This window comes from Scleropages formosus, chromosome 1 (genome assembly GCF_900964775.1).
Source record: "Scleropages formosus chromosome 1, fSclFor1.1, whole genome shotgun sequence".
Lineage (NCBI taxonomy): Eukaryota > Metazoa > Chordata > Actinopteri > Osteoglossiformes > Osteoglossidae > Scleropages > Scleropages formosus.
The window spans coordinates 25,290,976-25,433,673 of NC_041806.1; the positions used below are offsets into that span (position 1 = coordinate 25,290,976).

The window sequence follows — 142,698 nt, forward strand, 5'->3', positions numbered from 1 at the left end:
CGAGTAGTTGCATGAAACTTTCAGAGTATCGACAATTCCCGATCACATTCCAAGTTTTTTTTTTTTTGAGACACGCATAAACATTTACAATACATTACATGAGTGGCTGTGTAAAGGATTGATTCAAGCACGATGTTAGAGTTATAATGCATGAACATATATGCCTTACAACTTAAGAGATCATGGGTGAAGTGAGTCTGGAAGAGTTGAGTTTGAAGACCCCCATAACTAGCGAACCGTACATTTCGAGATATTTCAATTTGGTTTCAGCGTTTAACATGAAGACCATTCAGCCATCTGTGTCCTGCTACTAAGCAAGTATTTTTAAATTGTCAAGATCAAGAGCAGATACCTTTGAGATGATCGCAGTGTGGGGGAAGAAAGAAAACAAGGTATCTGGGGCACCTGGAAAAATTGGCTCCTCTTTCAACTTCCACTGAGGGGACCCATCAGTGCAGTTCCAGGGTACAATGGAAATGGGGAAAGACTGAGCTGAGTACGCAGAACTAAACATCATATGCTTCTTTAATTGTTTATTTGGATTCTTCATGTGACTTTTAAAGTTCCTTTCTGTCAAGTAAAAACAGGTGCAGATTTTTCACTCCGTGAAAAGTTGCCTTTAATGGATTTCAGAAGACAATATATATGCGGGTGATGGTGCAGATATGAGTGTAGGAGCACCAGACTTTTGGCAGACGTATGCCACCCACACAGATGCAAACAGACACACAATCACTTTCTGAATCTGGGGCACGAAACTCTACTTCTAAGCCTGGAACCGCAGGTCGAACGACTGACTGGCTGCAGTCGCTGGAAGCAAGACAGGAATATGTGGCAATGTGGAGAAATACTCCAAGAGCTCAAGTGCAGAGGTGAAACCTCACCCAGACACACAGACAGGAGTGTGTTTGCAAGGCAGAGTGAAGACTAAAACACTCCAATCGGCAGACCCTGTGCAGACAATGAGCACAAAACCTCTAACCAGCAATCTAATTGTTTGTTTATTATTATTTTTGTGTATGTGTGGGGGGTGCAGTGGTGCAGTGGGTTTGACTGGGTCCTGCTCTCCGGTGGATCTGAGGTTCGAGTCCCACTGGGAGTGCCTTGTGACATGCTGGCATCCTGGGATAAGCGGTTCAGATGGTGTGGGTGTGGATGTGTGTGTGCGTGCTGTTGCATTATAAATTCAGGACAACATCCCGTATTTCTGAAGCAGGTTTGTCCTGTGTTGCATCAGCTGAAAGCAATTTACTGTGGAACGCAGCTGCCAGACACAAAGGAGTTCCCTTCTGCCATTTGCTTCGAAATGCTTCTTCATATCCAAAATATACAAAGTGGCCAAATTGCTGACATGTGTGGGGGTCACACCCATCTGCTGTGCCCAGCTCACTGCACTTTGTTGAAATAGCGTAGAACACTTTAGCACTATCAAAAAACAAATCCTCTAATAAATGAAAAGTTTCCTCCCAGGGAAGAAAAGAATTTGGCAGGTTATTTTTCTTCCCAAAGTTGTTTTAGTTTTGCCTGACATTGTTCCAGCGTACACAGCTGAGCGATGGGGTGAGCGGACTGTGCTGGGAAAGACAGCGGCGAGTGGAACCAAAACTGAAATGTTTTGATGCTTTAGTAGGGGGTTAAAACGACATGAAAGTTAAACCCTAAACGCAGTAATCGAACCCAGAGCAAGTTCACCCAATAGTTATCCAATATCAGTTTGACTGGTTGGAGAATTTGCGGGGGGGTGTCCTACACCACAGGGTCTCCATACTGTCCTCAGGGTATTGTTAATGTAAACGCCAAAGTAACAAGTGTGTTTTCATTCGGAGACAGTAAGCAAACGGACATCACCATCTGCAGGTAATCTACTGAAGCTGTTCACATACTTTTCCATGATGTATTACTGTACTTGGTTTACACCACCTCTGTTCTGTTGTCATAAGGTATTTGGTGAGAGATAAAAATCTTGTAACTAGACCAGAAGTTTTAGAATGAACAATGGCAGAAAATTGGGAGAAAAATAATATTAAATTATTGTTACGGAAGTGGGCAGGTGAGCTAAAGGTTTTGGGTTGAAGTTACTATAACATAGATAGCAAAACCACTCAAGTACCAAAAAAAAAACGGGGAAAAAGAAACCAGAGCATAAGCATCCTTTCAAGGTGAGACTTATCAGGTCATCTAAGCAGGAAGAGAGTGATAAACAATAACAATAGTGCCTTTCTGTGGTTTTAATTAAAGAGGCACAGCTGGCTCCGAGCTCAGGTGTGGAGTAGCACTGGAATGAGGTACATGGACCGTGGAGGGAGACTCGGGAACCGAAGCTAAACATCTGCGTTGAACAGAGCACGCAATTTGCCTGCTGGGGTGGCGTACTGTTAAGATCCAGAGGAAACTGGATCTTGCCATTTACAACATTAAGGAGAACCAGCTGGTGGGTTGTAAAAAGTAAAAAAAAAAAAAAAACACCAGGGACAAGGCAGTGATAGTTTACAGAGGAGGTTCAGACTGGTTACTTACTGGTAGCTGTACAGTTGGATCCCACTGACAATGGGACACACATCAATGGATTCACTGACCGCTCAGAAAGGAGAACAGGAAGGGTGACAATAAAACTGAGCTGTTGTAATAACCCCTTTATAATTGACCCAATAGTCCAGCACCCTACTGCCATCTACTGTCCAGTCTAGACCAGGGAGGATTTCTTTTCTGTTTGCATTTACAGGTCGAACCTCCACCCTCTCCAGGACAAGTGGGCAGACAATTACCAATGGGCTGTTTTTTTAAATTTTTTTAAAATTTTTTTTTTTTTTTTATTTCCAGTGTATTAAGAGCCTGGTTTTTACACCTTATGAGTTCCAATTCTTTAGCTGATTAGTGACTTACAATGCTAAGATACTTAGTTATTTACCCAGGTGGGCAATTTTACTGGAACAATTTACGGTAGGGTAATATTTATTACGCGCTTTTCTCCAAACTGATGCACACCTCAACGTAAACAGAAGCATACTGCGCCAACAAATGACATGCATCAACAGGCACCTCTCCAAGGTATTTTGTCTACCACCACCCTCTCTTCCAGCAAATATGAGTATAAGTAGCTGCCTACAGAAGTTTACTCACCTGTTTATACAATTTCTGAAGGGTATTTTTTTCTCCTCATGTATTTCAGGGTAAATTCTTTCTGGTGTACTGTAGCAAAATGAAGAATTAACACTGCTGTGCTTCAGTGGCGAGGCAACAACAAACTACCTTGCTATGTCTTGCCCCATGACTCAAGGTTGAGACAAAAAATTGGAAACAAGGGACATATTAGAAATATTAAAACATTTTCTGCAAGTCCAGTTACCATCATAGTACACACCCATGACTTTTTACCTGTTGGTACTGCCTTAGCCAAAGTCAATGGCTTTTTCCATTTGTTAATTTTGCACTCACACTCACAATTTGCTAAAATGAGAAAATACCAACAATACCATAAGTTTAAATTACAACTTTATTTAACAACACACTCAGAGCTTCTGTTTTATTACCCTTGTCAGGGTGGCAGAAGAGACTGGTACAACATAAGCAAGTCCTTTCTGGCTAGCACCAGCCTAGTGCAGAGCAGCTCCCAGCCGGGGCTGTATCACCAATTCCAGAAGAAGAGACGGCTGCCATACTTTGAAGGCTTAAGCTCCCCCTCAATGACGGGATTGGGTTCTGGTCGCGGTCTTGAATGATAGGAATTTTCAGGTAAAGGCCGACTGGTCTGCACCTTCGTCACCTGAGAAACAAAACAGGAGGGGAAGTAAAACATTTAAAAGCAATCCAGACTGTACAGCAGGACTTGAAGGTGATCATGGCATGTTTTCAAACAGCACCATCGGAGGACTTGCAGCATTAGCTGCCGTCTCTCCTTTTCACACCTTGGACAGGTCACCCAGGTTGGGACGCTCCCAGCCCAACTTCTCAAGGACGCAGTTGTCAAACTCGTGCTGCTGTTTGCGGCAGCGCCGTAGCTCTGCCAGGTTGGAGTAGTCCAGGCAGGTCCAGTACTCCGTAAAGGACTCGGCACAGTTGCCCTTGATCTGCCTGGGAAGTGCAGAGCAGTGCAACAGAAACACACTTTCACAAAAATTCCCAAAAAAGTCTGGAGACGCTGCTATCCACCTCATCACTACAGCAAAATTAAATGGTAGCAAGTCCTTTAAAATTTAAAAAATTATTTTTTAAAAAACCTTTAACTTTTAAAATAATGACTTACCCATCATTACACTTTCCTTCACTAATGAAATTCACAACATTCACTGAATTCTATGTAAAGCTATGAAAAATCAACTTCTCAATTTCATAAGTGCTTCTTAAAATTCTTAATTTAATGACTAGTTGGACAGTATTTTTCCCTGTTGTAAATTTGTTTACAATGCAGCTTTAAGCATGACTTAAAAACAGTTCAACAAAGACAGGTACACACAAACTACACATTATAACTGCAGAACTTGGACTACTGTGAAGTCATCACCAGCACTGGCAACTGACAAAGAGTAAATTCCCCTTGGGAACCTAGAAACTGGCCTTCCCATCGCGGGAATGACGGAATCATACCTGAAAAACTGCAGCGCGCACTCATTCACCTTCCTGCCCTCTGCCAGACACTTCCTGGGGTCCTTCTCCTCCCATCGGCACAGCATGAACTCCTTGTTGGCTTTGTCACACTGGGAGCCATAGTGGTGGGCGGCCGCCTTCAGCACTGCTGACGAAACGTTCACCTGTTGCACACAGAGCATCAGAAATCTGCGCACACGCAGAACCATGGATATGGCCACAACATTAAATATGCATCCACTTGTTACCATGTTCCCTATAATGCAAAATGGGTTACTCTGAAAAATAACAGCATGTACAGGTGTGACACCTCAAGAAAAAGGTTAATCTAATTGGAGTGGAATGCTCATTATGTAAAAATACCATAAACCCAACTGCAGGTGCAAACTGTGTATAGAGCATCTCTACATTCTTCCACCATCAATATTAAGCTTACAGGATAGGCCATTACAGAAGATCACCTGTCAGTTGGCAATAGGGGGTTTGCTTTACACAATTTGGAGATATGAAACAAGCAGGATGAAATAACAAGCTCAGTTTTTCATCCATGGAAGATGGAAATGAAACATCATCAATTAACTGTTTTCATATAATGATCCTTTGACACATTTTTAACACATATAAAAAATTATTAATTGTTGTATAAAATTGTATTATTAATGACTCTCCACATATTTTATTTTAATAAAATGCTGTTATGATATGCTGATGTATGACATGATATGACATGTTATGTGTTTGAACTCTCTCTCCCCAGCAAGGAAGGACTGTGACTCTTGACAACCTGTGCAACAATGTTACTGTCAAGATTCATAGTTTACTGCTCGTTACTTCACCTCACAAAACCGACTATACACGAAATTAGCCATAAAAACATACAAAAGACTGACTTCTCGTGCAATAAGAATAACATACCTAACTGGAGTGAGTAAAGCTGTACTGACGTGTGTGTGTGCCAGAAACAACCACCAGCTAACTTACCTCCTCAACGTTTAGCTCCTGCAATGTGGGTATTTCCACCGTACCCGGCATGGTTCTTAATGCTTATCACCCTATAACGCGATTAAAAACACAACGCAAAATAAGAAAGGTTAGGAATATTAATATGTTTCAAGGACCCAGCCTCAGAGGAGGACAAGGCTTTGCCCAGCAGACTAGGCCTTTCAAGGAAGGTCAAACAACTGCGCTTGCGCAGCCCTCCAGGGTTCCACCCCGTATTCAGTAAAGCGACGTGCAAGAAACTGAGTCCGCTCTCCGCCATGTTGGCTCCGCTTACATTTCCTATCCAGCGAAACCGCAGTGCTGATCCGCCATGTTGGCTCGGCCGTATCAGTCGTTTTCAACCCAGAGAAACCATGTGTCGCTTTCGTGAGACAGTAAGTGTGCAGCACGAAAATTTCTGCACTTACTCGACTCACGATCCATTAATATAATATTATTGCTTTGAAATATTCCGTCGTGAATGTCTAAATGAGTGAGAGAGAAAAACAGTGTAACGAGAGTAAAAAACTGTTATAGTTCAAATGAATGCCACACGTTCAACACTGACAATTAAACACACAGCGAGTTAGTAATTCTTTTTTCTTATGATTTTATAAATCATGCGTCTGAAATTTATAAGATAATAATTATAAAAAGTGAAATGTTTACTTAACACAAAACGTCATATTTAATTTAGAAATTTAGAAGAACGCATTTCGACAAGCTCTCCTTTTTTCAACAACTTTTGTTTTTGAGATTTAGGCTTGTTTGATTCTGAAATTTGGATTTCATCATTTTTTGAGCTTTTGTTGCAGTTTCACAGCTTTATATTGGACAATAGCCTTATGTACTGTATATGTATATTTAAATAGCAAGTTTTATCCTGTGTATCTGCAAATTATCTTGATGTTTAACTCTCTGGTTTTTTGATGAATGCAGTATTTTTTATGTCAAAGGGTTATTATCAGGTTAAATAAAGTACATGAAATGTATACATATAACTGAATTTATTTTCAATTTTTTTTACATCAAAAATACCTGTTTTCTAACAAATTGGCTAGCTATTTGATTCATAAATGCAACAGTACTGAAGCTGTTTAAAATGTTCAAACTGGGGCATAAACTACACAGCTTTTACCCCTGTCTGGGCCAAGCATGTGTCAGTGTTGCCGTCTTTCGGAGTTTGTATTTGAAAGAAAATGTAAAACACATTTCTCCCTGAAGAATCCTTGACCTAGGGCCTTTGAAGGGAATATAGAGTGACAGTTTTCCATTGAGGAATTCTACGTTCAGTGCCAAAAGTTTCATTGCCAAAAATGTCAATTTCACTTCAAATTTGTAGAACACTGACCAACGTCCCGAATGAGGAATGTCTGTGGTTTGAATTTGATTTTTGTGGTAGGGTGAAGTAGCAACTGGAGAACTGACTGGCAGGAAAGGAGTGTACAGTAGGAGCATGTGCATAGCCTGGTCTTTTTAATATTTTCAAAAAAACTAAACACGTATTCTTAACATGGCCCTGCACAGTTTGCGTGAGTGTGGCAATTCAAGGGAATAAAGCTACAAGCAGCAGGGGAATATGGTCGTATATAGTGGTTAGAACCATCACCCCAAACATGAAGCTCCAAGGTTCAAATTCCATTTCCTGCTATAATACCCTTGAGCAAAGTACTTATCCTACACTGATCAAGTAAAAACTGCAAGGCTACAGTATATAAATGGGCAAATCACTGTAAGTAGTGTGACAGTGCAAGCTGCTTTATGGAAAAGTATTTGGAAAATGAATGTAAAAGTTTAACATTCATGTTCTTTTTTCCTGTTCCCCTTGCTTGGTACACTGCTGTAGGTAAAAAAAAAAAAAAAAATTACATAAATACAGAACCTTATAATGAAGCCATACACACATCAACAATCATTCCCAACTGTGTCTGAAAGACTGTCTATGGAAGACTTAAAAATGTACATTTACATTAAATTGTACTTCTTATTTAACCTCATTCATATTTTTATGATAAACATATATGTTATGTATATAATGTATTATATAGACATTATATACAATACTTCTAAGTTATAAATTGAAATGTATTGTATTGAGGGGGGTGCAGTGGCACAGTGGGTTGGACTGCAGTCCTGCTCTCTGGTGGGTCTGGGGTTCAAGTCCCGCTTGGGGCGCCTTGCGATGGACTGGCGTCCCATCCTGGGTGTGTCCCCTCCCCCTCCGGCCTTACGCCCTGTGTTACCGGGTTGGCTCTGTGACCCCGTATGGGATGAGCGGTTCTGAAAATGTGTGTGTGTATATTGTGTGAGTTTATTTTTATTGTACTTCTTATTTAACCTTTTTTATATTTATATGATAAACATCTGTGTGACGTGTACAATGTATTACGTATAATTTATTATATACAGTAGTATGAAGGGGGATGGTGCGGCCAGTGCCCACTGTGTAGCGGGTCTGGGGTTCGAGCCCTGCTTGGGGTGCCTTGCAGTGGACTGGCGTCCTGTCCTGGGTGTGTCTCCTCCTCTTTCGGCCTTGCGCCCCGTGTTTCCGGGTGGGCTCCTGCTCGCTACGAACCCCCTTCGGACAAGCAGTTATTGACGTTGGTTGGTAATATCATGCATACAGTATACATCTAATATGTTTTTCATTCAAACGTACAAATGATTTACAAATCAATTGAGAATGGCAATGAATCAACATGCTTCTTGGGAGTTCTCATCTGAGCTGGGATGTGGTTTTCATCAGGATGGCACTGTATGAATTGTGACTGATGCAATGAGTGGGGACTGCCGCCAGGTAGAAAAGGTCTTATGGAAATGATGGGTTGCTAGGGCTGTTGGCAATTAAGATTAATTAGACAGCAAGTTAACTTAAGGTCTGCTTATGGAAAAGAAAACGGCTCTTTCCAGTCAAGGAGAGGTTGGTCAAGTGTGTGCAGCTGCGCTATGCAACTGAGACAGTGAAACACCGCTTCTGACTGAAATGACTCCACTCTTTCCATTTTTTCATTTGAAAACATAATCACTGGCTTTTAACGTTTCCCATTATGTCAATGGTGTCGTTAAATCTCTTGTGGCAGGCTGCTTTAAAACATTTGCGAAATTCATGATCCAAATCAGTCTATATTAAAAAACTGAAGCTCGGTTATTATAGGTATATTATGTATTTCATTTATGTAATTCTGCGTAGGAGGCTTTAAGCCACTTTAGACAAAAAAGGTTCATCCAAAAGTGTATAACAAAACAGAGCGTGGAAGTAGGGAAAAAACAACAATATCCACAGAAAGCATGAACACACTGTGTTAAAGCATTATGAGGTCTTTTAAGCATGAGAGGCTCGGTAATGTAAATTCATTAACTTTGTTAGACCCATATTGGTTACAACGGTAATTCCATTTGTGGGAGGTTTTTCCAGTCGTATTTTAAACTGCATCTGTGAAATGTTTGATAATAAAATTGAGAGAAATTTAGATATTATAAATAAATTCAGTATCATAAACGACATCACTACGATGGTATTGACTTTTTTATTTTTTTTTTACAAGCTCTTGAATGTATATGAATAAACATGCGGTCCTTTGAAACCATACACCAGGCATGAGATCGTTCCCTTGATTCAGCCTGACACTGACTTCCTTTGCCTTGCGTGGTGGCAGGATTGGCAGTGAAGTCATTGATAAGCCCGGTGGCCCATGAAGGACCTGGCAGACCTGCCTTTACTCTTTGATTACTTCCTGGGCTGCAAACACACACATCCATCAAGCAGCAGGTACTGAGAGCATGCCATCATCCTCCAGGTAACCATGCACAGAGAAAAAGCAAACCTGTGCCTTCACATGCACTTCCACACAGTGCCTAAGTTTTCATTTCTTATGTACATTGAAAAGTTTTAGTGTGATTCATATGTAGGAAGTGTGTGTGTGGGTGTGTATGTGTGTGCTCTGCAACGGTGAAATATCAGCTCATACCAGTGTAGATTTTTCCATAAAACAGTCTATATTAAATACTTCAGGGCAGTTTAATTGGAAGCATGACAGGCCAAATATTTGCCATCACAATGAATGAAATTTTAAGAGAAAGTGCTCACTGCTGTTTTATACAGAAAAATAAATTAATTAGAAGGACTTAACCTGTTTCGAAAGTCAAGACTTAAAAACACCTTAAACAGGTTACAGTTCCATATACCACCGGCTCCGATGGCCATATGAACATACATCTCAGATGCATTTCAGTGGAAAGACATTGTTCTACTATTAGTACAAAACATTGAAATTGTACATTAAATGGTTCCTTTCTAAAGAAGCAAATTCTGAATTTTGGTTCGTCTGTTTCTTCCTTCTTCTTCGTCTCCAGCCATTCACTGATTTGCGTCTTTGACTTTTCGCAGGTGAAGTTTTTCTCAAATTATGCAAAGATGTTTAATAAATTAAGGCAAATGGCACATAATTGTGGTTTTAAAACATTTGGTTGTATTCAGACAGCCAAAACAAGCAAAAAATCAGTCTATACATGTCAGGAAGATACGGAGTCTCAGAACTTTAACAGTTATTTTTTTGTTTTATCATTCAATAAATTAAAATAATCATTAGAACATTTTCGAATTTGAAATCAAGCGCTGAAAACACTGAATTGTCAAACGTAATAGTTAATTTTGTGAGAAAGTATTTTCTGATCTCTCGAGAACTTAAGCATATATTCCACTTTTTTTAAAAAACAGATGGGATTGACAAGAAAGCCCTTTCCCCTGCTGGATTGCGATGTTATTTTATCCAAAATTAATCACGGAACGCGGACGCACACACAGTGCGCAGCAGGTCCAGGATATCCCAAGGAGGATTTCAACGTGAAAGCACTCGCGCTCCGTCGCCTCATAAACTGTCCGCTGAGGAATGTGGGCAGCAAGTCCATCGGCACACATGACGGACGCTTTGTGGAAATGGGAAGAATGAAGGAAACTACCACAAAGTAACTACTCAACATGAGCCCGTGCTGTAAATTGAAAAACAGATTAAAACAGATTAAGGAAAGATCTCCTTTACTGCCAGGAAAGGACTCGCGAGAGCGGGGCTGTTACGAACAGAATTCCAGACCCAAAGTTCAACGTTCTCGAAGGCCGATCCTGTGGTTTTCCCGAGTTGAAAAAGCACAACTTTCCCTGAGATTTTTCTCGCCAAAGGAAACAAATGCTTTTTACTTTAGCGCAAGCAAAATTTTGCTGTATCTTAAATCGGCCGGAGACGGGCGTAGTGAAGAACTGAACGTCCATGGCGACTGGGAGGAAAAGCCTAACGGCTGAGTGGCAGCTGGGGCAGGGTCAACACCTGCTGGGGGTGTATTGGGGCAGTCAGCAGAGAGAAGTGATGACCTGCAGGAGGGCAGCACAAAGACAGAGGTAAGCACAAAATGCATGAGCTACACCTAACACAAACATGTCTAATCCCGTCCTCACTTGAGCTTGGACCGGCCAGAGGCTCACCTTTGAGAGCACCTATTGCCGGACAGGTGGGAAGGCTGGAGGTGGATGAGAGAATTGGGAATTGGGATTATAACTCACTTTCCATATATCCATGCAGAGCCATAATGTGTGATCTCTCGGGGATGCCGAAAGGGGAATAACGAAAGTCGTCCGGGAGCGAGGGGGGCATTCGTGTCTGTGACCTGGGCTGTGTGGTTCCGTTCAGCTGGGGGGAGTGCTTTTTGTGTCTTGCCCTGCAATTTTGAAACCAAACCTAGGAAAACGTGGCAATATTGTAAGCATGAACGAGTTCGTACAGTTGATGCAGTTCATACAGCCACAAACGATAATCGGTCACCATAAGGGATGCCGTGCGCCCCATCATTACCTGGATGACGCGCCTGCTCAGCCCTGTGAGGTCTGCCAGCTTCTGGAGCGTCTGTGCATCGGGGTTATTGTCCTGTGCAAACTGTGCCTGCATCACCTGTACGCACAGCTGAATCACACACTGCCACTGCCAAGTGCATTCATCATATGTCAACGTGAAGAAATCACACACTGCTACCCGTGCCCACTGTACACAGATCTGGAGAGAGAACACAACGCAGGCTGCAATCTGTGAAAAGTCCCGCGCTTGTGGGACCCACAATCGGAGCTATGACACCTGCGGACGTGAGAAGGACTCGTTTTGTGTGTACAGTACCTGTAACTGCTCTGCTGTGAAGGATGTGCGTGCCCTCTTGGCTGGCTTGGGTGGACTGTCCAGCTCAGAGGGCACTGCCCCCTCTAGTGGGATCCCATCGCCTGCAACAGGAAAGACTTTACAGGCCCATCACATGGCGACTGCACTCAACATCACGCTCCATTTTCAGGTAGCAGTGAGCGCTGTGTGGCCCTCACCGTTGCCAGCTGCCCAGCTCAGGGTCTCCACAGTGGTGTCATAGTGGCTGCGACACAGCACCCTGTTTTCCACCAAGCCAAACTCCTCGCCTGTCGAGAGCTGCCGCTTACAGGAGAAGCAGGCAAAGCAAGCCAGGTGGTAGGTGTTCCCCCTCGCCCGTCGCACCCAGTCGCTGGCATGGATAAGCCGTCCACAGCGGGCACACTTTGTACCAAACCTACTGTGAAAGAGGAAGGCGATGTGGTCAGCGGAAGATCTGGGGGGCAAAAATCAACCCCCCTCCCCCCCCCCACCCAGCCCCTCGGTTCGTTTCACTTTTGAGTCACATTTCAGCTTTCGCAAAAACTCACTTCTAAGCACAACACGTGAAAATGTGAAATCACCGAAAGCTGAGACGCCTGCAAATGCCGACGGAACCGTTTCCCGCAAACTCAAACCAGCAGTTGCCTGAGTGACGTTTGATGCAAACAGCCACCCTTGCTGATTTTAAGAAGTAAATCAAGAGGGCCGACTGAACGAGCTCCACACTGCCAGCTTGAAATTAAGAGAAATGGTGAAGTCACACTGCAAACATGAACCAGCTGTGCACCATCTCTCCTGCCATGTGACCTCACACAGTGTTGTATTTATTATCTCTGTGACTGTAAAGTATGTCTTATAAAACAAAATCAAATGTGACTTTGACCTTCAACCGGATAAGCAGAGACAAAAATAAATGAATGAAAGATTAAATGCAATTTGCAGAAACCCTAGTAAGGCCAGAGTAACTTTCCTTCCAAAACACTATCCAGATATAAACTTAGCTGGTACTCGTCAGAGATGTGCACTCAAATCATGTAACTTTTGCATTTAGACACTGAGAGCTTGACTTCTTGTCGGTGGTACATCCAAACCATCAAAAGAGTGAAAAGATAAAATATTTGGATAAATCAATGACAAATGTAAGAAAATTTAAATATCTGTGGCTCAAGAATGGCTGTGTAGTAACTGCTCTTTTCACCAAGAAAATATCCGCTATATTCTGAGGGTACACGGGGTTAGGGTTACAGGGGGTAAATTACGTACTTCAAAACCTCTTTTACCAGGATTCCATCCGCAGGATGCTTTTTTTTGGAATCTCACAGTAACAACCGAACGTTAACCTTTTGAATTAAAAGGCTTGGACTGCGCTTATTAATAGATTAAGTACACAATCAGCTGAATAAAGTCATGAATCTTGGACTCCTATGCTTCCAGGATTGGCTCCAGACCACGACAACCCTGCTTAGGACAAGCGGTTACTGACAACGAATGAATGAAAGGTGATGATTAGTTTAAGACTCTTGAGGAAAACACATACAGTATGTGCCCAGTGATGTACCAGTAAGTGACCACCCGCCATACTCTGGGGACGCAGGTTTGAACCCTGCTGTGCTGCATTAGTCCTCGGTAATCCAGGAATGACAAATGTGTCCATGTGTCCTTATGCAATGGCTGGGGTCCTCGCTCACACAAAATCCTACCGGTCTAGGGGTCGAACTGAGACAAATGCGCTCTCCTCCAAGCCTTTTGTCTCCTGATGACACCTGCTGCGCTGTAAGCACACAGTCTGGAGGTTGTGTGTGTCTGCGTCCACCTCTCCTGAGCTAGTATGACTGTCATGCTTTAAGGGTGGGAAATAGCCAAATTGGTGAAAACAAAAATGGAAATGAATAAATTAATGCAGAGATAAATGACAACACGGGAAAATTAGAACAACAGGAAAGTTCAAATAAAGCTTGGATGTAAGTAATTTTATCGGGAGACTAATTTTCAGCAACTTCCAATGAACTCTATGTAGCGTTATGAGCCCATACACCTTATTCACCAAGGTGACTTACGCTGCTAGATACACTACTTACAATGGCTCACTCATCCATACATCAGTGGAACACACTCTCTCTGTCACCCACACACATTGCATGAACCTGAACAGCATGTCTTCGAACTGTGGGAGGAAACCAGAGCACCCAGGCGAAACCCATGCAGACATTGGGAGAACACACAAACTCCACACAGACTGAGCAGGGATTGAACCCACATTCTCTCACACCACCCAGGCACTGTGAGACAGCAGCGCTACTCACTGTGCACCGTGCTGCCCATATGCATATGTATATGGATATGTAATAGATAAATACAAGTTAGTGACACAGACAACACAGAAGCAGTTAAGAACTGTGTCCAGATGCAAGGCAAGACGTGTGTAACAGGCATGATCCACCAGGTCTAAACCAACACTCCTTAATCCCTAGCTCCTTAAAACTGAATATGTTCTTTGTATATTATCCTTCAGTAACTATAAAAATTATAGCAAATCGTTAAGGTTAACTGGCATTTGCTCAGTGCAGTATATAACTGATGCCTAAAGGTCAATATACCAGTTGTGTGAATAAGAGACATTGGGCTAAACTTTTGCAAACTTACATCATATACGGCATATACAGTATATTGTCGTGGAAAACAGCAGAGGCCGTAATGTAATGATACGACCAGGGCACAAAGATTCCCGGCAGACGGATTCACAATTCCTTGCGCCAGAGCCTGTAACTGAACATCCCAGGTTGTCTCTGAGCCCTGGCATCTCCAGACCTCCTGTGCGGCCTGGGGACAGCAGCCAACACAGCCTGCAGACAGTTAGTGCCCACCGTACCCCTGTGTGCAGCCTAAACACTTTTCAGTTTCCTGCAATTACACATCATTAACAAAGTTGTCAGTCCCACACACCAACCTGCCCCATCCCCTGCTCAACCTCCAAGGTCTCTTCCCTCAGACAAAGAGGGCCAAGTGGGAAGAGCCACGTTGGTCCATATAGGTAGAAGAACCCCAGCTTCCTTACACACATAGTTACCTTTGTAACTGACAGAAGTAGAAACTGGAGAGTACTGAAAACAACTTGTAAGCTGCAATATTTCCTAAATTCCAGGAATTACGGCCATAATACCACACAACACTGTCCTCAAATATTTCTGTTAAATGCCACTTTCAGGTTAAAATTTTACACCTACGGAAAGTGCACTAAATAATGGCACAGAAGTCATGAACATGCATTTACACCATAATCTGGTGCAGGGAGGCAGTTTGAAACCATCAACTTTTAGAACATAAACATAGCTCCCACATTAGTGGTAAATTAAAGAAATTAAAGTAATTGGTATATCTATTAAAGTAAGCATCTGATTACATCATATCAAATCAAATTCGGCTGCTATTAAATTGTTTAAAAATTTTTGTTCTTAAAGTCAACCCTGTACTTTGTTGCATTATTGGCTGCAAACAATGAAATAGTTCTGATACCACAGAAGTCATATTCTTGAATTAAAACATATTTTTGCTAAACTGGCCATTTCTCCTTTTTTTTTTCCTTTACATTTGGTCCATCACAACAGCTGCAGGACAGCTGCAAATAGTGACTTGGGATGTTCCTGCTTATCGCTGTATACTGGAAAAGACTGATGTTGTACATCTACCGCTGTGTCCAATAATAATAATAATAAGAGAATTTTTCTTACTTGTTCCATTCAAAACACAGAAAAGACTGCAGTTACACCACGGACAAAATCTCTAGTGGAGCTAAACTTCTTTCAGTCCATAAAAACCTACTGGTCCTATTGCGAGCGGTGTACATTTCGTAATTTGATCATCAGATCACATTATTCAAAAATGCTTTTTCTTCTTATTTCTTCAGACTTAAAGTCAATATAAAACCAACTTTTCATGCAAACTTCAAATATTTCTATAATTATATTCTACATAAGTTCCTCAACATTTTACTATTTTTAACTGGAACTGTATTGTTTTCAAATGTGTCTTAACCCCCATCAATACTGTTTCAATTACAAAAACTGTATTTTGTAAAAATGTTATATGTGAAAACCATTATTTATGAATGGGAGCAGATAAATATACAATGCTGATGCATGCAACACTTTTAATTACTTGCAGATATTTAATTCATTCGTTCATTAACTTTCACCAACTACTTATCCAAGTCAGGGTCCAGTGGTCCCAAAGTTTACCCCAGAATCATAAGGTGTAAGGCAGGGTACAGCCTGGGTGGACTGCCAGTCCACTGCAGGGCATGTCAACAACATACTGTAAAATGATATATTTATTAAAAGTAAAACGAAATTTTAAAATAAACATTAAAAACTATTGTTGGAAAATTTAACATAAATTTCCCTTTTTGATTTACACTAGTTCACTGTCACTAAAACCATTGGATTGTGTGGTTGGACAAAAGGAAAAAGCACTTGGAGAGATACTTTTAAACTATGTTTTAACACAAATGTAGGGCCGACTGGAGTTGCAGTGTGCAGGACTACACACCCTTCAATTTTGAGAGTTTTTTGTAGCTCCAGTTTCCCCTGATCTCTTACACTGTTTCACCATGTTAATACACTGATTCCTCAGCACCAGTCCTTTTGCTATTTTTCCTTTTAGCTCACTTTCAGTTTTTACCATGTTTTTAGCACTCATCTACATTGCCCAATATTCCTATGTTACAGAGCATGGTCTAAAAACCGACAAAAAAAATCTTTTTTGAAACTCTGCTTTCAATTCAGTTTCAACTCAAGAGGAAAAACTAGTTTTTAAAGGAAAGAACGCGCCACACGAGTCCCGAACAACGAAGGTAAAAGCCATGAAGGTAAAAGTCACGAGACCACCAGCCACACTCGTCCAAGGGTCCCACCGAAAGAGCATAAGTGACCCTACCTGAAATAGTCCACTTTGCAGAAGATCTCCCTGTTCTTCACGTAACAGCTGCCGTGTCGGCGCAGAGATGTTCGGCACACGGAGCACTCGAGACACCGCACGTGCCAGATCAGGTCGCTCACCTGTCCGCAACAAGCGCACACTTACAATAGCCCTCCTGGTGGTAGGTGATATTATTATTATTATTATTATTATTATTATTAGACGACACTGATGCTCTTAGCGTACCACCAACGTTATATTGTACCGCGCATGTCTTTTGTTTTCCCTTTTTTACTTGAAATGCGTCATCATCATCATCAGCATCACGGGGGGAACGCCATAAGACTATGTGACGAAGGCTTCCCCTCCACGAGCGCTGTCCCTTCTTCGGTCCAGTGTCTCTGCCGCGGAGCCGCTCACCTTGAGCAGGTACCGGTCCAGGATCTCGAGGCCACAGTTGGCGCACGTGTTCTTCCCCGCGGACAGCACGGACAGCGTGGATGAGGCCGGTGACCACACGCACGACGCGGACGGAGAAGCGGGCGAGGAACGCGTGTCCTCTTTGTCCATGGTCCCGCGGAGACTGTACGGAGGAACACGTGCAGGGCGCGTGCGGTCAGTCCCGAAGCGCGCGCTCACTCAGCACCAATGTTCGTGCGTGTCGCGCTCGTCACGGTACAAAGCCTGAGTCTTAGGAACATTCGAGACCGAAACGAACTTACTGAACCCGCAGAAAACTGCGCACTAATACACTTACATTAACTAAGTCACTCGTGTAACTGCACAATTTTACTGCATTTATTTGTTGATAATAATTACCTTGCTCGGTAGCACTACCGGACTACCTTGAAACTGTGCCCTCCTGACTGGAAGGTAACGGTTCATACCATGAAGGTACTTACTGACCCTATATTATTATTATTATTATTGTTGTTGTTGTTGTTGCTGTTGTTGAAGTCACTCATTTGAAACAACAAATAAATATAAATAGATAATTACGCTGCCCGCTCTGCAATACAGAAAGACTACAGCCTGTGTGTAATTATTTTCATATTAGCATAAAGCAAGAAGTCTTAGTAGGGAGTTATTTTTTTTAAACTTGTGAGTAAAAAGAAACTACGTGTATATATATATATATATATATATATATATACATATATATATTATATATTCCCATAATTTTAAACAAAACGTTGTTTGAAGTTTAACTTTAGATCCACACACTGCGAATTAATATTTGACATAGATGTCCAAAATATAAAATATACTGGAATAGGGAGAACAAAAGCGTGGGTTACGTAGCGTCGCAGGTAGTGTCGAAATTTAGTTTGTTGTCCCCTCGTCTGATGGTTACTGGTTCGAATCCCACTGTTACTGTAGCACTTTGGAATAAATTATTTTCCCCGAATTCCTTCTTAAAAATAATCTGCTGCATAAACCGTTGTACAATTGGAAAGTAATGATTTCGGACAAATGTGTTAAAATAACATAAACGTTAAAATAATAATTTTACTCACCAAGATGAGCCTTTGGGCGCAGTCTGAGTTTCATGAAAGATCACTTTGAGCCCTGAACAGCATGACAGCGCCTCAAAGCGAGCTGTGGCAATGACACATCCACTGTATCTATATAACAAACCCAAAACAATAACCGAAGATTGAATGCCTCCTCCTTTGCTCTTTTAAAGAGGTGTGTAATTTGGATTTTGATTGCTTTCTTCCTCGGCTCTTCACCCCGCGCCTCGAAAATAATCTCCAAGTTCCTTTGCAGACTCTGGCTGCGCAGAAATGAAGAGACGAGAAATAAGGAATTGTTTAAAACGTTCAGGATCAGGAGAAGAGTTTCAATTTGCACTGCCGATCAGAGGAGCCATCTGGCCACTCCAAAAAGCTCCAAATGACATTTTTTAATGGCTGCAATTTAGGATTGATTTTTTTTTTTTTTAAAGATTAACTTGAATGTTAAGAGGCTGGAAAGGAAATCTCACCATTCAGAGTGAACAAAGAAAACAATTTTTTTTTTCTGAAGATGCAGCTGATGGCTGCGCGTAAAAACTGATTTCCTGGCTGCGAATGAAGGTGGTAGAAAATGAACGCCTTCAGTGCGAATGATGATTCTCGCAGTAAGCAACGCATGATGTGGGTATATCCGAACAAGAGCTCCTTATTTTTATTTATTTATCTTTAAATCAAATGTAGGAGCGTCATCGAAAATCAAAAAGAAAAAAAAAGTAGCACTTGGATCGGGACGCTGGGGGTAATGTCCCACGTAATTCACTGGTTCCAGGACATTCCATAAAATAATATTGTTATATTATTTAGTCGGAATAGAACAGAAACGAAAACAAAAGATGGAAAAGATTGTGTTTGTGTCATGACACAGATAACGTGCCACACTTCGACAAGGTTAAAGCACGTTAAATACCCCTACATTTATATAACTCATAAGATCATTATTACTGTCAGCCAATAGGAGACTAATTGCTCATTCTCTGTCATCCCCCTAGATAATTTGACAATATTTACCTTTGTTACTGGAGCTCTTTCGGAGAACTGTGTATTTCCCTCAGACGGAGGTGTCGCTTCTTCATTTCTCCAGTTCAACAGACGGGTCGGAGAACGGACGCGCCTCGATCTCGCGCTCTGACCACTGACCACCTTCGGTTTAAGGTGAAAGAGTAATCAGTCCGGGTCACAAATATTTCAAGTCTCCAACTTTAAGTCATTGTAGAACTCAGAGCGCGCGTTCCTCTGAAGAATCGATGCGGTTATTTCCAGTAACTAAGGCGAGAAAAGTTGAATAAGCAAAGAAGGGCAGAAGCAGCGGAGCAATCAAAAAGGACTTGTTCCCAGAAGGACGAGGTAAAAATGTAGTGAATGAGAGTGATTTGTTTACCGGAGCTGGAGAGTGTGTACGGGGAGGATGGAGGAGCAGCAGTGTGTTTGAGAGAGAAAGACAGAGAGACGGACAGAGACGGACAGACCCGTGCGGAGAACGGCCGACTCGACGGCGCAGCGCGGAGGGAGGGAGCGGAGGAGGGGGGGAGGGGTGTCGGGGGTCGCGCTCCTGCCAGCGACACCGTATCATTTCCGCTAAATAAAACTAAGCAGGGCTGCGAATGGGCTGAAAGGAGGTCTGGGCACAGAAATACAAAAGCTGTTCCCCTTTTTACTTTGAAAATACAACTGAGTCTCAGTTTATGCGGGGACTGTGTGTGTGTGTGTGTGTGTGTGTGTGTGTGTGTGTGTGTGTGTGTGCGCGCGCGTGAAAGCAAAAATTGCCCATAACCACGTCGTATACCGCTTTGGTTTTAGGGATTTACCTTAAATACATTACATTTATTTATTTACATTTATTTATTTAGAAGACGGGGCGCAGTGGCGCAGTGGGTTGGACCAGGTCCTGCTCTCCAGTGGGTCTGGGGTTCGAGTCCCGCTTGGGGTGTCTTGCGATGGACTGGCGTCCCGTCCTGGGTGTGTCTCCTCCCCCTCTGGCCTCACGCCCTGTGTTGCCGGGTAAGCTCCGGTTCCCCGCGACTCCGTATGGGACAAGCGGTTCCGAAAGTGTGTGTGTGTGTGTGTGTGTGTGTGTATGCGTATTTAGGAGACGCTTTTCTCCAAAGCGACTTCCAAATGGATACTATTTGTAGTGTTATCACTGAATTTGGTACCACAGGCTCGCATATGGTAAACATGTTCATGATAAATACTTTTATTATATTTATAATTTCTTAGAAAAAAATAATTAGTAAACTCTAGGAACGCAAAACATTCACACATATATGAACGAGAGAACACCGGTGATTTGGGAAAGAGCGGGGCGCTCAGATGGGGTCTGGGGTGATGAAACCCCCCCACCGCAGACCGGGTTCGTGCGGCTCACTGTCTGCAGGCGACGCGCTGAGGACCGTTAATTCGCGCGCGTCGCGTTCCTGGGAGTCGCTCACCGCGCTGCAAATACAGGTAGACGCGACTGCATTGTGCAAAACACGCCTTTAACTAAGTTCCAGCAGTACAAAAGATAGAAGGGAAACGGTCACATTTTAAAAGTTCCCCAGTTCTGTATTTCAACAAAATTCGGCGGTAAACAAACGTCTAAAAATATGTAAAATGATATAGGCCGTCGGCGAGGTCTTGATGTTTACTGTGAGCTGTGATTCATGTGGGAGAAGTGCGGTGCAAAGTGGGAGACGTGATCGTGACACGCCTGCAGTGCTCCAGGTGTAACTGTAATTACTTAAAGCTTCAAAGGCTCTTCTGGCATTCCTCAGATTATTTTAGCCTCACAATTATGGTGAGATGATTTGAGATGCACTGATTTACAAGACATCAAAGTTCTGGAATTGTTTTGAAACGCGTTTCAGGTGAACTGGTTACTAAACTGACCGCACTGAGTATGTGTGTGTGTGTTCGTGGCTACCGTGGCATGGACTGGCGTCCTGTCCAGCGTGTACCCTGGGATGGACTCCGCACCACTGTGACCCTTCACAACAGCACAAGTGATTGTTAACAGCGAGTTAGTGAGCAATTCAGTTACTTAACTCGTATTGCAACATATAGCAACGCGCGTTCATTCACAGTCACACATAATGTAACATGAGCGCACCACAGAGAACAAGATTTTCACTGCGCAAATTACCTTTTTTTTTGGAACATCGAACATGAAATTCATTGCTGTTGTGAAATACAGTACTGCACTTGAAAATATGACACAGAACAGATACATGATTAGAGGTCCATGCATTGTGGAAGGTATACTTTTTTTTTTTAAAAAAAGATTGCCTTCTAAGACTGTAATAGATATTTAGTAATTAGCATTTTCTGGAAGTAGGTGGGTTTTCTTTATTATTTAACAGACGATGTCGGGCCAATAAAAATAAAACAGCAGTGATTTGCGGGAATTTTTTTATTACGATTCATAAGAATATAACGATGATGATTTAGCTGGAGTCCTTCTTTTCCATTGTTTTCTTTCAAATTACCACTTTAATTTCATTGTGGGGTCAATCTGATTTGAAGGACAGCAGTTCCTTTCTCAGAGAGCAAGTGTCTTTCAGCTCATATTGAAAATCTGGCACACACTAATCCTAACCCCTAATAATACCCTAACTCTAACCCCTAACACACACCCGAACCCCTAACACATACCCTAACCCCTGACACTCACCCTAACCTTAACCCCTAACACCTTCCCTAACCCTAACTCTAATTCTATCCCCCTGGCACACAAGAGTCACCCAAAAAAAATGAAACCTGGTGAATAATGTTTTTCAACTTGACTTTAAATTGTCTATACAGTACAGTATTTACTTATAAAAGTATTTATTTTTAGAAGTATTTTATCAAATACATAAAATACTAATGAAATACTTTGGAGTATTTTAACAGCCTGTGTTTTTAGACTGATCACAGATTTATTCCAGTCTGGTATATACTGTATTTAGAAATAGCATTAATGACACACATTTAGCAACAGTCATTAATGGAATGAAAGACTGGAGACAGATGACAGCACAGATGACTGAAGGTGACTGGAAAGGACTCGTGGGGTAATGATGGGTATCATTATGGGTTCACAACACCTTGTCTTTATGTTGAAGCATAACTGAAGTGTAACTTGTAGGCTGTACCCTGAAAAATCTCACCATTTAAAGTCAAATTGAACTGAACATAGTAGCTCAGAAATGTCCCAGTCATGTTAAATTAATTCTAGAAAAAAATTGTACAAAATGCATTTTTAGATTATACATATTCTAGGAATACATGTCAGTTGATGAATAAAATGCTGCATTGCTGTCTATGATGGAAAATACATGTTTTGGCCATTTTCAAGCATCTAAATTTGTTTGTTTCAGCTTTGTATCAAATATGCACTAGAAATATAGGTGTGTTTGTTCAGTTCGGTTCACTTCAGTTCAGTTCTTTTTTTTAAGTGTGAAGGTTTTTAAAATATATACACACACACACACACACACACACACACACACACACACACACACACACACATTTTCAGAACCACTCGTCCCAGACGGGGTCACGGGGAACCAGAGCCTACCCGGTAACACAGGGCGTAAGGCCAGAGGGGGAGGAGACGCACCCAGGACAGGACGCCAGTCCGTCGCAAGGCACCCCAAGCGGGACTCGAACCCCAGACCCACGGGAGAGCAGGACTGTGGTTCAACCCACTGCGCCACCACACCCCCTCATTTTTAAAATATTCATTGAATAAAGGGCTCTAAAGTAAAAGCTGATATGATGAACGTAGGAATTATCATTTGTGTTGGACAGCTGAGAGGTACCAGGCATATCTGGGCTTCTCTGGGCAGCATTTCTTCTGGGATCTGAACATTTGAAGCACTGAAGCTTTTTCTAATTTTTTATGCTGAGAGGGGATCTTAATGCCAAGAGCAGAACATTTAAAGGTAGCCCCAGACACCAGCTGAAGAACAGGGACACCTTTCCATCACACCCACATCCACACTATCCAGCTCGCTGCATGACTGAAGGTGCAAAGTGTTTCAAATTGACTGCGCAGACGACTTGGCCTTTAAAAACGAAAGCTGTTTATACGCTATAAGTCAAAGGGATATTATACAGCAGCTTTGATGCCTCACAGTTACAAAGAAGGCATCTCACATTAATCACAAAAAAGGCTATGTACCCCTTCTATTAGACCTGAATAAGCCTCATCCCCTGAACTTGTATCTCACCCCAGTTTGAAAACTGTTCTCGACTCAAAATTTCTCCAGCCACTCCCTCCCATCACGTCCCATCCCTGGCCCTGTTCTCTGGGAACTGTTGTTCCTGGCACAGTCTTGCTGCTATTCCTCAGCATCAGTGTGAAGGCAGCCTGGAGCTGTTGGAGTGAGAGGTTCTCTAAAAGGATGGCGTGGCTCCCACTGTTCTGTCTGCTAACTGTACACACACATACACACATACACAAACAAACATGCCTGCACATATGTATTTTTCTCAAACTTTATTAAAACCAGTAAAGTATTTGAAAAAAAAAACACCAAAGATAATACAGTTCAGCAACATCTTAACACGTAAAAACAAAGAGGGATAACTGGATGACATGTACAGTATGTTCATGGGCATGACAGGATATCAGAAAGTGATATACCGCATACACACATTGACTGATAAACCTTCGTACAGTGGAAAACTTTGCTATTTCATGTAGAGTAAGACTGTAACGAAATGAGCCAAAACATCCTGGACTAGGGAATATAATTTCCATCTTTCGTATCATGACATTCAGCAAGAACAATGATTTGGACTTATGTAATATATTTTATATTACATAAATATAACATTTGATTTTGCAAGAGAGAAGATTTGATCATCTGAAATTTGAACATTGTCATCACACCCACCACAGCACTAAATTCCTTAGTGTTACAGTATACTGTGTTTATGGCAGACCCCTCCCGTTCCCCACCTTCCGGACCTCTGTCCTTCTGCCGGACACCCTGTTTCCCTGCCACACCACAGCATGTTACACAATGTGCTGGCTGGACATCTGCTACAGTAAAAACAACCTGCGGCACATGCTAAATCCATCACCGAGCTGGAATGGACTCCGAGTTCCAGCGGACAGGTCGAAATGTCAGCCCTTTATTGCGTGGTCATCTGTGTGTGTGCGAGAGAGTCTGCAAGGCGGGACAACTGTATAACTTGTAGGAGTGCTGCTTAAAGTATTCCTCTTAATCTCTGTTATTCTTGGGGGGGGGGGGGCAACACGTGTCTCTGTCACACTCTAATGCAGATACAATCACCGGAAGGAAACAAATATTTGTTGTCTCACATAGGTATACCAAACAAATCAGTGTAATTCAGTATCTTGAGTGTTAACTGGACAATGAGTCCTGTCTATCTAGAATATTTATTAAAAGTATAATAATAAAATAATAGTGAGAGATCTGGGAACAGCTGTAGATAATATTTTTCCAAATATTGCGTTTAAAGTGACGGTGTACCATTTGAAGATGAAAAAGACGAAGGCAATGCAGTCAAAAAAGTGTGTTCAATGCTTTTTCATGTTCCTGAGCTTTGTAATGCTGCTCTTTATTGGGGACGCCTCTAAAGCAGTGTTCTTGAGTTTTGTTCCAAGATGAAAGCTCTCTTTTTGACAGGACATATGTAAGCAAGCCAGTAACACCAGTAAAATTTGACCGTGTCTCGCAAGCCTGAAGCTGGATGCCTGGTCACTTTCAGAGAAAGAAGAGGAGGGAGAAGTCCTGGTTCTGCAGTGCCTCACCTGGGAGCACGATGTGGGGAGGTGGGGGGGGGGGGGGGTTTAAAGGGGAAAGTGGCTATCAAGAGGAAGATTGATGAAGTGTGGACTGAACACAGAGGCCTTTTCCTGTTTCAGCAGTTGTCCACTCCTTATGTTATAGAAAAGAGGAAATTATAGAAAATATTATAGAAAAGGGGAAGTTGCTCACAGTCCCAATCATAGCAGATCACTTGACAGAAGTGAAGGTCAAGAAATCCCTTTATATTGCTGGAAAAGAAACAAAGAGGTGCACTGTTAGAAGAATGATCTGCTGAACTGCGGCAGAAAAGCCAAAATCTCTGCACCACTCTTCTACTTTTCCATGTTCTTTAACCCCGTTTAACAACAAGGCAATTCCTGATGTGAACATGTGTGATTACAGTCATACACAAACATTTTAGGAAAACAGGGGGCATGGTGGCGCAGCGGGTTTGGCCCGCTCCTGCTGTCTGGTGGGTCTGGGGTTCGAGTCTTGCTTGGGGTGCCTTGCGATGGACTGGTGTCCCATCCTTGGTGTGTCCCTGCGCCCTGTGTTGCCAGGTTAGGTTCTGGTTTGCCGTGACCCTGCTTGGGACAGGTTGTTTCAGTGTGTGTAACTAGGGAAATGACAAAAGCCCCTGTTCCACTGCAGTCCATTGTGTGGTTTTCTGAAGAAAGTCCATTTATACCTCCAGACTGTAAACACACTGGACCTCCAGAACATCCAGCTGGAATGAATAAATTTAAAAGTAAAAGCTCACGCTCACTCTGTCAAAATCATCAAAACATGGGTTTAACGTGGTAATTCTGGATTAACGAACAATTTTTTTTTTTGTCCCTGAACTGTAAAGGAATTTTTTCCTCTCAAAATTGTGCTGTATTTGTTACCATTACCACAGTTGTCTCATGGTGTCAGAATTCTGCTTCAGATGCTAGAAAACAAAACTTTTTTTGTTCTTCATACTTTACATTAAATAAGATCATAAAGACTATAAAAGTTACTGAGTAGTCAGTGTAAGAGCTTGTATTTGAGTAAGAAAGTAATAACACAGTTTTGCTCAGGCACATATTTAGGCCTTTGTTTTACCCCCTCTCTGCTCCATCCTGTGTAATACTTTGCTTTCAGCATATCTGGCCGAACTCTGCTGTCTCTCTGGTGGACGGCCACACCTTCTCTAGGACACGTGAGCTGTCTTTTCTAGTCCTGCAAAGTGGCTACACCCCAGTCTCCTTTCGGGAGACCAGGTTGCACCACCATTTGTTAAATGTTCCAGGAAAAAAAACACAAAGCTAGAGTGCGCTCTGTTCCCAACAGGAAACTTGGATACAGACCACATTTCACTTCTAAATATCTTCTTTAAGAGTTTTTTTGGCTAAAGTGCTCAATGTGAGAAGGTGAACAACCCAGAAACAACTCTGATGGATGAGTTAACCTTGTCAACACTCTTGGCTGTTCTCGTACTGTATTTTCAGCAGATAAATGAAATAGTTCACATATTGAATATATGATGCGTAAGAAGTTGAACTTCTTTTCCTAAATAGATGGACAAACTGACTGCCTCTATGAAAAAATGACTACATGTACTCAAGTGCAAAGTTCTCCCTCTGACAGTCCAAACACAAGAGGTTGGATCGTGGATGAGCCAAGGTGGATGTGTGGGTATTGTGATGTGGATGAGAAGTAGACTGTTCACGTAGTGTGAGCTGAAGGTATGGGCAGAGTGAAGTGGGTGTCCGGGTTGTGTAAGGTGACTGTGTGTCCAGTGTGAGGAGGGGTTTTGGGCAGCTCCACTGTGCTCCGGCGAGTCTATTCTCCACCATTGTTCTTTTCCTGTGGAGACGAGGAGTGAGCTCAGCGAGTGCCCTTATTTCCCGCCGTTTCTCCTCCACCTCCTCTCTGCACAGGAGCTCCATGACAGAATGACAGATGCTGGTCTTGGCAGGTTTGCCGATAAGAATGTTTGGTTAGGCTCGGTGCAGAGCCCAAACCCAGCACAGCTGCCTTATCTTGTTAATGTAGAACTTTCTTTCATGGCATGTGTGAGTTAGTGACCAAGAACCCTTCGGCAGCACTCTAAGGAAACTGGGTTTGTGCCATTTACCACAGTTTGTGCCACTTACCACAACCTCCGTAAAACATTCTGCACACTCAAAGTGCATCTTCAGCTCAACAGATGTTCTGTTGAAAATTATATTGGCTTTGCAATGCTGCATGATGTTTGCTTAAATCTGTCACTTGAAACAAATGTTTTAATAAAAACAAGCTCTAAGAGGACATCCAAGTGCAAAGGGAATTTGATGTAGCTATACAACATATGAACATAAAGACAAAGACAAGGTCCTCTTCACGCGAGAGGGACTCCACACGAAACTTTAAAGTAAAACATTTTTAGTTGAAAAAGCACTCTTCAAAGCATTTGCCATGATACTCCCAGCACTTCAAGGAAAATCCTTAGATTTTCATAACTACTGCTGTAATGGGGCCTGCACAAGTACGGAATTTACTCTCTGTTCTTGTCTCCTGAGATATGTGTCATCTCTCTCTGTCTGTGTTGAATTTCCTTTCTCCATCTACATGTGTTGAAGGGCCCTTGAATCTCAGCCACAAAGTTCATGCTTAGCTATGAGGTCCATCTTACATTCTTCTTACTGAAATTTGTCATTAGGGCATGCAATCCGTTGAGCAATACAAGAACTTGGCCATTACCAGAAGTGGCCTTTGTCTTCTCAGACAACAGAAGGGAGCAGGATTGTGAAGCACTTGGTTTTTGGACTTGTCTGGTTTGGGTTCACCTTATTCCCAGCCTCTGATTCCATGTAGACTTGAATTTCAAGTTCAAACTCAAATGCTGCGACCAGATTTCCCGGTTGTCGCAGAATTTTTTACAGGTTAAAAATATGTACAATGACAGATAATATCAAACCAAACACAAGCTGCTTCATAAGTTGCTATGAGACACTGCAGCATTATGCTTTGAAATATATACATGTTTTACTTTTTTCAAAAGGTTACTTCAAGTGGAATGCAAGACTTGCCATGTCGGGTAATACCTGTAGTGAAGGTCATTCTCCTTTTGCTCCATAACTCAACAGATGCCCATGTGCTCCTCAAGTTGTTGCTCATTTTTGTCCTTCTTTTTCTTGAGGAATCAAAGATGGCCTGGAGGGGGCCTGCTGGAAAGATTCATTCAGCTGCGAGTTGGCAGCATTCGTTGGAACAAATACTGATAAATCTGAAGACATTGTTTCTGGCTATATGAGCTCTGGTGACAGGAGGGAGGAGGTCCCTGCTGAGTGAAGAGAAGTTATTTTTTTCATGCTATGAGTTACTTTGTGAAGTTCACAGATTGTGGGACACTGGCTGGAGAGCTTAGCAGCTTTTCTGTTGTGTATGGGGAGCTGAAATATGATCTGTTATTGCGTTCCTTTGCACCAATTCATTACTTGTGCATCTCTTTGTTCTCAGAGGGCTACTGAAACCAGAGCCAAGGGTCTGCAGCCTGCTATCAGGGGGAGGAAGTGACCGGGTTTTGCCCCTGGAGTCCAGTTGAGGAGCTGATGTGTTTTCTCTTCAAACATGCCACTCACCGGCGTCCAGTACCATGCACTTTCCTCCTCCTGATAACGCCTTCACTGTTATGGATGAGGCTGGGGCTCCTCTCCCTGTTCTCTTTTCCCATTCGGACGCTGGTCATTTAACCCAGGATGCTAGAACATCTGCAAATATAAGAAAGCATATCGAATTTGAGTTGAGTTTCTGCTGTCCAAAATGTGCGTTTAAAGCAACAGCAAAACAACGTGTTTTCTTGGCTCATCTACAAGAAACTTTTTAGGTCCTTATTTGAACCGATAGGTATTTTAGGATATCTATCTATTGGAGTCCCATCCAGGGTGTACCCCACCTCAGCCCCATGCCCTGTGATTCTGGGATAGGCTCCGGCTCACTGCGACCCTGCTCAGGACAAGCAATTATTGAAATTGGATGGATGGATGGATGGATGGATGGATGGATGGACATCTAGCTAGGACACACTCAAAAGAAGAAATTGTGATTAAATGAGTAGTTTTCTTTAGATTTCATCCCACTTTAGGTATTTTTGTATTTCCTTTCAAACGGTCGCCATTAATTCAAAAAGTGCTTTCCACACATTGGACTTTTTTCTGTTAAAGCCACTGATGTGTTTACATGCAGCAGGTGGCAAATAAGTGTTTGTAGGGGCCTGGAGAGAAAGTAAGGACCGAGATATGCAGCACTCTTTACTGACAGAACCGCTAGGGCATTATGGTCCCATCTGTGGTATGGCGCGGTGCCGCAGGCGACACCAGGCACACTTCTGCAGCACCCCTTGACAGCTCATGAAATCCCGAAAGCCCCCCCCAGCCCGTGAGCGCTGTGTCACACTGTGTCGTGGCTTCATCCAGCCACCAGAGGGCATTACACCTTTCTGACTGTCTTTACTAACTGATTTACTGCTTGTTTGGAACCCCTTTATTTGAACATATATCAGATCTTCTCAGTTTTCACCTTCACATCCTTTTGATCCCGTTTTCGGTTCCCACTCACCTAAATACGTCGCCTGTTTCTGCATCCTATGGCTGCTGTGTTACCAGGGTTCAGCTCTTCTGTGCTTCTGGGGGTCCTTCCAGGTCCTTCATTTGTCCCCATTATGCCACCCTAACTCTAACCCTGTCCTATCCTATCCTAAAGCTCTTTGCTTTTGGGGCCCCACTTTGGACCTTCAGAGTTTTTCTACAATTGCTTTGTGGCAAAATTTCAGACATCAGAGGGAAGCTTGTCGATCACACAGTAGCACACTTCTAAAGTTATAGTTGGAAAATCAGGAAACTCTTGACTGGGGAGTAACTCAGGAGATCCAGGACATTGCACATTACATCTCCCAACAGCCCCAGAAAGTCCAATAGACAGGCAATGAGCCTAAACCCTTGTGTGCTCACCTGGTGAGGGTGGTCAAAGGCTACGAACCTGGGACATAAGGAGGAGCATTAAAATTCAGAGGACCATAATTAACTGTATCACTTCATTCTGTGGAGAGCAAGTCTGCATGTGTGGCATCAGGGTCATTCTGGACATGATTTTTTCCCCTTTATGCATTTGTGTGCTGAACTTTCTGTTTTCTCCCCCTGACCGCAGTATTTACTCAGCTGTGCGGTATTTCAGCTTCGTACCTCAGCATAGCTGCTGTTTACCAAACTGCGTCCCTTTCTGCAGCTAGTGCTCTTCTGAAACTGTCCATCCCGATGCTCCAGACTCGGAGAAAATGCAGGCATGTGCTATAGAAATGACCCACACACCTGGCAGGTTTTGGATGTATGAAGAAACTTTCACAGAGGTCCAGAAATGAGTCATGCAAAAATTTATGAATTAATGTTACTGCGTTTGTGCATGTTTAACACAAACATCAGTTTGAAACATGGATAAAGGTTCTGATACACTGCTACAAGCTCATCATTTTAAGTCATCAGCTGTGTGGATCAAAGTACCTGAAATAAGGGAGTGTCAAGCGTAGTACCACTCAGATCCCTGGGATGTGCCCCTTATCAAAACCCTTGCAGTTCAGATCCTGTGTTGACTTCCTTGCGACCGTCTGCTGTTAGGGTTTATTTGTTGTATTCTATGCTCTCATGCTGAATGACAAAGCAGCATCTTGGTCCACCTAGTGATGAAGCAACATGGTGTTGTTGCGCTCATGCTGTCATACTTGATTTTGGTTTCCCCAGAGTCGGTGTCCTCAAATGCACTGAGACGGGAGCAGTGCAAAAACGGGCAAAGCCATCAAGCAATCCAAGTTAGCATCAACTCCCCTGAGACTCGTAGGGCCCAGGAACCCATATGAACCCAGGTTTCATCTGCGTTTTAAAGAATGCTTTCGTGGCCAACCTTCCAGAGTGGGTCGAATGGTCTGCCTGCTGGCGGTATGCAGGGAGCTGGAGAGTGTCACGCCTGCGCATGGTCTGTAGCACAGACACTTTGTGCTCCTGCACTGCATCTTGGGTCCCGTGGGGGTCCGCAGGGGTCTGCACTAGAGCTGCTCTCCCTCAAACCCAGCCTAAAGCCCCCCCAAATGACTTTGCCCAGCAACACTTCAATGGCAGTACATTTCTGCCTTGCTTCCCCCTCTTCTCTGTCTGCCCTCCAGCCTTGGGGAGAGCGGACCCAGACCCCTGACCACGAAGGGCCTCTAACACTCGGATCCAAGCACAAGTCTCCATCTCTGTCACCTTTGTGCGTATGCAAGGTCCACCGGGCACACCTGCAGTGGAAGAGGTGAAACAGACTCTGCACTTGCATTTCTAGCATTTTTCATTTTTCCGTTCTTATGTTGAGTCGTGGAGGCATTTTGTCCAGACTGACTTGCCCAACTTTTACCCATTGATACAACAAGATAATTGGAATGATACTTATCTGATTTAGGTCTCATTATATCAAGACTCAAGATAAATGCCTATTCAGAGTTTCTAAGTCATACGTCCATATGTCACATTCCTTGAAAACTGCACCACTGTGGTCATACTTCAGTTGAACTTAAACATCTAGCATGTTTAAAGTATGTAGAGGAGGACCCCAGGTCATGTATCTGCAGCAGCCTCCACTAGACAAAACACTCTAGTTTTTTGTCATATTAAATCTCTTTTTGAACCAAAAATTCCCGATCTTCAAGCCAGCATGTGCTGTCACTTCACTGTGCTCAAAGGAACAACTTTTAAAAAGAATAAAATTATAACATACCAGATTACCATAAAAATGCAAGAATACACACACACACACACACACACACACACACACACACACTTTCTGAACCGCTTGTCCCATACGGGGTCACGGAGCCTACCCGGCAACACAGGGCGTAAGGCCAGAGGGGAAGGGGACACACCTAGGACAGGACACCAGTCCATCACAAGGCACCCCAAGCAGAACTCGAACCCCAGACCCACTGGAAAGCAGGACCCGGTCCAACCCACTGCGCCACCGCGCCGCCCCAATGCAAGAATAAACAAAGCTATATCTTTTCATACCATCATGTTCGTGGATGGGGAAGTCAGCCAGAAACGGCTGTTGATGGAGAAGGAGCAATGAGAGTTTTGGTTATGGAGTCATAATCCTTTAAAAACAATTTTCATGTTGCAGCAAAGAGATTTTTCACATGATATCATTTTTCATATCAACCTTTTGAGTATATAGAGTCAGAACCAAGTCTGTTGATGCTCAGCTTCCAGGTTTCTACAGCTGCACTTAGATGACTGCGAGCCTGTCAGTAGATTTACTCTCACACCAAAGCCCTTGTAGTCCTCCAGATATCATTTTTTGGAAAGCGGTATTAATGCGTTTATCTCAATGTACTGTGGCATGCGGCTGTGTTGTTTTCAGTGGACATACTTTGTGGTCACTGAATAAACAAGAGTTTACCTTGTTCAAAAACCAGGAAAATACTTTTTCCCTAAGTTTTGGCTCCATATGTCAGTAATTTTATGGCATTGTGTATCTTGGCCAGGACCAGGAGTTCATGATGGATGATGGGGAGAAAATCACTCTGGCCTGAGTGCAGACATCCAAATTGCTTTCAGCTGATCGCTTTGTTTCAGCTGATATTTATCAAGTAGATTATGGTACACCTCTCTGTTTACCACACTAAGGAACACAGTCAAGAGGGTGGGTGTATTTTTTTTTTTCCTCAACCAGTCAGATTATGCAGTCAGTATACACAAGTGTACAAGGAGTCAGTGTACACAGTAAGTAACGGGGTGGTCACCATGCCGCCTTTGACCGTGTGCAGGTGACGGGTTCTCGATATACCGATACTCACTTTAAGGCGTCTTGAAAAATCTTTTTTTTCTACATGATGTGACTGTAGCAGTATGCAAGCAGTGCCAAAGCTGACGTTCAAGTTTCATCAAAGCAGGAACACTCAAAGAAGCCCAACAGAGTAAGAAGACTAGGGAGAGTCCTCCTTTCCATGGTGTTTCACTTTTATATGCGTTTCACGGTCAATGGAGAAAGGCGTACAGTTCTTCCTGTTAATACACTGCAGTATTTTACCAAAACCAGTATTTTATTTGAGGGTCCAATAGCAGGGGCTCCTTGGACGTTTAGGGTGCACATCTTTCATAAACCACTATGTGACCTGTTGTCCTGCTTTAAATATCAGATGGAGAATTCACTTGTTTTCCCTATTTGAGTCCTTGGCCTATGGGGTAAGAAGAGTACCTTACCTGTACATTACTACAGGTGGTACCCTGGTACACTGCTACCGTAGCACTATTGAATCCCCATGGTTGGAGACCTAAAACCCAAAGCAACGTTTTACATTAGGAATGACGTCAAATGTTTGCTTCTTGAAATTGCTTGATTTTTTTTCCATTATGCTGAACATTGCACTAGCTGTAGGTTGGTAAGCAGGTGAGAAATGAGCTGACAGGGTTGTTTTCATGCAGCATCACTGTAATTAAAGACATAATTTCATACTCCAGGTACTCCAGAAAAATCTGAAATCATCATTTTTTCATATCCCTTAACGAAACCCTTTTTCCAGTTTTTATTGTAATTTTATTAAACCATTTCAGAGAATCACAAAGAGCTTGGCAGAAGTTATCTGGCTGACTAACTGATCATGGGAATTTATAAAATTAAACAAAAAGGAGAAGGAATGTTCAACCACAGTGGCTGTGTGCTTTAGAGAAATGTTGCCATTTTGGAATGGGGGTCAAATATATAATTGCGTAATGCACTTCAGGAGGGAAATTGCTTCCTTCCGTTCATGTTCGCCCACCTGTGTTGACCTTTGCAGCTCCATCATGGCAGAACACGTGTCCAATCAGGACGGAGTCCCTGAGCATAAATGCCGCAGGCGCGGGATGCTCCCCTAAACCAGGGTGTTTCTGGGTTCGAGTGCTTCAGCTGTCAGCTCCGATAGTCTGGACATGAGTATTAGTGGCAGGGGAAGAATGGCATGTTTACTTTCTTGTCCGCAGCAATATCCTGACCCTTGTGTTGATCCTTAGTGCCGTACTACTGCCCAGCATCCATCTACTGACAGCCAGAACACCCTGCATCCTATAAGGAACACCAGGGATCATAGCAGATGAATGAGATCTGAAAAAAATGGAAGGGGGATGCAGGGAGTACAGCGTTTATTTCACATTTAACAAAATGCTCTGACGTGCAATTGCCGTGTAACAGGACAGGGCTGCAGAGGATCTTGGTCTCTTTGGGTGTTTCATAGGTTAGGAAATGTAGAGCTTTTTAAACAATCGCATATAGCTAGACGGAGTCTCACAAAGGGATTAAAATCACTGCACTAACCCTAACCATAAGGAGCAATTCATGTGACTAGAGCCTAAGAACACACATGGTCCAGTGTGGTGTGTCTCTCACAGTAGCAACCAGAGCACAGGGAGAAGCTTTATGGTGTCTGTAACATCACTGAGTCAAGTTAACAGTTGGCATAAATGTCTTAAACCTGGAAAGGACGTGCAAAGCCATAAACAAAATGACATCACTGAGAACTACTGAATGGTCACAGTCAAAATCAGCTGATAGCATATTTGCTAGAGCTGCTACCTTTGGATCTTAGGGTTGCAGGTTTGAATCCCACCTGCAGCTGTAGTATCCTTGAGCAAGGTACTTACCCTAATTTGCTCCAGTAAAATTGCCCAGTTGTATAAAAGGGTAAATAATTGTAAGTTGCTTTGGAGAAAAGTGTCAGAAAAATGAATGAATGTACACTTTGTAAGAAGTGAAGTTACTGGTAACAGATGCATGGGGGATGAAAGAATATAAAAAGTGAGGTCATTTCCAGAGGTGTGTAAGAGTCAATATGAGATGCTTTGGAAGGGAAATGCATGCACTGATATGGCCTGTTGTGGACATGCTTGATACGTTTCCCTCGCTCAGGATGTGGGCCTTTTACTACGGTGCCTACTTCTGTCTCATGCTGGGAAATTGTGGTGCCAACTGCTGAGCGTGTGGCTTCACTGATCCGAACCTGCCTTGGTACTAACTGAGGAAAGATGTTTTGTTCCTCCACCAGGACTGGGCCAGCAGAAGGAACAGAATGTCTTTCCTCAGTTAGTACCAAAATAAAGTGCTTTATTATTTATAGATGCTGTACACTTTACTACAAGACATTCAGCAGTGTGGTTGGAGAATCTGAGATGGAGCGGGGACTGGAGTTCAGCTGCTTCTCTCTGTAGAGAGGGATAAGAGCGCAGATGGAAGGTGAGAAACGGAGCCCATGTGTCGGCGCTGGTAAAGAAACGGATCGGCGACAGTTGCATTCCTCTTCTGTGGGCTCAGTTCCAGACGTTTGCCAGTATTGTAAGATTCTGTGAGACCCTCATCCAAGACTGCTCAGCTTGACCCCCGTCGACACTACCGCCAGGGAAGTACACGTGTGGACTGGACAGGAAGCCTGCCAATTTGTAACCCAATCCAGAGGCCGGAAGAGGTCCAGAAGCAGCCCTCAGAGCTTTCAGCAGTCATATTCATCACAGGGCTTGCCCCACACTCATTAAGTCACATCGCTAAGCTTAACTAAACATCTGGTCAATAAAATAAATGCTTCCAGGTTAGTTAGAGCCTAGGTTGTTAAGGCATCTGATCCCAATTACTATTGGACCCTTCCAAGCCCGTTCACAGATAGAACCGCGGCAACGGAAGGGAATTGGGCAGTAAAACAGATACACGTGTTTTACTTTTTCTTATAAAAGGAAAGGGATCAACACATTCATTGGTTTCTGATGCTTCTTGACTGAATTTCTTTTTTTTAGCTTGGAGGCAGGTTTAATACAAGAACATGAAGCAGTCGCCTAGGTGACGGGGTTCTGTCTCCTGAAACAAATTTAGTCTGAGGGACAGTCAGAGTGCATTGGTGCAAATCTTCAAATGAATGGGATCAGAACTTTGTTTATTCTCAGGTCAGAAAGGAGGCCGGAGGCTGGCAGACAGGTTGATATCGCCGAACATGAGGCAGCAGATAGCGTAGTGCTGAGAGCTCTAGCCCCGGCAGAAAATTGATTTACAATCTCTGCAAACATAGGTACTAAGCTCAGCAGTACTCTACTAGAAAAATTAAAATATTATAGTAATTTTGTTTATTCTATGAATGTTTCTGATATATAAGTTACAATAAACAAAATATTGAGGCATGCAGTAGTAATGCCTGCATTCTCCACCTATATATGATTAGTTGTGAGGTACGTCCCCTGCTTTAGGTGCCAGGAGCTGCCCATGAAACCATGACTCGAGGCTGGACTGAGGGCTGTATGAAGAGGAGGAAGCATGTAATGCTGGTAGAGTACAGTACAGTTGTAACTGAAGCATGTTATTACTGAACATGGACAAGAGAGGGAGCCACAAAGAACATAACCATGAGACCAACCACCGCTTACCCCGAGCAAGGTCACAGTGAGTCAAAGCCTACCTGTTAGCATACGGCGCAGGGTCGAAGGGTGAGGGGACACACCCCGGACGGGATGCCAGTCCATCATAAGGCACCCCAAGCAGGGCTCAAACCCCAGACTCATCACACAGCAGGCACTGGCTGAACCTGGCATGCCACTGCACCCCACGCTGTAAGAGCAGTACAGTTTCATTAAAGTTAATTTAATTTCATATTCGATTCATTGAAATGTTGAATTTGGGCCTCTGGGTTCCAATATGAGTTCAGTGCTGGCTCAGTCTGTATGGAGTCTGCCTGTTCTCCCTGTCTTTGTGTCGCATGTTATTCTTCACATTAAAATAATTTTACATCTCTTCCAAATGGGGCAGCACAATATGAAATGTCCCGAGGCATGCTAAGCTGTCGGAGAGCCTGTCCGGGAAAGGCACCGGACCACTGTGACCCTGAACTGAACCAGTGATTAACAGCGACTGAGCGAGAGTTTCGTTGCTGTACCAGAAACAGCCGACAGGTGTCGCTAATGTATCGAATAAAATGAAGGATAGAATTTTATGTAACGCCCGAATGTAACAAATATAAAAAAGATCCATGACATTTTTTAAAAAAAAAAAAAGTCCTAGACTTAATTTAATATTTTGAGAAAAAATGAATATTGGTGCATCACGACTGTTTCACTGCACTGTATCACCGTTACCCACTCGTAAACTACAATACCCATATTTCAAAGTGTCGGCGGCGGCGTGTTACCATAGGGACGGCTGTACATGTTGTCGACGTGCGCGCCCCCAGGCGCCCAGGTACGTCATGTTGTTGGTGGTGACAGGGACGCGGAGAGGCAGTGCGTGTTCGCGCGCGGAGAGCCCGCTAGCTTAGCCGGGTAGCTGCTCAATTGCCGCAGCGGAGTCCTCGGCACCATGGCTCACGTTTCGGGCTTTATTACGGTCGGATTTTGACAGGAAAACACCGGCACGATGACGGAAAGGTAAAACCAAGGTTTTAATTATGCGTCTATAATATATCATATGTTATATATTATATATCATATACAAGCGGTATGTGCATATTTTATCATGCATTTTTCCCAGGTGCTCTGACACGGTGCTATATAATATTCATTGGGTGTCAGCCAGTGGTCCCGAGCGGAGCCCCGTGTGCGCGAGCGCGCGCTGTGCGCTTAACTGTTGCTGTCCAGGTGAAGGCGGCTCTCCGTCTGCGCCGATTGTGGGTTTTCACCGGGGCTGAGCGCACATCATCATGCGATGCAGTGAGAGATGAAGGGAAAGCGAGGGTGTCCGCGCGGGGTTTCTTTCCGAGCCGTAATTTTGACACGTTTCCATCATTTGCGCGCTGAGGGCAGCGGAGTGGAAGCGGCGCCGATGCGGCTCCACCGCCCTGACGGATCGCGGTTCCGGAGCGCGGCGAGCGGCGCCTCTTCTTTACTTGCTGCACCGGCTTCAGCACACCGTTGGTTTGCACCGCACCGTTGGTGGTGCTACACACCCTTCCGTACCACGGTGAACCATCATGTCAGATACAGTATGGATCCCGGATAACGAGGCTGTACCTGTCAGCTGTCTGAGCGGCCGAAACGTTATTATAATTAATCCCGCTTGGTTTATGTTGCGAGAAAATTAATTAATTTTTTTAATATAAATACACATTATTATGTGGTTAAGTAATGATGTCCCGGTCGCATTCTGCTGATAATCGGCCCAGAAATGAGACTGGATGGCCGGGTGGCTGGTTTTTCTTAATTGTGATGTAGCCGCTGGAGTTTCGCCGCTGCACGGACAAGAGTGATGCGGGCGGACCCGTCGAACCCGAGGCCGAACAAGCGCGGGTCCATTTCACCGCCGACAGCCGCAGCGAGGCGCTTCGCAACGTATTATTCCCATATAGAAATTAAACCTGCCCTGATGAGAAGATTCCTATCCCTTATTCTCAATTAAAAGCTCCCCGTGGCCGCAGTGTGTGTGTGTGTGTGTGTTTTAATGAAAGTAGGTGTGGTTTTTCACCCCGGCTGTATTATATGTAATTTTAATAACTCTTGGACGCGCGTGTCACTTCAGCGCCGATTTGTAATCGACACGTTGATTATAAAACGACTGACACATCCCGAACGGGTGACGTCGCCGATGCATGTGCGTGTCCTCGAGAGCGGGCGCGCGCCGCTCCGTCCCCGCGCCGCGCGCTGTCGCTGACGCGGCCCCCCTGCCCAGCGACACGTGGGCGCCCCTGGCCGCTCTTTATAAGATGCCTTTTCAAATGTGGCCTATTATTTCGCGTCGAGCAGTGTATGTTCCACACAGATGTTGAGCGCATAGGAGAATTTTTATAATGTGCAGTATTGGCACTGCGGGGGCGGGGGGTGATTTATTGAGACTCCTGCTTGTCATATCTGCAACAGTGAGGCTGAAATTAGAGGTGGATGAAGACTAAAAACCTTCCAGACAAAGAGCACCAAACGAATGGCATGTAAACGCGCCTTTGCCTTGTTCTGCACTAGGGTCCCAGGGACTGTCCCCCAGGACAGCAGTGACGCACACAAACTGGACGTCGTGACATCCGATCCAGTGGCCTCAGCTGTCCGCAGGCCGTTATTGGCCATTCGTGCGCTTAAATGGAGAACTTGTTTAATTTACTCTCCGTCTTTGTCCCTTAATGAATTGGCCGATCTGTGGTGCCGGTGTCCATATAAATGCTACGCTTGATGAAGCGACTTCAAGTAGCTCCGCCCTCCCACGAGAAACTCAGTGGCGCGGGTGACAACATTTGGGACGCCACTGCATGGTAACGTAGCTTATGGTTGGAGAACTAAATCTTGTACTGACTCATCCATCCATCCATCCATCCATAATCAGTAACTGCTCATCCATTGCAGGGCCATGGTGGCGCGTGCCCTATCTTGCCATGGACATTAGGCAGGGTGCACTCTGGACGGGACAGCTGTCCGTCGCAGGGCAATCGCTCACACACACTTTGGGCAAATTAGAGTCACCAGTTCACTTCAAACACATGTCTTTGGACTGTGGGAGGGAACCAGAACACAGAGAACGTCTAAACTCCATGCCGACTGAGCCAGATTCAGACTCATCTCCAGTCGCCGCGGCCCAGGAGCTGTAAGGCACCAATGCTACCCACTGTGTCGACAACTGAAGCTTCTACTTCCGTTCCAGAAAAACGGGAGTGTCGTTTGTTCCAGCTAAGATTCTTTTAATTGCGACGATACCAACTGAATTACAGTGTGCGACAGTGGGTGTTTCACATGGTTCTGATGAGGGTAGGGCACATTATAATGACCGATAAGCGATATTAAAGATGTAGCATTGTTTCGTGGACTCGCAGTAGCGTCTTTGTGTTGCTTTGTGTGAAGCTCATTTGGCAGTTCAAAATGTGTTGTTTCGAGCCTGGCTCTGCGCCCCGCTTTCCCAGACACTCGATCCGCTAGCCGAGCCGGAGCCCATCCCATCCATTTTTGGTCCAGCACGCTTTCACAAGCTTCTCCTCCCCCGAGCGGCGACGTTAACACGCCCAGCCTTTACATGTCGCTGCCGACTGGCCTCACATGTTGCCGTCGCGCACCTGTGGATGACGGAGACGGTGACGTGAGCCTCTGGCACACCTGCTTTTATTGTGACGCCATGGGTGTTGACACCGTTATACTGCAGTAAACTGCTCCGTTTTGTGCAGTTTGAGTCGTCTTTGAAGTGGTACAGTGGGCACAGATTTCTTCTTGGATCAGTGCGAGAGAGTGCGATGGAGAGAGCGAGAGGTGTGGGAAGGTGGGGGTGTCAAGCGGAAAAGTGGAAGAGTCACTAAAGCTGTATCTGCATGGTATTAGTGACACGTAGAATACCGCTGTAATACCGCTCATGGTCGCGTACTGATATGACCAGTCTGGTCAAGCAAATGACCGGTCATTCCAGTTTATTACATGCAGTTTATGTAAATTATGTTTTGATGCAGTATTCTTTATATGAATATGTAAATAAAATGTTTTATTTTAGCAAAACACTGCATGATGGGGCAAAATAATAGCATAATATAATGTATAGTAACTGAATACTAAAAATAATAAATACCATGAATGCAAAGAATATGAGAATTCCTTTCAGTTCTACATTTTCACAAATATGCGCATGAGATGTTCTGGAAGTTTTATCCTTCAAAGTCACTTCAAATTATTTTGTTGAAGTGGGGGTTTTTTTCAACAATTCGGGTTTGACTTTGCTGACTTACTACTTTTTTCTGATCTTTTTGAAAATGCCTTACCTTTAGCTGATGTTTTTTTCCAAAGTAACTTACCACCGTTAGTGTACCCTCAGTTACTTACCCATTTGTATAGCTTGGTAATTTAGGGTAGGTAGCTTGCTCAGGGGTACTACAGCAGGAGGCAAGACTCAGACTGAACAACCTTGGGATCCAAAGGCAGCTGGTCTAACTACTATGCTATCAGCCACCCCTGTTGAAAAAGAGCGGTCATGTTTTGATGCCCTGGACTGTCCAGTCAGTCCTAAAGCTGGTCACCTGAGGTGCAGTCAGGTGTGGATTAACTGTACTGACACTTTGTGGATGTCATGTGTACAGATCCAACCCCCCACACATCCATTGTGATGTATTCACTGTGCAAGATCAATACCAGTCGCATGAAAAAAATAAATAAATAAGCTAAATTTCACACATAATGCTATTATAGGGCCATTTGGGGATTAAGGGCATCATACAGGTTTGATTTGTGATAGAAGGGGCAGGTAATCATGCATATTTTTTCCCTCTTTTCCTTCTGTACAAACAGTGACATTGGAAAATAGGCCACAGTTTTTTTTTTTTTTTGCACCTTTCTTTCTGTTTGCTGTGTCCAGATACGCAGTGTTTTTGGACACCGGTGCGAATGCTGGATACAGAGGAGAAAACACAGCGTGTGTCTGTCAGAGGAGCTGAGAGCAGGAGACAATGTCAGCAATTCTCCTCCACTAATGCGATTATTTCGGAAATGTGTTCATCAGGAAAGCTGTCTGCCACCGAGGTCTTCTCTTCTGGGCTGGGGGTGGGTGGCGTGTCTCAGTGCATGTATGTGCCTGTATACATGTGTGTGTGTACATGTGTGCTCATGCAGTGTACAGGGCTCCAGGGTGATCTCCAAGGCAACAGGTAGCTACTGTTAAAGGGGCAGTTGGTATTGAAATGGAGCATCGCTGTTGTACCCTTGAGCCTGGTACTCGTCCTGAGCCACTTCCCTCGATACGCAGTGAGGGAATATTAAATGAAATGTAAAGCCATGAGCTCAATGAGTCACCATGGATCAGAGTCTGCTAAACAATTAAAGTTCTTCCATGCGTGACGGGACCTCGGCTCGTTGGGTGCCGGAGCGGCGGGACGGTCTTGTGCGTCGCGTCACTTTAAAATGTGTTTTCCTGAATTTTCAAAAAACAAAATCGTGGGAAAAAGTCGTTGGTTAACTGGCAAAATGAAACAGAAATCATTTGATGTAAATAATAATGTTAAAGTCATTTTCAAAAATACAGCTCTCAGTATGTGTATGTTTTTTAGCGAAGTACGGAATATGTAGGAATTGTTGTATCCTTTGCACCGGCACCCTTTCTCTCACGAACGAAACACAATTTGTTAAAAACATATCTATACATCGGTGTATAACGCGCTGACATATAGTTATGAAATAATAACTGCATGTCAACGTTTCAAGTGACTTGCAGACCCGCAACTCTAAATACACAACACAAGATATATCTGTTTAAAAATTTAAAGCAAGATCACGGTCATGTTGGAGTGGTTTATGAATCCCGTATATGATGCATTGGAGCAACTGGTCAGTCACCCGACCAGGTCCCCCCACCCCCATCAGTCCGGTCACACGAGGATGAACAATAAATAGTGTGGCATGTGCCTTTGCATCCTGGTTGTTAATCGGTTTGACACGATGGGCACAGCAGCTCAGCTGGTCCTTCCTCACGGCTCCAGCATTGTGCATTTTGGTTTCTGTTCTCCCTGCTCTGGGTGTTTCCTGCAGGTACCTGTTTGTCTACCGTGTTCCAGACACACACTGGTCAGGAGAATCCCCCAAGGAAGGAAGGAGGCGGCCGAGATCTACGGGTTTTTGGATTTGCGGTCGAATTGATACAAAGACCTGAGTGTGGAAGCAGGCAAAGTGCAGTTTCACCGGATCCGCTGCTTTTTTACATTAACTCTTCATCTTCTTCAGATCATCCATTACATGAACACGTTCAACGTGAAGCCTAATAGGCGCCGTGCCTCCAGATCTCCTTGAATAAACAAGGAACTCCAGGAATATTGTTCACTCGAGCTGCGGAGGAGACAGAACGGTCATTCCCGAAGGTGCAGCTACGGCCGTTTGAGCTGAGATGTGGACGGAGGTGGAATTTCGTAGGGCAGACGTGTCTAAGGAAGACCACAGGATGGAGACCCAACCATAATGACAGACTAGATGCAACGGAGTTGCTGTAGTAAGAGAAGAGCGGTTTCTCGCGGAGCCGAGCTGTGGCTGTTGCCAGGGTTCGAGCAGCCCAGCGGCGGCGGTTGGGTGTGCACCAGCAGGGTGGATAGCGCACCACGTACCCTACTCCACCGTGGTATTTTTAGAACACGTGCACATAGGATCAGTTGCAGGAGAATGCAGAGGGCATCGCCTCAAGTCGTGGCAACAGTCCAGTTGTATCCGTCGGCGTCCGCCCGTGCCGGAGCTTGAGCGAAGTGTGATTTTTTCTTACATATTTCCACCCCTCCCCCCCATCCCTTCAAATATAGCCATGGCAAAACAGATGGAGTCAGAGCGGTCCTTGGTCTCTTCCGGAAACCTTCCCAGTGGTGTCTTTTGGGTGTTTAATTTCAAGCTGCAGTTTTATGTTTAATGAGGATGGAGAAGTCAAGTATCGATTATTTCATCAGAGGATGCCCCCCCCACCATTTAAGACCATCGGTCGGCGTGTGTTGGCGGGGCTGCTGGCCTCCAGCGATATCACTCTTCATTAGGGGCGCACCTTATGTGTAGCGGGGGCTGATTGGGTATGAGACACTTGTGTCCTATTTGTGAATGAGCAGGAGACAGGTGCTCATGTGGTGTTTTTGGGGCACCTTGCGTATTCAGGCCACCCCTGGAAGGCAGATTTACAGATACCGTTTTTAACACACCTCCCCTGTGTGTGTGTGTGTGTGTGTGTGTGTGTGTGTGTGTGTGGAGGAGGAGAGGCAGGAGCAAGCGAACACACTGTGGTTTGTCACACTGTTGTGAAGAACTGGCCAGCCTTGGAGTGTTTCCAGCGAGCGGAGGGTGTGTGTGTGTGTCCCCAGCTCTTATTGACCCCGAGAGCCGGTGGCACCGCAGCCGTCTGGAGAAGTACGGTTTTCTAGAAGAAGCAGCAGGGGAAAGATGGTGTTTTTAGAGGATAGTAACACAGGAATGTGAGCCAGGGCGAATGCTTGGTAGGTATAGCATTAACATAACATGGTGATGGAGACCTTGGAATCAGATGGTTATTGCTTCCCGACCCAGCACAGCCTGCGTATTGAACGTCTGCGTAGGTTCAAATCCGGTTTCTGCTGCTTTCTTGAAGGAAGTCAAAAACGAACATCCATGCAGTGTTAGACCTTGAAGAACCCTGGTTCACATCCTGCTGCCAGCTGTTGCACCCTTGAGCGAGGTACTAAACCATGTGTGTGCACCCACCCTAGCCTTAAAGTGTGTGCTCACTACACATAAACACACACTTCACACGTGTTGTCGTTCTCGCCTGCCAAGTGCTGTCATTCTCAATTTTCATGAACTCCCAGGTTTCGATCCCACCTCCTGCTGTCATACCCTTCATCGAGGTGCTTTCCCTGAATTAAATTGCATAAAAAATGAGTCCGCGCTATAAGTGGGCAAATCGCTTTAAGTAGCTTAGTGCTATAAGTCACTTTGGAGAAAAGATGTCAGATAAATGAATTAGTAATGTTTTAGTCGCTAGGCAGCCCCGTTCTGCCCCTTCCTTTCTTTGTTCTTTTTCTGTAACCTGTTAATACATATTTAATAAAGAAACGTTGCGAGGGAACATTTGCACTTGTGTGCACTTGGCATGTAGGCTGGTAGTGATGACCCTGTGACCTCTGCGTGGATGAAGGGCCTGCCGAGCTCCAAGAGCGACGCTGAGGGTTCGAGGGCCAGGGCGGGATGGGCCCGTATGTAAACCCGAGCAAATCTGTTAGGGCTGCAGCGGTGAGAACGAGGCCCGAGCAATAAAAACCTCACGTTTCCCAACGGAAGAGAAGGAAATCGGTCCGAAGATCTTGCTGCTCCTTCTGGTGATGCTGATCTAGAGTCAGCAAACCCCCTCCTAGCCCTTCATCCCAACATTCAGTCCGAAATCTGATCCAAGGTCACAGCTTAATCTATGTGATGTAGCAAGGCAGATCTATCTAGTCTGTGTGCACATGTTCAGAGCTGCCGAGAGGGATGTACCACTTGGATGAGCCATGCATGTTGGAAGGGGCTTTGCCTAAGGGCGATGGCACCCGCGCGGTTCGACCCGAACGTCTTCCTCCAGAGGTCATCGAGGGCAGCGAATAGATCGATGCTGTTCTGCATGCCGTCTGTCATTGCATGCTATTGGAGGTTCCGGTGTCCCACAGCACGACTACTGCATGGACAATGCCATGGATGCTGGATGGAGCTGGAGATCTCATTCCCAAGGAGTGGAATTAAAATTCTGCAGCGTGTGCGTCTCTCACTTTGAGTTTGCACGAGCTCTTAGAACCAGTGTCAGGAGTATTGATTTTACAAATATGAATGTAGACTTATTTTTAGAATTTTCTATGCAGTTTGAGGTTTCTGTAAGGCAGACTGAACACCAGGCTGGTTTTAAAGGCGTTTTTACCTTTACTTCCCACTGACGTGGGGCCTTAAACTTGAAAGCGGGTGAGGGACATGAGATCATGAGATCTAGCGTGTTCTTTTCTGCGCTCTTGGCTTGACAGCATTTCTTATTAGAGCGCATGTTTAGCTGAGCTGTCCACCCGCCGCAGCTACTTGCACCCGAATCGTATCGACTTTTATCGAGAACAGAGAGGGGTTCGTTCATACAAGGGATTTCGACCCAGTGGACCTGCCTCTGGGATGTTTTTGTCTCTTACAATGAGTTCAGTCGTATGTTTGATAAGGGCAGGGTTTGACATGTCAGAAGACAGGAGTGTGTGCGTGTGTATGTGTGTGTGTCAGTTATAAGGCCAAAGGCAGTGTCTGTGATTTGGAGTAGGTATCCCACACACATATCATGCATAAAGATGTATGTATGGGTGTGAATCTGAGCAAGCATGTGTGCTTCTGTTTGTGTGTGTTGGTGTATACGTGTACTTGATGGTTGCGTATGTAGTTGTGATTATGCATTTGTCAGGTGCGTGTGCACGCGTGGGTGCCTGTAGGTGAGGGTGTCGCACCACACCCCTGCACTCCAGATGCACCGGAGAGGAAGCGACGGCTCGTGGGATCGCAGAGCCGTTGCTAGGAAACTGCCGCTGGCCCAGACTGGCGCCAAACACACCCTGGGTCACCCTGCAGCTTCTGATGGATCTGATAGAGTCATTCCTGCTCAATTATGCCGGTCACACCTCATATTTTGGGGCTTGATGAGCTATGTCTCGATAGTAGGTTCCTCTCCGTGGCTTTCCACTGCCGTCGCTTGAGCCCATGCTGGTCTCTGAAGTGACTTACAGTGTTAACCTACTTACACTAATTTACCCATTTATACAGCTGGTAATTTTTAGGGTAAGTGCTGTGTTCAAGGGAACCTGCCACCCCCAGCTGTGACACCTTCCTCTGAAGTCTGGAGCACGGGAATTCGTCCGAGGACCTGATTCCAAATGACCACGTTGAGCCTAAGAGCTCCTCATCTCCCCCTTCAGGACCCCCCGGACTGTCCCTCGATCAGCCCTGCGCTTGTGCGTATTTCCCTGCCATCTTTCGCTTGTCTCTACTTCCCCGTCGTCCTCCTTTACTGCGGTGGAAATTCTAAAGGCTAGCAGATGTACGAACTCCAGACGAGGAGTCCCGGGAGGCTCTGAAGAAGTGTGACTCAGGAAGAGGCCATGGAACCAGCAAAGTGGGTCTGCATGTGCCCAAGCCGGGGCACAGTGGAAGATATGATGCTGTCCAGTGTGCGAGTGACCCCGGTCTGAACTGTATTTAGTATGACGCTGTGGTGAGTCTCATTGGGACAGCTTGTAGTGTAGTGGTTTGAGCTGCTACCTTTAGACCTGAAAGTTGCAAGTTCAACTCCCACCTCCAGTTGTAGTATCCTTGAGCAAGGTACAGACATGCGCTGCTTAACGACGGGGATACGTTCTGAGAAATGTGTCGATAGGCGATCTCATCGTTGTGCGAACATCACAGTGTGCCTATACAAACGGAAATAGTATAGCCTCGATGTAGTCAAGAGAGGCGGTAAACACGAGATTTATGACGCTGCTGCCGGCGTAACACAGCATACTGTTTTATAGTAAAATTTTTTTATTAGTAGAAAGAGTATGCTGTAAAATAACGATAAAAAGTACAGGTTATCATTGTCACGTATTATGCACTGTACATAATTGTATGTGCTATATTTTTATATGGTGGGGGGGCAAGGTGGCACAGCGGGTTTGGCTAGGTCCTGCTCTCTGGTGGGTCTGGGGTTCAAGTCCCGCTTGCGGTGCCTTGCAACGGACTAACGTCCTGTCCTGGGTGTGTCCTCGTCCCCCCCCTCCAGCCTTGCGTCCTGCGTTGCCGGGTCAGGCTCGGGATAAGCGGTTGTAGACATTGTGTGTGTGTACTTTTATACGACTGACAGCACATTTGGTTTGTTTGCACCAGCACCATCATGAACACGTGAGTAAAACGTTGCGTTACAACGGCTGCGAGGGTAAGAATTTTTCAGCTCCATTATAATCTTATGGGACCACCGTTGTATGTGCAGTCAGACATTAAGCGAAACGTCGTTAAGCGGCGCATGACTGTACTTATCCATAATTGCTCCGGTAAAATTACCCAGCTGTATGAATGGGAAAATAATTGTAAGTTGCTTTGGAGACAAGCATCAGATAAATGTGTGTGGAGTTGGATGTGTGGTTCAGAAGCAGGAAGGCTAAGTTTCACGGAAGCCTCTGCTGTGGAGCTACCTGGCTGGTGAAATGGCGAGGCTCTTCGAGAGCTGTCATGGTTGCGATTGAACCGCCCTGCGGTTATCGCCATGTGACGTGTGTCCCAAACATAGATTGCTGCAGTGGAAAATACATCTCCATAAATGTAACATATTGTCACCCTGTGCGCTGTGGCACCTGTGTTGGTGCTACTACATCTTCCGGAAACTTTTCTTGTAAAAAAGCGCACAGTCTACAGAAATTAATTTTGGTGCAGCAGTGTCCTTGAAAGGGACGGCTGCAGAGAGAGCCAGCGGGAGCAGTTGCAGGACAGCTGCTGCAGGTGCGGGAAAGCGGAGCCCATCGGGCCCTCGGATGCGCGAGGACGTCAGCGAGCAAATGGAGTCGAGACCTGGCCAATCAGGACAGGCGAAGGGCAGGGCGAGGTGTGGAACCTGCTGTACTTTAAAGTGACGGACAGCAGGCCCAGCCAATGAGGCCAGTGTGAAGGCGGAGTCGGTGTGGAATCTAGATGTGCTTTAAAGTGACGGACAGCAGATCCTCAGACATCCACGCTGATGGTTATTATATTAATTTTAATATGAATGTTATGATGTCTGATAGGTTTAGCTGCATGCATGAAATGAATATGGGTGCCTGTGGAACCTGTGGAGCTGACCGTGTGACCCAGTGTGTGTTCTCGTTGAACGACATCAATCCATCCTGCAGATTTCTGTCCGGCGCTAAATTTCAGACCGAACTGGAGTCCATAACAACCACTCGAACCTGGCACCGACGGCAGAGTACCCGCAAACAAGTCACTGCTGGGAGTCACCATTCTTGCTATTGGTTTGGCAAAAAGATGACAGCCTTGTCACGAAGACGTACGCGGTTCACGCGGGTTCACACACACAGATGGTGCTCACACGAGACTGCGTTTCAGCGTCACACACCAGCTGCAGGGAGACCCGTGTGGCTCCAGTGATGCAAATCTTCAGCTATGCCTCCTTTTTACCACTTTCGATCATGATGCAAACAGTGCAAATTCTTCAAAAAATGCACCTGGAAATGTCTGGATATTTATAATACAGGTACACTCAGGCCTTATAGAAACAAGAAACGCACAACAGCTAGTGAAAATGAAAATGAGTACAAGGTTCTTACTTTTCCTTATTTTATTTGTTACTATAAATATTATAGTACTATGAATATGTTAGCAGTGTCATTGTCACACATAATATCTTTTATTCTGGTGTTTTAATGAATTTTAGGTGATTTTTTTAAACACGAACCATTTTCCCCTTTATATAATAGGAATAATATTAATTAAAGGGGGGTGTGGTGGTGCAGTGGTGCAGTGGGCTTGACCGGGTCCTGCTCTCCAGTGTCAAATGTCAAAATACAATACAGTGTTTAAATTTCAGTGTGATTTTTTTCTCGCATTGGTAGGTTATTTGCATTAAAGCATGAGTGGTTGCAAAAATGTACCCCCCAAAAAGCTACTTATTTCATAATTGTAGTAAAAAAGTTCTTGTAAATGTATGCATTAAAAACCGTACCTGAGATTAATCCTCGGCATCCGTGTTAATTATTGATAAAGGCAGAATATTAACAGGCAGTTGTAACTCCCCATTTTGCCGATCAGCTGGTCACAATCCGCTAATAATTAAAGGAGGAGCCTCCATGGATGGCCTTTTTTTATTATGGGCCAAAGTAAATGTGGGAAGCTGATTTTTTTTTCATTCTGAGTACTACAGAGGCTAGTTAATCGTGTCTCCATCAAAGCGCTGAATAAAGCAACTGTTTTTCAATTCCTGAAACTGAAAACGGAAGAAATCCATTTCATTGAAGAAACTCAGACGAAGCACCAGCGGAAGGGGGGAGGGGGGAGGGCATGTGATGGCAAGGAAACAACAGCCTCGACACGTTGCACCGGATAGTGAGCGATGTAACTGCCATGTTGCTGCAGTGATTTAAAAAAAAAACATGTAAGTGGTAAAGAGTATGTTCTCCCAGTCTGGGTTACCAGCGTTTCGCAGGAAGCGCATACCTGTCCAGAGCGAATGTATTCCCAGCCTGCAGAAGCGGCTGCAATACCCACCCTCACTTTCCCTCTTAATTTGTGGCCCTTCCAGCCACAGCTGTCGTCCAGCGCCGTGTTTCTCCACATGTCGACGTGTTGGCACCATCCGAGCAGGTGTTACGCTGGAAGTCGGCACCTTGGCACAGCTGAGTGGACCGGCAGGTGTTGTGAGGATGCTGAAGGAGATGGAGTTGTTCCGTGCACGAAACCTCTGTTTCTGCCAGTAACTGAATCGGAATCCAAATCCGTCAGAGCCGCGAACGTGTGTGTCTACCTGGCGTTGTGAGGGCCAGTGTAGGACGGGGTTTGGCTGTACTCATCCAGTCAAGGTTGGGAAGCTGAGTCCCGGTGCTTTGGAGACTTCAGTTCAAGTGATATTTATGATGCTATAATTCTTCCTAGAGTGAGGGTGCGGTGGTGCAGTGGGTTGGACCGGGTCCTGCTCTCCGGTGGGTCTGGGGTTCAAATCCTGCTTGGAGTGCCTTGCGATGGACTGGTGTCCCATCCTGGTTGTGTCCCCTCCCCCTCCAGCCTTATGCCCTGAGTTGCCGGGTTAGGCTCTGGCTCCCCGCGACCCTGTATGGGACAAGCTTTTCAGAAAGTGTGTGTGTGTGTAATTCTTCCTAGTTGTTGCCCTTCTGCTCTGAATAAACAAGTTCTGGAAGTATCTCAGTCACCATAGTCTTTCATATGCTCTTGTTTCTGAGGGCTTTTGTTTGATGTAACACACACACACACACACACACGCGCACACACATCTTACACCCCCTTTTACAACCCTGTACTGTACTCCGTAGAATCTGGTCCTCATGACCCGCAGCTTCTAGAACATTTTTCAGAGGCACGAAGTAATGCAAAATAAGAAATATATATACATATACACACACGGAGAGTCTTCCTTCATGTAATGTGTTCCCGAAAAAGACTTCGTAAGGTGAATTCTCATAACGTGAAAGAAGTAAAAATCATCTTGAGTTCCTGAGCCTCAGAACTGACCCTTTTACACTATTCAGGTAGACACAATTACTTCAATAGTTGACATTTAGTTTTCCCTACACGACATAACAAAGTAGTTATGTTTATTGTAATATGTTTATTCTTATAACAATCCTTCCATTACCACACACACACACACATACACACACACACATTTTCAGAACTGCTTGTCCAATACAGGGTCGCGGGGAGCCAGAGCCTAACCCGGCAGCTTAGGGCGTGAGGCTGGAGGGGGAGGGGACACACCCAGGGCGGGATGCCAGTCCGTCGCAAGGCACCCCAACCGGGACTCGAACCCCAGACCCACCAAAGAGTAGGACCCAGTCAAACCCACTGCTACCGCGCCCCCGTCCTTCCATTAATTATTGTCTAATAGTCTTTGCTGTCTGTCTGCGCTCCTCCACTTAATTAGGTATATATTCCATATTTAATGTAAAAACAGAACACTAAAGACAAAAAAAAATCAAGGAAAACAATGCCAATGAATTGTGCTCACCACATAAGCTGACATGGTGCCTCACAGCAACTGGACTTGGGTTCGATGGCTGCTTAGTCTCTATGGAGTTTGCATGTTTATGTCAATAAGTGTAAATGTCTGGGGCTGCTCCGCTGTGGAGAGACGTGCAGAACCCAAATTCGGTTCTTGGGAAGCGAAGTAGAGGTAAGTGCTGAATAAAGCAATTATTGAGATTATTAGTACATTCAAATATGTTTACCCCTTTATACAGCTGGGCAATTTTGGGCAAGAGTACTAGAGCTGGAAGTGCGATTTTAACCGGTGACATTTGGGTCCAAAGGTAGCAGTTCTAACCACAACCCTACCTGCTGACCCTTAGTAAAAAGTGACCCTCAGTAAAATTATTTTCCACAGCTGTCAGACTCCCCCCGACCCCCCAGACCCAATACTACCAGTGCTGCTGTCGTCAAGCAGATGAGTTCATGTGTTTTTAATAGGGATGAATTAAACAGAAGGCCAGGCAGTGAAGTCTTGCCCCTGCAGTGTGTGTGTGTGAGTGTGAGTGTGTGTGCCACTCATGCTAGCTCTTGAATTAGGCTCTCTTTGTGTGTTTGTTTGCTTGCTCTTGAATTAGCCTCTCCCTGTCCGTCGGTTTGCCAGCTCTCGAATTAGCCGTCCTTTGTCTGTGTGAATGCGCCGCTCGAATTGCCCGCACTTTCTTTTCTTAGTTCAGGGAGCGGGATGAGAAGAGAAGAGCGCCGGCTCTCGGGCCTTTGCACGGGGTGCGAGGGGCATGTCAGAGCCTCTCCCAGGAAAACGCACAATTAAATGTTGTGCGAAACTCAAACAGGAGGAGGATGGGGGAAGGGGTGCGGTTGAGCGTACGCGGCGTTGCGGCGATCCCAAGTGCCTCTGTCTGCTGGGTTGTGTTCTGCAGATGAACGCGTTCGTTCCAAATGTGTGAATCGCATCAAGGCGCTCCTGCCTTACTCAAATAACACATACTGTACATGGAGTAGCACATGAGCACCTAGGGTCAAAGGTCCCAGGTTCAAGTTTCCCAAGTGTGTCCTTCAGAAAGGTACTTAACTAGAACAGCTTCAGTATAATTTCAACAACTGTTTTATTGGATATAGTGTATAAGATGTGAGATTTTGATTTACAGCACAGTACTCCCACAATTTACTGCGTTCTGTAAGGTGCAGAGATCTTTGTGTGTTATTGCGTGGCGTGATGGAGTTGACCTGTTCAAGCATGGTTGTTCATGGCTTGCGCCCCTTGGCTGGTCCTGATTCAGTACAGCAGACTGGGACTGGGATACTCCACCATGTGCTTGTCCAGCCCTTAGACTGTTCGGAATTGAGCCGCAGTAGATTACCGCGCTGCCAGGTTCCCCCAAGCACCATAGGAAACGCTCATTCCTACAGTACCGTGACTGTAATGACTCCCCCGCTGAGGGAGGGCTGTGTTTACGTGCACTTTGGGGAAGGAGGATTAGATAATAACTGTGAAATATTTCTCTTTCTTCTAGGTTCTTGTGCATCTCCCTCATCTCAAATAGAACGGCTGATTTCTCCTTACATTGACCCCCCCATGGGGTATTAAGACCTGATCTAAGTATATGTTGCAGCTGTGCCTTGACATACCAAGGATAAATGCATACTAGGGAGGTTAATGATGATGATGATAATAATAATAATAATAATAATAATAATAATAATAATAATAATAATCGGGTTCTGTCATATTGAAATGTTCAAATCCTTGACTTTTCAACATCATTTCTACATTTATAAATACTACTCAGCTCTTAAACTGAAGATTTCATCATTTTTTGACTTAGGTGGTGGTTGTACACTATTTGTGATCATAATTAGTAAAAATAATGTTTAAACAAACTGCATTTCATAAATCAGTGTCCACACAATGGACTATCGACTGGGAGGGTCATTACCTGCTCATGTCATTCTGGGCACGATCAGATCAACACCATCTCCTCCAATTATTTTCAGTTTGGAAATGGAATCCTCAAACCAATGCATGGCTATAAAGGGCAGAGAAGAAGTCAAGTTGCTGGGAGGGAAACTGACAGCCATCCAGTAAAGGGCTCTTTGGGCTTTCAATGTGATGCAGATGAGTGTTTATAATCCGAAACGTTGGTAGAGGACTTGGGACATCCTGCTGACATCATGTACGACTCCCCATAGTGGCAGCTCATTCGTACAGCTTTCGCTCCACGCCCCTCCAATACAATGTCGAGGGTTCGACTACTGGGCCCCGACTCAAGCTCTGATGCCAGTCTTCTGTGTTTCAGCTGCGAATCCTCACCCCTCCATCTTTTGCTTCCCATCGGTATTCAGAGGCAACCAACCCATTCGGCTTCTTTTATCCAGCTCAGTTTCTTGGTCGTGCTGGTTCTGGCCTATCGGAACGGTATCGTCTTTGTGTCTGGGTTCTGTTTTCGTTCTGCTCTCTGTGCAGCATCCAAAACGACATGGCTGCGGGAGCTGAGAATCCCCTTACTGCTGGGGCTATGCGGCGTGTTTTACACTGCAGACAATGTGGCATTGAGTGAAGGTGGACGGTCGTCGTCTCTGTTTAGGCTGTGCCTGCGGGCGAGGGCAGCCGTAGTAATTGCTGTTTAATTGGCGCCCAAGGACGCACGCCGAGGCCAACCAGATTGGGAGCGAGCTAACATTTGGCGGATTCAGCGTGACACCAATGCTGCCCAGCTCTGTCTGATGCCCCAGTCTTGGAAGTCATCCACCGCTTACCATGCGGCCTTTTTCATCAGCCTGGATTCCATGTTTTTTTTTTTTTTTTCCAGGGAGCCTGGATGTATGAATCAGATTTATGCAAATTAAAGTGATTCATTTCTGCTGCTGTTTCTGGTGCTATTTGGTGTTGTTTAGAGACAGTTAAAGTGAGCCCCAGCAGGGATGTTACTGTGGTATCTGAGTTGCCCACTTGACATAAATAGGTTGTGGACCCCCAGCGTTGCCGTGGGAGACGAAAGCCTCTCCCTGCTGGGGTGGGGATGGGGGTGGAGGGGCACTGTTGTCAAGCTACAGTATGCTGGCACACTGTTGGTTTTCAGCTTTTCAGGCCATGGAATGTAACAAATTTTAAAAATGAAAAAAAAAACTAGAAAATATTTTGTGTTGTCAGGAAATATGTCACTTTCATTCTTCTTGAGTTCTATTTTGGTCACTGTTGTTTCACCTTGTTTTTAGCTCTGATGTTTTCCAGTGCTAGTGATCCAAAAGGAGAGAAAGCTCTGCATCTCATGGAAAGTTCTGGAATCGAGAGGCACACGGAGCAGGTGTCAGGAGGGTCTGGCCAGAAATGCGGCAGCCCTCCCTCTCTGTTTGTTGCTCAATTTGCAATGCAAAGGCTGCCAGATGATGGGCTCACTGGAGCACCTGCAGATGGCTTCGTATATACACACACACACACACACACACACACACACAGAGTACCTAAAGAAGCTCGCAAGCCTGTATGGCACACGAAGTATGAGTACAATAGAGACAAAGGTGATGTCAGTGTCTCCATTCATCTTTTTTGCCCACAAACTTCTCTGTGTGCAATATTCCGCTGATCAGACTGAATTTATCAGAAATCATTCTGCAGCCCATATGTCATTTTCTTCCTTGCACATCCTCAACTTTTCGTTTCAAGTGGATTTGAATGAAAGGTAAAGCTATAGCCTAACCCAGCAACTCAGGGCACAAGGCGAAGGGGAGGGGATACACCCAGGACAGGACGCCAATCTGTCGCAAGGCATCCCAAGTGGGACTCGAACCCCAGACCCACCGGAGAGCAGGACCCGGTCCAACCCACTGCACCACCGTGCCCCCCCAGCTTAGGATATTAAAAAAAAAAAATTGGTGGGAGGGTTTTAGGATTTGTCTATCCTGTGTTTTATGCACCTACTTGAACGATGAACCTCGGTGCAGTAAGTGGTAGGTAACAAACTAGGTTTACTTGGGAGTCACATGTCTGCAGCCATGCCTCTTTCTCTTAATGTAATGCATAAATTGTACTTTTGCTGAAATGTACGTCACTTTGGACAAAAGCGTCTGCTAAATGAATAAATGTAAATGTAAATGAACCCACAGCCACTACAGGCTTGCTGCAGGTTGGTGTGGTGGGACACTGCGGTGTTGAGCTCCTATATCACCTGTGGCTGCAGCATGATGACTGTTGGACTTTCGCGAATGGTCATAGCGTGCAGGAACACCGAGATGTTTGCCCTTTTCCGTAACCCTCCATATGCACACTGTCCCTTAGCCTTGCAGCGCCACGTCAGCCACAGCATTTGTATTCACTGTAGATTGAATACAGTTGCCAACCCTTAAATCCCAACATATTCTACAAAGAGGTCAATTAAAAGCACACATTGTCTGTAAAAATATTTTTATCATGGTAATAAAAATTGATTGATGGATTGATTGAATTAAATTCAATTTATTTTAATAGAGCTCTTTGCCCCAGTGTGACACACACTGCTAAATAAGGTACACAGGAGTGGTACTATAGGGAATGGTATGACTCAGATTTTTCCTTTTTGGAAGGCAGCAGGTAGATAATTATTTGGATGAGTCAGCAAGCAGCTGTGGAGAGGAAAACAAAAAACCCAGCTTCAAGGAAGGGGACAAAGATAAACCTCAAACCTATAAGGCTCCAAGTACCAGTAGTTGGCCACGCCTCCTGTTTACATTCTGTTGTGGTGACAGGGGTCCTGTGTGGATACGTCTACTAAATAAAGACCAACATGTCTATCAAGGTAGAGTTGTAGTCCAAGGATGAGGAAGTTGTTGTCCAGCCCCATTGCTGCTGTTTGATTGTCCTGAGCGAACATTTTCGACCCACTGTGTGGTCCCTCTATTGGCTGCTGATTCATTTGTTGAGGTTGTCAACCTGCCCTGCCTATTGATTAATTGATTGAAGAAGCAGATTGGTTGATTGGTTGATTGTGCAAATAGATTGGTTGAGTGGTTGATCGATGAAGCAAGTGGCTCCTTGGTTAGGGCTGCCACCTTGAACTCAAAGAACACAGATTCTGATCCCATATCCTGTTGTAGTGCCTTTGATCAAGGTGCTTACCTTGAACTGATACAGTAAAATTTCCCCAGCTGTGTAAACTGGTTAACAAATGTCAATCGCTTAATATTATAAGAAACTTTGGAGGAACATGTCTGATAAATGTGAAAATGAGTGATTGACTGAAGCTATAAAATATTCTTTAATACTGGGCAACCTGGTAGCGTAGATGTTGAGGACTCAGACTTGTTACCTAAATGGAGAGGCCTTGCTGTTGTACCCTCAAGCAAGGGACCATTACCCTTAACCACTAAATGCTCTAGCTGTATAAGTAAGTGAGATCTGCTCTGGATAAAAGCATCAGATTAATAATGTAGTGGGCTCATCAGCTTCAGCAGTTCATATTTATTGTATTTTTTTCTTCCTGGAGCACTACACTTTCTGTGTATTGATTATCACTGGTGCTCCCATGAATCAGCAGCCAATCATGGGACCACGCAATCGAAGTCCAAAATGTTAGCTCATTCATTAGCTCAGCATGTTTTTAATACCGGGCGCCTACAATGAGACAGACATTGTGTTCCTCCGCAGGCGTTCCTGTTGGACGCAGGGACTGCTGACTGTAGGGAAACCACAGATAGAGCACTTGCTCAGTAATGGGCTTTTTGTTGACCCACATCAGACCTGTGGGCCATGCTGACGTAACCAGATTATCCAGAGCCTTTTGGGAGATTTCTGAACCGAAATCACTTGATGTTGTCATTAGTGACGTGGACCACGTTGACAGACAGATTTGATTATGGCTTTGACTGGCCATAAGTCATATTCTGATGACACCAGACCACAAGGGCAAAGACCAAGGTCTGGCCTTTACAGTATAGGTGGTCCCCGATGGGGTTACGGTCTGCGAAACCCATCGTAAATCGAAAATATCCTAAGTTGAAAATGCATTTAATACACCTAATACACACCGCTGCGTGGCAGACTAGGGAATGCGGATCGCTGCCTAGCATCGCGAGAGAGTATCTCACTGCATACCGCTTGTCCGGGGAAAAAAATCAAAATTCAAAATTCGAAGTACGGTTTCTACTGAATGTCTATCGCCAGCTCACCATTGTAAAGTCAAAAAAATCGTAAGTCGAACCATTTAAGTCGTGGACCACAATGGGACAGCGGGATGGTATAGAAGCGTCATATAATTAAGAACCTTTATTTATTCATTTAGTAGATTCTTTTCTCCAAAGTGATGTACATCTCCACGAGGGAAGGGACTCGGCAGTTCTGAGGGACAGAGGGAGTTAATTCCACCACAGCACAGTTCAGAGATTTTGGAATTTGGGCCTTTCCTGTGACCTTTGCCATATGAGCCTTGGCTGATTAACCAAACTCTGATCACAGGATGATTTAAACTGTCCAAACTATAGAGTGGCATTTAGTTTTCACTGTGGTTGTGTAACAGCTGCACATGATGCGTTCGCAAGTCATACCCTCCCTTTTATTTATGCATAAAGCTGATTACATATTTTATCCATGGTGTGTACGTACAGGGGTTAGATGTCAGGTCACAGCATGCTCTTGGCCTCAGCCTGGAATGCCATTAGTCTCTGACTGCATTTCTCCATAGGGAACACTTAATTAGTCCTTCTGAGAACCGATCCCAGATAGCCCAGTGACAGGCCTACGTTCATCATCGTCGAGTCGGTACGTTTGGAAGCACAGCTTGAGAAACCCTGTTGGAGATAACGGGTGAGTCGGCAAAGAAGTTCTGCGTCAATAAATGAAGGCATATGCTTAATGTTGGGTTTGCTTATTGTGCGGCGGCAGCAGGAAATGCATCGAGCAACATCATTTACGTTCATGCCATAACGCTTGACTTAAGAGGGGCTGCATAAACAGTTGTACTCACTCCGCTTTGTCTTGACTACAGGAACAGCTTGCTCTTAAGTGAGCACTGGAGAGCCTGTGCCGCATGGCTCCAGGTTCGAACAGAGAGTGGATTCAGGTACCCATCAGAGCAACCCATGACAATTCCTGGAGCTGAACACTGCTGTGCATAGTGGCAAGGGTACGACAGCGGTCCCACCGAAATGACAAGGGTGGCTAGGGGCTGTGAAAGGAACATGAGCAGGAAGGAGCAGCACTAAGGCGTTGAAAAGGAAAGACAAGGCAACACATGGCTGTGGACTTGAGCTCATTGGAAGGAATCAGGTAAATATCTAAGAGAGGACATTGACATTTTACCACTGTTTTACCATTGCCACTACAGTGCTTACATACTGGTATGTAAAAACAACATACTGTACAGTTCATCTGTACGTGAGCAGACTTTAGGTGCTCCGTTACTGGAATGACCGGACTGTCCAGTGCATCACAATATTATTATTTTTCTTTATTTTCCAGAAAAAAAAAAATCGTGCCAGGAGGAATGATTAAACACATTCCATTCTTATATTAAACCAGATTCAGTTATACAGTATTAAGTGACGCAGTAGGTTGAACCGGGTCCTGCTCTCTGGTGGGTCTGGGGTTCAAGTCCCGCTTGGGGTGCTTTGTGATGGATTGGCGTCCTGTCCTAGGTGTGTCCCCTCCCCCTCCAGCCTTGCGCCCTGAGTTGCCGGGTTAGGCTCTGGCTGTCCGCAGCCCTGTATGGGACAAGTGGTTTAGACAGTGTGTGTGTGTGTGTGTGTGTGTGTGTGTGTGTGTGTGTATTTGCATATCAGTTTAATTATATAAAACCAAATTCAGATGTTTTAATTCCTTTACATATCAGTTCATGGAGGTATTTACACGTTTACATTTGTTTGTATTGCTGACGTGGGGGGTGTGGTGGTGCGGTGGGTTGGACCAGGTCCTGCTCTCCCGTGGGTCTGGGGTTCGAGTCCCCGTTGGGGTACCTTGCGACGGACTGGCATCCCGTCCTGGGTGTGTGTGTGTGTGTGTGTGTGTCCCCGGCCTTATGCCCTGTGTTGCCGGGTAGGCTCCGGTTCCCCGCGACCCCGTATGGGACAAGCGGTTCAGAAAGTGTGTGTGTGTGTGTGTGTGTGTGTGTGTACATGTGTATTGCTGACATTTTCTCCAGAACGACTTGCAATAACTGCAGACATTTACTCATTCGTGCAGCTGGGTAATTTTTACCAGTTCAAGGTAAAGACCTTGATGAAAGGTGGGGTTCTAGTGAGTTCTCTGAGTTCAGTGCATCAGTCATTTGCTGGACTGTTTGACCCATTTCAGCCCCCTGTACCATTGTGCCACCTTGGATCTTAAACATCAGTTGAAACATTTAATTGCATTAGCTGAGTTAGTGGATAAGTTTCTAAACAACAAAACCAGTAGAATAATAATTACAGTAAAAGAAGGAAAAGCTGCGTCAAGGAAAAAGGCAAGCAAAATGTGGCTGCAGGAGCAGGTGTGTAAAAATGGAGCACGCTGTACTGCGGTCAGGGTTTTCTTTTGCTGAGGTTTATTTCTCACGAGGGATTTTGTAAAACTGGTGTTTGTGCACATCTTTACAGGGGCATCTGTCACCAAACATCCTTCTCCTCTCTATTTACACAGGTTTCTTACCGCGGGAATCACAAGTGGACAGGGCTGAGTGTAAGAGTATTAGTTTGACACAGTTCCGGTTAACATAACATCCAAGCAGTGTATTTTTTCTCTTTTTACCTCAGTGCATGCACAGTACGCCTGTCCCCCAAACAACAGGGTTAACAATTCAATTCAATTTAATTCAATTCAGTTCAATTCAATTTATTTTCATAGAGCGCTTTTCTCACGTAGTGACACAGAGCCCTTGAGCACAGACATAAGGCAAAGAAACAAATACATCAGACAAGGAGACAAAGAAATTACAATCATTTCATACAAAAAATCATTTCTTGGATGAAAAATGTTGATTAAAATGAATGAAAATGCACAAATAAGAGGTATTGTTATGCATGATAGTGATAATGTTTTATATTCTTCATATTTTTATTATATATTCTATTTTTAATTTTTTAATGTTTTTTTACGGATATTCTATGTATTATATCTTTCGGTGTTACATATTTTCATTCATTTTTAATAACCACTTGTATAATGCAGGGTTATGATGTTCTCCATTTTCATATTTTCTGTTTTACAAGGAACATGGTTTGAACCCCAAGTGAAGAAGCAATGACTGAACTTTTTCTCTGTTAGGGACAGTGGTGTCTTTTTAAAATCTCTGTCGATATCCTTTAATTTTATTTATATTCTCGTGTGCTTTGAAGAAAGCTGCTGTTTTAACCCACCTTGACAGTTTGGGCTTTAACTTTGTTTTTACCGCACTGTCCTTTCATTGTGGGAATGAGTTTTTTCTAAGAACATCGGTTTTAGCAACATAATATGGACAACTGGCTTTTCTTTATTAGTCATTGTTATTGCCCCCATGATTTATTTATTTATTTATTTATTGTTGTTTCCGCTACAGAGCTGAAAACCTTCAACTGGCTGAAATAGTTTATATCAGTTCTTTCTACACTTGATCTGGAAGCAAAATGACTACATATTGGGTGAAAATTCCATTGTGCTGAATAATAAGCCCGCAATTTATTAAAAAAGCATATATATTTTCATAAGTTTGTTTTTTTTTTGCTGCCTGAGGGCTGCGTGTCCACTCTGGGCCCCATTGTCTCCCTCAGCTGCAGCTGTTAAGACGAGTCCAACACCAGGAGATAACGAATGAACCTAATTTCTTTATTTAAGCAGTCTGACAACCATCTAGTGAATGAACAATTAGATGTAAAACAAAATAAATTACTTTGCCTCTGTCTGTTTTTATATACTATAAGGAAAATGTGTAAGGCCACTGGTTCTCACTGGGAAAAGTGATTTTTTTTTTTTTGGTGGAAGCCTCCTTACAATCATTAGAAAATTAGTATTGATTTTAACTGTGCTGGCAATTTCGTCCTCATATGAGCTTATTGTAATGCGTTGTTTGTGGACTGACTGTGCCAGGGTGATTCTTTGTAGTAATCCTGAAATGAAATTTGCCCCAAGTCCATTTAAAGTGAATGTAATCAGATTGCAGGTCTTCATATTCCTGACGGATTACCGTTGCTCTTCTTTTCACTCGACTGATCTCAGTAGCTCATGTCTCTTCACTCAGTGTGTACTTTCCACCAGTGGATTTGCGTTCTTTTAGACAAATACACTTCATCTGAACATGACCAGACCTCGGATGATCAGATGATGGACCAACCAGACAGTCAAGTGGACCTCAATATTATTTTTTCAACACCCTGTTCTGGATTTGCCCACCTGACCAGGGTTCTTCATTGTGGGAGCCAACTCAAGTAGAAGTAAAATTTCAGATCAAAAAACTGCTTTGATTCAAATTAATCTTCTTAATGTTATTTACTTAGCAATGTGACCATGTAAAATGTGCAGTTTGACTCATTTTTCAACAAAAGTGATTGAATTTTTCACGGGAATTAATGTTGCTCAAAAGCATTTAGTTGCGGTGTGGCTGAGGAGGGACTGAATGCGCCAACTGCCATTAAAGAGCTCGTGAAACCTTGAATTGACTCCAGTGGTTTCATACAAAGCGACGATGTTCTCGCTCGAGGCGCTCGCGCTTGTTTCCAGTCGTCGTATCCTGTCGTCGGCACAAATTTTGCATGAGTGTTTGCGATGCTGCAGAGCAGGGTGCGAATACGCCAAGCTGCCGAATACCATGTGCACAAGGGACAGCTAAACGGGGGCCAGAGATGCTTGTGGTTTCTGTTACAAGCGGATTCCTAATTGTTGAATTGGACTGATGAACAAGCGTGTTTTTGGGGCTGTTCGTTGGAAGGCCTAGAGGAATAATTTGCTTTCTTTTCTCCATGAGGCAGATCTGATCCTCCTGATACCTCCTGCAGAACATCCCCAGGATTGCGCGCGCGCGGGCGTGTGTGTGTGTTTACTGACTATTTCTGCTCTTGCATCATTACTACCTTCTTGTGTAGTGCATCCAGCCTTAATGCTCTCCTTTATGGCTCTTGGCTGCCGCTAACGTATTTCCTCCTTGTCCATTCGACGATCGCTTTCCGACATCCCTGCCTCCCCGTCGCACAGCGACCACTTTCTCACCGCCAAAGCCATTAAGAGAGGAGGGAGCAGAGAGTTTCCACTGGCCTGAAACATGGGGGCCATAGAGAGCTGCAGTGGACGCAGGGGGACGAGGGTGACATGTCTTTGTTTGTGTGTGTGTGTGTGTGTGTGTGTGTGTGTTAGCAACGATGAATCAATTTGACCGGGGTAAAGAGGCCTGGGAGGAAAAATAGAGTGTGTGTTGGAAGGAGGGTGATTGTAGAGAGGAGCTGTCACACTCCACTGAGCTCCTTAACGCAAGAGCAGCTTTCCTACCCCCAGCCCAGCACCAGCCTCCCGACTCCCTGTCTCTCTTCTCCTGCACACACACACACACACACACACACACACACACACACACACCTCTCTGATTAGTGCTTCTTGAAGGAGGTCTCAGAGCGGCGAGATGGGTTAGTAAACTAAATACATATAATGAGTGTTTATTAAATACACCTATGCTCACAAGGGAAGACCAAGTGAGCCTTTCTGCCGGTTCACACTCAGAGACCCTTTCATGAACCCTGCTTCAAGTGCCGAAAGGAGAGGAACGAGGTGAAATCCCTCTTTTGGTGCCATTTAAGTGTTTCTCCACTGTACATGTTGCCATACACATCAGTCCCTTAGGTCTTGGTGCTCAAAGTGACCTCTAAAGGCTTCCCTGGTGTGAAGCTGCAGGATGGTCTACTCCTCGCCCCCTGTTGTCCTCCACACACATCCCCATCGTGCAGGCCAAGAGGAAGCGCAGCAGCAGTTGCTAAAAAACACAGTTAAATAAAGCAGTTTTAAAATCAGAGGGGAATCTTTCTTTAGAAACCTGCTTGAGGGCACAACAACAAAGGGAGAAAGTGGATATAAAAATGGGGGGAAATCTTAACATGGAAAATGTATAAATCTGTTCATTTCACTCTTTCATATTTAGTTAATCCCTCAGTGATTCTGCATACAGTGACTCTGGAGCTGAGAGATAGGAAATGGTAATGAAGGCATGGATTCCTCACCCCGCTGCTTAGGATCTCCACCTGCTGTAAACCATCTGGAGTAGGAGAGAACGTTTACCTGTGGTGTCCTTTCTTAAGGCCTCTAATGTTTAGTCTGCAATGTATGTTCTGCACAGAAAATATGCCTACATTACATTTAGGTGTGTGAATCTTCATGTAGGGGAGTGGAAACAGCCATACTGGGTGTGGTACTTGTATGCACACATACACATTTACATTGAAGTTTACTCATTCAACAGACATTTTCTCCAAAGCGACATACAAATCAGAGTAAACAAGTGCATTTGACAATAGACAAATAGCTTTAAACACAGATATGCAATCCACAGTCAGTTTGTCCCATATCACAATACAGGAGCAGCTGAATGTTGAATTGACTGGGAATACAAAGGTGATCATGGCAGATGGTGTGATGCAAGACTGTGGACACCAGGACAGGAGTGAGTCGAAAAGACCCTTCATGAATGTTGGAAGGGATTCAGCAGCTCTGAGGGACAGGGGAAGCTCATTCAACTACATCTGAGTCAAAACCAAGAACCTATGAATTTTCATTTTTGGACCTCATGGGACCATAAAGCGAGCAGAAGTGGGTGGGTATATTGCTCTTGCTGGGGTGTAGAGAGTGATCAGGTCCTGTAGGTATTAGGGAGTAGATCCTCTGACTGTCTTGTATGCCATAACCAGTCTTTAACTCTGATATGGCAGCACGGGAAGCCAATGGAGACAGACCATCGTTCTACAACCACATGGCTTGGCTGCTGAGTTCCCAGTGCTCGGTTCACTCAGTGCTGAAATCTGCCTTTGATGGGGTTCAAGTTTTCCACTTTCAGTTCTCAGAAGCTAACATTTATCTTGACTTGAGAGGTTTGCACCAAGGGCCCTCATGGAAGACCTGCTACAGGATCTGTCTACGTGCTCCTCGTTCTGGAAGCCACCTTGGCCCCATATTCAACAAGTTGTTTTTCATTAGTGCCCAATGGAGCATCGTCTCCAAAAATCCACCGTCCTTCAAAGGCACGAGAAGTCCACTGCCTCAGGGTGGGTTTTTCCTTCTCCCAGAGCTTTCAATCCCTCATATTTTCTGGCGTTTTTAACTCTCTCATTTTTCAAAACACTTTCTGTGAGGCCACCTCTGTCAAGGTGTGGTGTAATCAATGCGATATGTCGTGCTCTCCATTTCCTCACCGTGACATTACACAAGCATGCAGCCTTGGTTGTGAGCTCATGTCCATCTGGACAAGGCGCTAATCCTCCAAGAGCAAAAACCCAGTCCAGAAAGGGATCATGTCGACACACTCGCCACAGATTGTGGATTAGGTGTCAGGAAAGCTCCGTTCTGAAGCCATGGTTGGTAAATGGTCTTGCACGTGTAGCTACTGATGGGATGCTGAGAACACACTCAGGAACTGTCCTGGTCCTGGTGCACTTTGCTGCTCCAAGAAAGGACTCGTGTGTTTCTTTGTTTTCTGTCAATAAAACGGTTGACCATGTTGATTTGGGTTAGTTGGATTTTGACTATTTTTGTATATTTTATATGCTAGAACAACTAATAGCATAGAGGTTAGAGCTGCTGCCTCTGCACCTGAATGTTGCTGCTTTGAATGTCACCTGTTGCGGTACTCTTGAGCAAGGTACTTACCCTAAATTGCCCCAGTAAAATTAACCAGCTGTATAAATGGGCTAATAATTGTCAGTAGCCTAATGCTGTAAGTCACTTTGGAGAAAAGTGTTGGATAAATGTATTATTTAATTCAAGCATTCATTACTTGGTGCAATCTGACAGCAGTGGCTGAGAGTAGATAAACCCCAGCGATGAACTTATGTTCAGCGCTGTGTTATCCAAGGGGTGCAGGTTTGAATCCCACGTGGGACTGGTGGTGACGCATACTTGGTCAAGGTGCTGCTTGAGAACCATAAATGAAATCCAGATGTTGCAAAGCTAAAGATAAGAAACCGGTAAATGTTACACAAGAACCGGGAGGGGATGTTTATGCGATGTTCCAAAGCAACATGCAGACTTGCTAAGGGGAAGCAGATGATAATGGGATTAATGCCTCGTACCTCGTTAGCTCTCCGTAGGTCACAATTTGCCTGCTAATTATATATTTATTTACTGCGCTAATTTGAAAGCAAAGCTATGCCAGGCCTCAACACATTGAATTTTAATTGGGCATCTTCCTATAATGAGCACTGCTGTAAACCTCTGTGATTAAAGAAAGGGCAAATTACACAACTTTAGTTTATGTGTTATGTACCATTAATAGTTAATAATTAGTGGGAATACAATTTTTTAATTTTACTGTTGTGGTTGATTAGAGGAAGCTTTTTAAAAAGTGAATTAAAATTTGCACTCCAGTCATGTAAAGATCTGGGTTTACTATAGCAATTTTCACAAGGGTGGAACAGCAGGGCAACTGCTGTAGGATGTGAAGCTTTTGGTTAAAAACCCATGCGCTTAACCATTTCATAACCTGATCCTATTTTCATATAGTAGCCTTTTACAAACTGACATGAACCTTCTTAAAATAATCTCTTTACTATTCATTTGTGTAATAAGCAAAGCAATTCACATAGACGGAGTGAACAATTTTATAGAGCTGCATATCTACCTGTCCAAGGCTGTTCTAGGCTCTTCTGGTTATACTAGTCTATGTATTTATGGATCTCATTATAGCAAACAGTTCTATTATGTACAACAAAGAGGTGATATTTACATTTTCTGCATATGTTCTCTGTGATTATTCATTTCATTTGATGCAAAAGCAGCAGGTGGTGTAGTTTTTAAGGGAACAGGCTCACAATCTGACACTTTGTAATCAAGGCTCATGCTGAGATTGTTCAGCCTTGTGTAGAAAAGTACATAATGTCAGTTGCTTCAGTGAAATATCAAGCTCTTGGAACAAAAGCGAAAACTAGCAATAATAAAGATAATAAAATTTTCTATGTTAATGTATGTATATATTAATATATTAATGTTTATGCGCAGGAGGTGCGGTGGCGCAGTGGGTTGGACCGCAGTCCTGCTCTCCGGTGGGTCTGGGGTTCGAGTCCCGCTTGGGGTGCCTTGCGACGGACTGGTGTCCCGTCCTGGGTGTGTCCCCTCCCCCTCCGGCCTTACGCCCTGAGTTGCCGGGTTAGGCTCCGGTTCCCCGTGACCCTGTATGGGACAAGCGGTTCTGAAAATGTGTGTGTGTGTGTGTGTGTGTGTTTATGCGCAAGGTTATTAGCAGTTGCAGATAAAGAATTTTACCGATTCATGCCACAGGAAGTGTTCGTACTGTATTCGTTTGGGGTAAGTCACCTTGCGTAAAAGCATTAGTTAAATAAAGATTAAAATATAAAATATATGATTAAGTGTTATTATTGTCTGAACCGCTTGTCCCATATGCGGTCACGGGGAGCCGGAGCCTAACTCGGCAACACAGGGCATAAGGCTGGAGGGGGAGGGGACACACCCAGGACAGGAACGCCAGTCCTTCGCAAGGCACCCCAAGCGGGACTCGAACCCCAGACCCACTGGAGAGCAGGACCCAGTCCAACCCACTGCACCACTGTGCCCCCCTTATATTATTATTATTATTATTATTATTATTATTATTATTATTATTATTATTATTATTATTATTATTATTGGTATTATTATTATTGACTGCAGGGGGGTGCGGTGGCACAGTGGGTTGGACCACAGTCCTGCTCTCCGGTGGGTCTGGGGTTCGAGTCCCGCTTGGGGTGCCTTGCGACGGACTGGCGTCCCGTCCTGGGTGTGTCCCCTCCCCCTCCAGCCTTACGCCCTGAGTTGCCGGGTTAGGCTCCGGTTCCCCGTGACCCCGTATGGGACAAGCGGTTCTGAAAATGTGTGTGTGTGTGTATTATTGACTGCATGTACAGTGTCATCTCATTGCCGCTCTGATTACGATGACTGATACTCAGATAGTACATTACTACACCAGTACCCCAGTCCCCTCCAGTTTGACTCTCCAGAGATAAACATGTTTGCAAAATGGCACAGGGGAGCAATAGTATTCAGCCTGTCTCAGAAAAGATTAATCCCCTCTGTGTAATTGCTACCGCTTTTTCTGTCTCTCTCTATATATCACTATGTATTTTAAATGAACTTGGCACAAAATATGTCTTCCAGGGAAGTACTCTGTGTGATTTTTCTTTTTTTTAATGTTTGTTCATGATTTTACACTCAGGATACTGTAAACATAATTAGTCCCCAACCCTGTATTACGAACACAGCACCAGAATCTTTGAATTGCTCGGAACGGAGGTTTTCTTGATGCTTATTATCTATTTATATGGACTTATTTAGGAAGGCATCTTACGACGATTTACCCATGTATACAGCAGGGTAATTTTGACTGTCAATTCAAATAAGTACATTGCTCCACGGTAGGATTCAGATGCGGGTTCTTTGTGTATGAGGCAGAAGCTCAAACCACTGTGCCGCCTTGGTCCCTCTGGGGCAGCCTGGCAGGTGGGAGGACAGAGAACCAGGTTTCTTCGGTGGCACCAAAGTGGAAGCTCGGTTGAAGGATGTACAGATTTTCAATTATAAAAGTAGGTAAGTGCGGTAATTACCTTGTCACCACCAGGAGCAAGGTGACAAGAATGGAAGACACATTGTGAGTATTTTTTACACATATTAGATGCTGTTACAAGGTAATCCAGGACCTTGGGGGGGAAGGGGATGGATGAAGTGGAAGGCCTTTAAAGCAGTGAGTGGGTTGGAGTGGATTGATGGGGTCCTGGTATCAGTGCATGTCCTTTGATGGTTTTATAGGCCAGAATGAGATGTGCAAGTCTGGATGCACACAGCTGGAGGAAGCCAGTGGATAGGGACGAGGAGGGCAGATAAATGGAAATATATCTAAAGGTAGAGATGTGGTAATGCTTCTGGAAGTTGACACGCAACTTGTGCTGTAGCATTCTGGATCAACTGGAGAGGCTTGGTGCTGGAAACGTCCTTTTGGAAATAGTCCGTGGCCAGGTGTTGGTTGGTCAGTAGCTGCCACAGATTTCGAGGGTGTACAAGTATCGGTTTGTGGTAAGTGGCTGGGTTTTTTGGTGAGAGAAGGCGTAGCAGTTGGCAAGCAAAGACTATTGAGAAGGTGGTTGTTGGAAATGTGGATTTGTGGATGTGGATTTGGCACATTAGATTGTTTTTTTCAAGACTCTGCTGTGGTCTGTACTCCGGCGCTGACTCTGTTCGCTTCCAGCAGCTGCTCATAACCGCAAAACACGGTGAAACTTTGAACCCCGCAGTTAGAAGCAAATTAGAAAGCTGTGCCCAAGGGCAATGCCTATTTCTGGCTTGGACTCACGGAAGAGGGGCCATCGAGGCTGCAATCACACTATTTGCACATTCCATTAAGTTTTGACTTTGGGGTCTGTAGAGTACTGTGGGGGTATGTGCTTCGGTGACCTTGTCGGCTGGTTTTTGGAGAAAATGTCCCCCCAAGGGACAGTAAGCCCTAAAGAACACACAACATGTGGACAGTCCCACAGTGTAAAACCCCCTTTTGTGATGCTATCAGTTTGCCCTCTTACAGCAAAAAAGTGAAATTTTTTTTGTACGATTAACAAACATACTGAACATTTTGATGGGCTGAAATCTCTTTTTATTGTGTTAAATATTATTTATATTATAAATGTAGATAAAATACAAATCTGAAAAATCGAACTTTCAAAAGTATTCACCCTCTTCACATTTATTCTCTTTGAAAAGCACAGAATCCACCTGTCGCCATTTGAATTAGGACACATAGGACTGGCCAGAATTTTCCGAGAACAGGTCGCCTCCCAGAACTCAGCAGCTGAGCAAGAGGCAAAGTGGTGAGAGAAACCATCAGGAAGCCAAAAACAACTTCTAAGGATTTGCAACATGCAATGAATGTCACGCCCACAACCTTTGCCGGACAGACACACCTGCAGTGAATCGGGGAGACGGGACATAAAGAGGCTGCTCCGACACCCCAGTTCGTGGAACCTCATTTGAGCAACCGTAGCCTCAACGATCAGTCACGATGACCCTTGTCTCCCGGTTTCTCTGTTTTCCCGTTTCCCTGTTCCTTCCCTGTATACCCGCTCTGCTCCCCTGGCTCCTGACTGTCATGGCGGAACTCGGAAATCCAGCCGACGGACTCAGGTGCGGCAGCAGGAATAACCAGAGGGGGCGGCAGGAGAATCATGAGGGACAGGTCGGTTGATCAGCAAACATCACTTAGAGGGGCAGGCAGGAGTCAGAACCAGGTATCTAGGAGGTGAACTGGAGGATAACACACGGGTAAAGAACTCAGGCAAGACACTGATTGCTCTCATGCAAGTGGAGAAGCAGGGCACATGATCATGGGTGTGACACTGACCTTCAGCTTCGTTCTCTGGCTTTTTCCCTTGGTAGGACATCTGTGCATCGGTGACCTCCTGCCTGCCTTTGACTACGTTCTTGCTTGCCCCTTGTTTGCTTCACTGTTACAATTAAACAGCACCTGCTATTGGGTCCGACACCTCCCTTCCTTGTGGCTGTGATGACGGCAAATGAGATGTAAGAAACTGAGTCAGTTAACAATTGCTTAGATTCTCCACCAGTCTGGGCTGTATGAGAGAACCTTATTTCAGGATGAAATTGGAGTTGCTCTCCTGGAAGTTGAACCCGCACATGGTTTGTCATCTGTCTACTACACTGCCTCCTGACCTGTGTGTTTTATAGTTGCCCTTCATTAAACGATATCCGTGGAGTGTACGGTGGTCCAGAATGGCCTTACAGGAGGGCCTGATTGATGGGCGATGGGACGAACCCGACAGCGGTGAAGCCGAACAGAGAGGCACCGTGTCCTTGGGTTGTCCCAGAATGTCTGCCGAAGGAACATTCAGCGCTGACATCCATGGCCCATGAGTCGCTCCGTGGGTCTGGAGTGATGGCTGTTCTAGGTTCTATCACAACACCCTCTAATTAGAAATGTCATGCAGTCATGTAGAGTAATCTGTAAAATAACAGTGAGCCAGCGCAGCACAAACTCTTTGTTTGGCCTCGATCAAGGTGCTGTATTGATATTAGCCTGATTTTCATAAGCATTGTGCATATGGTATATATTTCATTCTTACATGACCGGACTAATGGGAGAGAGGGAGGGTGGGGGATCATGCGATCGATCATTCCAATGTCTTGTATAGGACATGAATATTTTATGCTTGTATATTACTTACATTTACATTTACATTTATTCATTTAGCAATTTTTTACTTGTAATTATTTACTTGAAATATTTAAATAAAGTTACTTTTTTACAAACTGTTCAATTTTGCCCAGTATCCTCCCACTTGGGTGAAAAATTATGTATGGTCTTAATGAGAGGGAGGAGGCTGGTGCAAAGAATATGGTGATTCCTTTCAATTCTGCATTTCTAAAAATTATTTTATGTTATGTACTGAGAGTTATATGCTTAAAAATCACTTTAAATATTTAAAAATTTTTTTAAACAGTTTTGGTTTCATTGTGCTAATCAACCACCCACTCAAGAGCAAAATTACTTATTTTTCCTGTTGGAAAACTGCACAACTTTTAGGACGTTTCCCTGCCTTCCTTGTATTTTTGTTGTTATTAAAAGTGCTACACAAGTGTCATGTTCCTGTAAAAGGACAACATCAATACAGATTTTTTTTTCATGATTTGTGATCACTCTTCAGTAAGTTGACATTGTTTTTGAGTTTCAAAATCTTTAACGTACTTGCTTAAGAGACAGTTAGAAAAATGTGTGCGAAGCTCCGTTACCATTCACTTACTATGACTCACTGTTACTTTTTTACAATTACTATTACTAGTGCCAAAAGAATACTGACAACTGGTTGTGACGTCCAACGTCAACTTCCTCCACATTACCGGAAAAACACCAAAATCACCAAAAACAGCTAATTACTCATTAAAACTGTTGTTTGTTCCCTTGAAACAGTTGTACTTTAATATTTGTGTGTGATTTTCAATATTTCCTGGTCTCTGCTTAGAATCCATTGGAGCACTGATGGGAGACAACAGGTGAAGCTCACCAAAATACTTTTTTTTCGGGACAGAGGTGTTTTCGGCCAAAACGAATCCGTCCTGAAAAAGTTTTGGTAACCTTGACCTGTGCTCTCCCATCATTACTCAAAATCTTACATACAACAAGTGCTTTCCACCACCCAAGCCTATCATTCCCTATTTTACTATAAGTTGAGCTCGTCTTTTTGTTTTTTCTTTTAATCCTTTCCCATTTTTCACGGGCTGCTCCCGAAATGACACGGGCTGCGCTACGTAAATGAGTGTTTCCGGACGTCGCTGATTTTCTACTTTCCATTAAGCAGATTTCCTCACAGCCATCAAGTCATTTCTTCATCACATTCTCCTGGCAGCAGAGTACTCATGCATGCGTGATGAAGACTGGTCAGTTAATGGGCCGGCAAACTAGGGCTTTTTGACTTTCTGTGTTCCCGGTTCACTGCCTTTACCCTTAATCATGTAATTAAGACTAGAGATGCTTAATTGCTTTAATGGTCGGTTGGCCTCCATGCCCTCTGTGTTTTGCTCACGGGAGCAGGAGTGGAGGCTTCAGCATCGGATGCTCCAGGATGGGTGAGCTGCATGGTTGGGTCACACTGCTCATACACACTTGACCTGTGCTTGGGCATTCTGGTTAGAAATTATAGCACCGGGAAAAGGAAAGGAGTCACCCACACAGTGCGATTTGAACGGTAAACAACAGTGCTCACAAATCACCAACACCTCTTCCCACAATCATTGCTGTCACTGAGAGAACAACCACCCCTCCCACAGACATCCCATTGCCACGTGTCCACGATATCGAAATAGTGGACGCCCCCAGAAAACCAGGCACTAAAATTAAATTAAACATTAAAAATGTACGGGAGCTCCAGAAAAATGCCATACCTCTATCCAGAGTCTTTAAAGCATATTGATAGTTGGACATTCCTCTGCCTAATATATTCAGTGTATGTCTGTCTATTTGCCTGTGGAATAGCAGCAACTTGGCCAGTGCACAAATAATTGATCGGATTTTGCTGATTAGGAGCTGCTGCCAGAACTGCAAGGGGGATCCAATTAGGACAAGAGCTAGTAATCTGTGAGACGCAGGCTCAAGCCCAGAGACACACTCATCCCCTTTGCCCTGTCTGTCACTCAGTCCTATTTTCTTGCAAAATCCCATCACAGCCCCCTCCAAAGGCCAGGTCTCATGTGCCATTAAAATGTTAAACACACAATGATTGGCTCAGATCACCCACGCCCACTAAAAACCAACTCTGATTGGCTTACTGAGGCCAGCCAGTAGCTTTGATTGGTTTACCCTGTCCCACGCAATTGGTTACCCACTCTACTAAGACATAAGACTATCAACATCACGTTTTATTTGAGTTTATGTCTGTAAACAGAAATCTTCTGACACCATTAGTTACTTATGCACATGTGAACTCCTGGAATTCACACTTGCAAACTATGTACAGCCCCAGTCAAAAGTCTGAGTACACCTGGGCAACGTGGGTAATGCCTGTATGAGATATACTGAATAGAAGAGCAAAGCAGCACAATTTACATCTCCGGGAACTGCCGCACAACAGTTGGTAATACATGTGGCCTCTTTTCCTGATCAAAATCGCTCTCCAAATGTCACATGAGAATGAATTCTCTTCCAGTAGATGTATTCAAACTTTTCCCTGCTATGGTACTTGCATACTTAGAAATGTATAAATACATGTCCAGCTTTAGGTGAATATCAGAGATGAACAATGGTTGGGTTTTGAATTGCAGAATTATTACCTCACGCACACGCTTGGCCCAAGTGCGGTTACGGCAAACCGAAGCCTAACCTGGCAACACGGCACAAGGCTGGAGGAGACACACCTTGGACGAGACACCAGTCCATCACAAGGCACCCCAAGCAGGACTCGAGCCCCAGACCCACAACAGAGCAAGCCCTGGCCAAACCCACTGCGCCACCGCACACCCATTATTATTATTATTATTATTGGTTTTTTTTTTTTTTATTATTAGATAATGGCCCTAACTGGTGCCTGCAGCTCCCAGATATCGTTATCAGCGTAAAAGTGCTTTGGGTGGCATTTTCAGTGAGACTCTGTGTGAGTGTATCACTGCATGTGTGTGCACGTGTGTGTCAACATCCCTGCATGTTTGTTTTGTGTATGTGTGTGTGAGACACTTACTCATAGTATCTCTGAATAATGAGTTGGAAAACATTTTTGAGTTTGGATTTTTGTGTATAAAGAACATCAACAGGGAGCCGTATTGAGAGTCAGCGCTGATTTTCGCTGTCCTCCTCAGCAGACATTTTGGCAGCACCCATATACAACTGGTCACATTCCCGGTTAGAATGCAGGTTGACTTTGGGGCACTTAGTACCCTTATCACAGGTTCTACGCAGAGTGCAAGCGTATCTCTCACATGTCACAAGGCTTTCTGTGCTTCGGAACTTAACCCCCCCAGCGGGCTGGTAAATAATATTATATGACAGCCAGAATGGAGGTCCATGATGCTGAGCACCCTCAGGACAACATCATGGGCCTCCATTCTGGCTGTCATCTGTAAAAATAATAGAAGCATGACTCCTCTTCTCCAAGAATACACAATATGGTGGAAGTTGTGTGCGTCTCACCGCTGGTTTTCGAGCTGGGAGAGTCAGCTCAGATCTAAAGGCCCAGTGTCGCAACTCGCCACCCTGATTAACTGTTTGAGGTGCAGATACAGGATCCAGATCATAGATTCCATCTCTTTTTCTGGATCATCCAGGCTTGCCGCCACCCCCCCCCACCAGTCTTCGCTCTCAGCCGCCTCTCTGTTCTCCACTGTGTCACTCCCTTCCTCCGTGAGATGCCTGTGAATTAGCTGCAGGGAAATAAGCAGCGATGCAGGAGCAGTCCCCCTTATCGCTCTCTGCCTCCCTCCTCCTGCGATGCCGGAGCAATAATCTCAGTGATTGTCTTCGCTGTCGGCAGGCTGGACACTGGACTCGGCTTCCTCTCTCTTTTGGGATCGCAGCTTTTCTCTGGAGTCGAGGAGTGCCGAATCAGTCCATCAAAATGAATACAGCAGAACACATTTTTGCAAGGAAAAGTTCATAAAGCGCTTTACTGTGCATCTATTGGAGGGAAATCAAATGATGGAAGAGCTCTGGTTGCCAGTATCAGGAAAATTTGATTTCCTGGACCTAAGCGGAGAATGCAGAGTAAATTCCTGCAGGAAAATAAAAGATACAAAGCACAAAGTAAATTTGTGAACGGCAAGCTATAAATCTGGTAATAGTGGCTGGCGGTTGGCAGTGGGATTTGGACGATCTGCTGGCTGAAGTGAGGGCACTGAGAGGGTGACTGGATGCAGGAGGTTGGGTCTGATGACTGTATTACCTTGAAGACATTTCCATTTCAAGTAGCGAGTCTAGTATCACCTGATGCTCTTCTCAAAAGTGACTTTTAGTGTTTACAGTAGGTGCTGCTTACAATTATTTACAATGACACAGCAGGGTCATTTTTACTTGAGCAATTCAGGGTAAGTACTTTGCTCAAGGGTACTACATCAGATGAAGGGTTTCCAACCAGGGTCTCTCAGGTTCGAAGTAGCAGCTCTAAACGCTACGACTCCCCTTTCTCAAGTAGGCTATATTACAGCAGAGTTAGTTTTCTTTGTCTGGATGCTAACTAAGTAGGAAGTACTGAGCACCACGGTATAGAAACAACTGAATCGCGGTATCCTGGAGGACGAAGCTCTGGCAGCATAATGAAAAAATGTGATCCAACTTGCATCCTACAGTAGGCCCAGAACACAATAAAATGATGGTATGTCAAAGTCTGGAGGCCAGGTCACTTGCAATGGTAGGATGGGAGAACTGCTCTGTTCTGGACACTTTCTCTGGGCAGCACTTTTAGCAATGGGATAGGGTACATGGACATGTTTTTAGTTTCTACTTATACGTAGAGAATGTACTGGAATGTGATTTAGGGCTGGAGGCCAGAAAAGGGTATGGTGTCAATTGCATTATGCTCATGTTTCTCCAGTCATCTTTGGGCAGACATTTCGTTGGCTGATTGAAACTGATACAGGAGGGGCATGTTGGAGCCCTCGTGGATCAGAGGAGTCAGCAGTGCAGAGCTGTAGAAAGTCCAATGGGTAGGACATCCCATTGACATACACCTTCAACACATCATGGACATGACAGCAGTCCAGTTTTGTACACTGGCTCTTCGTGTTAAAAATGGCCGAGTTACAAACTTTCAATTACAGGGATATTTCCCATGTATGGTCAGCTGATAGACGCTAGTAAAGACCACCGAAAATGAATCGGAGTGGAGAATGCCTTAATTCAGTATTGCAATATTTGCAGTATCAGCGCTCTGTGTCACTGTGTGAGAAGAGCGCTCTACAAAAACGAATTGAATTGAAAATTTATATACTTCATATATAGCTTTGGTGTGTAAGTGATCAATATCAAGAAGAGATGAATCAGTCAAATCCAACAAAAATATAAAATAAAATATTTTCTTTACTGTGGTCTCCCTTAAACGGGGGGTGGGCGCAGTCGTGCAGTGGATTGGACCAGGTACTGCTCTCCGGTGGGTCTGGGGTTCGAGTCCTGCTTGCGACCCCATATGGGACTAGCAGTTTCAGATGGTGTGTGTGTCTTAAACTTCTATAGAATGTAGCCTGTATTAATATGCTTTTATTGATTGTTGCTTTGTGATAAAAGTGACTTCAGATTTACAAACAAATCAAGATACAAACAGACTTCTAGTCCCAGCATTTTTGCTAATTGAGGAGGCAGTAAAGCGGCAGTGTGTGTCAGATGGGTCGGTAATGGGTGAAAACCGAAGAAGCTCATAACTAATGGATATTAGCTTGTTATGAAGTGTGTGAGTTGCTTGCCCCCTAAGCAGTGCTTGTGGGATCTCAGTTTTGAGTGAAGCACCATTAAGGCAGCACTGCTGCCTTTTTGTAAGATGTAAAACTCAAGTGTGTTGCAGGAACTCAAGCTCAAATGTTGGCACAGCCAGACCCAACGCAGAGCAAATGAACAATGAACCGTGAAGGAAACATAAAACAGTGGCGTGTAACCGGATGAAGATGCAGCTGCAGTTGTTGTCGTCTTGTACTTTGGGCGGCTGCGCCGTTAATCATGCAAGAGACAGAATTTTTGGAGCTATTTGTTAAAGCAGGGAAAAGAATTAAGCGGAGAAAATGTTTGACACGAATCCAGACATCAGACTGTGTGTCTAGAGAGACTGACCTCGCCTTATGAATTTGCTGAAAAGGAGTTATACCCAAGTGCAAGCAACTTATTAACACCAAATTGGTAAATTTAGTTAATTTAGCTTAGATGTTGGGGGCAGCTTGTAGCGTAGTGGTTAGGGCTGCTGGCTTTGGGTCCAAGAGGGTCCGCTTCAGATCTCACCTACTACTGTAATACCCTTGAGCATGGTACCTACCCTAAAGTGTTCTAGTAAAATTGCCCAGCTGTATAAATGAGTAAATCACTGTATCTTAATGTTGTAAGTTGCTTTGGAGAAAAGCATCTGATAAATATGAATCATAATAGAAAGATTTGCATACCTGTTACAGACACACACACTTTCTGAACCGCTTGTCCCATATGGGGTTGCAGGGAGCCGGAGCCTAACCCAGCAACTCAGGGCATAAGGCTGGAGGGGGAGGGGACACACCCAGGACAGGACACCAGTCCGTTGCAAGGCACCCCAAGCAGACCCACTGGACAGCAGGACCTGGTCCAACCCACTGCACCATCACGCCCCCAGGCACATCTGTTAGGTTTATATAAATTCCATTGTGCTGATGATATGTAACAAAACTTGCATTCTTACTTTTGACTTGAGTCACAATCGAAAATTTTCCATATAAGTGCCAAGCTGGCTGTTGTACATCCAGTAGATGTTGCCCAGAGTGCTGCCAGCAAACGCTCACATCATCACACCCAGATTATCACAAAGGGTTATCCTGGTTAATCTGCCAAATTTTAGTTGTTCATAGTTGCTAAATATAAGTTTTAGGTGCGTATAGTCATTAACTTCATAATTAATCTTTGAATGACCAGATTTTTCGAGAGAGACAAACTGTGTGCAAACTGATGAGCCCCATGTGTCTCTCTGTCGCCCCCTGCAGGCTGGAATGGGTGGAGATCATTGAGCCGCGCACACGGGAGCGCATGTACGCCAACCTGCTGACGGGCGAGTGCGTGTGGGACCCGCCGCAGGGTGTGCGCATCAAGCGCTCGGGCGAGGACCAGTGGTGGGAACTTTTCGATCCCAACACCTCGCGCTTCTACTACTACAGCGCCACCTCGCAGCGCACTGTGTGGCACCGCCCCCGCGACTGTGACATCATCCCACTGGCCAAGCTGCAGACGCTCAAGCAGAGCGCCGACTCCACACCTCCACGGAGCCGCCACGGTAGCACCTCCTCATCCCTGGACCAGGAGACCCCCGACAAGCAGCCACCCAATGCCAACACCAACGCCAATGCCAGTGCCGGGACAATGGGCCGGGAGGAGAGGGAGAGGTGAGGTTCCGAGTGGGACCAGATGTTAGGCCAGAGGTTGGGGGGGATCTGAAGTCAGAAGTTAAGAGCCACAGAGGTCAGGCATCAGGTGGGCATCAGCACTTGCTATGGACATACGTACTCTGGAACCTACTGGTGTTCAGAAACTGAGTTTTTCCACCCCCTCTTCAGTAGTGGCAACAAGCTCTAGACTCCACCTTCCCGAAAAACAGCAGCAGGCAAACAACAGGTGGCGCACTGGTTAAAGTCACCACTTTGCAGTCAAAGGGGATGCTTTGTTGTGATGGTTAGATGTGTTGCTTCCTACTAGAAGGTTCAAGTCACACCTTTTACTGTAGTACCCTTTGGCATGGAACTTGCCATCAACTGCTCCAGGAAAAATTACCCTCCTGCAGAAATGGGTAAATCATTGTAAGCAGCTTAGGGTAAAATGTCATATTGTTAATTTCTTTGGTGAAAAATGTCAGACAGATTAATGAGCAATAACAAGATTCACAAAATAGGTTTTCAAGGCCTCATATTACTTTGCAAAACATGGTGTTTCCAACACAGACAGACTGAAATGTCTTTTGCCAACGGAAATAACTACAAACCACAACTCGAAAAAAAGAAATACCTACAGTGAAATAATGTCACTCAAATGTCAGAGGTGCGTTTGACAATTGTTTTCCAAGAGTTTGGGTTTGAGGACAGAGCTAAATCGGGACTTTTCCAGTTAGTCGTAAATATCACAGCGCTTCACAAGCCCAGTTTGACAGCCAGGTTGTGAAGTAAGAGGTCAGTAAAGCAAAGTAAAGAGGCAGTGTGCTATTTTAAACACCCTTCCGTTTTGCGATGAGGTTAAAAAAAAACAGTGGCTAATTATGACTGTCCTAAATTCTGTGTAAGTAGGGGCTGACGTGGAAACGAATGTTAGGTGAATCATCACCCAGCAATATTACACTTTATCCAGGGGCCTCTATGTTTAAAAGAGTGTATCATGGTAACACTGTACAGTATCAGCACACTGTCACACTGTATCAGTTCTGTATAGAAACACACCAATTTCAATTTCAGATACACAGAAGCATGCAGGCATTTTCCTGGTGGGGAAGTAGCTCAGGAGCATAGCTTTTTCCAAAAAACGGAGCAGATGTGTTTTCCTCACTCTCACTCATTTCCTGGAACATTTTGTCCATTTGGGACTGACAGTCAGCACCATGGTCGACTGGGGGGGGGGTCAGTGTCAAGATGCCACTTACAATTTTCCCATTTATACAACTGGGTAATCCTACTATAGCAATTTAGGTTAAGTACCTTGCTCAAGGGTATGACAGTTGGCGCTGGGATTTGAACCTGCATCCTTCAGGCACAAAGGCAGTACATTTACATTACATTTACATTTATTTATTTAGCAGATGCTTTTCTCCAAAGCAACTTCCAATGAACTCTGTGTAGTGTTATCAGCCCACACACCTTATTTATCAGGGTGACTTACACTACTAGATACACTACTTACACTGGGTCACTCATCCATACATCAGTGGAATACACTCTCTGTGTCACTCACACTATGGGGAACCTGCACAACATGTCTTTGGACTGTGGGAGGAAACCCATGCAGACACGGAGAGAACATGCAAACTCCACACAGACTGAGTGGGGATAGAACCCACATCCTCTCGCACCACCCAGGCTCTGTGAGACCCTAAAATTACTCCAGTATAATTGCTCAGCTATATAAATGGGTAAATAATCATAAGTGGCACTAACCATTACACTATTAGAAATTCCCTATTTGTGGCATTTCTTTTTTTTATTAACATTGACCATATGTTATTTTAAGGGTGTAGTACAGTCATGGTTGCCTGGTGTGAAGTTGTTAGTGTGTGTGGGACCCCCTCTCCCCCATTACAGTGCTTTTTATTGATTTTTTTTTAGCTGACGCCATTCTCTAAAGCGACTTTGTGTTCAGGTGCTTATAGTGATTTACCCATTTATACTGCAACTTGCCCCACTTTACCCCGTTGCCCCCAAAATTACATTGATTGCCAACATTCCCTCTGTAATCTAATTGCAGGCATATGCCAGTTACATTACATTTATTCTTTTAACTGATACTTTTCTTCAAAGCAACTTATACTGTTAATCTATTTGCAATTAGAGGGGGTATTGTGGTGCAGTGGGTTGGACCGGGTCCTGCTCTACAGTGGGTCTGGGGCTTGAGTCACACTTGGGGTGCCTTGCAACAGACTGGTGTCCTGTCCTGGGTGTGTCCCCTCCCCCTTCAGCCTTGTGCCCTTTGTTGCCAGGTTAAGCTCTGGTTTGTCGCGGCCCTGCTTGGGTTAAGCAGTTTTGGACAATGGGTGTATGTATTTACAATTATTTACTCATTTATACATCTGGGCAATTTTGCTGCAGCAATTTTAGGGTGAGTACCTTGCTCAAGGTGCTACAGCTAGAGATGGGAATCAGACATGAGACCTTTTGGTCTAAAGGCACTAGCTGTTATTACTATGCTACCAGCTGTTCCATAAAGAGGGCCAACTAGGACATAGCATATATGTATTTATTCAGATAGTTGATGCTTTTCTCCAAAGCAACTTATAATGTTACAATTATTAACTAATTTATAGACAGGAGTAATTCAGCATAAGGACTTTGCTCAAAGGGAATTGAACCTGTAACCTTTAGAGCCAAAGGTAGTAGTTTTAACCATGATGCTACCAGCTGTCCTATCCTTTGTACTGTTAGCCTACTTAAAATCATTTACCCATTTACACAGCGGGGTAACTTTCACTGGAGAAATTTAGGGTAAGTACCTTGTTCAAGGGTACTATAGCCAGAGAGAAAGTTAAACATGCCGCTTTTGGTTCCAAAGGCAATAGTGCTAACCACTATGCTGCCAGATTAAAATGAACTAGGGAATTTGACTTATATTTGGTTGTTTTTTCATTTCTTTGTCTGAAAATTTTTTAGGTTGTAAAAAATTGAATATTTATTCCAACATTTTCCAGAAAAAACCCAGCAGAATTTCAAGTTCACATCCTCGATTATATCAAGCTGCTCTGTGAGCTTGACCTCACGCGTGTGTACATCCCTGTCATATTTCCTTGTTTTATCAACACAGCCACACTTTTGCTGCAGTGTGGTTTACAGTTTTTAGACTTGGGTCTCTCAGTGAACAGAGATTTCCTGCTGGTACCCAAAACTTGTTGTATTTAGTGGGACCAGTGATAATGGACTATACGGCAACAGGATGGGTTGTGCTGGTGTTTTCACAGTGCCTGGGGAGTACACTGAGATGTGCATTCGATTCAACGTCAGTCTTTATGAAATATTCATATGAAATATCCATGTGTTCACATGGGTGGATTTCCTGCAGGTGCTCTGGTTTTCTCCCACAGTCCAAGAATGTCTTTCAGGTGAATTGGTGACCATAAATTGCTGTCAGTGTGTGTGTGTGTTACACTGCTGTACTGTAGAAAAGGGTGAATGAGTGTAGGGAGTTGAGTGCAGTGTAATTTACATTGTAAGTCACCTTGGATTTACTGCTAAATGAGTAAATGTAACATTGCCAGCTAATCTTAAGTGCTGTGGACTTGCAGTAGACCAGATGGAGATGAAATTCTGCATGCGGAGTTTGGGAATAAGGGCAACTCCAGCGCTTTCTGACATGGTGGGTTGGGGGTGCAAAAGGGCAGCTCATTAAAGGGGTTGCTTGTTTACAGCACACGCGGTAATTTGTCACACTAATAGACTTTGCAACCGGCTGGATGCCAGAGCTCGTCTCCTCACTGCGGCCATAGCTGCATAGCATGAGGCCATGTCCACAGTTGACGCCTCCGAACCGTGTGCTTTGGGAGGGGGCTGGGAATGTTTTTACGCTTGACCTGAAAGAGCTTTTTGCCATTTTAAAAATGTACTCTGCACGTGCGAGGTTATTTGTCAGACAAGGGTAGGTTGGAGTATATGGCTTTGCCCATTTTCGCAGCGGGGCATCAAGTTCTTGTCATCCTCCGTGCCATTGACAGGACATCCCCTTTCCGATGGACAACGGGTACCAAGGAGCGCATGCTGATCAAGGTGACGGACCGTGAGCCCAGCTACCTGTCCCACCAGGGAAATGGACTGTCCCCTTGTGAGGGTTCAGGTGGAGGAGGAGGTGGTACATCATCTCGCACCCGCCGCCCCTCAGGGAATGCACCATCTGACCCTGACAGCCCCCCCGTCCACCTGCCTGAGCGCCGCCACTCCCCCTTCCTGAAGCGAGCGGAGCTGGGTGGGTCCCCACTATTGGGTGGAGCTGGGGGTGGACTTGAGGGAGGCACCTATCGGCGCTCTTCCGCTGATTCCCAGCCCCCATCGCCCCGCTACGCTTATGAACCCCCCCTGTATGAGGAGCCGCCATCTGAGTACCAGCCACCCATTTATGAGGAGCCCCCCTCGGACCTGACCTGTGACCGAGTCTCCGAGCCTCAGTCACCCTCCCCTGGCCGGAACAAACCTTCCTCCTTATTCCACTCCCCCAAGCAGGGCCAGTCACCGTACCAGCAGCTGGTCCTGACCCGGCAGCGAGGCCCGGACAAGGCCCAGAACCTGGAGTACAGCCCAGCCGGTAGGGAGTATGTCAAGCAACTGGTGTACGTGGAGCAGTCGGGCTCCAGCCCTCGTTTCCGGACAGCTGACCGGCTGCTGCGCTACCAGACAGCTGGAGGGACGCAGGGTCGTGGCGGGGGACCCTACGGGGGTTCCTACACCCTACAACATAGCCAGTCCCTGATCCGCGACCCACGCTCTCTGATGGACGAGGCTGCCGACTCTCGGCAGCGCCTCTGCTACGAGGACCCAGGCAGCCCGTATGACGCTCAGGCCTCTCCCAGCAATGGTAGCGGGAGCGCCGGCAACCGAAAGCGCAAGACGCGCAACCCATCGCTTCCTCAGGAGGCGCTGTTGCCGGATGCGGAGGCACTGCTGGCACAGGCACGGTTAGCCTGGGAGGCTCAACAGGTACACCAGATGCGCCAGCGCAGCAGCTGGGATGCAGGGCAGGCGCAGGGGGCCGGTGGGGGCTCCCAGGGACAGACGCCACAGAGCACCAAGGATGGTTATGAGAGCGACGGTGCCATCCCGGCACCCCTACCTGGACCTGTAGTACGGGCCTTCAGTGAGGACGAGGCCCTGGCGCAGCATGAAGGCCACCCCTGGAAGCGCAGCACGTTCGAGAGGCTTGGCTTCCCACAGGCCCTACTGGAGAAGAGTCTGTCTGTGCAGACGAACCTGGCGTCACCCGAACCCTACCTGCACCCATCACAGGTGAGCGAGCCCAAGCACTAACACACACACACCAAAGGAGGGAGAACCCAAAATCTCCTTACAGGTGCGACGCCCACAACCACGTTAGATCAGAGTGAGACAAGAAAGCTGAGAGTTGGAAGAGTGGCCCTTAAGGTAGGGAGAAAGTGTGTGCAACACTTTATTGAATTTAGCACAAAGTCAAAGGTGAAAAGGACAAGGAAAATTTATAGACAGCTTCATCCCTCAAGTCTCAAAATGTGTGACACATTCATCTGTGTAGAACATGGACTGAATAACAGAGATTGACAGTGCAGATGTTTTTGGTTTCATTTGGTTCTCCGTGCTGCTCAGTGAATTGTGTATGCCGCTTTGTTTTTTAATTCTTTGTCTCTGATTGTCTTGAACTCCATTGATTGGTTTCCTCATTCACTTTTCATGGAAGCTTCTAGATTATGAGAAAAGGCATGGAGAAGCAACCGTCTCCCACGTGCCCCAGGCCGCTCTTATGGTCTGATCTTTCTTAATCGTGTAGCCGTCTTGGGGTGCATCTGTCTTCCTGTTTGTTCATTTAATCTGAGACAGTTTCATTTTCAAATGCTTCTGATGATTGCTTGACACAAAAGAAGGGGAAAAAAATTTGATTGTTATTAAAGTTTGACTTCATTTCAGCAAAACCTCTTTATAGACATGAATTGAAGGTGTTGACCGGTAGCCAAGGCTGCTGATGGTTTTACACCGAGGGCTTTTATTGGCTCTGAGTGCCATTAGCGTCACACACTAGATGACGGGCACCGAGAAAGCGTCTGTCTCCCATCTCCCATCTGCACAGTGGGGATTTATCCTGTTGGACCAATTCAATTTAATGCGTTCAACTGAACTGGACTGAAGCCCCGCGTTGTTTTGGGGGCGGATTTCCAGTGCACTGTTCACAGAAAGGTTTCTGTAGTTTCTATCATCTCTCCACCTGGCTCCTCAGGTCTGCCAGTTCCCACCTTCCTTCACTCCTCAGTGACCCATCCTACTCTGACCTGCTCTTACCTCAACACTTCTGTTGAAGCTTCTCTTCTTTCCTATTGTCCTCCCTAGTCCTCCCCTTCTTTACTCTCTGTTTCAAAATTATAGCATACATACATTCATGCATAGATGGATGGATGCAGGAAGTTGGGCATTTAGAAATCAAATTCATACCCCACTCTGCTTTATTGACCGCACTGAGCTGTATTGCTGAAGAAATGTGAGAAGTGGTCGGTCGATACAACAGCAGTATCAGTTAATCAATCGTCTACTTCCTCCCCTCCCAATGCTTCCACCCCCGCAGTCGGAGGACCTCGGAGCATGTGCCCAGTTTGAGGCCAGCCGCAATGCCCGCAACATGATGCCCAGCGCGAGCTGCGGGGTCTTCCCAGAGTTCAGCCTGCGCAAGCCGTCCTCGGAGACCGACATCGAGAACTGGGCGTCGAAGCACTTCAACAAGCACACACAGGTACAGTGCACACTAATACATGCTTAAGTGTCGTACAAATAAACACACAAATCCATGCACAGGACTGGTATAAGCTCAAATATATGCATATACACACATACACGCAGATTCATATACAGTATATATATGTATATAGTGTATATATGTATAACACATAGGTACATTTGACCTCATATAACCTTCCTTTGGCAAAAAGAATGAAAAATTGGGCATTCAAAAATTCAAACCACATATACAGACCACGGTGGCACGGAACACATTTGTACTAGTAAAGTGCCTTTATCTGTGCCTGCAATAAATTAAATTTTTACATTTATTGATGGTTACAAACATATAAGGTAGTGACATACTCGTCCACGGAGTCTCATACAGTGGGTCTGGGGTTTGAATCCTGCCTGGGGTGCCTTGCGACGGACTGGCGTCCTGTCCTGGGTGTGTCCCCTCCCTCTCCAGCCTTATGCCCTGTGTTGCCGGGTTAGGCTCCGGTTCTCCACAACCCCACTCGGGACAAGCAGTTTCAGCCATTGTGATTGTATGTGTGCAGTCTCATGCACACACGCACACAAACCTATACACACTGAAGCATGTGTCCTTTAGCTCTGACCCAGTAAACATTACACACAACCACACACACACCCAAGCAGAAGCAGAGGCCCACTGGCCATGGAGGAATGCTCATTACGGCCAGATGTGCCCAGTAGACACGCACATGCACACACCCACACATACACACACACACACACACACACACACTCCCCATCTTATTGCTGAAACATTGCCATTTCTTGCCTGCGGGGACCTCTGACACACATAAAGATGTTTGCACAGTGCTGGCATAATGTCCACGAACCACTGTGGCCCTGGTAGGACCCATCAGACCACTGAGAGTCTGTGGAGCCCTGGGTGACCCAATATTGGAGTGGGACCAGACAGTCCAGTGCATCAGTATTATTTTCTACATTTTTTTTCAGAATTCTCAAAAAGTGCAACACAAATGCAAATATTTCTTTCAATAGCTGAAGTGATTTCCTTGCTTACAGCTTTTAATATTAACAAAAAATGTTTTACCACAAATTAAGCTTTTGTAAGGAAAATACGACATCATGATCCTTAGTGTTTTTTTTGTCTTCAGTGATTGGTTAATCAGTGAAACAAAAATCATACTATTACAAACACACACACACACACACACACACACACATTTTCAGAACCGCTTGTCCCATACGGGGTCACGGGGGAACCGGAGCCTACCCGGTAACACAGGGCGTAACATAATTTAAATATTTAAAGTGATTTTCAAACATATAACTCTCAACACGTAACATGTAAAATATATAAAAAAACATCCAGGACTCTGGCCCTTAAAACTTCTATTATAAAAAAGTTATATTGTCTTTTTGTCTCATCCTAACTAATAATCAAGAAATGAAAGTGATGAATAATAAACTCAACATCTCACTGCCTCAAACCCAAGTCTTCACTCTAGTCCAATAGGGCTGCTCTTGAGCACTTAGCTGAGCTCATCGTTTCTGTAACGGACTGACCTGCAGGGCCTGTTTCGGCGCAAGGTGTCCATCGCCAACATGCTTGCCTGGAGCAGTGAACCCATCAAGAAACCCATGATTGTGACAGCAGACCGGGCTGTGAAGAAGGAGGCGGTGGAGGTTTTCAAGCTGATTCAGATGTACATGGGCGACCGAAAAGCCAGGTTGGACCCCCTGAGCGTAGCCCATGAGATTGTGGTGCGAGGCTGGAGCTCCCAAGGTCTCCGTGATGAGCTCTACATCCAGCTTTGCCGGCAGACAACAGAGAACTTCCGCTACGACAGTCTAGAGCGTGGCTGGGAGCTGCTAGCCATCTGCCTGGCTTTCTTCCCACCAACACCCAAGTTCCACTCCTACCTGGAAGGCTACATCTGTCGCCACATGGATCCTCTCAACGACACCAAAGGTACTGCATGTGGACAAAATTAAGTGACAATGGGCATATGACATACATGGAGATGGAGACATGCTTTATAGATAATGTAGGGGAGACCAAGGTGTGGGGGTGGACATAAGGGAAGGAGCATACAGGTGAAGGGATGGAGTTAAGGAAGGTCACACAGCCATGAATTGAAGAGAACAGTTACCATGCTGTGTGCGTCTGTGTGGTTCCTCTCTTCCTTTTCCCTCTCCTTCTCTCAGCCCTTTCCTCCTGACCTGCCATGTGCCACTTGCAGTTTTCCTCCCTCAAAGTTGCTGTGTCATCAGTTTTTCAGTCTTCTCACTGCATCTGACCGTTGCTGTGACGCACAGACATTCCCTTGACGCACTTAACACATGACGTGCTCCCAAGCAACAAACATCACATCAGTCCCTTTCCATCACTGCTCCTGCGGCCACAGGACTTTAGGCAGTATTTGTGATTGTACAGACCACTGGGTCCTCAGCTTACATTTATTCATTTAATGAACACTTTTGCGTTCACAGGTCAGGTTCTGTAGGGAACACCATGAACGAGATGCTCCCCCAGTCTAGCGCAGGACATCTATTTTATTATCGTTCATTAACTTCAAACAACATTAAATGGTTGTTTGAAATGACTGAAAATTAAATAAATAAATAACCTCCACAATATTCTATCCGATGCTCACGGATTCATCACATAAACATTTTCATCATTGTGCTTTACAACTGTATCTATGCAATTCAGATTTGTCAGTCTAACTGCAACTTTATTTTTTAAGAAATAGTTTAATAAATAGCTTTTTTTTAAGTTTCTGAAAAAATATTTAAAGCTTTGCATATTTCTGATGTAAATAAGTCAAGACAACTCCTTTGGTGTGCCAAAAGAGAAAGCTGATGATATTTTTAAGAGCCAAAAGGACCCACACAGAAAGGACCATTACTTCTGTAGAGTCAAAAATATGGAATGAATTGCAGATGATTTTGTCATCTAAGAAAGAAGTTTAGATTTAATGTGTCTTCATACCAGTGGTATCTTTTCTGTACTCCTCCCCCAGGGACCTCTGACCTCAAATCTCAGTTGACGCAGACAGCCCTGTAGAATGAGTATCTCCAGTTTATGCTGCTCCCTATAAGAAGTTACTGGTTTCAAGTGGAGCATCACGCTGAGTCTTGGGTGTGTGTGTGTGTGTGTGTGTGTGTGTGTGTGTGTGTGTGTGTGTGTGTGTGTGTGTGTTTGTGTGTGTGTGTGTGTGTGTGTGTGTGTGTGTGTGTGTGTATGGGCATGTTCAAAGCAGGGCTGCAGTATGAAGTGCTCATTCTGCCCTTGGGAGGTTTTGGTCTGTTTGGAGTACAAAGTCAAGCGTAAGAAGAAGAGGAGAGGATGGCAGTGCAATATCTGTATGTGTTGGAAGATTAGATTATGGCAAATTTTGAGCTCCTGTATAAAACAGTACTTTTCCAAAAGTTTTCTTCCAATTAAGACTGTCGTACTTATTCATTTGCTATCAATAACCGCTTATTCTAAGGCAGGTTTGCTGTTGAGCCTATCCTGGAGGCATAGTCTGCCTGGCTAGACAGAAAACACCCCAAAGGGGGCACGAGTCCATCACAGGTTAACTGTTGTACTATTAGATGTATTTGTTTCTATTTGACTATAACCTTTAATTTTAAATTTTAAAAATCTCTATATGTTTACACTGATGTGTAGCTATATGGATGGGAAGGCTATCTTGAATTGGCCAAATACACACTGCCTCTACTCCCTTCCACTGCTTCCATTTGAAAGAAGCGTTTAAAAGCAGACTACCTTTAAAAATGCACATTTGCAGTTTCATCGGCATCATTGGCACAACCCCGGGCTGCTGTGTCAGAAAAGGGAGAGATGTAACAAGGATAAGCTTGTACACACTCGCAGTGCGGATGTGTTAAATCGGATGTGTTTCTCAGTCCTGGGGCTCGAGGGACAGACACAGAAGACTTTTTATCCCCAAGGACCATCACTTTTTATTTTTACTGTTGCTCCGTCTAATTACAATTAACCATGTCATTGTGGTAGGTGGTTCTCTCAATTTTCCTGACTGCCAATAGTTCTGCTCGAATTCTTCTTGTATCTCCTCACTTTGCATTCACTAAATTATGCTTTACACTCTGAAATGTATTCCATGTACATTTTCATTCTGCGCACTCCTCATGGACACGGTGCATGGGTCTGGGCAGTTCATTGTGTCTGAGCTCATTCCCCTTCTGTTTAGAGTGTCGTAGTTTGACAAACAACCTGTCCAGGGTATGTAACTCACCAATGGCTACAGGCTCATTACCCCAGTCCATCTTACACCGCTAATCGCCCTAATTACATTCTCTTGAGGAGAGGCGATGCACTTTCAAGATCCTTTCAGTTGGACAGGTCTTGGTCTCTGCTTCCCTCTTGTCAGGTTGATGGATGTGTGTGTGGCCCTGTGTGCTCGTAGAGAGCCGGGGAGCTCCAGACATGTGTACCCTGGTGTGTGTGCAAGGGGTATCAGGTATGCTTTCATATCTTTCTGATCATTCTCTTCTCTGGTGTTGCAGGTGTAGCCATCAGCAGCTATGCCAAGCACTGCCATCGGAAACTGCAGAAGGCAGCCCTGGCCGGAGCGAAGAAGGTAGGCCAAGAATGACTTGTCATGTTTGTCTTCTTCCATGGCTTGGAGTAATATATTCTCACCAAAGCAAGGTTTTACAGTACCAGTCAAAAAGTTTGATTACGCCTGCTTGAAACCAGAATTTTCTGAGCCAAAAAACACAGAAAATGTACATTTGAAATGTGTAAGTCAATCTTATCGATTGATGATTCAATATTTGAAATGTTTGAGTTCATTCTCCAAGAGGCAGAGAGTGTGTGCACATCAGTTGTGCTTGTGTTATTCCCACTGTCCGGCATGGAGGGGACAGCATCATGCTGTGGGGCTGCTTTCCTGGTCACAGTGTTAGTGATCTTTGCCAAGTCCATGGCAATGTCAACCAGCATGGCTATCATAGCATGCTTCAGAGGTACACCGTTCTATCCGTGTTACTGCTACCTGAGGAAATCTTCATTCTTAAATGAAACTGAAACTAATAACCTGGGTATAAAAGTTCTAAAAAATGTTTCTAGTAAATGTATGCAAACTTTTGATCGGTACTCTGTAACTTCCTTGCAGGCTTTGTCTGAGATGGAACCTTGAAATCTAAAGCAAAAAATGTCAACATTGCAGCTTAAAAAGGCCTAGAAGCCCCCCACTAAGAACCTTGATTTGGAATCTAGGTATTGCAGTAGTTAAAGTACTTCTGAGTACTTGATCACTTGATCACAGGCTTGGTGCCCTAACCACTTCTCTTCTCCACTGAGATGTTCCAAAGCAAGTATTGACCCAGAGGAACCCTGTTCACCTCCTCTGTAATTACCTGGACATCATTGCCTCCCTCAGTCTAATGGCTTGGAAATAGGATTGTGTGTCAGATCTGATCAGTCTCAGAGCTTCACATCAGGGCACCACTGCGATCTGTAATTAAGTGGCCCCCTCAGTGACGACAGCATTAGTTAAGAATTTAATATATTCATGAAAAATTTTTATAATTTTTTTATTACATGCTTGTGGCATGCATTCTGTGCATTATATGTGCTCATATGTTAAGTATGTCAGATATGCTCAATAAGTCGACACAAATGTTATACACAGATTTGGTTATTGTTTGGTTTACATTTCATCCCCTGCTGGTTAGGTTTCAACATTAAATTTTTAATTATTCCCTTAAGCAAGTTATTTTAATTACTGTAATAAATTTTTTGCCTGAATTAATATGAAAATGTTTAATGGGGGAGGGCTATTTTTCCCTTGGAATATATACTTCACACACAGTCTGAAATTGTGGCAAACCAGAGCCTACCCCAGCAACACAGGGCACGCTCCTGGGGGGTAGGGGACACACAGCAGACAGGAAACCAGTGTGTCGCAGAGCACCCTAAGCAGGACTCGAACCCCAGACTCACCAGACAGTAGGACCTGGCAAAGCCCACTGCACCGCTGCACCCCCCAATATACATATCATCATCTGTTTTAAATACTGAAGTTTGCTTTCAGCTGACTTTCATGTAAAATAATTCATCATCCAAATTGGTTTTTTAAACGTGTCTCTATATTGTGATCTGTCTGTTACTTTGGATCTGTGATACAGTCCAGGTCTTGTTGCAGTACCACCATTTTTTTCAATCCAGAGTGCCCTTCCCAGTTTAGGTAGTGTGTCCATCACAGCAAAGCATGCTGGGGATCCGTGCAGGGGGGCATGCAATATTTAGGTCACCTCAGGATGTGCTGAGCGGAGCAGGTTTGTAGGTTGGGGCGGCTGGCGGGGAGTGTTTGTGTGCTGGAGGGCGACACACATATCTGCTGCAGAGACTCTTCTGCGCTCACATCACCTTCGAGCTTCATCTGCTGTAGCTTTTAAAATGCAAACACAGACGAGCACGCAGTCAGACACAAAAGGGCCTTGTGGGCAAGCGTGTCTCGAAACACACGTGCACACTCACACACTGACAGGCACTCTCTTTTGCCAATGTTTCTACACAAACCCACACACCACGTTCTATTAAGGTTACATTTTACATTTTTTCATTTGGCAGATGCTTTTGTCCAAAGCGACGAACAGTGATTTTTAACTCTCCGAAGGAAGCAGGTTTAAATCCACCTCATGCTATAATATCCATGAGCAAGGTACTTACCCAAAAATTGCTGTAATGAAAACTACCCAGCTGTATAAATGGGCAAATCATTGTAAGCAATTAAAAAATTATAGTTGCTTTGGGAAAAAGTGTCAGATAAATGTAAACAAGCTGATACCTTTGTGAAGTGGCGAGGTGCCAGTGCTACCTGCTGTTGCACCTTTAACTGAACACTGCCTGGAGACTGAAAGTGATGTAGCTTGCTCTTCAGGTCAGGAGGGCAGTGTGACTTGGGGGGGTGTTTGATTTATTATCTCGTGCTGGCATAGTCCGGGGAGCACTGTGTACACAGGGAGCTGCGTTACTACACAAGAATGGTGTCGTCCACACAGCTTGCACGAATCCTCAGCCTCCACCACAGTTTGTGATTGTGATTGATTGTGGAAAGGGGGCTATTCGTCCTTGTCGGCGGAAAGCCTACCTCCTCATCCATCTCTACTAAGGAGCAGAATCGAAAAAGGGGGCGGGGCGGAGGCTGGCAGACTGGAATCAGGTCAGGGCCGAGCGGGCCAGAACGGGTCAGCCTGGTAGTGATAAACAATGCTCGGGTTAGCCTATTTTGTTCCAAGAAAGACTGTAGACCTTGTCCACCCTGCTCTTTCTGTGTCCCTTTGCCTCCTTCTCCTAGTTCTGTTTCAACTGCTCCCATTGTCCTTGTAATGCTCTGACAAGTGCAGGGGGTTAATAATGGTATGCAGCACATAGCATATAGTACGTAATGTATAGTATGTGGTATATCGTACTGAATTTATTGAATAGTACAGGACCATCACTTGCCTTCAGCTACTGTGTGCAACTTCACGTTTAGCCGTAGTCAAATGTATTGTACAACAGGGTTTTCTGGAAATGAAACTGGAAAATTAAAGTTTTAATGTGAATTCTTAATCTCTCTAACTGGGGGATGTCTGTATTACTGCGGTTTTGCTAAATGTGATATGTTGGTTGGATTTACAAACGACAGGTGTCATTACAGATGTCCGGTCCCAATTGCGTGTGTAAGTTGAGGACCCAGCATATAAAATTTCACAGATGACATGGTGGCGCAACTGTCTCACTGTGCCTGAGTAGAATGAGAGGACGTGGGTTCCATCCCTACACAGTCCGTGCGTTTGCATGTTCTCCTTGTGTCTATGGGGGTTTTCTCCTGTAGTTCAAAGACATGCTGTCCAGGCGGATTGGTGATTCTAAGTTGCCCATAGAGTGAGTGACAGAAAGAGTGTGTTTCACTGATGTATGGATGAGTGACCCATTATCTGTAGTGTAAGTCAGCTTGGGTGAAAGCGGTGTGGACCCTATTGGATGTTTCTTTGGAGAAAAGCATCTGCTAAATGAGATAATGTATATGATGATTAAAGAAAGCACAGAGGCACCCGTGTCAGCCCAGTGCACAGTACCTCAATGAACCATCTTCCTCGTAATGAATGCCTGAAAGCTTCCCAGTCTCTCTTCCCCACTAATTCTCTATCTCTGTCATATCCCTCCCTCGTTCTTACTGTCCTAGTACTGTTCACTCACAGTCGTGGATGTGTTGCTACCCTATGGCGCTGAGGCTCTTATCAAGGTACAGCAGGTGTAATGGTGGCTCCATCAAATCAATCTTGTCTCCAGGGTCTGCAGAAGCCCAGCCTGGAGGAGATTGCTCACGCCCGCAGCGCCATCTTCAGCCCTTCTATGTTTGGCAGCTCATTGGAGGAGGTGATGGCACTGCAGCAGGAGCGCTACCCCGACCGGCAGCTGCCCTGGGTGCAGACCCGCCTCTCTGAGGAGGTGCTGGGCCTCAATGGAGACCAGACTGAGGGCATCTTCAGGTGAGGCAAGAGGGGTTGACAGTGAAGTGAAAGAAAGACTGGAAGAAAGGGGTGTGGGGGGAACTGAGGGAAGAAAAATGAAGTAGGGCATGGATGATGGAAAGAGAAGTAACCAAAATCCTGTTCCAAAGTAAAGACCTCATCATTCCCTACAGCCCAGTAAGGGCAATACACTCCCCCACTTCTGGTTGTTTTGTTGTCCCCCTATGACAGGTCCAAAAAGGGAAATCCATAAGTTCTTGTTTGGCTCAAATGTAGTGGAATGAGCTCCCCCTATCCCTCAGAGCTGCTAAATCCCTCCAGCATTCATGAAGGGTCTTACAACCCTTCTCTTTTGGACTCCTTTCTTTCCTGATCTCCATAATGCATGCTTCCTACACTCTGCCGTGATCACCTTTGTATTTCCTATCAATTCTGTATGAGCTGCTCATGTAATGTGGTATTGGAGAAATATACAGTCCTTCAACAATGTCTGTATCTATAACTCTTTTCTTCTATTAAGTATACTTTTGTTTACTCTGAGTTGTATGTCGCTTTAGAGGAAAGCATCCGCTAAATGAAAAAATGTAAGTCATCACTGTACACTTCACACCGCAGTAATTATTCTAAAAGTATGTCAGTAAGAGTACTTCTTACAGTCAATAACGACTGCCTTAGAATATCTGTGTGTTTTCAGTAGAGCCCAACAGGTCACTGAGCAAGGTAGTGGTTAGTACTGCTACCTTTAGACTCAAAGGTGGCAAGTTTGACTCTCACTGCTGGATGTAATACCTGCAACAAAGATACTTCCCCTAAACTGCTCCACTAAAATTACCCAGCTGCATAAGTAGGTAAATAATTTCAACTTGCGTAGAGAAACAGGTCAGATAAATATACTATGTCATGAGGACACTAAGCATTAAATTGTGTTTATTGCTGAGGAAAAAGGATGGAAGGCTATCCCTTTTTTCTTGAAGTCTTTCCAACAACTCACTCTTGTGATTGTGTTTCACAGAGTTCCAGGTGACATCGACGAGGTGAACGCTCTCAAACTGCAGGTGGATCAGTGGAGGATCCCCACAGGGCTGGAGGATCCTCATGTACCAGGTACAGTACCTTACCCCTTACACCCCCTTCTCTATGACTTTCAGAAGTGGGTTCAAATCAGTTGTAGTCTCTGTGGCGTTTATGTGGCCTCTCTGAGTTTGTGTGAGATATCCCCTATAGTCCAAAGATGTGTTCCAGGTGAATTGCTGATTCGATATTGTCCCTAGTGGATGAGTGGGGGGGAAGCAGTGGCACAGCGGGTTTAGCCGGGTCCTGCTCTCTGGCAGGTCTGGGGTTCCAGTCCTGCGTGGGGTGCCCTGTGACAGACTGGCATCCCAATTTGGGTGTGTTCCCTCCCCCTCCAGCCCTGTGCCCTGTGCCCTGTGCTGCTGGGTTAGGCCTGGGTTCACCACAACCCCACCTGGGACAAGCAGTTTCAGCCTGTGTGTATGATTGTGTGTGAGTAGAATGACTCTACAGTTGATTGGTGTCGTGTGTGCGTGTGTGTCACATTGCTCTGCTGCATAAATGTGTGAATGACTGTAGGGAGTGTACTGTAATGTATGTACCATGGTAAGTCACCTTGGAGAAAAGTGTCAGCTATATGAGTTAATGGAAATGTAAGCCAGTGCCACCAGAGCCCCTAACATCATTTTCTAAGTGCTACAAAACATAAACATTTTCCATACGGAACTCAATTTGATAGTATCTCTAAAGTCACTTTTAGCACTCAGTTACGTTAAGTAAAAGTGAATAATGCGGACATCCCTCAACTTATTAACGGGATAGGTTCTGTAAAAATCTCAAACAATGGTATAATAACTAAAAAATTATCTATAACACTAACATCCAACTGCTGTCCATAACCACTTGTCCAGTGCAAGGTCGCTGTGGTCTGCGGTATTCCGGAAGGATATGGTGCGAGTCACGGTAGACATTACATGATGCCACTGCATCACGTTGTAACACTTGTATTATTTTTTATTAATTTCAAATTGCATCACTTATTTAAAGTTACTGAAAATTAAAATGTGATGCCTCCTATTTAATGTTGTTAACCAATTAATCACATAAACCTGTCCAATGTTCATCAGCTTTAGGCCACTTTCTTTATAATTTACCAAGCTTTAAAAGCTTAATGAAACAGATGTCCCTAAAATCATTTACATGAACAATAAATGGCATAGCAAAGAGCTCTAGATAGATTTACAGTGGTAACCTTCACAAAGCTGCATATTTTACCATTGTTCTCCAGTAGTCTAAACACTATTGAAATTAACAAACCTGTTTTGTGCTTACCTGTAACAAGCACATCTTTGCATTTGCTGAAGCTAAGTAGGAGTTACCAGGAGTGGGGCTCGAACCCACGCAGATATACATCCATTGGATCTTAAGTCCAACGCCTTAACCACTTGGCCATCCTGGTACACTGCACTAATTGGCCCCAGTGGTTTAAAGGAAAGGTTTTGTGAAAATCTTGCCTATTGCGATTTTAAATAAAAATACTTCAAACCAGTTTACCCGGAACCTGTGTGTATTCTTCCAACCTGCCAATCTGCTGAAGCTCTGAGTTGTTTCTTTCTCTCTTTCCCTGAAGCTTCCCCATCCAACCTATCCCTCCCTGGAGCATCTTCTTGCTCTCCTGCATCCAACTCTGCTGAAACCATCACCAACCTCTCCTACCTGATGGCCTCCATACTGAAGCTTTAACTACTCTTTCTTTTCCCTAAAGCTCCCTCCTGGTGCTCGGGGGTGTCTTTGAGTCACCGTGAAGCTTCCATGCTGACGCTATGACACGTCTGTCTCTCTCTTGTCTGCAGCCTCCCTGCTGAAGCTGTGGTACCGGGAGCTGGAGGAACCCCTTATCCCCCACGAATTCTATGAGGAATGCATCTCCTACTATGACAACCCAGAAGCTGCTGTCAACGTTGTGTTGAGTTTGCCCCACATCAATAAGCTGGTGCTGTGCTACCTCATCCGCTTCTTGCAGGTTGGCATCACCTCCTACGTGTGTCATCTCAATGCATGCCAGTCTACCTCTTCCATCCATGCAGGTGACTTTTCCGATAGGGAGGGTTAGTTGTCCATCATATCTTTCCGTGGCTTTTGGTCTCTCATGCAGTGAACAAGGTTTACTCGGTCCCTAACCCTAAAGACATTTTAAGGTTATTCGGGTTTTATTTTTGCCTGGGTTGTTCTTGTTCTGACCTCCTTGATTTGCCATCTTCATTTGTCTACCTATGTAGGGAACAGTCATCCCTTCACAGCTGCTCTGCTGATGTTGCCGGTGTCATTGGTACCCCTCTCCTTTTCTCTATGTTCAGGTGTTTGCTCAGCCTGCCAATGTGGCTGTCACCAAGATGGACGTCAACAACCTGGCCATGGTGATGGCACCCAACTGCCTGCGCTGTCAGTCGGACGATCCGCGGGTCATCTTTGAGAATACACGAAAGGAGATGTCCTTCATCCGCGTACTGATCCAGAGGCTGGACACCAGCTTCATGGATGGGGTGCTATAGCTCCGACACTTCCCCAAAAAGGGTGACCTCACAGGATCCGAAAACAGGGTAACACTGAGAAAAAATACCAGTGCACACATGCAGTCCCTGACACACTCTCAAAACGCAGCTGAAGTGCATACATACACATACACACTCTTGTATTATACAAACAGGTAAACGTATGTGCACACATACAAAGGGAATGTGAAGACAGAAGACACACTGAAAGACATACAGTTCAGTTCACCTGAAAACACTTTATCACATCCATCAGAGCACACACACACAATACAATAAATACATATATACACATAACACAGAGGAATAAACTTCACAGCTGACAGATGGCCTCTCATAAACACACACAATGCTCACAAACACAAGTACATAATTGTAACGATGATACGTGTGATCAGTTAAGCGTGATGCCATACATTTGAACAGGGTTTTTGCAGTAAATATTTTAAACTGTTCACAACTGAGTCATATAAATTACCTGGATTTAAACACAAATGCACATGCAGGCACTTTGTGTGGAGGCCTACTTAGCGTTTATTTTTTATTATATTTTTATTTTTCATGAATTCCTATTTTTCCTAAACTTGACCCCCTAGAGTCATAGGTTTCTTATTCTCAAATATAAACAGTCCAATATTTTGGCACATATACATATACATGTACATATGCAAACACGTAGACACACACAAGTGCTGTCCATAGTAAATTATTTAATCAGCTGACAGATGAAAGTGCCGTCAGGGATCCATGTAGACACACTGGTAAGAGAGCATGCCAATTCAATGTGCACCTACTGGGTCCCTTTGCCAGGCAGTAGAATACACACACAGAAAAAAAAAAAAAAACAAGGAAGGAAGATCACTGTAAAACTGATGTCAGACTAGTGAACCTTCATGGTGGAATCAATGGGCACATGAAAAGACTGCATCCTTCAGCTCAGACTGGCTCCGCCCTGGTTCTGGCCTGGAATTGGTCTCTGGACCTCGACTGTCTCACCAGAACTGGCCACTGGATCAGACGAGCAGCCCACCCAATGTGCTCTTCAGGGTGGAATGGCCCATGTACACGGCCCACCCAGCCATTCAGAAATGCTCTCCATCCTCTGATGACCTCTGTACTGTGTGCTCTGGAACCAGGACCTCAGCTCCATTTCCACCCAAAGTGCCATGCTCCATTCCAGTCCACTCAGTTCCCATTCCCTCCTCTTCAGCAGAATTTTGCTCACACTACCCCTAACACATCACTGTAGTAAATGCATTATGTACTTTTCATTGTACTGCATTCCATTATTCTACATTCCATTTAGGACTCGAAAGAAAACTGCCATTGCTTCCAAAGTCTTAAATTATAAGGTTAGTAGTCTTTGTAGATATTGGTAAAATGGTGGAGAAAAGCAGCTGTAAATTTAAAAAAAAATGAAAGAAAGAAAAACACCGCAATGTTGCACTTCTTTACACCACATTACGCTCCTCGATCCAATTTACCCCCTGGAAGGAACGAAATCCTGCTGATAGGTCTCTGCCCACTGTTCTAAAAATGTAGTATAATCATTCAGAAATTCATAGACGGTAGAGGTACTGCACAAATGTTCCTTGAATTTGAACAAAAGCATTAATTCAGTCCTACTGATAAAGAAAGATCTATCTTGCATATTTTCCTCTGGTGCTTAGAATATGTGCCACACTAATAATTCTGTATGGAAAGTTACTGCATCCTCTGCACTGCCAGTCATTTCTGCTGAGGTCAGGAGGAGGACTCAAACTTTGTGTTTCAGTGTCTACTCCTGCCCCAAGTGCCATTGGCAGTACAGCTCGGAAATTTCGGCATGCTCCACAGCAATGCCCTCCGACATCAGCAGTCTGGGTCATGTCACCTTTCTCTGCTGAGTGGGACAAAGAAAGTCTCTCTGATGGTTCCTTGCCGTTGTCAAAAAGCTGCCAGTGTCTGAGCGGGTCCACTACCCGACTGCTGTCTCGTTTATTTGAATTTCAGTTATGGGGTCCGAGTGGAGACTCTAACTTCTGTTGTCCCATTTGTTTTTTTGTCGGTTATTCTGTCTGAGTGGGGATTCTAACCTGCTGCTGTCCCATTCATTTTTACATCAGTTGTACTGCCTCGGGTGGTCCACTACCTGGCTGCTGTCCCTTTCGTTTGTATGTCAATTATTGTGTCTGAGTGGGTCCACTAGACGACTGTGGTCCTGTTTATTTGTATGTTAGTTATGCCATCTGGGTGGGTCCACTTGTCAGCTGCTGTCTCATTTGTTTGTGTATCATTTATACTGACTGAGTGGGTCCACTAGACAGCTGTTGTCCCATTCGTTTGTGTGTCAGTTATGGTGTCAGACTGGGGCCAGTAGCCAGCTGTTGTCCCATCCGTTTGTACACTCAGTGCAATTTAATATATACTCTTTCAAAGAGAGCAAATAGCATCTTTTTATTATTTAACAGAATGTATGTATTTTAATCCATTGTTTCATATAATTTATTTTGTATTTATTTAAAGAAGCCTTTCGAAACGTCTTTCTAAGGTATAAGCTGTAACAGAGTTTTCATGTGAGTCTATCATCAGGAATGTGGACACGTACTCATTAGGGACTGCACCTAAACTGGCACACAAGTTGACATCTGGTAGTGTGTTTCTGTATGTGCTGAAGGTGCAAAACTGCCTTTTGGCCCTGAAACACCAGTGAAGACAAACAGCGACAGGGACTCTGTCTTTTGGCCAAGATCTTCAGTGGATCTAACAATGATAAACGAACAATGAGGTGCTCATGGATGCTGAGGTTTAATTTCTATGTGAAGGCCTGTCTAGGCCCAACTGCCATTAAGCTGGACCGTCCCAGGAGAGACACGCAGCAGGGCTGTGCGTCTCACAGTGACGCCCCTGAGAAAAACAGTACCGAGACAGACGGGACGCTCCACCAAATAAAGGGACCCTTTTGAGCGCGACTGGTCTAGTCGCTACACGACCGACCTTTGCGAGCCAAATCAGAAGGAAGTGATTGTTTGTACATAAAGAAAGATGACTATTTATATATGAACGAGTGATGGCCGCTGTGGTGCGTTTTGGTTGAGTAGTTCTATAAACATAGTGTAGTTATATTTACTAGAGAACACACCGTGTCTTTGGTAGGTAGAAGAGTCCTCTTCACTCAGAACGATGTGAAGAAATAGGCACAAAGGCACTTCCTCTTATCATGGTCCCAGAACTGTGGCTGATGCCACTTAGCCCCTACCCATAATCCCCCACATCTTTACCACCACTTATAGGATGGGGTGAATAGAAAAAGAGAATCCATCTCCAGATGTTCTGTGTTTTCCAGCTGTTTGTGTCAAAGTACGTCACACAGTGGTAGTGGCTGATACGTGTACAGAAACAGCTCAAACACATGTAAGCATAAACGTTTGTGTAAATAGGTGTATTACAGGATCCTTACAGGAGATAAACTCTCCAGATGATATACTTTGCCCTCGGCGGCAGGGTCTGAATACTTGATTATCTAGTTAACCCACAGCACATTGGACACCAAGTCCCATGTGACATGCATGAGTCAACCAGAGTGGAGTGTGTTGGGTGTTCACTGGAATAAAAAAACGTTGCTACTACATTTGACAGTGGATGTGTTTGTGTGCAAGAGATTTGTGTGGAATAATTTCAAAGAGGATTCAGTCTGCGGTTCTAATGTATACTGACTCAACCAGTTATTCACCTTGTGTGGGACAATGCGCTGCCTTCTGTGGCTTTAGTTTTACTTTTCATGAACTCTGACCTGGATGAAGAAGATGAAACATGGAATCACTGTTGAGATCACTTGACCTTTTGGCAAGGTTAGTCAAATGTATGTCCTTTTTGTTAATTACTACTGTTATTGTTATTACTATTCTTTTAAAACTGTTACTGCTGCTGATGTTCCTCAGAGGGTTCATATATATTTGTTTATTAATGGTGGATTTTAATATTGAAGTAACTGCCATATTCATATCCCCCACCCACCACATGTCTTGGATTCTGTTTCACACACCGTTAGAGGTAATAACTTGGGTGAGAAAAAAAAGGATATTGTTAAATAAAATATGGAAATGTGATCATTTAGCAGTGTGTTTTATTTAATATGCAAACCAGCCTTGCAGTGTCTTCTAGGGCACAAGTATTAATTGCAGATGAACTTCTAAACACACACATTGACTGAAACCACTTGTCCCAAGCAGGGTCACAGGAAAGCAGAGCCTAACCCAGTAACATACAGTACAAGGCTGGAGGAGGGGACACACCCAGGACAGGATGCCAGTCCATCACAAGGCACCCCAACCAAGGCTTGAACCCCAGACCCAGCACAGAGGAGGCACAGGCCAAACCCACTGTGCTTCCTTGAATGGTTCTATCGTTTATCAAGTTTCAGGGTAAAAACGATAGTTTAACAATTTCATTGTATTTCTTCTATAATTTTATAGGTTTCATAACTTTTAAAGTTTTATTATGTATTTAACATTCAAATGTGTATCAAGTGTGGTATGAGCCTAAAAGGCCATCAAAGCAGTGACTCAACTGCTATGATAAACTTACATTTATTCACTTAGCAGACACTTTTCTCCAAAGCAACTTACGACACATACTATGTAGTGTACTAGCCCACACACCTTATTCACCAAGGTGACTTACACTACTTACAATGGGTCACTCATCCATACACCAGTGAAACACACTCTCTGTGACACTCACACACTAAGGGGGACCTGAACAGCATGTCTTTAGACTGTGGGAGAAAACCCATGCAGACACAGGGAGAACATGCAAACTCCACATTAGACTGAGCAGAGATCAAACCCATGTTCTCACACACCACCCAGGCACTGTGAGACAGCCACACTACTTAATGTGCCACCATACTGCCCATTTTTGAAACCACTGTGGGTTTTACATAGGACATTTTCAGTTACATTAAAAAAGATAAATAGGAAATGTATAGTGTGCTCAAGGTGAAGCCTTAGAACACCAGCTAACAGCATTTAGTGCCATCTGAAGATGTGAGTTTTTCATATGTGCAGAGTGGAAGAGATTTTACATGTTTGAGTTAATTAGCAGAGGTTAAAAAACAGACAGGATTGTGATTTCTTTACCATCTAAGAACCTTCACAAAGCTGCTTGTTTTACCATTGCCTAAAGATGAACTTTAACAACCCTGCTTTGTGCTTACATTTAACAAGCACAAAGACGTACTTTCTGATGTTGCTGTACTACCAGGAGTGGGGTTCGAACCCACGCGGGCATACACCCATTGGATCTTAAGTCCAACGCCTTAACCACTCGGCCATCCTGGTAGACCGCGTTAGGACTGCTCGACCAATCACAATTCAATATGCTAATCACATTATCACAGCAAATCACAGAAAACTTCTACACACTTCCGCATGACATTCACGTGGTACACAACCGAGCCTCCTATTGGCTGCTTATCTGTAGCGCGTATAACGAATGGAGGTCGAGAGACTTGCCTCAAACTCTCGTATGTGAATATTACAAAGTATAGAAATACGTAGTTTTGCTTTTTTGACTTTTTAATGATTGGATATGTCACCTGTCAAGTATCCTACCGAACTTACTAGGTATGATGGCATTACCTTGTTTCAGTGGAAGAGACTGAAGCTAAAGATGATGACATAAATAATAATCAACTTTTTTAACGTAATATTATTTGCATATTCATTTTCATCACATTACCTCTACATTCTAAGAATTAGATACCTGCCGTTAAATTCTTAATCTGTATTTGTAGTCTTATAGGAAAGACAAAGTTATTCAAACTTAGATTAGGCTTTGAGCTGTTAACTGATCGAAAGGCATGGTTCATATTCATTTTGTATTAAAAATTAAACTAAATTTGTTTGTCAGCTGTTGGGAAATTAACTTTTGTTTACCCCGAGTTGTACATCGCTTTGTTTGTAAAAAAGTGTCTGCTGCAGTTGTAACTGAATGTAAGGTAGGACTGTGTGATTTGTATTTTTATATTTTCTGAGGCGGAAAAAGAACACAATTTTAAAATCATGTTACTACGAATATCCTTTGAGTTTTTCATAAATTAAATAACTTATTTTAATATTCAGTCATTCAGTTAAATCAATTTTTCTATGTTAAAGTTGCCAGAATTCTTAGAAACAAAGTATTTTTGCAGAACAAACGTTGAAATGTTCTAATAGTCACTAAAATGTCCCATAACATGTTGAACAACGTTTTGCATTTAGCTGAGTGAATTTTTGTATTCGTACAAATCGGTCTAGATAACTTCAAGGGAAGACCAGCGAAATCTACATCATTGGAAATTTAATTTAATCTCTTTTACACCAGCTTTTGTAATTTTTGAAAAGCCGACGGAATGTGACACAACTGAATGATTCTCATGAATCGGTTTCGTGCGAGATCAGTGGTACTTGATGCACATTTTATTGTGAGTTGTAAACTCATTGCATATGATGCACTATACACATGTTTTTGTATGTCCTTTTCATGAAGAGTCAGCTCCTCTCACAGCAGGCCCTAAATGAGACGCTGTATCGCCTGAAATAGTGCAAGTCCGGCGCGTCTCGGTGAAAGGAACACGTGGAACGCTCGCGACTGACAGCCGCCAGCTGAGCCTCTCGAGCTCCCACACTGCGCACGTGCGGTCAGCGTTTCGCGAGCCAGGCCACTGCGCACGCGCATGTCTCTCGGAACGTACCAACCAAGACAGGTCACAAAAATATACCAATAAAGACACTAAAAAGTAGCAGAAGCCGGTTAAGTGTATGTGTGGCTCGAGCTGGGAATATATGTATCCACACTGAGACTTTACAAGTAGCAGACGTCATGAGACGTGGCAATAGGAAGAGCTCCTACCCCCCTTCCCTCGGTGAATATGCTGGCGCAGTTCCCTTTACGGTCCCTTTCCGTTTCTCTCTGCGGCGCGAGACGGTTGCGCGCACACGATCAGCTGAATAAACCGAGCACAAAACCAGCAAAAGTGAGTGAAATGTCACAATACAGAGCACTACACGCGTCTCTTCCTTGTCATGATTTGCCGCATTTGAAGCACTGGTCTGTTTTCTTGCCTTTAGCCTTTGACAGACGGCCCACCTGGCCGGGGGTGTCGGGGGGCGCGCGGCAGGGAGGCTCACGCGGTACCTCTGAATCAGCGCGCTCTACTCTCACATATCTCTATATTTACCCTTATTTCAAATCTCCGGCCTCTTTGTTCTCAGTCTCCCGGATATTACCTTGCATGTGGCGTAATAAAGAAGGGCCGGAAATTTATTTGTGATGTCTTTTAAATAAAAAAAAAAAAAAAAAAAGGGCAAAATAATCGTGGTGCTTCAGCGCGTGTTAAGCCCTCGCGGTGGAACTTTCGAGAAGAATCGCCATAAAACGGTTTTCTTTCTGTCTCGTCAGACTTTACGATTCTATTTTTTCTTTTAATTTGCTCAGGAATGTGAAATTAGGCATTTTTTTAGGATGGGTTTACTTCATTGTGAGGATTGACAGCCTGGTCCTCACACAGGCCTCATTGATTGATTGATAAACTGTGATTTTTTTTTTCCCCCCATATATATATAATATATATTTATATATAAATGTCGTTAGTTCTATTAGGTACACTCGACTGGTTTGGCGTTGGAAATGCCTTTTTCACAATCAAATTATTGTAATTATAAAGTAATTGGGGGGTGAAAGTGCAGTTTGGAAAATATAATTTGCTGGTCAGTTCAGTTGTGGAAAAAATATTCCACAATGTGTGTGAAAATAATCTCAAAACCGTCTGGCACACATGAAACAGCTGGTACATGTGATGTGTCGGATGAATAGGTGTAGTCCTCTTTTTCAGGACTCTGTGGGTGTGTGTAGGGAGAAATCTGGTTCAAAATCAATCTGTTGCCCCCCCATCCCATCCTGCTTACTACTGTTGTACCCTTGAGCAAGGTACTAACCCTAAATTGCTCCAATAAAAACGACATGGCTGTATAAGTGGGTAAATCATTCTAATTAGCGTAACACTGTAAGTCATTTTAAGTGACTAAACAAATGTAAATGTGTGTGTGTACCTGCTGATACTCTGGCTGTCACTGTAACCTGTCTTTCTAACCACCCTGTTCATGCCTCGTGGTTGAAAGGACCCTGTGCCTCTTGTTAAGTGAAAGAGTGTCGCGGTGAAGCGCCCCGGACGGTGAGTACTGGACTGGGCTGCTGCTCGTTCAGTGTTGCCATGTTCGTGTAGTTTGAGTCCAGCGGTGCCCTGGCCAGAAGCCCTGACATGTGTTCATCTGTCTTGTAGTCGAAGTCGTGCATGAATCCATGCTGTGACCGTGTCTCCTTGCAACCAATAGCCATTGTTGCATACAATTGCATTCCATTTGTGCTGGTAATTACTGTTCTCATGTGTTTCAAAAATTTAAAATAAAAGTGTTCTGTGCTTGACATTGGCCTGCCAGCTGTTTCTTTGTGACCTGATTTTCATTTAGGTTTGTATTCAGTATCTTGATTGTGAACATTATATGAACCAGTTTTGATTTATCGGTGGCTGACGTTATTGGGTCACACTATATTTTTGGTCAGTCCTGGCATATGAACTTTTGTGCGCAAAACTGTAGACCCTGCTGTAGATTCCTTCAGCAAAAGCCCAAGTTGGTGAAACATCCTGTGCTGCTCTAAAGTTATGTGCAAAAAAAAAATTGCTTTACTTGCAGGGTAAACATCCAGTGTGATACCTTATGAGATTGCGCTACTGGCAAATGTCACTGAAAGCAGAAGGTGTTAAAAGAGAGAATGAGGTCACAATGAATGTTATTCCCACCTAGATTTTGTGACGTTCTGCACAATGTTTTAGTTCCTCCCATTGTCATTTTGTTCTGCATTGCATGCTGCCTTGTTGGTATGTAAAGGGAGACTGATCCAGGACCAGTGTTTCCTTTGTTCTGATATTTTAAAGAATGCGGCCGTGCAATGTTGGTCAGCTGTACCAAAGGTCCTGGTGTTGTTCCAGCTCATGGAGCGTGGTTGATTTCCTCACAAATTTCAGCAAGTGCTTTGAAACTAGGATCCCAGGAACTACAAACTAAAATTCCCAAAAAGGGGTACAGTTAATTCTTGCATGAGCAGACAAATAAGACAGGGTGGAAGATTGACCGGTCATTCCAATACTTTACACAAGTCTTTTAATCAGTTTAACATGGTAGCACATTTGTAATGCATTAAAATGTTTTTGTTTTGGGTAATTTAGAGTTGTTAGCATGAAAATCACTTAAATTTTAAATAATTATTTCAGTATTTTTTAAATTTCTACACATATCTCCCAGTATTTCAACAAATGGGAGCAAAATTACTAGTCTAGTCCATTCAGTTATCCTGCCACCTGAGGTCCGATCATGCCCGGATGAACTGGTTTATGAATTGCTAGTGGTCTCTGGATCAAGCCCGCCCTGTTTTTCGTACCCCTTGTCCTATGTGTGTCGCTGAAACTAACCCTGTAGCCTGTCCCTGTCGCTTTTCCCTTTCTCCTGTTTCTGTGCTGCATTTGGAAACAAGGGAAGTTAAGAGACCTCTCAAGTCAAACCATGGATCATCCCAAGCTGGATCAGAAACAGTGTCCCCTTCAGACAGACAGCACCACCGCTGTGGTTGCAGAAGGGTGGTCGGGAGTTGTACCCCAGGGAGGCAACGGGGGCTGCACCTCCTCCTCTCCGGAGAGCAGCAGCCTGAACGGAGACGCCCATCGGGGTGGGAAGAAGCAGAGGCGTCGCAAGCGCTCTTCTCGTGGTGAAGGCCAGGCCCCTGGCAATGAGGGCCAGCTTAGTCGCGGGGACAGCCAGCAGCTATCCGCCAACGATGCCAGGTCCTCAGGGCCCAGTTCTGCTCTGCTAGGCCTTCAGGCAGAAACCATATGGTTCGAGTGCGGTGTCTACGAACGGGCTGAGAGCTTTTACCAGAAATGGCTCGCCTGCTCTCTGAATGGGACTCTGCCCTCTGAGGTGCTCGCTGCACCATCACCTTGCCAGGAAAACCCTCCTTCTCCACATTCAGCGGCACCCAAGCCACCAGTTGACTGTCGCCACACCGACCAGGTTGCCTGCCACCACCTGGTGAAGGCAGTGTGGGTCAACAAGCCGGCCTTCGACTCAGCAGAGAGCCACTTCATGGAGCGTGCCCAGCGGAAAGTGGACACCGTCCTGCCTTCAGCCCCTGCCTCGCTCCCCCTTCAACCTAGTCGTGACTTGACTACGCAGCAAACCCCTGATGAGGGGTACCTTACCCTCACTCCAACCCCTGCCACTCCTGCAACCCCATCTCTGCTGGGTAACCAGCAGCGCTCCATCAACGGTCTGCCTCCCTTCCCAGCCGAGCTGCTCAGGGACGTGTGGGTGGAGAAGCCCCGCTACGACTTGGCAGAGTCAGCCTACTATCAGAATCTGTACGGGAGACCCCTCGCTTCACCCCAGGTGGGACAGGACCCCCAAAGAGCAAAGGAAATGAGCAAGGGGATGCGGGTGCCGCAAGGCAGCCAGAAGAGGCCCAATTCTAAAGGGGATCCCACCCTGCGAAAGGAGAAGTATGGCTCCTTTCAGGAGATAGAAGATCAACTTTGTGTTTGCCTGTCGTCTTGCTTTTTGTAATTCTTTTATTCTGAGTTGTTTTTTTTGGCTGTGTACTCCTGGCATGTCTATAAAACTCACTGACTGACTTCTAGACAGTCACTGGTGTGTTTCTTTTATCTTGAGGCAACTATTTTTGTTTCTGAGATAGATTTCTGCGAAGGTTTTTTTTTTTTTATTTTTATTTTTATTTTAAGCGTTTAACAGGAAAAAGGTTTTAAACTTCTAATAATTTCATGCATGTTTTTTTGTTCAGTTCTGGTTTAAGCTTTTGTTTTCTTATGACTTTTCCTGCATGAAGTACAAATCCATGTGGGGTTTGTTAAGTGAGGCTCCTTTGGTCTGATGGGAGGCTGAAGAACAGTGTGTGTGTGTGTGTGTGTGTGTGTGTGTGTGTGTGTGTGTAAGGGCACAGGCACATTGCCCTTCCTAATATCAGCCCTCAGACTGCATCCTTGGCACCTGTCTGTGAATCATGGTGTTGAATGTGGCCTCACCTTATGCCTTAAAACCAAAATACATGTAAATGAAGTCCTATATTAGCTGTATGAGTTAGACTTGAGCAGTATTTTTGAGAAGTGGGAATCATTTGTTCCGGAGTCGGGGGATATCGTATTGACAGCCGTGGCTCAGGGTTCAGAGGTTGAGATGAGGTGATCCTCAGAGGACGTTGTACAGATTGCGGGGCTCAACTCTTAACTTGGTGTGTGCGTTTGAACCCTCTTTGAGAGTGTGACCTCTCTCCACTTCCACCCCCAGCACAATGAGTGCAGTGCAGTACCTGGCCCAGGAGAAGATCTGGTTCGAGAAGCCGCAGTACGACGAGGCCGAACGTCGCTTCTACGAGGGCGTCAATGGCCCCACGCGCGCACCACAGGTACGTCCCGAAATCCTCTTTACAAGACCAACTGAAACACTTTTCCATCTCGTCTCATCTGGCATGGTTTAAATCCACGTTGCATTGCTTCTAATCATCATGCTTGTTCTACTCCAGAGAAGTATATCTGGATATGCCCAGTCTTTGTTCCATTTTTAACAGGACGTGTTGTTTCTGTTCTAGAACAGAGTGGTGCTTTCAGATTTGTTATACATTTATACACTTTTATTATTTCTAACTACAAAGGGCTACAGTTTGTTTAAATTTTTATTAAATGTTCATTAATGTAGGGATTTAATTTACTCCTTGGTACCCAAGCAGATATGACATCATTACTCAGAGCGGCGCCACACACACACACACACCGGTTCAGAAATGGCGGTTCCTGTGTGTCTCATCTGCAGTGTGTAGAGCTTAGTTAAAACTGAGATATGTGTTTTTTAATAGTTCCTGTTTAAGATATGTAACTCTCAACTGTGGCAGCAGGTGGTCTAATGGTTAAAGCCACTGTTTTTGGACTTGAACCCAGGTTTGCATCCCACCTCCTGCTGTAGTACCCTTAAGAAATGAATTGCTCCATAATAGCTTAACATTGTAACATGCTGTGGAGAAAAGCATCAGCTAAACAAGTAGTTATTATTATCTGTAATACAACTCTCCAACATAAAAATGGAAATGTTTTATGTGTGGTGTTTTTTTTTTTTTTTTTTTTCTCTCCTTTCCCGTGTTTTTAATGGATTTCTAGTAATTGCATTTCTGTGGTTTCTCACAACATGTTGGGGGACTCTCAAGTTGTGCATCTGAGAATGTGTTCACATCACCCTGTGGGAGTGAGGGAGATGGGAATATGCTTCCGGAATTTGGAACTTGTGACAAAGCGAGTGAAATAAGCACAGTGCTTTTAAAAAGAAAGGTCCTGTGATGTGTTTTCCCAGGCTGACATAAAAGGATGTCTGCAGTCCTGGGGGGACAACGGGCAGGGCTCGTGATGTTGGTGGCACAGCTGCTTGCAAAGTGAGGTGGGGAGTCATATGCGCCATGTCAGGGAAGTTCAGTGGAGATGGGAGAAGTTTTCGTGTGGACGGCAGCAAGGCGGTTCTGCTACAGTTGGAGGCCCGAGTGTTGTGTTTGCCGAAGGGGAGAATATTTCAAGTGGGTGTGTTTCTGCACTGAAGCGGTTGGTGTGTAACCAAAAACAAGGCGCATGTCTCTTTGTTTTTGTTTACCTGTGGTGGGATCAGGTAAGCAGGTTGTTCGGTCAAAGGCATCCTCTTTTTGTTTGATAGTAAAAGATACATTATTTAAAGTTTCAGCAAAATCTTGGATGTGTACTTCTTGTACCCTGTTTAACAACAGAAAGCACTTGTGTGTGTTGTATTTTTTTCCCGGTGCGGCCAAGAACATCTAGTGTGAGTGTAAGAAGTGAAAGGACAGTGTGTTTCAGGCCTCTGCAGGGATCCCTGTATCAGCCATGTGTTGACTCGCCATTTCTGCTCCGCCCAGAGCAGCGGGCTGCCAGCAGGGCTGAAAAACGCTGGAGGCTAATTGGACGTCCCAGAATGCATTTCGGAGGTGTTACCGGAGCCTGCCTACGCAAATGTCTTGCTGCCTGATTGTGATCATTGCTGTTAGTTTTGTTTTGGAATTCTTTCAGCTCTCACAAATTATGAGAATGTTTAAGAAGCTTGTTCTTGGGCAAAATACACTCAGGTTTATCTTATTTACAAAGGCTGGAACGTTTATATGTCTTCAGTGCCTTAGCTGAGATGCTTGTGGTGTCTTGTGTTCAACACATCTCAGCGTTGGTATTTCTCATTGTTAGAGGGATGGATCAGTTTTGAAGATGGATTTCTGTGGATGGGAGCTGAATGGCCTGGGGTGGGCATGCTGGTGCCCTGGTCGGAGCTGAACGCTGCAGAGTGTGTGCGTGTGTGTGTGTCCCCTCGCATGTAGTTCATGCTGCTGTTCAGCGCTGCTTTGTATGCTTTTTTTAAAATTTATTTTTAGCCTGACATAGGATCTTATCTGCAACTTCCCTGTTGTTTCCCTGTCAGAAGTGTGTGTGTGTGTGGTTGCACCTGCCCTTGTCCCTTTCTTGCTGCTGGCGTAGCCTTGCCGCATGGCATCTGCGCCTGTCTCTTTGACCCGCTTCTCTCTGCCCCCTGTGTCCCCGCAGGAGACTGGAGCTAATACCATTCTACAGGACATTGCCAGAGCCCGCGAGAATATCCAGAAATCGCTAGCCGGAGTGAGTACTGTGCTCCTTCAGCTATCCAGACTGCAGCCCCATCACCCGCTAGCTAACCTGCTGCCTGTCTGAGGGCCCCCCAGTGTGGGACCTGCACACCCCTCTTCTGTTCCATCCTCACATTGTCATTCATCTTGAGGAGGGGAGGTGTTCTTCCCTTAGCTGGGTCACCTTCACCCCTTTGTCATACCCCAGCATCACGTCTCTTGTCCCATAATTCTGTAGCCTATGCTTACGAGCGCTATGCTCCAAGGGTCAAGTCTTGGGTTTCTTCTTCCAACAAAATCACTTTCCTGTGGGAACCAATCCATTTGCTCTTTCTCTCTTCAATCTGTTTGCTGCTGATTTTCTTCTCAACTTCTCTGCTCCTGGATTGAAGTTTCTTTAAAAAATTTTAAAAGCCACTTTTCATTCATTTGGCTATTGTGCTGCAAGTCTTCCAGCTGTTCAGATGCACTTTTGCAGCCAGCCTGTACCAGTTGTGCTTGTTTGGCCCACTCGTGATTTTATGAAAGACTGACATGCCAAAGCTCCTGCCAATGGGCTGATCGGTGTCTCAAATGTTTCTAGGCTTTTCTGAATACAGTGCGCTGATTGGAGCTGTGGAGGGATATGAGGATAAGCCACGATCGTGTCTGGTTACACAATTATGGGACATCTTCCTCCTCTTCTGCATTGTTTATATCATTTATCCCTGTCCTCATTGCCAGTGTGATATAGTCTGACTGCATGCATGCATTTTACTTGACCATGCCTGTTTACCTGCAGCAGCCAATCACCTGAGGCCACACCTCCTATGGTCTGCCTTTTATGGGACTGGTTCCACTGTGATTTCTCTTAACCCACCGATGCATGCAAACTGTAGCCGTTGTCCTCCATGTGGTTTAAGCTCTGTATAAGTTGTGGTACAAGAAGAACTGGGATCTATCTGTGCTCGTTCAGGGTTTCTTGAGTTTCGGAAGCCGCTCGCTGTGTTGAAGAAGCTTGCGTGACACACTTTCTACGTTGGAGCCATAAGATTTTCTTAGCACCAGCATCATTTTTTTGATTGTGTTTACGTTTTTGTTTCTTCTTAATGTTGCCAGCACTTGAGTAGCTTACTTAGAATTACTTTGATCCAAGGAGGAATTATTGTTAAATATGGGTGGCACAGTGACGCAGTGAGTAGCGCTGCTGTCTTACAGCGCCTGGGTGGTAATGAGAGGATGTGAGTTCGATCCCCGCTCAGTCTGTGTGAAGTTTGCATGTTCTCCCTATGTCTATGTGGGTTTCCTCTGGGTGCTCCCGTTTCCTCCCACAGTCCAAAGACATGCTGTACAGGTTCCCCCATATTGTGTGAGTGACAGAGAGAGTGTGTGTTCCACTGATGTATGGATGAGTGACCCATTAGAAGTAGTGTATCTAGCAGTGTAAATCACCTTGGTGAATAAGGTGAGCAGGCTGATAGCTCTTCATAGAGTTCTTTGGAAGTCACTTTGGAGAAAAGCATCTGTTAAATAAATAAATGTAAATCTAATACTTAGTACCAATACATTTACTTTGCTTTTTCCAAAACTACTTACAGTGTTACTCTAGGGTACTACAGCCAGAGGTGGGAATCGAACCTGCAACCTCAAAGTCCAAAGACAGTACCTCTAACCACTATGCTACCAGCTGCTTCTGTACACCATAGTCAAATAACTGTAAAGCAGCACACAAGGAAGTTGTGTGGAAGTCCATGAAGATAGTCAAGATTTAATGCACTGAAGTCAGTGAACACTATATAAGATTTGAAATTTCATCTTATTTTGACATGCTAGTCTTCTGAGGAAAACACTACGATCAATAAAAGGTGATTCTGTCGGCTTTGTCAGGTGTGATGCTGTAATTTCACCGTTTCTGTTAGTGCACAAAATTTAAAAATCTTTAATTTGTGAGGGTGGGGGGTAGAGTGGCGCAGTGGGTTGGACCGGATCCTGCTCTCTGGTGGGTCTGGGGTTCAAGTCCCGCTTGGGGTGCCTTGCGACGGACTGGCGTCCCGTCCTGGGTGTGTCCCCTCCCCCCCACCAGCCTTGCGCCCTGTCTTGCTGGGTTCGGCTCCTGCTCCCCACGACCCCGTAAGCGGTTTGGACGGTGTGTGTGTGTGTGTGTGTGTGTGTGTGTGTAAAATTTGTGAGGAGCACATGAATTTCAGCCTTTCATTAATTTGTTGATTTGTGTGTGTGAAAGAATGTGTTGATGCTCTGTGTGGTCCTGACTGAAGAGTGTCTTGAGGTTCAGGGAAGAATGCAATTCCTTGATGAATTTTGTGCCAGAGCTTGTTGGAAAAATGTTGGCAGCCAGTGAAAGGTGTGCAGTAATTTCTACTTTTACTGAATCTCATCTAGTGATGTGTGTGTGAGAGAGAGGGAGAGAGAGAGAGAGAGAGAGAGGGCGCTTGTTTAAACCTCATGATATGTTTCTGTTTGCATCCTAGTTTGGTAACTCGGCCAGATGTACATTTCACCTAGCTGTCTGTGTCTCCATGCAAGTTGTGATCCTGCATGCAGTTGCTGTTTTTTATCATTCTACATCCCATCGTGCCTTTGCAGTGCTTGTCTATAATTGTGAGAGTAGGCACTGTCCCAGGGTCTCCTGCTTGCCTGCTGTGAGCCGCCATGACATGTTCTTCTCATGAATTTAAAAGCAGGGTGAGATTTTCCAGCCCATCTCATGCTGGGCTGTGGTTCCTGAGCTTCACCCTCCTCTCTGCCCCTCTAGCTTCACGCTGGTCTCTCCTCCTTCCCTCCCCCTCTCTCTCCTTCCACCCCTTCACTCCCCCAAATCCCCGCTTCACATAAACTCCAGCTGAAGACAACGCTGCATCCTGGGAAAGGTTCTTCCCGCTCTAAGAACCGCCAACCCCAACCTGTAAGTCCCTCCCTCTTTGCACTGCTATTGGTCGTCCTCTTCTGATGGCCACCACTCCATGCCTCACCTTTTTCTTTCTGCTTGCTGGCTTTACCTGTGATTGCTCAGTCCCCAGGATATCCACACTGATCTACACTTGCATTTTAGAACTATGAGCTTGCTTATTTGTGTGTGTATGCCAGGATGGCAGGAAATGTTTTCCTTCTGGAAAAGTGGCTCCAGCTATTGGGCCCTAAACTCAGCATTTGAAATCATCCCTGCCATCAGGGAAGGCTCATGCTGTCTGCTGTTTCGCTGTTAGGATTCTCTCTGTAAACCCAAAAATGCACGTTTTCCTGTGGATGGTTTCACGTGCAGCCAAGCAAATTAGGTAGTGTTGATTTGGTTGCTTAAGGTCAAATCGCATGGAAAAAGTGCGGGCTGAAAACTTGGTGTTTTTGTGTGAAATGCTGTACCTCCGTTCCTAAGCTGTCTAGGGAGAGGTTTGGACAGAGTAGATGGGAGTTTCACAGGAACTGGTTGAGCTGGCTATCTCCACATGGGGTGTTTCCCTGTGAAGGAGCTCTTCTACACCTGTCAGGTTGTACTGTAAAGCACGGAAGGGTTTCTGTGGCCCTGTGAGGATTCACACTTGGGGGGACCTGTTGTCCTTCGCTTCTCCTGCATTGGTGCTGTGAACATTGACATTTAACCCATATGTCCTCAGTCTGCCACAGCCAGCGCAGGAGAGAGTGGTGAGCTGATTGCACGTATGAGGAGTTTGGAGTTGGAGAACCAGAGCCTGCACAAAGGTAACTTTCTATTCCTTCATAATAACTTAATAACAAAAGGTTGCAAACAAGAGTCCTAAATCACTTGACTGCCTGAGGTTTGATATACACTGGGTTCTCACTAGGAACTCCAGATTTCCCTGGATTTATTCAAAGGTAACATTCTGTAAAAATCTGACAGAACTATATCAATTAAACTTTATCAATAAGTACCATCCTTTGTATGGTCACGGCATTCTGTGGATATGAAGAAAATACATTTTTTCAGTTGATTTTTAATTCTTTTTTTAAATCTTTGAAGACTAATCTCATGTTCTTAACTCTAGGATCCAGGGCACATGGCAATTCAGCCTGTTATTGGCATGTCTGTGTAGTTATTTGTATGGTATTTAATGTGTCGTGTGCAGTAGATATCCCACCAGTTCTAAGCTTGCTCCCGTTACTCTTCTCTCTCAGTGGTGGAGGACTTGCGATCTGCTCTGTCCAAGTTGGAGTGCAGGGTGGCTGACCTGGAAAAAGGCCCAGCGGCAGCACCAGCAGCAACCTCCTGTGCCAAGGTAAGAGGCCTGATAAGTCATAAGCGATCCATAACGCGCGCACACACACACACACCAGATTTCCCTCAGCTTGTTTCCTATGAATTGCTGGTGGACAGTTCATATGTAATTTCATATACTACATTTAAGGTAGCTGTAAGTTTTCTCTAAAGCCACTTGCAGCCTTCAGCTACAAATGACTGTTTGTCTATTTGTACAGCGGGGTAACTTATATTCTAGCAGCTTAATTACTGTGGTCAAGGGGAATGCAGCAGGTGGTAGGTCCTTTGAGTGTAGGGCAGCAACTCTAACCACTACACTACTTGTGGAACACGAGTGTTCAGTTCACTTTCCCTGTGGTGTATGTGTGTGTAGTGTTTTTAGTTGCTATATTTGGCTAGACTTGGGAGACCCATTTTGCCAGGTCTTGTTAAATGGAACCCCCACCTCTCAAACCTTCAGGCAGCCCCGGCCCAGCAGCCCAAGGTCCGTGCCCCAGTCGAGGAAGACGACGACGACGACGACCTGGACCTGTTCGGCAGTGATGAAGAGGATGCAGAGGCAGAGCGCATCCGCGAGCAGCGGGTGAAGGAGTACGCCGAAAGGAAGGCCAAGAAGCCTGCTGTCATCGCTAAATCCTCCATCCTTCTGGAAGTTAAACCTGTGAGTCACACCAGCCTTTGCCTTCATCTCCTAACTACCCTCCTTTTTCTTTGCACTCAGTCCTCTAATGTCCAACTTTGTGGTCACTCCTGCTCAGCTATAACTGCTCTCTACATTTTTTATGTAACTTTAATTTCTTATTCTTTCAAGTCTTAATTCTTGAACTTTTCCTTCTTTGTGTAAATAAGAACAAGGAAACACTGCCTGGCAAGTGCATTTGCTGTACAGGGACTATGCCTTGGCGTTTGTACTTATTCAGTCCCTTTTAAAATACAGTGAATGCTCTGCAAATGGTACAGTTGTTTGAGCTGGAGCTGTGCTGTCATTTAGAAAGTACCCTTATCTAGAGTGCTGTCCTGGAAAATCACAAAATAGAATCAGCACAAGATCATCTCACTATGTTTGTTACACTGGCAGCAGTTTCCTGAATAACAGTGATGTCGCCCCCTAGTGGGATGACGAGACAGACATGGCCAAGCTGGAGGAGTGCGTACGCTCAGTGCAGGTGGACGGCCTGGTGTGGGGCACTTCCAAGCTGGTGCCAGTGGGCTATGGCATCCGCAAGCTGCAGATCCAGTGTGTGGTGGAGGATGACAAGGTGGGCACAGACATGCTGGAGGAGGAGATCACCAAGTTTGAGGACTATGTGAGTACCACCCCCCCCCCCCCGGCTAAAGTGATGCTGCTGTGCATGACACAGCTGTTGCTGAATCTTTTGTAGTAATTTGAGTTGTGCAAGGTGATACAGATGGCACACTACAGACGTAAGCATTAGTATTAACATAGTTAAATGAACATATCTTGTGAAAGATGGAAATTGACAAGTTTTATCAGTTTCTAGGCATTTTTTTTATTCAGTGGAAATCTGAGAATGAAGAACTGAAAACCACTAGTAACACACAGCTCTGAGATTGATTAAATGTATGGTTTCCGGTGAAGATGGCATAATGATAATGGTGGTGTAAACATACTGTTTTAATTAGCTGGCCACATTGTTTCCTCTTTCAGGTACAGAGTGTGGATGTGGCAGCTTTCAACAAGATCTGAACCTTCCCCAACCCAAACCCCTGCTGCTATGAGTCATGTTAAACAATAAAATGTGGAGATCAAGCATTGTGGGTCTCTGGATTCCATCACACACACAGCTGTTGTGTCTATGTAGTAAGAAGGAACCATTGCAACAGCTTTTTTGTTTTGGGGGGCAGGATCCTGATCTTTAAATACCTATTAAGTTCCATCTTAGCATGAATTTTTTTTTTTTTTTGTGCCTGTATGGCTGAGATGGTCCAAGAGGAGTGCTTTGTGTTGGACTGCCCATACATGTAGCATCACATGCACAAGGACAGATGTTACAGCTGTTTTTTAGGAGTAGACAGTTTTCTTTCAATAGAACCTTCTATTATAAGTTGTTGCTCCATGTATACTTACAATTTATGAGCACAGTTAGGAGTGGAAATAAGTTCATTTGTTTGTAACTCCAAAGTTACTTCCATCACAAATTTGCAGTCAATAAAAGCTGAATTGTAGAGACATCCTTTGATTGAACACATTAAGCTTTTTAAAAACCTCAAACATTTCCACCCATCTATTACCACTAACTGCTTGTCAAATGCAGGGTCATGGTGATCCCAACCCTATCGTGGAAGCAGAGGGTTTGAGGCAGGGTATTCCAGTATAACGCAAACTAAAAGCTACATTGAAACTAATTTTAAATTATGTATTTGTCATTTTTGGTATTCTCCCACAAGCTATTGCTCATATTTCAGACTAACTTTGAACTTGATCTAATCAAGTGGGTTTTCACTGTCATTCCTGTATACAGCTCGTATACAGTGGAATGATATGTTGTTTCTCCGGGATCATAGTGCAACACAGAACAGATGTACATGATCAAACCGAACGTAAAGCTGTGCCTCAATTTGTGTGGGTTAGGCTCTGTTTTAAAAAAAAAAAAAAAAAAGCTGTAATACTTTGAAAGACAAATTCAGAACTTTATTTCCAATGCATCAAAATGTTATTCAACACCCGTTTTAGCAGATATATTTAGATCAATGTTTATAAAGATTAGTTCAGCCTTTACCTTTTCCCTTGCAACCTACATACAGTACATAATGTAGCAAACTGATACCAATCATGGAATATTTGTTTCACACATTAAATTTAGACAACCTGCAATCCCTTTTCCAAAACAACCCTGTTAAATTAATATGCAGAGATAGGACTTGGAATGTCCACAACTCCTGGGCCACAAGAAGGGAATCGCATGCGCTCCAGGAAGGTGTCAGTTCAACATCTGACCTCATTTGTCACTATTCTGGGTCCCTTTACTCATACAGTACAAAGTAAAATCCTTTTTTTTTTTTTTTAAAGTGGCTGTAAGTGCCACAGAACAGTAATTAAAGATCACTTTAAATTGCAGCATAATAAGTAAATCCTGAATTTTGTTTTATGCAGTTTTATATGCACATGTCCATCTGGAAAACCACATTACATACAGTTAACGAAAAACTTTAATACACTTCTTGGTTTGTTTATGCCTCTAATCAAAGTGGCTTTGTCAGTATGGAATAATCAGTCACTGGGCTGTAGTGATTAATGAAATTATCCAGCCAGTACAAAATATGAGGTAATTCAGCACCTCACCAGGCAATTCTTCTCACCTCAGCTACGCTGGTCAACAGCCAGAGCCCCAAGCATGTTCTGGAAAGAGGCTTTTACAGTTAAAGCATGCTAGCATATTCTTGTACAGTGCATTACAAAAATATCCACAATAACCCCATATTCCCTTATTGTGCATCTCAAAATCTTGTTATACAGAAATCCATGCTTTCTGGGTATTTGGTTTCACTAAGGAGAGCTAAACTGTAATAAAAAACATCTAAAGCCATTCTTTCAATGACATTCATTCAATAAATATCAAATTAAGCAATGCCATGCCATTCATACAGTCATAAAACAGCTCAGTATAGTGAAATACGTGCCATATAAATAAGCTTCCCATAAATAACGTTAATGGACAGTAGCAGGAGAATGTCTTTATGCACTTGGCACAAGATCGTACAGGTCAGAATACATACTTCTGTTAGGCAAACAGAAGTTGAAGTCTACATCATAATAATTCTAAGTGATTTCATTTGTCCTATCTGGTGTTATTAACCCTACAACAACATTTCTAAGAAATTTTCCCTACTGGGACTACTGTAATCCGGTTGTTCTTTGGGAGGCATGGATTTTAAAACTACATATTCATGTTTCTGGGAAAGAGGACATAGGTCAGATACATCGCGGTTTTGGAGAACTGTTGAAATGTGTCTTCTAGAAACTTCCATGCAGCCAACCTGTGGCTCTTTAGCTCATTTTTGATAACAGCATAAGAGTGGATCACACACAAGTGTAACCCTGTAATTTTATGTAAAGTGTGTGCCTATGTGTGGAGGAGGAGAGACGAGGAATCTCCCCTCACTTGCTCTTGTCCTCCACGCTGCTCTCAGCCCTCAGCGCCTGGCTGCTGGCCGTGATGAAACTGATCCAGTGCTTGAGCTCCTCCGGATACTCGGGACACTCGACCTAGACATGGACACACAGGTGCAGATAGTCTCTTGTTCCTCCTCGCTCGACTTCTTTCGGAGTCCAAGAACCCTCAACCCCCCCCTGCCTTTTGACTTCCTTCTAACCCCTCATATGCCCCTGGCCCTCCTTACTCACCTTCTTCTTGCACAGAAACTGAAGAATCTTGTCTGGGCTGCTACGCAACACATTCTGCCTGCAGAGCATGATCGCAGAAACAAAGCCATCGCTGCAGGAGACAAAGCGCTGCTCCAAGTAGAAGGACTTGTCATCCCAGGCCACGATGCGGCTGCGTAGCTCGAAGGCCTCGCCGAGCCCCAGGGAGCGTCGGTAGCGGATGGTGGATGCGCCCACCACCATATTGCCCCCCAGCGCCCGTGTGGCCTTGAAAAGCCCATTGCGGGTGTAGAGGGCGAACCGGGCAAAGTCACATTCCCGCAGGTAGCGCCCGTTGTTCATGTGACCCAGGTAGTCCATGTCGTGGGGCAGCACTCGCCCCAGCATGCTCTGCTCGGCCAGGACGTCCCAAACGGGGCCCTGGAGCCAGGCCCGCAGCACGACCACCACTGCCCGCAGGAAGTACCACACATCCAGGCTGCTGAAGAGCAGGAGGAGCCCGGCAAGGACCCACAGCAACATCTCCCTGCAAACACAGCAGTGGTCACAAATTCCGTATACAGAGGTATTTCAACGATGTTACACTGCTAAACACATTGAAACATCCCTATTACATACCGGATAAAATTGTTAAACATATAAGCACACACACATTGTTTGAACCGCTTGTCCCATACGGGGTTGTGGAGAGCCAGAGCCTAACCCGGCAACACAGGGCAAAGGGCTGAGGGAGGGGGGACACACCCAGGACAGGACACCAGTCCATCGCAAGGCACCTGAAGCGGGACTCGAACCCCAGACCCACTGGAGAGCAGGACCCGGTCCAACCCACTGCACGACTGCACCACCACACCCCCCCTAAATATATAAGCAGTGCAGGTGCAATTAAAGACAAAACCAACAAATATAACAATAAAAAGTAAGTGTATTTGACTTACATACTGTAATCAATAACATAATATATATTAAATTCAATTATTTTTATTATTAATAATAATAATAATAATAATAATAATAATAATAATAATAATATTCAGTGTTCATTAGTAATTGATCTGTACGTTATTCCTAAACTAGTAGGTACTCATGTCATCATTTAGTTCTCACTGTACATTCATTGAGTTACTTACATAATAAACGGTAATAACTCGGTTACTAAACCAGCTTTTTGAATTCAGTCCTTTATATTCACAACTGCTATTTCCTTCCGTAGCAATTAATGAAAAAATAGCAAAAAGACGCCGACTCCGTGCGCGTTTTAATAATTTTAGTTTATGAACGTCACCCGCAGTGACGTCATTCGACCGCAACCAATCAGAGCAAAGCACTGCGCAACACCGGTAACACGCGACCGGCCGCACCGGCGTCGGGTAAGAGCGCGCGCCACCAATTGGGGTCAAATACCAGGGAAAGGAAGCTGCGGTGACGAGCTGGTAGGAGGAGTGTGTCAGTCAGCGCTTTAAACATACCGTTGACACCGAGTCCGTCACTCAGTGCGGTGTCCCGGGGAAACGAGGTGCGCTTCACCTATGGACCTTGGCTTGTTCACAGGTCATCCAGTGATCTCTGAACGAGCGACTCACAACATTTATTGTACATTTCACACATTTACAATTAAATTCGTGTGGCACTTTCAATCGCGTCGTGGTAAATTTGACATTATTTTAATTTTTATTTGGCAATTTTAACTTTCGCCGGCATCGGCGACCGATCCCTCACCACAGATTTTCGTTTGACTCTAACCGCGTTTTACTGTCCGGCAACGTTATATACAATGAAAATCATGCAGTCGTGTTTTTTTTTTTAAGAAGAGAAAGGTTATACACTTGACTTGTACGGCACTTACATCATTCAGGTTCTTTGCACCGCTCCTGAAATAATTTTCTTGTTCTGCGCATCAGTTGACAGAACGAACCGACCCCAGTGTGGATAGCGCCCCCTATCGCTTCGGAGGACCAGTTAAAATAGGACACAGCGACTCCGCCGGCGCGGTGACCACTGCTCAAAAGTGTCATCTGCGTCACAGACCGCTAACTCTGATCCTCAAGTCCCCAATCACATGGTTTTAGAAAATTCAGTTTATTTTAATTGGAGCCTTAACTAGAGGGAACTTACTATTCAAAAAAAGAAGTGCGTAAAAGCTGTTTGGAATTGAAACGGGCAGTAGTATTCCCTGGAACGTTCATCTCTAAATCTGAGAGATTTGTGACTTTGAAAGGTGGAGTTCTTAATACATGATCTCTTCAGCATCACAACATAATGGATCAAGTGGCTCAGGCCTACAGTTGAAATTTATCTTTTTTCAGTTTGAGGTTCTTGCAAGCTTAAAAAGTTGATTCATTACGGTTATCCATCACAAATGTTAATGCGCCCATGTGTCCTGGATGTGTGGTACTGTCATGATTTCAAATAGTTACCATATAACTACATCTTAACTGCAAGAAGACAGGAAAATGTTTTCTTTGGCTTTGTAAAACGCCGTACATACTGTGCACCACAATAACATAGATTAACAAACACCCATTTAGCAGAAATTTGCTACAGTAGACCATGCAATTTAGGATGGGCTACATGGCATAGCACCATACTTGGCTAAATCAGCAAAGTGTCTGCTTAGAGGTGAAGTGAGCACATGGCAGTTGGCACAGATGAATACACACAGAGCAGCTGAAAGGCTGAGAGGCACCATTTACTCAGCCCATTTTGCGTACTTGTATGGCATGTCCGTGCTTTTCTACTGTTTCATTTCTTAGATCATTTACCAAGTGTTTTTTTAATGGTTCCTAAAAGTGATTAACTAAATAGAGGACCTGATGGCATAGAAAGGACAAAATGAAAAACTATCCCCATCCAGCAGGGATAGTGTGGAGTTAAAAGTTTAAACCGCATGGAACGAGGTGAGAGAAATAAAGCTATTTGTCTGGCAGTGTATTTAATCAGGCGGAGGGGTGCGGTGGCGCAGTGGGTTGGACCGCAGTCCTGCTCTCCGGTGGGTCTGGGGTTCAAGTCCCGCTTGGGGTGCCTTGCGACGGACTGGCGTCCCGTCCTGGGTGTGTCCCCTCCCTCTCTCCAGCCTTACGCCCTGTGTTGCCGGGTAGGCTCCGGTTTCCCGTGACCCCGTATGGGACAAGCGGTTCTGAAAATGTGTGTGTGTGTGTATTTAATCAAATTCCACAGTAGAGTACACACAATTTCTCAAAACAGTGTAAAATTTATTTTTAAAAAAATGTTGAAACCACTTGAGTAACATCAGTGGATAGACACAATGGACATGTGATGCCTCAAAGTTCCCTGGTTATCCAGCACAAGGCAGTAGTGACTTTATTTAAAGGTTTGAAGAAGAGGGCACTTGGGAGTTATAATGGGGGGTGAAAAAAGCTGGTGTTCAAGGGCAGTTCAAGCAGGCTAAGGAGTTTCGAAAGGGCTACTTTATATTTTCAAACCATATATATTACAGACCTGCTGTTTTCAGGAACATTTAACAGCATAAGTGCCCCATGATGGAAAGCATACCCCTATGCATTTACTTCAGTGATGGAAATTAGAATGACAGGCAAAGAAAATGTGAAATTAAATAACTTTACTTTTGATCAATAGAGCAAAAAGGACTCTTTAAATTGCTTCCTCATGAACACCAAAGCACCTGTTGCAGGCTGCCAAGTGGAGGACACGTGGTAAAAGTCTGCAGACAAATGTAATCCCTGTATAGTATGAATGATGAGCGGCTCCTATGCCAGATCAGTGTGGCTCCAGGGGCTCCTGTCAATCACAGCCCCCACGAAGGAGGCCCGGGACCAGGCTCTTCAGTTACAGAGGCCCAGCACCCCTCACTTGATCTTCTCCTCCAGGTTACTGTCAGCACTCAGGGCTTGGTTGTGGGCTCTCATGAAGCTGATCCAGTGCTGGAGGTCCTCAGGGTATTCAGGATACTCCACCTGGACACAGTTCAGTTTAGTTTATCTTACAAAACCCATCCCATGATGCCCTGGAGTGCTGAATGTAGGATAGTGCATGCTGTGTTGAACAAAATTAATAAGCAGTGTTAGTAACAACAAAAATTATCCACAGCTTCCTGCAGAGTCTGGTTCCCGTTTTCACCAGCACTGCTCAGCTTCTGTCACTGTCAAACACACCTTTTATCACACATGCACTTGTGCACTTAAACTCCTCTTCCTTCCAACTCCATTCATTCTTCTTCTGCTCGAGCTCCTGGCTTATTTTTCACTTTCTTTTCTCATTTCCTCTATGACCCCACTGACCTTTCTCAGCCCTTCTCATCTCCTACCTTCCTCTTGCACAGGAACTGAAGGATCTGGTCTGGGCTACTGTGCAGGACATTCTGCTTGCAGAGGATCACCGCAGACACTGTTCCGTCTGCGCAGGAGACAAAGCGCTGCTCCATGAAGAAGGACTTGTCATCCCAGGCCACGATGCGGCTGCGCAGCTCAAAGGCCTGGAATATTGCCAGCGGCCGACAGCAGCGGATGGTGACAATCCTTAGAACCATTGTGGCCCCCAGCGCTCGTGTGGCCTTGAAAAGTCCGTTGCGGGTATAGAGGGCGAACCGGGCAAAGTCACATTCCCGCAGGTAGCGCCCGTTGTTCATGTGACCCAGGTAGTCCACGTCGTGGGGCAGCACTCGCCCCAGCATGCTCTGCTCGGCCAGGACGTCCCAAACGGGGCCCTGGAGCCAGGCCCGCAGCACGACCACCACTGCCCGCAGGAAGTACCACACATCCAGGCTGCTGAAGAGCAGGAGGAGCCCGGCAAGGACCCATAGCAACATCTCCCTGCAAACACAGCAGTGGTCACAGGTTCCGTATACAGAGGTATTTCAACGATGTTACATTGCTAAACACATTGAAACATCCCAAAGTTAGAGCGGAAAATGTGTTTAATGTAAGTAGTTGAATTATGGGTAAACTGTAAATAGTGTTCAACCACTAGGGGCACTTCTGGGGAAAATGAAGGGGTGATGTGTTTGGCAGGGAGAAGAGAACAAAGTCTGGGGGTGCTAAGCAGACTGGAAAGGCTAGCTCTCTTTCAAATATACTTTTTTATAAAGTAAAATTAAGTACTATTTTTTTTCTTTCTCTCTTAAAGAGTTTTTTTTTTCTGGATTATTTATTGAATAAAGATTTTAATGATCGGAAATAATGAGTGGAGGTATTAGTTTCTGTCGATTTAGACAGTGTGTGGAGCCAGACACCTTTGGGTAGGCTGGTGATCCATTCTTATCCGTATGGGGGAAAAAAAAAAAAGCTCTCTGCGCAGATCCCTCTCCAAACCCAGAGGGTCGCGAGCCACAATATTTTACAGAGAATTTTCACACATAATAAAAAACATTAGTCTAGTGTGACTGAAATGAATATATTTTGCTATTTTTAAATTGTTTAGCTGTTTTGTTTTTAAATAAGATCTCGTTTATTCTTAATTTGACAAGTTTAACAAGTAAAGCCTATTTTTTTTTAAACAAACTTTCGATGTGAACAGAGCTGCGCGATTATGTACATTTTACTCACTATATTATGTGGACTAATAATGTTCATTCTAACGCTAATTTCGCCATTATTCCCGAAGCGCCTCCGCAGCCCCGCGGTCCCAATCGCTCCATTTATGGCGTTTCTAGCCGGTCTGTCGGTAAAAACGGTTCCGCCGCAAACAGCGCCTGTCAGGTGACGAGCACGTGCTAATGTTAAAGGATTCACACGTATTAAAAGTTTTAAATAGTCTATTACTGAAATACTTTACATTGTTCCGCTCTGCGACTCCAATGCGGCTCCTCGTTGCTCGGGTTCGAAGGGAGGGCGTTTCGTTTCTGCGCTTTCCGTCGCCACTGAACCTCCGACCGCGTCGCTCTTCACCTACTTTTACACGAGTTACACGTGTTCGTCCTGCAACCGATTGTTTTTTTTTTTTTAATAATAAAGAAAAATATTCATAATTGGACTCCTGATGATAACGGCGATTAGCCTAACAGGTGAACGCGGTCGCGCGCACTTCTGTAGAAATGTGATACATTGTAGCGATGCTTGTTTATGAGATCATCGAAACACGAGAATCATCATAGCAAGAGGTACAGCCAGAGGGGTATGGGAGCATGGTCCTTTTGACCCAAGGAATCTATCTATCTATCTATCTATCTATCTATCTATCTATCATTATTATTGGTTGGTGGGTGTGTTGGTTTAGTTTGGTGGTTTGGTCGGTGAGTGTGTTGGAGAAGATAGCTAAGCTTTTAGGTCTCTGGTCATGGAGATGTTTGTTGGCTACGCTGGATGTTCTCTGTGTGTGGCTTCATGTTGGTTGAACTGGGTTTTTGTGTACAGCTATTGATAAATATGCATGGGATATAACATCTTGTCCTGGGTATCTTGAATAATATAATAATAATAATAATAATAGTGCTACTATAGCTAGGGACACCTGGTAGTGTAGTGGTTAGGGTTGCTGACTTTGGCCCCATTGATTGCTGGTTTACATCCCAGCTATAGTACCCTTGAGCAAAGTACTTCCCCTAAATTGCTCTAGTAAAATGACCCAGCTGTGTAAATGGGTAAATGCTTGTAAGTGTAAACTTTACATTGTAAGTCACTTTGGAGAAAAGCATTAGCTGAATGATTACATGTAAGGTGTTATTAACAATAATAAAGAACTCATGATGACCTCCCCTTCCTGCAGCAAGGCTAATGTTGTGAGTGCTCACCACAGCCCTCATAATTACACAATTATGGGGATGCAAATTAACTTTAACAAAGTAAACTATTGTTTAACTTTAAACTGTTCCCACTCCTGCCCCTGAAGCAGTTCAGTGTAAGTGTCTTTCTTAAGAAGGTGGGAATGTCCGAATATAGCAGCTCTTACTACTCTGCCCCCTGCTGCCCCATGCTGGACAAATGAGAGAGATTTTAATTATAGAAACATTGTGCTGGAGACGCGGTGGGTTTGGCCAGTCCCCGCTGTGTGGTGGGTCTGGGGTTCGAGTCTTGCTTGGGGTTCCTTGCAGCGGACTGGCATCCCGTGCAGGGTGTGTCCCCTCCCCACTTCGGCCTTGCACCTCGTGTTGCCGGGTTAGGCTCCGGCTCACAGCGACCCCGCTCAGGACAAGCGGTTGTGGACATTGGTTGGGTTGGTTGGTTGTGCTGGAGAAGGAAGGGGCTGAGAAAGAACTTGCTGAAGGTGAAAACGTTGTATCACAATTGCAACAGTTTCAATGCAGTTCCTCTTTGTGTGCCAACACCTTCACTCTCAGGGTCAGTGCTTCATTTTGTGTCTCCCCCCTTCAGTGTCACTCTGCAGCACACACACACTAGGCTCAGCGCCTCTCTTCATCTTCATCTCTTTCCTTCAGCATCTCTCTCTCTGCAGTCGAGTCCATGTGACTCAGTGTCACGGTCAGAGTCTCTTTTTACCCCACTGTGCCTCATTGTGCCTCTGTCTTCAGTCCACTCCATGTCCAGCGCTGCCACAGTCAGTGCCTCACTTTACCCCTCTTCAACGCTGTGTCTCCCTCTCCCCCTTTTGCTTCATTGGCAGGAAAAGCACAGGGTCCTGCCAAACATTGGTTTAAAAAATGGACAATGAAACAGTGAACAACTCTTTAGTCTGAATAATCCTGACTAAGCTTTCTGGAAGGATTGTTTCCTGTGCACTTGCTCTCCATCTCGCTGTCCTGCTCGTTCCCGTATTTCCTCTTTCATTTTTCTCTTGGCAGAACACGCTCTGCCTCATTATCCCTCCTGCTCATGGCCATCGGTTCGCTGCGCTCCTTCAAGCGGGGCGCCGGGGGAGAGACGCGTCTGCAGTGGTCACTGTGCTTCGCAGTCACACGTGGTGCTCCCAGCTCTTGCAGACCTCCCATCTGATGTGAATTACACCGATATGGGCTGACGTGCCCATGTGCCCCCCTCCACCCCAGAGCTACATTGCACGCATGGAACTTTGATCACATCATATTGTTGTGACACCGAGAATCTATGCAGCATGTGCATGAAAATGTCTCCAGTTTGGATTTTGTTTTCACTAAGAGGCCCACAAATGCCCATAGTCTACTTAGCCAATGGGGATCTAAGAGTAAGTGTAAGGCAGCTCTTGGTTAGTGACTGTTCACATCTAAACAAGTGTACAGATGAGTAACACCTCTTATCACCATGGTGACCTGATATGGAAAACTCATGCCTTTGTTTTTCCCAAGACCCCCCTTTTTCTTGTCCTTCTGATTACTCCAGAACTGGTACAAAAATAAAGTCCATGTGTGATTTTCTAAACAAATCAAAACTAATGACTGACTGCTTTTTGGTGCTGTTGTTTCCTTCTTGAAATATAATTTGTGTGGAACAAAGCGGTCCAATAAGCCTGCCTTTAAATGAAAAGAAGTAGTCTTGTAATATATGAAATGGAAATACAGTATGCTGAAATAGAGTTTGGAAGATGTTTTCGGAACCCTGTGCTCAGATTGGAGTCCTCTGGAAATAAGAACAACACTAATGGTTAGTTTCTGGTACAGGCTTATGCACTGACAGCCATGAGTGCCAGAGGGGATGATAGGACAGATGCCACACATATGGAGTGGATGGGTTTACATCATTTACATTCATTTAGCAAGCCCTTTTCTCCAAAGTGACTTATAACATTAAGTTACTGTCAATTATTTACCCATTTATACAGCTGGGTAATTTTACTGGAGCCATTCAGGGTAAGTACCTTCTTCAATGGTACTATAGCTAGGATTCAAACCAGCAATCTTTGGGGCCAAAAGCAGCTCTAACCACTACACTACCAGCTGCCCCACACTGGTATTACCTGTGACAATACACCTTATCCCACTGAGGGCTGCAGCAATCACAGCATTGGGTGGGAGGAGAGGTGGTGAGCTTGCCATTCTTGTTGTGCTGATCTACAGCCCAGAAACCACAGGTTTTCTAACACCGTTTTGTTCACTGATGCTGAAGCAGTATGGGAGGTCATCCACACCGCAGTCATGAGACTTAAGCCAAGGCCTCTCGCTGCGCTCATCACAGTCTCCAGAGATTTTTTTCAGGATTGGACTGGTCCTGTTAAGCTGTCATTGCTTCTTTATGTTTATCTGCACACTGACTTCATACTCTTGCACCCTTCTAGGATTGTTGTTGACCTGTTCCAGATCTATCTATCTATCTATCTATCTATCTATCTATCTATCTATCTATCTATCTAACAGTTAGTGACATGTGGAGTCCAGCCGGATTGGGGAAAATGATCTGCTTTGCGGACTTTCAATCCCTGCAATCCTCCATCCTACGGTGTTAAACTCAGATTAACTTCAGTTCTCAGCTGTCATATCAGACCCCAGAGATCACTTAACAACCACCTGTTTGTCCACAGAAGGATAGAAAAGAGACTGAGAGAGATAACTTCCATTACTTTGTTACCTTCTTTCTGTTGTTTTGAGCCTTGCTAGTTTAGGATGTAGTATATGTGATACTTTACATTCTGTATATCTTGTTTCTGGAAACAACCTGAATATTCTACTTTTAATATTGATTCATTCTCTAATAACTGATTGCTCAGTTCAGAAATGCAGTGATCCAGAGCCTAACCTGGGAAAAAGAACCAGGGTACAACCTGGTTGGGATGGCAGTCCATTGCCGACCAATCACACACATTTACAGTACCCACACATTCACACACTCAGGGAAATTCACCAGTTCCATTTTTAAAACATTTTCCCATTACTCTCTCCGGTTAAATGTACATCCAAAGATCTGCAATGAGACCTCCTTCCACATGCGTGTTCCATCTTTCTGTTAAACGGATAGAATCAAATGATGAGAGGATGGTGCCAGACCGAGATTAAGAGAATTAAACGGATTTGTCTTTGGAGTTAAGAGTTGTAAATTCAACTGGATGAGTGGCCACATGGTTTGAGGAAATAATAAAATAAGCAGGAATGGGGAAAAATAGGTGCAGGACACAGCCCAGAGCATGAATGGAGAGAGAGAGAGGGGGAGGACATGGAAACAAAGCATTATTATTATTATTATTATTATTATTATAACTTGTTTTTGTACATTTTTTGGTGAGGACATCAAACAAAAAAAAAATGTCTGTCAATTAAACACACCTAAATTGAAAAACAGCAACAGAGAGAAACAGACAAGGGGAGCGGGGAACACAGAAAGCGGGGGAGGGAGGGAGGGAGAGAGAGGGGAGAAAGAAAGAGATGGAGAGGGAGGAGAGAGAGAGGGAGATTACGGTTTGGGAGCTGATGGCAAAACGCCTATGATTTAGCGGACGGCACAAGGAGTCGTTCGGAAGCGGAGCGACGAGCCACGTGATTCCGGCGGTTACCCGAGAAGCGGTACGATCACGATGTGTCCGCGGCCCGTGCTTCTGAGGACATCCCGTCAGTGATTCGTCGGTGCCGCGGAAGCGACTGCGCTCACAGCGTCCGAGCGGCATGGAAACGCCGCTCTGTAACGTGGCGGGAGCGCGCTGTGCGCGAGGCTGCGCGGGCGGCTATCCACTCCAGTGTGTCTCCAGTGCGTCTTCAGCGTCTGTCCAGTGCGTCTCCAGTGTGTCTCCGGAGCGCAGCGGCTTTAAGTGACTGCGGCGGAGGAGACGTTCCGACCAGAACCACCATCGCATCGGCTTCCATCTCCTCCAGGTGCGCGACACGGCCACGCATCCCCAGGTACTGCACAAATATATCAAATATTCACATAGAGATTGGTGCTTCTGGAGACGCGCATCTCTCTTGGACTTGCGAGCGTCGGGCGCGCTCCTCTTCCCTCTCATTGAATCATTCACGCCTGCGAATCTCGGTAAGACGGGGAGTGTTTCGGGGCTTCGTCCAGCCGCCAGGAGTTAGGAGACTGTAAGATGAGTACATAATGGGTTAAACGAGCCAGGGTTATGCTCACTTATTTGACTGAAATGGTGAAGTTGATATATATTAACATATTGCAGAGTCTATTATATTTTGATATATTAACATACTGAATGACAGAAATGGTGAGAAAGTGGAGAAATTCTCATATGTGAACGGTTTCTGAAGTCTTGAAAAGCAGGTGGGTGGTGTTCAGACGCAGTGTCCAATGATGAGGATCGGAAATGTTGGTGTTAAAAATAAGTCTGTCCGTCCGTCCATCCATCCGTCCATCCATCCATCCATCCATCCATCCATCCATCCAACCATCCATCCATCCATCCATCCATCATCAAGAACTGCCTGTCCAGTTTCCGAGCCAGATGAATAGTCGCTGTGCCTTTCTTTAGTGAAGTTGGGAGAAGCAGCTTTTGAACATTTTGCCTAGTATTTCCTCCACATTCAGAGCCCTGAACTGAAAAGCTTGGATGTTACTTCAATACATATTTCTGCAGCCGGTCCCAGACAGAGATACGATGCCGGTCTTGTCCCGAAACAACTCCCCTGAGTTATTATTAATGAAGCTGTGGCTGCCTGAGCTCTTCTGAGTGTTACAGGTATCCTGTACATCTACATAAAGTATTCACTGACCTCTTGTGCAGTGTGACAACGTTATGAGAGGGACAGGTGGTAGCATAGTAGTTAGAGCTACTCCCTTTGGACCTGAAGATCGCAGGTTTGACTCTCACCTCTTGCTTAAGTACCTTTCAGCATGGTACTTACCGTAAATTTCTCAAGTAAAACTAACCAGCTGTATGAATGGCTAAATAATTGTAAGTATCCTGACAGTGTAAGTTGCTTTGGAAAAAGTGTCAGGTAATGTAAACTGTTAGATTTGTGCACTAAGCTATTTACACTGGTTTACTCATTTCGACAAACTAGGTTTGCTTGAGACTTTCATGTCTGCACCTATGTCTCCTTCTCTCAATGTAATGCATAAATTGTACTTTTGCTGAGATGTATGTCGCTTTGGACAAAAGCCTCTGCTAAATGAATAAATGTAAATGTAATTGTAAATGTGATAGTGTACACTTAAAAGAAAATCACTTTCTCCACTGCTCCCAAGAACCTGCTGTTTCATCTGTAAAGCGAAGGTACAAATGTGCAATTTTCATTATGACTGGATTTTCAGTGGGGGCGCGGTGGCGCAGTGGGTTGGACTGGGTCCTGCTCTCTGGTGGGTCTGGGGTTCGAGTCCTGCTTGAGGTGCCTTGTGACAGACTGGTGTCCTGTCCTGGCTGTGTCTCCCTCCAGCCTTATGCCCTGAGTTGCCAGGTTAGGCTCTGGTTCCCTGTGACCCTGTATGGGACAAGCGGTTCAGAAAGTGTGTGTGTGTGGATTTTCAGTTTGTGATGCACATAAATATTTATGCATTCGCCAGTTGCTTTTTTCTGCAGCAGAGGGGGTGCGGCGGTGCAGTGGGTTTGGCTGGGTCCTGCTCTCTGGTGGGTCTGGGGTTTGAGTCCTGCTTGGGGTGCCTTGCGATGGACTGGCATCCCATCCTGAGTGTGTCCCCTCCAGCCGTACGCCCTGTGTTGCTGCGTTAGACTCCAGCTCCCTGTGACCGTGTGTGTGTGTGTGTGTGTGTATGTGTGTGTGTGTGTGAGTGTGAGTGTGAGTGTGAGTGTTTTCTCCACAGCAGTGTGGAGCAGCACAGATTGAAAAGGTGCATTTCTGAGCAAATGTAGGGCTGGGCTCCAGATACATGTTTATTGAAGCACAATTTGTTTAAGGTGTTGTGATGGCACACATATTCCGGTAGCTGCCTACTGAAGTGTCAAACACATAGTAAATTAAGTAGATAAAGAGCAGCAGGTGGTGAAGGAGTAACACGTTGACAGAAAAATGGATCTGAATAAGAGGAGGTTTGAGAGCCTTCATGAATGCTGGAAAGGATTCAGCAGTTTTCAAAAATATGGAGCATTTTTACAACACATCGGGGCCTGTAGACAGAACTGATGGGCTTTAGATTTTGAGCCCCTGGTGAGGGAGGCAAGCAGGCAGCCACAGGTGGAGGAGCACAGCACTCTTGCTGGTCTGGAAGGATGAATCAGATCCTGGTAGCGAATGGTTTTTTTCAAAGTTGCTGGCAACAGTTAAAATACTTTATAGATCCTTAAGTAGGCTGATGCTCCACGAGTGAAAATCTATCTGTACACATGTTAAGTATGAGGTAAGCTGTGTTCCCATCTAATCCCGCTCCTTTTACCAAAGGCATCTACCAATCAGAAGAATAACTGAGCGTGGTAAATATGTGGCATGTGGAGGTAAACCATACATACACTGTCTGTTAGCTCACAGCCAGGCTTCATCGCCTAAAGGTTCTAAGACCCTGTTTTACAAGGGTTGGCGCGGTACACGGAATACTTAATAGAATCCCACAATGTGGGCAGGAATCTCTGAAGACTGGAATGGGCTGAAGCTTTTGAGAAGCGGGTCTGTGAAGGCCAATCCGTGAAATTTTTACTAAATTGTCCTCTGCTTTGAAATTCTCCACAGACACTTACAATTGGTAGGGGTTCTGCACAGACTATTTGGTTACCAGTGATCTTACAATTGCCTTTGAATAATGTGTTTGACCAAATTTACACAGTAATGGGGATGTTTGCACTGTAGTTCTCTATACAAAATAGCTCCCCCAGATTTTCTCTGTTTATCATGGGATTATAATCCATCTCTTTGGACTGTGGGCTGCTTTCATTCCCATTCCAGTTTCTGAGGATTAAAAAGGATTAAACAATTCCTTGTACCACAAACATACTTTGTTCCAAATAATGCCAGTCATGTGATATGTAAATCTCAGCCCTTCCACAGTGCAAAGTAGCTTTGCACAACAGGTACAGTGCTGTGAAAAAGGTATTTGCCAATTTTCTCTGTTTTTGCAGTTTTTTGCCATTAAATTTAATCAGATGTTTTTGTCAGTTCCAAGAGTTTAAAGTTAATGGACCCTGAGGGAGAAATAATGAGTATTGCTTTTATGTTATTTACATATCTATCTGATGCTTTTCTCTAAAGCAACTTACAGTGTTCACTTACAATTATTCCCCTGTTTATACAGCTGGGTAAGTTTTACTGGAGCAATTCAGGGTAAGGGCCTTGCTCAAGGGTACTACAGGTGGTGGTGACACTTGACCTTCCAACCTTTGGGTCCAGAGCCAGCACTGCGAACGACTATGCTACTAGCTACCTGTTCTAAGTTCACATTTAATGAAAAGTCCAATCATAGCAGTGAAAAAGTAAATTCTATTTGGCCTATCATAGGTAATTACTGTCTGCATTACGTTTAGCTGCAATAACTGCAACTCAACACTTCCTGTAGTTATTGACCATGGTTTCACGCCACTGTGGGGGAAATTTGGCCCATTCTCCCTCCAATCAGAACTCCTTTATTTCAGCAACAATTTCAGGTATTCTTGCATGAAAACCTCTTTTCAGGTCTTGTTACACCATCTCCACTGGATTCAGGTCAGGACTTTGACTAGGCCATTCCATAACTTTCTACTCTTATATTGAACTTTTATGTTTAAGTACATGCACAGCACTCCAGGCAGGTACCTTTACTGGAGTATTTTAGATAAAATACCATACTCAGTTGTACTACAGAGGGAGCATGAATCCAGTCTCAGGACCTCCTGGTTGCAAGGTAGTAGCTTAATCTACTCCGCTGCCTGTTGCTCCAGTGTGCTGTGTTTGTGGTACAGCAAGATGAAGTGACCTCCAAGACTGGTAGACAGTGTTCTACCACCTACCTGTCACCGCCATCCAGAGCAACATGTATGGCCAAGGAGGCATAAACATGAGGCATTTGGTGCAAGTATTGCAAGAAAACACTAAGGAAATTCAAGGTAAGTATTAGAAGTAAGGGTTGCCATGTAAAAATAAATGATTCATATTTATTTTGAGTTATGACCCCTGACCCGCAACAACCAGTCGTGATCAGATGAGATGTGATTACAGTTACACACACGACCCTCAGGTCTGACCAGATGAGATGTGCTCACAGTCACACATAGAAACACGCTATTGAATTTATTCACTGATGGTGTGGTTTTACAGCTCAGCTCCCAGGGTAGACAGGGTTACATCAATAGGCTGTGAACACAGCAGTAGAGCCTCTGGCTTTTTGGATTCTGTATCTGGCAAAGCAGATTCTCCTGTCTGGAGAAGCTCTCTGCCCATCAGCTTGGGAGGGAGCACAAGTGCTTCGGTGCTTTGCTTTTCTCCTCTTGCCTCACAGGAGGATGTCTGTGCGGTGCAAGTATCCGGGGAGTCGGCTGCGCTTGCAGTCATTGACCCTTGACAGCGCCCTTGGAGGTGGTACAGTTAATCTCCTTTATGTTTTCCCTTTGGCAAGCTGGCCATCACGTTGGTCCATTAATCAAGCCCAGTCAGTTTCACTGGCCGAAGTGGCCTTGATAATGGTGTTGCCGTGGAGTGCTTCCCCCCTCTCCCCAAGGGCCAAGTCAGTGACAGCATCGTATCTCAATAAGAGGTCACTGCTGGCCTGAGGCATGATGGACTGACCATGGAGTTCCATGCATACCCTTTAAGGTGTGCATGAGGTATGTGAGAGCCAGCATCTGAAACCTGGACAGAAGAGAAGCCTGCTGGAACATGAAAAATATGCTGTATATCATATAGTGCTGTTTCATTGGGAACATACTGTGTGTAAGTAAATGTGGAAGTGTGACTGCATTCAAGGGGAGAGCAAGGGAGCGGGAAAGGGCAATCATGTGGAATGAGATGCTGCAGAGTCTGGAGATATGACCTGCCAAGCCTGAAGCACAGACACTTAGATAATGACCACATGTGCAGACCATTATGCTGTTTTTCTTGTATCAGTACATCATTACGCAATCAAATGTCACTTAAATGAGAGGAGAATTAATCCTTTTCAAAAAACAATTGTTGTCCACATCTGCAGTATCAAACACAGCTCATGTTTCTCTGTGCACTTCAATATTAAAGTCAGCTGCTTTATCGGTGAGAAACTGTTTAGTCCAGATAACATGAGTCACCCTGGAGTATTTCAGTCTGTCTTTTTACCATGCAGTCTGAAAAGGGTTGTTCGTTGTTTTGGAGTTTATCCCACAAAAGGCGTTAAGAGCTTTAGGGAAATTGACTGCAGTAGAGGTTTGGCAAACATATTTTAGTTGAGTTTAGATTAATCCTCAGGCTTTTCACATCTGTCAAAGGTCTGTAATCAGATTGAATTATGGATAATGAGCCTTCCAAATATGTTGTGTACAGCTTTGTTTATTTCAGATTTATTTTTTTCAAAATGATGAGCTTTTGTTTCCTAAATTTGAATCTTCTTAATACAGTGCAATCAGAAGGAGTAGCACATAGATTCCGGAATACATAAAAACTTTGCTCTGTAAAACTGATGTCTCAAGCAGAAGGGATACTCAGTACAGCCTTAAAAGTACCTCAGTGTGACCATGTTTTTTAGCATTTAGTAATTTATATTTAAAAATAACTTTAAATAGAGATGTTTTAGTATTAGAATTAGCAGACAGTTGATTGCATCAGGTGTTGTGGTGGCTCTAACTTACTCATAGGGTTTGTGTGTTGGTGTGTTTGTCTGTGTCTTGTACTGCATCATACATTTCATTATGTATAGGCATTCCACCCAAGATGTGCCCACCTTACATTCATTGTTTCCAGAGATAAGCTTCCACCACTAACACCATGACTGCATGAACTGGTACAACTGATGAATGGATAACAGTAAAGCTTGGGCTGTGCTTTCTAAAACTGACCCTCTCTCAGTTCTTGTTTGGTGGTGCAACTAATGGTTTACCTTTACATTACAGTTTTCTAAAAAGTGCCTTTAAGTCTCTTACTAACAGATACAGCTCAGGTTTTATGATAAATCACTGTCTTTGATATCCTTTGGCAGAGAAGGATGACAACTCACTTGTGAAGTCTGGTTCAATGGATGCTGAAAATGCTTTTTATATGTAGGGTAGATGTATAAATACATGGTAAGTACCTTGATCAAGGGTACCACAGTGGGAGCTAGGATTTAACCCTGGGTCGTTCAAGTGCAAGACTGCAGCTCCAACCATTACGCTACCTGCTGCTCTGGGTATGTCCAGATCGCTGACCATGGTGCTGAACTTTCTCAAGGCAGAAACTGTACCCTTTATAATGTTGTGGGTTGAAATAAATTTTTAACACAGTAAAAGGAACAGCTGTTAGACATTGGCCACCACCAGACATTGCTGGTGGTCTGTGTCACAGACTGAGCTGTGACAGGCAAGTTAGTAGCAAGGAATCAGTAAGATGCCGGCAAAATACCATCAATGAAGTGCTGAACCTTGTTGCTGTTGTTGCCTGTTCACATGCATTTCACTTTGTACTGCTACATTGCTTGTTTTGGTCCAGTATTCCATTTAACACTTTCTGTTTGAACTAGGAGGGAGGCATGGTGGTGCAGTGGGTTGGACCGGGTCCTGCTCTTTGGTGAGTCTGGGGTTCAAGTCCCCCTTGGGGTGCCTTGCGGCAGACTGGTATTCTGTCCTGGGTGTGTCTCCGGCCTTACACCCCCAGTTGCTGGGTAGGCTGCGGTTCCCCACGACCCCATATGGGACAAGCGGTTCAGAAAGTGTGTGTTTGAGCTAGATAGGGTGTTGGGAAAGGCCTACTGGTATCTGTCTGTTTGTCATTAACTGATAACATTTCTTTTATCAAAGTATGACAAGTACATGTAATTGGTTGTGAAAGGTGAATGCATTTCTTGTTTTTGGAGGTCATTTCTGTGGACTTTTTGCTTACCATTCAGCCATCTGGAATTCTGTGGTGTTTGGTACCTTGTATTGCAAACCAGATGGAGTGAACCATTTGGGGTATTTCTAGGTGGGAGTCCTTGGGCACAACCAACTTGACAGGGGTGTTTTACTGTGTAATGTGATAAATGTTTTTATAAGTTGTAACGTAGGGATATTTGTAGTAGAAAATGTTTTTTATTGTTTGTATGTTTTAGTATTTATGTTGGATGTAATTTTTGTGGAAATGTACTTTGGAATAGTTGAGGCTGTTATGGTGTAACCAGAAGGGTGGAGTTACTGCTATATAAGTTTGTATTAGGTCACTAGGGGAGGTTGCCAATTGATGCAAACTTATGCAGACAGGCACTCACACAGCAAATAGGAGAGTTGTGTATTGCTGTTGGTGCAAGGGGTTAGCCCATGGCTCATAGGCCTCATGTTCTTTGAAACGTAATGTTCGTTTCATATTTGGCTGGGGTTAATGTGTTTTGAAGAACACCTTTTAGTAAAGAAAAGTAAACCTTTTTTTCTTGGTCCAACTACTTCAATTCTCCACTGCTCCTTCCATCTGTCATCCATACCCTCACAGTCTGTCTCCTGCTTTTTAGTAATGTTTAAATTTTTGTAAATGAGTGACTAATTTGGTGTGGAAATCGTTTCATTTCCTTTATATTTTCAGGTTCAGATTTATTTTACATACATATTAGACCTTTACATTCACATTTCGGAATTCTATTCATTATGTATTATAACTGCCTTTATATTTAAAATTCAGATTTTTGACTGTGTTTTTCTGTTGCATTATTGCAATGATGCTTTAAAGTTTGTGAACCCTTTCAAATTTTCTCTGTTTCTGCATAAATATGACCTAAAACATGATCTGATTTTCACACAAGTCCTAAAATTAGACAAAGAGAATCCAGTCAAGCAAATGAGAAAAAAGATGTACCTGTGTCAAGCAGGAACAATGGAAACTGGGGCAAAGGTGAGTAGGACCCAATCGCGGGTTCTGTTTATTAAAAAACAAAGCCAAAGAGCTATAGTCGGGGACAGGCAAGGGTCGGGCGATGAGCATTCAGAGTTTCTTGGAGCAAACAAGTGACCTAAACAACGAGATGATGCAAAGGTCGGTAGCCAGGAGATCAGGAACTTGGAAATGGACAGGAAACATTGGACACACAGGAGTAGCAGTTGCTCAAGTGAGGTTCCACGAGCAGGTGTGATATCCTTTTCCTTCTATCCTGTGCTGCCTTGATGAGAGGCAGGTGCGGGCGAGGTGCACGTGACAACCTGTTAATTTATTTATTGAGGAAAATGGTCCAATGTTACATATCTATGTGTGGCAAAAGCATGTAAACTTCTAGGATTATCAGTTCATTTAAAGGGGAAATTAAAGTCAAGTGTTTTAATCAATCGGATGACAATAGGGTGTGAGTGGGGGAGGCCCTGCTTTATTTAATGAGCAGAAATCTGGGGCTTCTCTATCAAAGTCTGATCTTCACAACACAGGTTTGTGGAAGTGTGTCATGGCCCAAATAAAGGAGACTTCTGAGGAGCTCAGAAAAAGAGGAGTTTTTGATGCTCATCAGGTTGGAAAAGGTTACAAAACCATTTTTAAAGAATTTGGATTCCACCAGTCCACTGTCAGGCAGACTGTGTACAAATGAAGTATATTCAACCCCACTGTAACCCTCCCCAGGAATGGTCAACTAACAAAGATCACACCAAGAGCAAGGCATGTAATAATCAAAGAGGTCACAAAGAAACCCAGGGTAACGTCTAAGGAACTAAAGGCTTCTTTTGGCTAATGTCAGTGTTCATGTGTCCACCATCAGGAGAACACCAAACAACAATAGTGTGCATGGCAGGGTTGCAAGGAGAAAGCCACTGCTCTCCAAAATAACATTGCTCCCCATCTATATTTTACTAAAGACCACGTGGGTAAGCCAGAAGTCTATTGGAAAAACTGTTGTGTGGACGGATGAGACCAAAATAGAAGTTTTTAGCTTGAATGAGTTTTATGTTGTAGTGGTGCAGTGGGTTGGACCGGGTCCTGCTCTCCAGTGGGTCTGGGGTTCGAGTCCCACTTGGGGTGCCTTGTGACGGACTGACGTCCTGTCCTGGGTGTGTCCCCTCCGGCCTACGCCCTGTGTTGCCGGGTAGGCTCCGGTTCCCTGCGACCCCGTGTGGGACAAGTGGTTCAGAAAATGTGTGTGTGTGAGTTTTATGTTTGACAAAAGGCAAACACTGCATTTTAGCATAAGAACCTTATTCCATCTGTGAAATGTGGTGGTGTCAGTATCATGGTTTGGACCTGCTTTGCTGCCTCTGGACCAAGGTGACTTGTTGCCATTTATGGAACTATAAATTCTGAATTGTACCAGCAAATTCTACAGGAAAATGTCAGGGCATCTGTCTGTGAACTGAAACTCAAGAGAAAGTGTGTCATGGGGCAAGACAACAACCCTAAACACACAAGTCATTTTAGAAAAGAATGGTTAAAGCAGGCTTTGGGGTGTGGTAGCTCAGTGGGCTGGACTGGGTTCTGCTCTCTAGTGGGTCTGGGGTTCGAGTCCCGCTTGGGGTGCCTTGTGATGGACTGGCGTCCCGTCCTCGGTGTGTCCCCTCCGGCCTTACGCCCTGTGTTGCCGGGTAGGCTCCGTGACCCCGTATGGGACAAGTGGTTCAGAAAATGTGTGTGGTTAAAGCAGAAGAAAGTTAATGTTTTGGAATGGCTAAGTCGAAGTCCTGACCTGAATTCTATAGAAATGTTGTGGAAGGACCTGAAGTGGCCTGAAGTGGGCAGTTTATGTGAGGAAGCCCACCAACATCCCTGAGTTGAAGCTGTTCTGTAAGGAGGAATGACCTGAAATTCCTCCAAGCCAATGTGTGGGACTGTTCAACAGTTACTGGAAACATTTAGTTGCAGTTATTGCGGCACAAGAGGATCACACCAGTCACTGAAAGAAAAGGTTTACATACTTCTGCCACACACAGATATGTGACATTGAATCATTTTCCTCAATAAATGAAGCATACTTTCCTCAGTAAAATATAATGTTTTTATCTCATTTGTTTAACTGGGTTCTCTTTATCTAGTTTTAGGACTTGTGTGAAAATCTGATCACATTTTAGGTCATATTTATGCAGAAATAGAGAAGATTCTAAAGGGTTCACAAACTTTCAAGCACTACTGTATATGACTGTATGCTGAAACACATGAGTTTTGCTCACTGATAGATCTTCACTTGTACACAAGTCCTGCTTCTGCCCTGGTATGCAGCAATCAATCTGCCAGAGCGAACTCTGGGAAGGGCAGTGCTGAAAAACAAAAGGAAATCAATGGGGGTTTTAATGAACCGTGCTGGGGGAGTTTCAGGAGCATGTGGCTGAGCTGCTGGATGCAGCAGAGGTCATGTTCAGTGCTGTGCACCATTCAGGCCTGGGAGTGCTGGCCAGAGGAGGTGGGAGATGTAGATACTGCTAGCGTGGAGACACAGGCTGTAAAGATGTGTGCTCTGGAGATATATGACATGGTGACAAGTGTGCTAGAGGTGAACACCAAATGGATGTGCCATGTGGAGACATTTGGAAATGGAATAGCTCAAAATCTGTGAGATCCCCAAAAAGTACAGTGCACACTAAAGGACAGAGATAACGTGGCTAAAAAGATAGGGGTTGGGAGGGTGGTGGAGATAAAGGACAACCCTTGCAGGGAGAGTAGGATAAATGTGAAGATAGAGGATGAGACAGCAATCGTTTCATCATGTCTCTCTGGGCTGATGTTGCAGTGTGTGCTTGTATGATGGCTTACTCCTTCTTGAAGGGCAAAACAGTAGTACAGAGTGGCCCAACTGCCTCTGTCTCTCCCAAGTGTATGTGTGTGTATCTGCCTTGTCTGCTTACCTCCAGAGGTGTGTATGTGTGACGGGTGTTTGTTGTTCGTGCAGAGCTGGAATTAACAGTTGCCGAAGGCCAATGGCCTCACAACCCAGGCTTACCCTCCATGGGTTTCCATGGCAACGACACAGGAGGCAGTGATTGAGTAAGGACTGGAATATCGAGATGCTCAAACAGCAGGATGAAATGGAAAGAATTTGTAGCAGTGCATCATTTCACGTTCTTATGACATTTCCATAAACCTGTCAGTGTTCTTCTCAGTACTGTGGGGACAACCTTGGAATAATTGAACCAACATCACAAGCTAGTTTCTCATGGTCATCTAAGCTCAGCAGCAAACTTGTGTCGTTACATTCCTTCCCTGCTACTTTATGTAGTGAAACATCTAATATTTGTGCACTTACCCCCCTTCACCAATGCTTGTTTCCTTATCTTGGTTCATCAGAGGCACAAAAAATACTTGAGTATATCAGAAAATCTGTATTTTAGGAAAGATTTCTCAGTGTTGTAAAAGCGTTATGAATTTTTCCTTTGTGCTGTCCTTAATGGATGCTCTTATCAAAAAGAAATTTATATAGGTAAATTTTTCACACTGTTGAGTTTGTCTGACTTCTTGGCGAAATCGATGAGAGCTCAGGTTCCTTGTATTCCATTCCTCTTGCTAGGCTTGGTGGTAAGGGGTTCATTGCCATTGGTCCACAGCATCTGGAATGGAAACTGGGTTGGAACTGGACTTTACCCTCTGTTCCTGTGTCCCACACTGCTTGACATCTCTCCTTCAGCCTTGGCACAGTGGAATCTCTTTTTTCCCTCTGGTCTTGTTTCAGCTGGCCATTTAGGGGCAGGCAGTGGAGAGCTGTCTATCTAGGTCCTCATTGCCTCCTGCCTGGGAATCACTGCCCACCAGCTCTCAGTATCATGTGAACAAAACTAACAGCTGCTACTGAAAGCATCAAACACACCAGAGTATGGCCTTGTCAATGTGGATGCGAAAACAACTCAGTTCAGTGACATAACACGTATCGCTCAGTGTCTTCTCATTTGTTATAGTTATAACAAGAACGAGTGTTTGAAATATTTCAGTTTAACTTTACAGTAATACCCAAAATATACAGGGTGCTGATTTATTCTACGGGCGAAAGTATATCATAAATTTCTGAGATTAATGTCTGACATCCTTGTAAATTATTACTGTGACTAGAGTAGCAAAACAGCCATTGCTTTTTTGTTCTTCAGACTAGGCACTGCTGAAGCATGTTTCCATGGAAACAATGAAACATTAAATGCTCATCTAAATAAATATTCAGCATTTCAAGATTTATGAAACAGAACTGACATTTTTTTACAAATCCGTTACATTCTTGAAACTACTGTATAAAGAATGGATGATTTAGTGCACAGCGCAAAATAAAAAGGCTGAGAGGCTATTGAGAGTTTTTAATCCTTTCAGCATTGTCAGTTTTAAATGAATGTCAAAAGGGAAACTATTCATGGTGAATGGACATTTAGTTAACACCAAATCCATGTAAAGTGGGCTTGTATCACTATCTCATCAGTGAAATTCCTGGACAAGAATAAAAACATGTAAAACAGAACATTAAAGAAAGAGTATAAGATAAGCTGGTGGGGTGGCACGGTGGCACAGAAAGTAGCACTGCTGTCTCACAGAGCCTGGGTGTTGTGAGAGGGTGTAGTTTGATCCCCACTCAGTCTGTGTGGTGTTTTCATGTTCTCCCTGTGTCTGTGTGGGTTTCCTCTGGGTGCTCTGGTTTCCTCCCACAGTCCAAAGACATGCTGTTCAGGTTCCCCCATAGTGTGTGAGTGACAGAGAGAGAGTGTGTGTGTGTGTTCCACTGATGTATGGATGAGTGACCCCTTGTAAGTAGTGTATCCAGTAGTTTAAGTCACCTTGGTGAATAAGGTGTGTGAGCTGATAACACCTCACAGAGTTCATTGGAAGTCACTTTGGAGAAAAATGTCTGCTAAATAAATAAATGTAATATATGTGTCCAATGTCTGAAACCCTGATAATTCCACACAACAATTTAAGCTGAGCCCTGCAATGGACAGGTGTCTCATCCAAGGTATACCCTTCCTAGCTAAGCACCCTCAGCTTTTGGGGTAGGATCTGAACCACCAAAACCTTGGTCATCTATAATGGAAGAATGAATAAATGAAGTTAAGTGACTTTACACAAAGTTCTGAAATATGCTTCTGAGGTCAGTTTCCCTTCTTTATCATGGCTGTAATGTGAGGACCATGAAGCGTCAAGGTGTATTTTCTCACCCAGCATCCTCTTTTCCTCCCCTACAACATCTGCTGAAACCTTCTGTTTAAAGCCCCTTTTTACTTCACTT

The 142,698-nt window shown here is 44.5% G+C and overlaps 7 protein-coding genes, 1 long non-coding RNA gene and 2 other non-coding genes across 22 annotated transcripts in view; 4 read left to right on the plus strand and 6 right to left on the minus strand.

Moving 5' to 3' along the window:
- Positions 1–3,515: 3,515 nt before the first annotated feature.
- ndufa8 (NADH:ubiquinone oxidoreductase subunit A8) lies at positions 3,516–5,750 on the minus strand. The gene is made up of 4 exons (XM_018746475.2): positions 5,566–5,750; positions 4,585–4,748; positions 3,906–4,071; positions 3,516–3,763 (listed from the first exon to the last, which is right to left on the minus strand). The coding sequence occupies exons 1-4, from the start codon at positions 5,614–5,616 to the stop codon at positions 3,626–3,628; spliced, it is 519 nt and encodes a 172-aa protein (XP_018601991.1). The 5' UTR covers positions 5,617–5,750; the 3' UTR covers positions 3,516–3,625.
- Positions 5,751–10,185: 4,435 nt separating this feature from the next.
- LOC108930943 (LIM/homeobox protein Lhx6-like) lies at positions 10,186–19,634 on the minus strand. 5 transcript variants are annotated; one of them, XM_018746444.1, is made up of 10 exons: positions 19,533–19,634; positions 19,163–19,294; positions 18,155–18,236; positions 17,058–17,220; positions 16,656–16,777; positions 11,921–12,141; positions 11,724–11,824; positions 11,409–11,504; positions 11,120–11,274; positions 10,186–10,930 (listed from the first exon to the last, which is right to left on the minus strand). In XM_018746444.1, the coding sequence occupies exons 4-10, from the start codon at positions 17,205–17,207 to the stop codon at positions 10,756–10,758; spliced, it is 1,020 nt and encodes a 339-aa protein (XP_018601960.1). In that variant the 5' UTR covers positions 17,208–17,220; positions 18,155–18,236; positions 19,163–19,294; positions 19,533–19,634; the 3' UTR covers positions 10,186–10,755. The 5 variants fall into 5 exon arrangements, with proteins under 5 accessions (XP_018601960.1, XP_018601962.1, XP_018601959.1 ...); XM_018746446.1 differs by having other exon boundaries at positions 11,921–12,138; positions 18,155–18,262; XM_018746443.1 differs by having other exon boundaries at positions 18,155–18,262.
- A 17,505-nt stretch (positions 19,635–37,139) lies between these two features.
- LOC108930947 (rho GTPase-activating protein 39-like) lies at positions 37,140–98,199 on the plus strand. The gene is made up of 11 exons (XM_029255216.1): positions 37,140–37,295; positions 77,284–77,679; positions 81,693–82,433; positions 82,542–82,974; positions 84,275–84,439; positions 85,990–86,389; positions 88,957–89,030; positions 92,735–92,934; positions 93,929–94,020; positions 95,781–95,950; positions 96,285–98,199. Exons 1-11 carry the CDS (start codon positions 37,285–37,287, stop codon positions 96,477–96,479), a joined length of 2,877 nt encoding a protein of 958 aa, XP_029111049.1. The 5' UTR covers positions 37,140–37,284; the 3' UTR covers positions 96,480–98,199.
- Positions 57,125–59,776, plus strand: LOC108930939 (uncharacterized). Its single transcript, XR_003797935.1, has 3 exons — positions 57,125–57,765; positions 57,947–58,227; positions 59,575–59,776. It is a non-coding gene; the product is annotated as an uncharacterized LOC108930939 (long non-coding RNA).
- On the minus strand, positions 95,304–95,386 carry trnal-uaa (transfer RNA leucine (anticodon UAA)). Its single transcript has one exon. It is a non-coding gene; the product is annotated as a tRNA-Leu (tRNA).
- A 3,518-nt stretch (positions 98,200–101,717) lies between the features above and the next one.
- On the minus strand, positions 101,718–101,800 carry trnal-uaa (transfer RNA leucine (anticodon UAA)). Its single transcript has one exon. It is a non-coding gene; the product is annotated as a tRNA-Leu (tRNA).
- Positions 101,801–103,378: 1,578 nt separating this feature from the next.
- On the plus strand, positions 103,379–116,189 carry eef1db (eukaryotic translation elongation factor 1 delta b (guanine nucleotide exchange protein)). Of its 8 annotated transcripts, none has more exons than XM_018746490.2 (11): positions 103,387–103,476; positions 104,621–104,673; positions 106,032–107,052; positions 107,855–107,972; positions 110,149–110,220; positions 113,047–113,109; positions 113,816–113,900; positions 114,336–114,436; positions 114,878–115,078; positions 115,530–115,724; positions 116,087–116,189. In XM_018746490.2, exons 3-11 carry the CDS (start codon positions 106,061–106,063, stop codon positions 116,123–116,125), a joined length of 1,866 nt encoding a protein of 621 aa, XP_018602006.2. In that variant the 5' UTR covers positions 103,387–103,476; positions 104,621–104,673; positions 106,032–106,060; the 3' UTR covers positions 116,126–116,189. The 8 variants fall into 8 exon arrangements, with proteins under 8 accessions (XP_018602009.1, XP_018602013.1, XP_018602006.2 ...); XM_018746489.2 differs by having other exon boundaries at positions 103,390–103,476; positions 112,960–113,109; XM_018746494.2 differs by lacking the exon at positions 106,032–107,052 and having other exon boundaries at positions 103,390–103,476; positions 112,960–113,109.
- A 698-nt stretch (positions 116,190–116,887) lies between these two features.
- Positions 116,888–120,627, minus strand: LOC114910471 (protein THEM6-like). Of its 2 annotated transcripts, none has more exons than XM_029251677.1 (3): positions 120,609–120,627; positions 118,784–119,288; positions 116,888–118,645 (listed from the first exon to the last, which is right to left on the minus strand). In XM_029251677.1, exons 1-3 carry the CDS (start codon positions 120,611–120,613, stop codon positions 118,538–118,540), a joined length of 618 nt encoding a protein of 205 aa, XP_029107510.1. In that variant the 5' UTR covers positions 120,614–120,627; the 3' UTR covers positions 116,888–118,537. The 2 variants fall into 2 exon arrangements, with proteins under 2 accessions (XP_029107510.1, XP_029107512.1); XM_029251679.1 differs by lacking the exon at positions 120,609–120,627 and adding an exon at positions 119,893–120,027.
- Positions 120,628–122,057: 1,430 nt separating this feature from the next.
- Positions 122,058–124,751, minus strand: LOC108930977 (protein THEM6-like). Its single transcript, XM_018746498.2, has 3 exons — positions 124,514–124,751; positions 123,048–123,552; positions 122,058–122,697 (listed from the first exon to the last, which is right to left on the minus strand). Coding segments are annotated over exons 1-3 (615 nt in total). The 5' UTR covers positions 124,516–124,751; the 3' UTR covers positions 122,058–122,589.
- Positions 124,752–129,230: 4,479 nt separating this feature from the next.
- Positions 129,231–142,698, plus strand: part of lrrc24 (leucine rich repeat containing 24) — a 22,947-nt gene continuing 9,479 nt past the window's right edge. The window contains exon 1 of the mRNA XM_018746476.2: positions 129,231–129,407. The gene's annotated coding sequence lies outside the window, so the exon portion shown is untranslated. The remainder of the gene's footprint in view (positions 129,408–142,698) is intronic.

Excerpts from the sequence above, each read along its gene's own strand:
- ndufa8 (XM_018746475.2), bottom strand. The coding sequence starts at position 5,616 with ATGCCGGGTACGGTGGAAATACCCACATTGCAGGAGCTAAACGTTGAG. Across the intron at positions 4,749-5,565 it reads AGGAGCTAAACGTTGAGGAG|GTGAACGTTTCGTCAGCAGT; the intron begins GTAAGTTAGCTG and ends TGTGTGCAACAG. Across the intron at positions 3,764-3,905 it reads ACCTGGGTGACCTGTCCAAG|GTGACGAAGGTGCAGACCAG; the intron begins GTGTGAAAAGGA and ends TTTGTTTCTCAG.
- LOC108930943 (XM_018746444.1), bottom strand. The coding sequence starts at position 17,207 with ATGGACAAAGAGGACACGCGTTCCTCGCCCGCTTCTCCGTCCGCGTCG. Across the intron at positions 16,778-17,057 it reads TGGACCGGTACCTGCTCAAG|GTGAGCGACCTGATCTGGCA; the intron begins GTGAGCGGCTCC and ends TGTTGCGGACAG. Across the intron at positions 10,931-11,119 it reads TCTGCATGGATATATGGAAA|GTCATCACTTCTCTCTGCTG; the intron begins GTGAGTTATAAT and ends GCCCTCCTGCAG.
- LOC108930947 (XM_029255216.1), top strand. Across the intron at positions 82,434-82,541 it reads TACACCCTACAACATAGCCA|CAATGGTAGCGGGAGCGCCG; the intron begins GTCCCTGATCCG and ends GGCCTCTCCCAG. Across the intron at positions 89,031-92,734 it reads CCCTGGCCGGAGCGAAGAAG|GGTCTGCAGAAGCCCAGCCT; the intron begins GTAGGCCAAGAA and ends TCTTGTCTCCAG.
- eef1db (XM_018746489.2), top strand. The coding sequence starts at position 106,061 with ATGGATCATCCCAAGCTGGATCAGAAACAGTGTCCCCTTCAGACAGAC. Across the intron at positions 115,079-115,529 it reads TCCTTCTGGAAGTTAAACCT|TGGGATGACGAGACAGACAT; the intron begins GTGAGTCACACC and ends GTCGCCCCCTAG. Across the intron at positions 115,725-116,086 it reads TCACCAAGTTTGAGGACTAT|GTACAGAGTGTGGATGTGGC; the intron begins GTGAGTACCACC and ends TTCCTCTTTCAG.
- LOC114910471 (XM_029251677.1), bottom strand. Across the intron at positions 118,646-118,783 it reads AGTTTCTGTGCAAGAAGAAG|GTCGAGTGTCCCGAGTATCC; the intron begins GTGAGTAAGGAG and ends GTCCATGTCTAG.
- LOC108930977 (XM_018746498.2), bottom strand. Across the intron at positions 122,698-123,047 it reads AGTTCCTGTGCAAGAGGAAG|GTGGAGTATCCTGAATACCC; the intron begins GTAGGAGATGAG and ends AACTGTGTCCAG.